A 143,889-nucleotide genomic window follows, 5' to 3' on the forward strand; every position below is an offset into this window, starting at 1 on the left:
AGGTAGGGGGTTCTTTAACTCTCTGATTACATCCCTTGGTTGTGTGCCCAACCTTGGCTTCATTGAGTAAAGTACTGACTGTTTAACCCCAGACCTCTCTCTGTGCTTCCTTCCTCATCTGTAGGATGAGGATCATGATATGCACTTGGCAGAAGTTGTTGCAGGAAGCCTGGGACCCCAAACAGAGGGACTGGTTGAAGCCGCAGCAGAAGAACATACATTGTGAAGATTTCATGGACATTTATTAGTTCCCCAAATTAATACTTTTATAATTTCTTACGCCTGTCTTTACTGCAATCTCTGAACATAAATTGTGAAGATTTCATGGACACTTATCACTTCCCCAATCAACACCCTTGTGATTTCCTATGCCTGTCTTTACTTTAATCTCTTAATCCCGTCATCTTCGTAAACTGAGGAGGATGAATGTCACCTCAGGACCCTGTGATGATTGTGTTAACTGCACAAATTGTTTGTAGAGCATGTGTGTTTGAACAATATGAAATCTGGGCACTTTGAAAAATGAACAGGATAATAGCAATCTTCAGGGAACAAGGGAGATAAAACTTGGAGTCTGACTGCTAGTGAGCAGGACACAACAGAGCCATATTTCTCTTCTTTCAAAGGCAAATAGGAGAAATATCGCTGAATTCTTTTTCTCAGCAAGGAACATCCCTGAGAAAAAGAATGCGCCCCGGAGGGTAGGCCTATGAATGGCCCTCGTGGGAGTGGCTGCCTTTTATGGTCAAAGTTGAAGGGATGAAATAAGCCCCAGTCTCCTGTAGTGCTCCCAGGCGTATTAGGATGAGGAAATTCCCGCCTAATAAATTTTGGTCAGACAGGTTGTCTGCTCTCAAACCCTGTCTCCTGATAAGATGTTGTCAATGACAATGCCTGCCGGAAACTTCATTAGCAATTTTAATTTCGCCCCATCCTGTGGTCCTGTGATCTTGCCCTGCCTCCACTTGCTTTGTGATATTTTATTACCTTGTGAAGCATGTGATCTCTGTGATGCACACCCTATTCAGGCACTCCCTCCCCTTTTGAAAATCACTAATAAAAACTTGCTGGTTTTACGGCTCAGGGAGCATCATGGAATCTGCCGACATGTGATGTCTCCCCCGGACACCCAGCTTTAACTTTCTCTCTCGTACTCTTTCCCTTTATTTCTCAAACCAGCTGAGATGCTTAGGGAATAGAAAAGAACCCACAATAACCGTCGGGGGTGGGTTCTCCCAATAAGAAGTTATGGTTTTTTTGGGGTTTTTTGTTTGTTTGTTTGAGACAGAGTCTTGCTGTATCACCTAGGCTGGAGTGCAGTGGTGTGACCTTGGTTAACTGCAACCTCTGCCTCCCAGGTTCAAGCTGTTCTCCTACCTCAGCCTCCCAAGTAGCTGGGATAACAGGTGCCTACCACCACACCCGGCTAATTTTTTCTTTTTTTTTTTTTTTCTGTATTTTTAGTAGAGATGGGGTTTCACCATGTTGGCAAGGCTAGTCTTGAACTTCTGACCTCAAGTGATCTGCCCCTCTTCAGACTCCCCAAGTGCTGGGATTACAGGTGTGAGCCACCGTGCCTGGCCAGAACTTTTGTGAGAATTAAATAACACACAGTGCCTGGAGCACATTGAGTGGCCCACCACCATCATGCCTTCCATGTGTGACAGCAACCCCAGAGCTCCTGTCCAAGGGGCTGGGGGTTGCTGTCACATGCAGAAGGCATGATGGGGGCAAGGGGTTGTGGTCAGTTTAGGGGAGCAGGAACAGGGAAATTTTCCCTGCATCTTATCCTTCTTACTAAACCATAAGATTGTAAGAGGTGGAATCAGTGTCATGTTTACCTTTATCCTCTCCACAGAGCCTGCCCCTATGCTTTGCACATAGTGTTATATCATTTTGGTCATGGCTGGCTTTGCAATTTACAGCACAAAAGAACATTGGATAAAGTCAGGAGACTCTGATTCTAACTCCAGTATTGCCAATAACATGTAATGCGACCGTAAGAGTTGTGCTTCTCTAGGAGATACCTTGTTAAATGCCTGCTGTGTGGTAGGCACGGTAGCTGCAGGGGTGCAGGAGTTAACTACACAGACATGGTTCTTGCCTTCATGGAACTTACAGTCTAATGAGATAGTTAGAGATAGACTTTATACAAATGGCCACACTGTCGGTTAATCATAGTTTTAATAGAAGCTATGAGGGTATATACAGATGGACCTATATGTGTTTGGGGAGATAATTCAGGGAAGGGTTTTCAGAGGAGGTGACACTTGAGTAGTGACCTGAAGAATGAATTAGGGCAGCAAAAGGTTGCTCCCCAACCTTTTTGGCACCAGGGAGCAGTTTAATGGAAGACAATTTTTCCATGGATGGAGTTGGGGCAATAGTTTCAGGATGAAACGGTTCCACTTTAGTTAGATGCTCATAAGAAGCTTGCAACCTAGATCCCTTGTAGGCACAGTTCACAGTAGGGTTCCCCCACTCCTACGAAAATCTAATGCTGTTGCTGATCTGACAGGAGGTGGAGCTCAGATGGTACTGCTCCCTTAGCAGGCTCACTTCCTGCTGTGCTGCCCGGGTTCCTAACAAGCCATAGACAGATACCCATCTATGGCCTGGGGAGCTGGAGACCTCTAAACTGGAGGTAGCCAGGTGTGATGGAGGAGGGTAGGAGGGAGCACTGCATGTGCATTGCACAGCCCAGGCTGGAAAGGAGCTCAGAGCACACTGGAGGATACAAGAAGGCCGATATGGCTGGGGCCTAGGGAGTGCAGGAGAGAGAGGCATGAGATGACTCAGGAGCAGCAGACAAGGGGCCTGATCATGCTGTGGCACTGCAGATCATGAAAGATTGAGGCCTTCAATCCAAGAGTACTGGGAAGCAGGGGCCCACCAAGAGGGGCCATGTGGGGAAAAGGCATCCTGAAGGCAGGAAATAAGGGGTGCATTGTCTATAGAGAGTTGACAATAATAAAAACTGACTAGGCCAGGCGTGGTGGCTCGTGCCTATAATCCCAGCATTTTGGGAGGTCAAGGTGGCTGGATCCCCTGAGGTCAGGACTTTGAGACCAGCCTGGCCAACCTGGTGAAACCCTGTCTCTACTAAAAATACAAAAATTAGCTGGGCGTCGTGGCGAGTGCCTGTAATCCCAGCTACTCAGGAGGCTGGGGCAGGAGAATCACTTGAACCCAGAAGGCAGAGGTTGCAGTGAGCTGACATGCACCATTGCACTCCAGCCTGGGCAACAGAGCGAGACTCCACCTCTTTGACAAATCTGACAAAAACAAGCAATGGGGAAAGGATTCCCTCTTTGACAAAGGTGCTGGGAAAACTGGCTAGCCATATGCAGAAAGCTGAAACTGGATCCCTTCCTTACACCTTATATAAAAATTAAGATGGATCAAAGACTTAAACGTTACACCTAAAACCACAAAAACTCTAGAAGAAAACCTAGGCAATACCATTCAGGACATAGGCATGGGCAAAGCCTTCATGACTAAAATACTGAAAGCAATGGCAACAAAAGCCAAAACTGACAAATGGGATCTAATTAAACTAAAGAGCTTCTGCACAGCAAAAGAACCTATCATCAGAGTGAACAGGCAACCTACAGAATGGGAGAAAATATTTGCAATCTACCCATCTGACAAAGGGCTAATATCCAGAATCTTCAAAGAACTTAAATTTACAAGAAAAAAAAAACCATCAAAAAGTGGGCAAAGGATATGAACAGACACTTCTCAAAAGAAGACATTTATGCAGCCAACAGACATAGGAAAAATGCTCATCGTCACTGGTCATCAGAGAAATGCAAATCAAAACCACAATGAGATACCACCTCATGCCAGTTACAATGGTGATCATTAAAAAGTCAGGAAACAACAGATGCTGGAGACAATGTGGAGAAACAGGAACACTTTTACACTGTTGGTGGGAGTGTAAATTAGTTCAACCATTGTGGCAGACAGTGTGGCAATTCCTCAAGGATCTAGAACTAGAAATACCATTTGACCCAGTGATCCCATTATTGGGTATATACCTAAAGGATTATAACTCATGATACTATAAAGACACATGCACATGTATGTTTATTGTGGCACTATTCACAATAGCAAAGACTCGGAACCAACTCAAATGTCCACCAATGATAGACTGGATTAAGAAACTGTGGCACATATACACCATGGAATACTATGCAGCCATAAAAAAGGATGAGTTCATGTCCTTTGCAGGGATATGGATGCAGCTGGAAACCATCATTCTCAGCAAACTATCATAAGGACAGAAAACCAAACACCGCATGCTCTCACTCATAGGTGGGAGTTGAATAATGAGAACACATGGACACAGGGTGGGGAATCTCACACAGCACGGCCTATCAGTGGGTGGGGTGCTGGGGGGAGGGAAAGAATTAGGAGAAATACCTATGTAAATTACGAGTTGATGGGTGCAGCCAACCAACATGGCACATGTATACCTATGTAACGAACCTGTACATTCTGCACATGTACCCTAGAACTTAAAGTATATATACATAAAAAAAAAAACCTGACTAAAATTTCATCTGCTTTTTATTTCCACCAGGCACTGGTAATTCTATGTCAGTCAGCAGTGTGCTGGTAAATGTTCAACAACTGACTCTCTGGGGAAAATAGAAATGTGTGCCTACATATACAACCATATGTGTGTTATAAATGTTTCTGATATAAAGGATGTGTAATAAACAATACACTAGTAAAAAACAGGCAGACACTCTTTATTGTCAGCTCTGTCTACTTGACTGATTCTCACAGAAAGTTTTGGTTCCTTTTTGCCAAAGGCTTGTATCTGAATAGATCCAATGCTTGTAACTCAACCATGATGTGACTAGTGAAATTACACACCGATTTTTGCTAACAAATTTATTGTCCTTAAATCTGATATGTGATCTGTTAAACTACTTCTAACCCTTGTATAAACTCATTAAACTGCAATCTTTTTGTTTCAGCACTAAGCACAACACATTTTAAAGTTTAATCTACATTATTAACATTTTCCCCATCACTTTCTTAAGTCTAGGGACAATCAGCAAAACAAATTGATCCCTGATTCATAATGTTGGCTAATTTCCATGGTGTAAATACTTCAACCATGGCCCATTACAGTCTACCAATGAGACATCACTGAGTGTGGGCTGGGAAGACGCATGTGCAGTAAGCACATTATGATACCTAATACTGGAAATGGAAGGAAGCGGAAGCGGACAGACTGCAGAGATATTTAGGAAGTAGAATCTTGGCAATTTGTTAGATGCCGGGGTGAAGGCAGAGTTTGGGAAACACTGGATGGTGATGTCTTCGCTATCACAGGGAGACAGGGAGTTGAAAGCAAGCAGGGAAAGGACATATTCAGCTTTCGATGGGTTCCATTTGAGGTGCTTGTTACGAGGAATAGCTGAATAGGAAGCTAGATAAACGGATTTGGAGTTCAGAGGAGCAAAGATTAGAGTTGTAAATTTGGGATATATTGATTTAAATGTTGACAGCAGGTTAAATCATTCAGGGAAAACTTGTGGAGTGAGAGGAAAGGTCTGAGACCTTGAAAACTCGGTTACTTGGTGGTCACCCAGAGCGGACAAGCACGCCAAGACTGGGGACAGACAGGAAAGTGGAGCACCCTCCCGCCAAAGGAAGACGTGTTTTAAGGAGGAAGAAGGAATTTTGCTCAGATCAGGTAACACAAGAAAGGAGAGTGTCCTTTGACTTTAGTGATGTGGATGTTACTTGCGACCGCTAAAAAGGCAATTCCACCGAGTGTGAAAACGAACACGTGAATGGAGTTGAGAGACGACAAAACTGGGGGGAGGCGCCTCTTTCACCAACTTCAGCGGTGCAAGGGGAAGTGGAGTAGAGTCTTGGGAATGATGAAATGCCGAGGATACGGATTCCAGCCCAGAGGGAGCAATGGATCGGATTATTCGATACTGGAAAAACGGAAGGTGGGGGGGGCCTCGGTGATGGAGGGAGCAAGTAGTGCAGTTTTGCCGGTGGAAAGTGGAATAAGTTTCTTTTTCCTGAAGCAGGCGGCAAAGACCTCTAAGAGTGGGAGTGTGGGGGATGTGCCGGCCACCCGGATGGGAGTGGAGGTTTGGGACCAAGTGGCCCGAGCCTGCGGTGATTGGGCCCGCCCTGGGTGGCTCTGGCCGCAGCAGGGTCGATGGGGCAGCACGGTCTCAGCAGGAAGAACACGGCTTCAGTCAGTTCTGTTCTGAGAAGCAGAAGGTGGAGACACGCACATTTTAAAAAACTCCTCCCGGACAGGAAGAAGTGGAGTTCTGGCTGTTCTGCGAGGACGCCGCAGTCCCAGCGCGGAGACCACCGCGCGGGCGAAGCGCGACACAAGCCAGAAATAGGGTCCCGCACGTGGACCGCGGAGGAATAAAGAGGGTTCGCCCGGGCTTCCGCAGCCAGCCTCGCCCGACCCGGCTGGGGCCGCCTCTTCCCGCCCCGGCCCCGCCTCAGCTCCTCGCCCACAACCCGGCTTCCTCCTCTCCCGCCTGGTCCGTCTGTCCCTGCGCCTCCTTCGCCGCCGACTAGCGCCCCCTGGCCTGACGTCACCGGTGCGTCCGCCAATGAGCTGAGGAGGGACTCGGCTGCGACCTGAAAGTGACGGGAGCAGCAGCCAATGGTCGAGCGGAGGGGGCGGGCCGAGATGGGTGTTGGTGGGGAGCCCGCGCGCGTGGGGAGCTGCGGGAGGCGCGGGGCGGGGCGGGGGGGGGGGGGGCAGGGGCGCGGCGGGGGGGTCGAGGGGGGCGGTGCGCGGGCGGCCCCTCCCCTGCCAGGTCCGGGCGGGCGCCTGGAGCCACCGGAGTTTCCGCACCCGGGAGGGCGATGCGGCCGGGGCTCAGGCTCCTTGCAGGTAACGCGCGGGGCGGCCCCTGCAGGGCCGAGCGCGCTGCGGGGCTAGTGGAGTTGGACGCGGAGCGGGTGCGGGCTCCCCGCTGCTGCCGAGTCCCGAGCCCAGCACGGTGGCCCGGGCCCGGCCGCGGCGCTGCTGGAGGAGTTGGTTCCGGGACCTGAGCTGCGGCCCGGGCCGGGGTCACGGGGGACCCGGGCCCCTGTGTGAGCTGCACACGGGACAAAGGGCGCGGTGTTGAGGCTGCGCGCACCACCTCCCCGCGCCTGGCTCGGGCCACTGCGCTACTCAGCCCGAGCAGAGGTCGCCGCCCCCAGCCTCTGCCTGTTCAGCCGCGCGGGCGCTCCTTCGGTCCGGGCGCACCCGGCGCCTGCGGCGCGTCCCCGGAGCGGCCATCTGGCCGCGGGGCCCCGCGCCTGGCCGCCAGCTGGCCGCGGCGCAGGCGATGGCTGGACACAGCCGGGCCGCTTGGCCGCTTGCCCTGGGTTCCGCGGCGGCTCCCCCGCCGCGCCGCGAGCGCCTGCTACTCCATGCTCGGCTGCGGAGAGGAGCGGCGCGAGCGCGGGGCCAGCGGCCCGGGCGCCCGGGGCCACCGAGCCGCCACTTCCCGGCGTGGGCTCAGAGTTTGGGGAAGCTGAGCAGGTGGCGCAGCCACTGCCCACCTCCTGCGAACTCTGCGGGGCTTCTAGTCTTGTTGATGTTGTGACTATGGGCTGCATGTGTGTTTTTCTTTTTTTTTTTTAACCACACACAAAAGAAGGGAGGAGTTAAGAGGAAAGATCTAGCCACTATGAGTCATCCTACACTTCGCTCTTTCCCCGGGATGGCAAATGCATGGGGACAATGTCTTGAGAACTAGTTATAGTAGGGACTGGCTAGGTACCCTCCCTGTCCCCTTTCTCTGCAGTCCTGTCTGCGCCGGGCGCGCCCCATATGGAGGTGGGGTAAAATGACAGCCAGCGCACCTAGATGGGGGAAATGGCTACAAGCTAGCAAGCTGGAAACTTTCTGGGACAGTGGAGCTGTGAATATCGAACCACACACATTCTTGCTATAGGCAGCCATGGCCCTCGTGCGCTACTGAATTATAAATGGGAAGGCCGTCACAGCAGGACGATACCTTAGCCTTCAGTAGCATGAATTCAGCACTGCACGGAGGAGGGCGGTGGTAGTGGCTCGCGCCTCTGCCTTGAGGGGCCCAGGATCGGATCAGCCAGGAAACTGCCAGGACCGGGGATGCCGGGTCACAAGTGATCATGTTCTCTAATCTGATTCCCAGAGGTGCTGTCACCTCTCAGCGTGGCAGAGGATGGCTGGCTATGTGGTTGAATGTTACAGATGAGGTAGAAAGCCAGGGCAGAGGTCAGCAGGCCCCTGGATGCATGGAGAGGAATATTCTTCTGCAGGTAGCTGCTGCTAATTTTTCCAAGGGGAAGCATTTAGGTTTGGTGTCGCCATTCTGTTTACTGCAGTCCAGGCTGCTGTGTCAGCTGTCATTGGGTCCTCATGGTTCACAGCTGGATGACATTTGTTTTTCATGGGTCCCTGTGTGGGGTCTTTTTGACCTTCTCACTGATGATAAATTTGTTTTAACCTCCTGAAAACAGAGGCTTGATACGAGAAGCTTGAGAAATTGTAGGATAAAGGGACCTCTGCTTTGTTCCCGATTTCAGCCCCTGTTGAGGGGCCAGTTGATTCTGTTGCAGGAGTCCGGTAGCGAGCAGAACACTGACTTCATTCCTCCCGGGTTGTGCCCTCTGCTTGGCCTGTGGCTGAGGCCACAGTGGGTCTCTCTTGTTGCTTCATAAGGTGAACTAACGATCCAGCTATGGCAGAGGAGCCAGGCAGGACATCACGTGGAGAAGAGAGACCAGAAAGTGCAAGCTAGGGTCCATCTGGAAGAAAACAGAGCATCCCTTCCTATTTCGTGGCCTGAGTGTAAAAAACAGTGGAGGCTGGGCATGGTGGTTCACACCTGTAATCCCCATGCTTTGGGAGGCCAAGGCAGGAGGATCGCTTGAAGCCAGGAGTTTCAGACCAGTCTGGGCAACATGGTGAGACCCTGTCTCTACAAAAAAGTTTTTAAAATAGCCAGGCATAGTGGCATATGCCTATAGTCCCAGCTACTTGGAAGCTTGAGGTGGAAGGATCCCTTGAGCCCAGTAAAGTGAGGCTGTGGTGAGCTATGATCATACCGCTGCACTCCAGCCTGGGTGACAGAGTGAAACCCTGTCTCAAAAAAAAAAGGGGAAGGGGTGTAGAGAGAGTGGTCCCCCATCTCTACTACCTTACTCAGACAGGGCTTCTTTTACCTGAGTGCCAAGCCTGGCTCAGGTCATTGAGGAACAGAAGTCGTTGAGTGTTAGAGGAAGGAGAATTGGGAACAGGGTCACTGTGTGTGGTTGTACAGTGTGTACCAGACACTGGACCAAGGAAGCCCTGTGCCCTGGGTCTGCCCAAAAGAAGGGTCTGCCTTTCTCATTGCACCAGGTCACTCGATGGGCTGCTGCTGGCCCTAGTGCTCAGCCCATCTGCAGGAATAAACAGTGGCAACATGGATATGCTCGAGACAGGTGGTCAGGGACTGGGAAGCAGCAGCAAATTTCTCCAAAATCTAACAATAATGAGAACTGGTTGTTTGCATGCATTTTCTCCCTTTAATCCTTTACCACCGCCCTCTGAAGAAAATAGTGGTGATACCATGTTGTGCCCAGTGAGGAAACTGATTCTTGGAAAGACTAAGCAGTTCAAGGTTGTGCAGCCGGCAGGTCCAGGTTTGTCTGTCACCAGAGCCTTTGGTCTCAACCACTGGACTAGACTGATCACTTTGCCTGGCCTTCTAACAAATTGTAGCTTTTTTTTTTTTTTGCATTTGCTAGTGAAAGGCATTTTCTGAACTATTCCAATAGGTACATTAACAGTAAATCCCTTGAAAGAAAAGAGCATTTGTGAGTATTTTCGGTGGCAGCAAATAGGTGGAAGGCCTTGGAGAAAGGAGAAGGAGCCCCCTGAGATAGAGAAGCAGGGGAGTCACAGCGAGGAGGGGAGAGCCAGCCAGAACTAGGAAATGATGTGGGGGCAGGGGCATTGGAGGTAGGCCAGGTTCTCTGCTGTCCCTGCAAGAGCAGAGGAGGAGATCATCTGAGATCCACTGAGTCAACCATCCAGTTGACTTCCCAAGAGTCTGGACCTGGCCTACCAGGGTACCTGGTTGATGGTGCGGTCCTACAGTCTGCCTTATATATACTGGGGCTGTTGCTTGGAACATGAGTATGCTTAGAACATATTGCTTGGAACATGATTATTGCTTGGAGCATGATTATTGCTTGGAACATGATTATTGCTTGGAACATGATTATGCTTGGAACATATTATGCTTAGAACATATAATGCTTACAACATGACTATGCTTAGAACATAGTCATGTTCTAAGCAATCTGAGGTACGGTTGCTAATTTAGGAGCACAAAGTATTTCCTGATTTAGTATTCTACTTAGAAGGCCATTTGAACCTTGACAAACGTGTGTGAAATAATTTTCAAATATTTGGGACTGAAGCAGATAATATCCAGGCTCAGTGGTACACTCCTGTAGTCCCAGCTACTTGGGAGACTAAGGCAGGAGGATTACTTGTGCCCAAAAGTTGAATCTAGTCTGGGCAACATAGCAAGACACCATCTCCAAAAATATATTGCATGAGCCAGTAAATTCACTATGGAAACAATAAAGCAGATAACGTCAAAACCAGTTACATGACCTTTTGTTAGCTCCTGACTCTGTTGTGCATTTCAAATTGCTATAAATTGTTTGTTTTCCTTCACAGTACTTTTGTAAGTGTTCTTATTCTCTCCATGTTAAATCATAGTATCTTCCTAACTATTCAGTGTTTGACTTTGTTGGGGTTTGTTGTTTGCGACGGTCTCACCCTGTTGCCCATGCTGTAGAGCCGTGGTGTGATCTCAGCTCACTGCAGCCTGGAACTCCTGGGCTCAAGCAATACTCCCACCTCTCAGTCTCCCGCGTAGCTGGGACTGCAGCCATGCGCCTCCACACTCAGCTAATTTTTGTATTTCTTTGTAGACATGGGGTTTCACCTTGTTGCCCAGGCTGGTCTTGAACCTCTGGGCTCAAGCCATCCACCCACCTCAGCCTCCCAAAGTGCTGGGATTACAGACGTGAGCCATTGCAACCAGCCTTGATTTGTTGTTTTTTAAGTAGCAGGAGTAATTTCTTTAGCTGAAATGTAAGCATAGAGGTTGAGGCCTGTGTGCTGACCTGTGTTGTGTTTGCGTTGTAATTTAGATTCGAGAAGTGGTTTATCCTTTGACTGGAAAAGAAAAGTAGCTGCAGTATTCCCCCAGCACTTGCTGAGAGCATGCCTTACGTCAGGCCGTGAGTCTTGAGAGACAAGCAGTGGAAGAGTTGTGGCCTGTTTCATCTCTGGATTATAAATCTGAGCCTCCTTCTGGCTCCTGGAAGGGGACAGCATCACCATGAAATGGTGTGTCCCGTTGCCTGTTGGATCTGTCTCCGTCTTCACTCAGACAGAAGGCTATAGAAGGATGCCTGTGACTTCAGGTGGCCTATTTGGCTGGCTTTTTATTGATTCCATGATCTGGGGTATCCACTTAGAGATCCAGAAACAAATACATCCAAACTGTCTTCCCAATCAGAGGGCTGGGATTCTCTTTCATCTCGGCAGGAAAAGAACAGGGTCCAGGTCCCTTAGTCAAGACAGGAGCCTCGGTACCAATCAACCAGATACTAAAAGGGATTTCTCACAGAAAATCATTCTGTGCCTCTGCTTTCAGCCTTCTGGAAGAAAGTAATAATAGCTGGCCTCCCCTGGGCCTTCATTACAGCCAGGCGGTGTTGGGAATCCCATTTAACCCTCATGACAACTCTAGAAGGTAGGCACTCCTACCATCCCCATTTTAGTGTTGAGGAAACAGGCCCAGAGAGGTCAAGTGAGTTGCCCAGAGGTACCCCAGGTCAGAACCAAGCAGTCTGACCCAAACCTGATCCTGGTAAGTCCAAAGAAAGCCCCTGTCCAGGATGTGGTGGGAATGTGGACAGACAAAAGTGTGAGTTTGGGGGTAGGTTGGGATTTGTTTTGGTGAATTCCAAGGCAGGAAGCTATCAGGCACCTCTCACCATTGACCGTTAAGATGCTTTGCAGAGGGCCGCAGGGGGTGGGCTCAGAGAGGAAAGGGGTTGTTCACAGGACCACACAACTAACACGTGGCAAGGATAGGGCACAGGCATCCCCGGTGAGAAACATTATGCCCATTTGAAAGAAAAGTTCAAAATAGTATATATTTTTATCTTGACTCTTTCACCAAGATTGAAGGTCATATCCTTACATCGAATAGCCTCCCTTCCTTTCCTTTGTATGGCTCAGCCTTTTCTAGGACAAGATATTGTCCCCACCAGTCATTTCCTCTCTCTGTCCTCTGTGTTGAGCCACTAGCCTAGGAACCCAGCATTCGATCCTGTGCCCTGCCTTAGGGTCTCTCCATTCAACTCCCCTGTCTCTGTCTCAGAGTCTCAGCTCCCTGGCCTGTATGCCTGAATGCTACAAATAGACCATAAGCTCTTTCAGAAGCAGGATTGTGTTTTACACACTACCCTCTCTCCCGCCACACACGCAGTGTGCTAAAACCCAGCGATGACTATTTATTGATTTTTCTTGATTGGATGAGGTAAATCATGCTAACTTCTTTTTTTTAAGCTCTGTAAACTGGTTCAAGGATGATTAAAAATGATTTGCCTTGTGGGCTTGATGAGGATACCATTAAATTCATGTTTCTAAAGGGTATTCCAGCATCAGAAACCAAAGGGCATCTGATTTGATAGATCCTGTGGTCGGGCCCAGGTATCTGCATGTGTTCCGTGTGACTTTTCTGCCCACTAAAGTTTGGGAAGCACGGCTTCAAATTGTTAATGATCGCATCCTATAAAATCATAGCACAAATGACTATCTAGCTGTTACGGTGCCCACTGCAGAAACGGTCCTTCCGGTGTTGATGAATATTTATATGGTGTTGTCTTTCCTGCAGATTCCTAACCAGCATAATGCTGGAGCCGGGGGCCACCAGCCTGCAGTTTTCAGAATGGCCGTGTTGGACACTGATTTGGATCACATTTTTCCATCTTCTGTTCTTCCTCCATTCTGGGCTAAGTTAGTAGTGGGATTGGTTGCCATTGTGTGTTTTGCACGCAGCTATGATGGAGACTTTGTCTTTGATGACTCAGAAGCTATCGTTAACAATAAGGTTTGTATCTCAACTCTCTTTTGGTAAACTTAACTGCCCACCTGTGTCTCAGTAATCATCTAAGTTTGTGTTGCATTGTTCTCTGTAGAACGTAGATTAAGCATTGGCCTTGGCCCCAATGGTGCTCTCGATTTTTCTGTCTCTTTTCAACATCGCTTCCTTGATTTAGTGCCTTTCTTAGTGCTGTCACCAAGGTTCCTAACCCCTGCCTGAGCTCAGGCATTCCCCTCAAGAGCCCCAGTCCACATATGGATCAAAGAGGCCATTCTTCTAAGATTACGAGACAAGGGAATTGCAGGGCATTGCAGACTTAGTGTTTCAGGTTTTGTGAAACATTTCCACAGTTGTTCAAAAAAAAACAAAACCATCATGCATTTGCTGCAGTGATGGACGGGTGTGATCACCTGCCAGAAGGTGCGTCTTCAGCAGCAGGCAGGGAGCTGGCTGCGGCTTTGTCCTTCTCCGAGACTGTCGGGACAGCCTGCTGACAGCTGCTGGGGCAAGAGGAATGTGCTGCCAATGGGCACTGCAGTTCCTGCTTGTTTGGTGTTTGGAGATTCAGTTTTGCTGGACTTGCAGAATCCCAGTCAATTTGCTTACCAGTGGATGCTATGTATCAGTGCAGGAAAAATGGTACTTTTTCCACTCCCTACCCGGAGTTATGGCAAAAGAAAGAGGTTTGTGGGAAAAGATGAAAAAGATTCAAGCAGGCTACAAACCAGAGCAAGAAATGCAGAGGCAGGCAAGATCCAGAGGAGAAAGAACTCGGAAATGGCACAAGTTAGTCTCTCGACAGTAATCTTCTATTACTCAGAAGATATTTTCTGTGTGTGCCTTAGGCAGTGAAGAAGACTGGGAGGAAAATACACATTTAGCTCCCTACTAGATATAATTAGAGCAACTCTTTGTAACACTTTTGAATGCTCTTAAAAATTTGAAGTCATGGATTCTACCAAATAAGTGGAAAGTCATTTTCATGCTGAAAATGTTGAGAACTCTGTATATGACAAGCATGTATTGTATGGGGGGGGAACATGACTGATTTGCATATATTTTATTTGTGACATAATATTGCAATTGATCTCCATTTTGGTGGCACGAACTAGATCATTATTAATGGGTTTTTGTTGTTGTTGTTGTTGTTTTTGAGACAGTCTTGCTCTGTTGCCCAGGCTAGAGTGCAGTGTCACGATCTTGGCTCACTGCAACCTCCGCCTCCAGGGTTCAAGCAATTCTCCTGCCTCAGCCTCCCAAGTAGCTGGGACTACAGGCATCCCATGCCTGGCTAATTTTTGTATTTTTTAGTAGAGGTGGGGTTTCACCATGTTGCCAGGCTGGTCTCGAACTCCTGACCTCAGATGATGTGCCTACTTCGGCCTCCCAAAGTGCTGGGATTACAGGCGTGAGCCACCACACCTGGCCAATGTTTATTTTTAATTCAAGTTCTTCATTTGTAACTTTCCTCAAATTCACTCAGCAGTGTCTGTAGATGATTCTGTTTCAGTTCTTTTTTAAACCATGCTTAAAAGATCTAAGTAACTCTACACAGCTATGTCAAACTGGTGGCTTTTTCATGAGGTGGGGACAAGGTCTTACTCTGTTGCCCAGGCTGGAGTGCAGTGGTGCAGTCATAGTTCACTGCAGCCTCCAATGCCTGGGCTAAAGTCATCCTCCCTTCTTAGCCTCCCAAGTAGCTAGGATTACAGTCATGCACCACCACGGCCAGCAGATTTTAAAAATTTTTTGTAGAGACAGAGTCTCACTGTGCTGCCCGGCTGATCTCAAACTCCTGGCCTGAAATGATGCTCCCACCTTGGCCTCCCAAAGTGCTGGGATTACAAGCACAAGCCACCATGCCCAGCACAGATTGGTGGCTTAATGCACAGAATTGTTTTTCTCACAAAGATACAGTTTTATTATTTAAATTACATTATTTGTTTTGGTGAGAATATCTTGACTCTTCCACTCGTGTAAAGCAGAAGACATATAAAGTGTTAATTCAGAAACCAGGTTGAAAAATGTTGGTCAGCTAGGCAGAACAAAAACACGAGCCGTGTTGTGTGTGGAGGCCCTGGTGTCTGGGTGTAATTCTCGTTACTTCTGTGAGGTGAGGCAGATGAAGCCATTTCGTGGTTCTGCTGAGCATGGTCTTGGCAGTGTTTTCGGGAGCATCACACTGTGCCCCTTTTGTTAACTGGCTAGCCCTCCCTTTTTCTTTTCCTAGTTAATGAAAGGCACTCCTCCATTCATTGGCACTGTGCCTACGGTAATGTGAAACAGGCTGTTACTGGATTTTAGTGACGTTAGAGACTGTTTTCCAGATGCTTCCTTGCAGTATGGAGTTGCCTTTTTTGTTCCTTGAGATGATGATCTTTGAGACAGTGGAGTTAAGGGGAATTTTAGACACGATACAGTTTTTCCATAAATCATTATGAGGAAGAATTGACCTTTCTTTCTGTAGCACACCCTGCTGTGGAGGCTCCACCTAATCAAATATTTAGAGCCTCGTTGGTGTTCATTTCCTGTTCAAAGGGAGGAAAAGATCCTCCACCCAAGCCCTTCACAGCTGACCGGGTGCTTCTGTAAGAGTGTAGAAGAAGGTAGGCTTCCAGGCTTGTCACCGAGTCAACGAAGGGAGCAGGTGGCTCACACGACCTTCACAGAATCTCTAACCCACTCTCGGGGAGTGGTCAGTGCACTCCTGGCCTCTGAAGCCGATCCCCGTGGAAGCAAATGTCACCCTTAACAGTGGACATTGGTGACCAGCTTTGCATCTGTCACCTTTTTTCAAGCCTTTCCCTTTGAGTCAGCAAGCACTTAAGTCGCAAGTGCTGAGCCACACGGTGGGTGTGGACCTTTATTGCTCTTTGGGGCCACCCATCATTTGACCCATTTCAGTTTGGGGCATTCTTAGGTGCTCAGAAGACGATTTGATTAGGGAACTGGCACAGATGGGCTGTGCCGTCAGGTGTGCCCACCTGTTGGAGTTAGGAACTGGTCACACGAGGTGGGGGCCCAGAGGCAGCCGGGCAGTCTCTGCGAGGTGACCGGGGCATGATGGGTGGCTTTGCGCCTGTCATGTGGCCCTGCCCTGGCTTTCCAGGCCACAGGGGGGCTCTGTGAGCTGCACACTGCCCTTTGAAGAATTCCCTTTTTGTTTAATCAGAGTTTGGTTACTGCAACGAAGAATCTTGACTGACAACCCAGGGAAATGATCAGCATGTTGTTATTTCTAGTCCTTAAAACATTCGTTTAATTACGCTTTAAAGAGAAAGTTAATCTGTCATTTTTCTTTCTTACTCCACCACAGTGCCTTGTTTTCCTGTCTTCTCATTAGATACCATTTAAGCCATCTACTTTCATCTTTTAAATGTAAAAAAAATGCATTTTAAGCATCTGTAGTATAGTACCAAATTAAACTACCTCAGCAGTAAGAGAGGTACAGAGTTTTTTTTTTAATATTGAGTGATTCTTGTCTGTAAAAATTAAGGATTTTTTTCAGATTTCATAGTCTGCTAGCTCATGATCAAAAATGGAAACTTAAGAAAATATGTTTATCCACACTTATGTTTTAACTGGGACATTTTGGTAAGTTACCTTATTTATTAGATGTGAGAGGTTAATAGTGATCTTATTTAGCTGTGTGGTCCACTTATTTGACACATATTAAGCACCTTCTGTATATAGCCAGCAAACCCAGATGTGGCCCAGTCCTCGTGGAGCCCAGTCTAGTGGCACAAAGAGTCATGTGACTGTAAGTTGCCAGGGTGCCACGCACTGCTTGACAGGGTGAGATGCCCAGAGACCCATGGAAGAGGGACGGGATCAGCTCAGGAAGGGCAGAGCTGGGCAGCTGGGAGATGAATGGCGGGAGGAGTTGAGCCGTGAAGAGTTGAGGGTGACTGTTCAGGGACGACCCGCACATGCAGAGCCTCTGGGTTGGGAGCTGGCAGGAGCACAGCGCCAGAGACATGGGCCTGCAGAGTTCAGGGGAAGCTGTCGGTCCCAGGAGGGTGAAAGCTGTTCGGTGTTTGAAGCCTGGTGGGGTGAGCCCATGTATATTTTGAGATGATCAACATAGAGAACATGCTGGGCACAGCAGCCCCGCTAGGAGGCCTGACTGCATCCCGGGTGACAGATGGAGGAGCTTGGCTTAGGGCTGGAGGGAGACCCTTGTCCAGAACATCCCCTTTGTGTCCCTGCAGGACCTCCAAGCAGAAACGCCCCTTGGGGACCTGTGGCACCATGACTTCTGGGGCAGTAGACTGAGCAGCAACACCAGCCACAAGTCCTACCGACCTCTCACCGTCCTGACTTTCAGGTAAGCCATGACATCGAAGGGCCTGGGAAGGTCACTCCCGGCTTGTGTGTGACATTGGATACAGGTGTGTGTCACCAGGCTCTCAGCATTCAGGATTCCAGTCAGTGACTCCAGGTGGGGTCTGAGCTGCTCACATACATGGGTCTCTAGGTGCAGAGAAGGCGAGCATGGTCCTGTGAAGGATGGCATGCACATTGGTGGTGGTTCATATTTTTCTCAGTTCTTGGAGGTTTGACCCTTTGCTGGTTAACACCAATGGAGTAATATGAGTGAAAGCGACATGAGGCCTCTGATGAAACTTATTTTTTTCACTACAGAAATAAATAAAGTATAAGTCTTCCTACTGTTAGCAAGTCAATATGCAAAAGCAATATGCAAAAGTTGCAGCTTGCAAACAGTCCCCCCTCCATTAAACAGGGAGGCACTTGCACGGAATAGATGCGTTCACCTCACAAAGGCTCTCGTCCATACCTGCTTCTCGGGTGCACTTAAACACTTGTGTGTAGATGTCCCACAGGAGCGTAGAAGTGATGAATTGGAACCACCAGCAGCTGCAAAGCAGTCAGAATAGGAGTCCCTGCCAGCGGAGGGTGTTTTGCTGGGGGAAGACTGGTGGGCATACTGATGAGGAGCCCTTCTTGGGAGGATAAGCAAGGTATAAGACTGTCTTAAATCCAGGTCCCTAGGGGTTAGCCACGAGTAATGTGTGGAATATTGTATCTTCTTGGAATGCAGCCTTGCCCCTTCTGCATGTGAAACATCGTCTAGCTTTCCTTTCGATTTTCCTCTGCAAGTTGCTTCAGTGCCACTCCCCTTGGACACATCCATTTCATCCCTTTTTCCCTGTAGTTACATTCCCACCTTTTCCACAGCCTTCTTAGCTCGACAGGCATTATTTATCTTGGTGCTATTTTTATCAAGGTGGCACAAAGTCTTCCACTTCTCCTTTTAATATTTCCACATACAAGCCTTCTCCTCCAGACCTTTGCCATTTCTTGCCGCTTGCTGCTGCACGTGTACCCTGAACACCCTGTGTTTCTGCAGGATTAACTACTACCTCTCGGGAGGCTTCCACCCCATGGGCTTTCACGTGGTCAACATCCTTCTGCACGGTGGCATCTCTGTCCTCATGGTGGACGTCTTCTCCGTTCTGTTTGGTGGCCTGCAGTACACCAGTAAAGGCCGGAGGCTGCACCTCGCCCCCAGGGCATCCCTGCTGGCCGCGCTGCTGTTTGCTGTCCATCCTGTGCACACCGAATGTGTAAGTGTCGTCTGCACGAGGCATCTGCATGCATGTGAGAAGTGATATGACACCCCCATGTCGCCTGGTTTCCTAAAACAGGCTCCCTTGATGTACCCATCTTGGTTCCAGAGCTGGAGAAAGTCGACTCCACAGTATGCTCTAGAAATAGAAAGGACACTACATAAATACCCTGCCAGACATTTGAAACAATTCTGTCTGGGGCAGAGACATCTCTTTTGTGAAAAAAAATGCAGAGCACCATATTGGTGGAGACTGTGTAATAAGGTATGGTGTGATCTCTGGTGATACTTTCTGTTTAGCTTGTAGGATAGCACCAGTGGTGAAGGCATGGATGTTAAATATTGCTGGGCTTTGGGGTCTGAAGTTCAGAGGCTAAGAACCGTTCTTCAGTGGAGGGTCTGATGCAGTGTTTCTGTGTTCGCTGACAGTTTTATGATTTATAAAATCCTTTCTTAGACTTAACATGATTGTTATGAAAACGCTGTGACATCACCTGGGCCAATATAACCGTTTCCACTTTAGGAATGAGGGAAAGGCCTGGGAGGATAAAAATTTATCCAGGGTGAGGAGCAAGTGGATGTCGGGGAGGACTTAAATTCTGGGCTTCCCAGTCCTCCACTGAGGAGATGCTGGCGTATTTGGTGTTGAACTGGAAAGTGGTGCCCGTGCCCTGCTGGGGAGGTGCTCGTGAAGTCTCTCCACTCTCCTCCTCCTCACCCTGTGTGATCCTCTCCCCAAGGTGATCAGGCAGCTCTGGTGGGTGCCAACCCTCCTGGAGGCTACGTCTCCATTATCGAGCTGCCTCTGTGTATTTGGAATAGGCTGTGCTGGGATTTCACTAGACATTTGTGAAGTTTACAGGAACCACCCCCTGCACCACCACGTGGACCCTTTGAAAATGCAAAAGGCAGCGTGTTTGCTGAGGGACGAGATTTGACTCGAGTCATTCATTCTGTGAGCACGAAGTGCGTAAAATAATCACATACAGTTTATAACTTCCCTCACAGTACACTTCTCTTTTCATCGGGATTGAAATCTCTACATTTAACCAGTTGCATGTTGCTTCTTGGAGTTTCAAGATGCTGAGCAGAAGTCCTGTTTTTAGCATCTGACTTTATTAAATTGTCTATTCTTCAGTATCAGGAGCGTTGTGGAGTTGTTATCACACCCTCCTCCTGATATCTTTTTAAATCTTTATTTTTTACCTCAGCAAATTCAGAGGACATTAAGGGCTGGATAGGCTGGGGACTGCTGTGTAAAAATTTAGTTATAAGCTCTTTATAGATAACTGTGACTGAATTAGACTTTGTTTCCATCCGAGTTCTCTCTGGGACCCAGATATAGTGTAGCCAGTGGTCCTGAATAAGGGACTGGAAGAGAGGGACTCACTGGAGAAGTTCTGGTTCTGTTCTTCCTTCTCATCTAATTTAGCGTGATCTCAAAAGCAAAATAAAATACTTGAATTATTAGCCAAGGAAAGTTTTCTAAAATTCTCATTTTAAATATTCAGAATTTGATTTATAAAAAGGTTCCAAGTGCCAATAAGTATAACAGTGTGCTTACACATGTACACACTCACACACACTCACACTCCAGATAAATGTACCCTGGGAACATGTAATCTTAAAAGTCCACATTCCAGATGGTTAAAAGGAAACTGAGGCAGACTAGCTCTAGGAGAAAAAGGAGTATTTGAAAAACCTCTCTCTCTTCCCCTCCCCACCAGGACATCCATTCAAACTCAGATTTCAAGAAATACTTGTGGATAATTAAGAGTTAGCGTTGGAAGATAGATATTTTGTATGTTTACCTTTCAGTGTTTCCGCAGATAGTATTCAGTTCCTTCTGTCTGCATTCCCCTATTATCTCCTACCCTGCAGTCAAAAATTTCAGCTCTAGACCAGGCACAGGGGCTCACACCCATAATCCCAGCACTTTGGGAGGCCGAGGCAGGTGGATCACTTGAGGTGAGGAGTTCCAAACCAGCCTGGCCAACATGGCGAAACCCTGTCTCTACTAAAAATACAAAAACGAGCCGGGCATGGTGGTGCGCACCTGTAGTCCCAACTACTCGAGAGGGTGAGGCAGGAGAATCGCTCATACCCAGGAGGCAGAGGCTGCAGTGAGCCAAGACCATGCCACTGCACTCCAGCCTGGGCAACAAAGCAAGACTCTGTCTAAAAAAAAAAAAAAAAAAAAAATTCCAGCTTTAAAAACATGCCAAGAATGGAACACCCAAGGAAACGGGTAGCAGGCGAGCTCCTCCTAGGTGTTCAACGAGGAGCCAGTCCCGCCTTCTGGCCGGCAGAGCCAGCAGCCTGAATCATGGCCTTGGGCACAGCAGCCCCAGCCACATTGATCCCTGTGGGATGAGGACAATGGGGATTTGGTTAGTAAACTGCCTCAGTTTACCCCATTTGTCTCAGTGTACATTTATTAAGAGACAGTAATAGCAGTATAGGCCCCTGCAGGTTTTAGTGACATGAATTTCTTTTTTTTTTTCTTTTTTTTTTTTTTTTTTTTTTTGATACACAGTCTTACTCTGTCACCTAGGCTGGAGTGCAGTGGTGCAATCTTGGCTCACTGCAACCTGCACCTCCCAGGTTCAAGTGATTCTCCTCCCTCAGCCTCCCGAGGAGCTAGGACTACAGGCCTGCACCACCACACCTGGCTAATGATGGGGTTTCACCACGTTGGACAGGCTGGTGTCAAACTCTTGGCCCCAAGTAATCCACCTGCCTCAGCTTCCCAAAGTGCTGGGATTACAGGCGTGAGCCACTGTACCTGGCCTAACATGAATGTCTTTATATTAACATTTACATTAATATGTTTTAGGTCTTTACACTCTCCAACATTTTACACTGAAAATGATTTTGCCCACTGCAAATAAGCACCTGAATTTTCCAGTCTTCTAGGGTGATCAGCCGTCTAGTGTGCCTGAGATTCAGAGGATTCTGGGACTGGGGACTTTCCATTTGAACGCAGTGACAGCCGGACAAATGGGGATGACTTGGGCACCCCACAGTCTTGCCCCCTCCTAGTCTCTGCTTGGTGATGCTGTAATTGCAGTCGGTGTTTTGTGCTCCTCAACTGATGGGAGTGTCTGTCTTTTCTTTTTTTTTTTTTTTTTTTTTTTTTGAGACAGAGTCTCGCTCTGTCGCCCAGGCTGGAATGCAGTGGCCGGATCTCAGCTCACTGCAAGCTCCGCCTCCCGGGTTTACGCCATTCTCCTGCCTCAGCCTCCGGAGTAGCTGGGACTACAGTAGCGCCCGCCACCTCGCCCGGCTAGTTTTTTGTATTTTTTAGTAGAGACGGGATTTCACCGTGTTAGCCAGGATAGTCTCGATCTCCTGACCTCGTGATCCGCCCGTCTCGGCCTCCCAAAGTGCTGGGAAAACAGGCTTGAGCCACCGCGCCCGGCCGTGTCTGTCTTTTACTAATGAGCCCCCGCACATTGCTGAGTGGGTTGTAGACACCCAAAGCCTCTGACAGGCCAGTCCCCACTGCAGGGAGGAGAGTCTGGGAGGGCCACACAGCCCCTGGTCTGCTGGTGACTCTTCAGCTCTGTGTGGCTGTCAGCAGGAGGACCCCAGCGCTTCCCTGAGGACAGAAGTGGCTTGTATGGGCTTTACTTTTTGTTTTCCTCAGAGTGTTGGGGAAGATTTCACTTTGTCTGAATTCCAACATCGCGGAGAGAAGCTCGGGCCCCCTTAAGAGTTCTGCCTGTACCCAGGTGTGGTGGTGTGCACCTGGAGTCCCAGCTACTTGGGAAGCTGAGGTAGGAGGACCACTCAAGCCCAGGAGTTTGAGGCTGCAGTGCGCTATGATCACGCCAGTGCACTCCAGCCTGGAAAACAGAGTGAGACCCTGTCTCTGAAAGTGAAAAATGAAACAAAATGTTTAAAAAGAGTTATGTCTACCTAATGAACCCAGACTTTAATCCAGAAGGAATCGGGTGGGGAAACCTTCCCCACCCCCCTAATTCCTTTTCATGGCCCCCATGGAAATTGTACCTATTGGGGAAACGATGGTACTGCCTGCTTTATGGATTCAGAGGGATTGCAGTGATTTCTCCAGAAAACTCTGAGTATTTCACATTATTTGTGAGAAAAAAAAATAGCCTTTGTAGAAAAGTTTGCCTAAAAATACATATTATGCAAATATCAGAAAAGGAAAAGAAAATGTTTTCTTGCTTATGTACATTCTCAGACAGTGATTGGATACAGTCCCTCCTTGGGTAGCTTTTTCACATTCTTTTAGTGAAATCTCTCTTAATTACTATGCCAGAAAAATTCATTATAAATACTAAATGCTGTCTTGCTTTAAAACACTTCCCATACTTTAAAAATGTTGTTTTTCTTTATGTCAAGGAACATAATGTACATTGCTTAAAGTCGTGGGATGGTCTTCGACAATTAGCAGAAAGAAACATTTCTGTAAAAATAAGCCTTTGATGTTTAAATTTCATTTTTGGTGATTCTTCAGATCTACCCTAGCCATCCAGATAGCAAGTGGTTTAGGCAGCCTGGCCCTCCTGGCCCCTAGCCCTAGTATTTTTCCAAACCACTTTCTTCCCCCTCTCTCACCTCACTTCCCCTTGGTCTCTGACACCTGCTCCCCCTGTTTCCTGTGACCCTATTCTCTGTGGTCTCCTTCAGACAGGCTTGTCTGGCTTGGCATTCATTGCTTTCTCTTCTCTAAAGGGTTGGGATTCCAGTCCGTCCTGAGGTGCTATAGAAAGCCACAGCTCTAAGACGCTCCTGTCTCCTCTCGTGTCCTCCTGGCGTGAGGACCACAGAACCAGGACGCTCCAGCCGCCTCCTCACTCACCCAGGGCTGTGGAGATGACATCTGAGCTTCTGCGTCCTTTGTCCTTTACCTTTCTGCTACTCCTGTTCACAGACACACCCCATAGGACCCACCGGGGAACTCACCGTGAGCCGCACCCACCCTGTACCAGGCTCTGTTCTGTGTGGCTGCATCTCTGACTATTTTACTGTGTCCCTGATGGAGTGAGTTTCCGGCCCTGAGGATTCCAGAGCTCTCATTGTATATTCATTTCATTCGTCAGGCAATCGGATTGTCCCCTCCAGCATCCTGGCATACTTGTTCCAGATCTGTTACGCCTTTGCTTTGTCTCCAGCTTCCTTCTCGGTGGCGTGTGTGTGTGTGTGGTGTTCGTTGGGTGGATTTAGCAGCTTATTCAATCTTCCCAACCATCACCTAACACCATAGGCTGCCACGTACGCATCATCAGGAGGTCACAGTTACAGTGACAAATGGTCCTTGGCATTTCATGTATAACTGGTGTAGGGGAATCTGCTCCTAAAAGACATTCTTTTTTAGCTATTGACTGCATGTGAACTTGAGAATCATATGTAAATAGAGTAATTTCATAGTCAGTGTATATTTTCTTATCTTGATTTTTAGAAAAGTCCTTTATTCTGCAGCTCATATATCACATCCCCATCCTCTGGGAAGGGATTAACCTACCAGCCTTTAAAGTGATACCTGGACAATCACAGCAGAAGCTTTGGTCCGTGTCACATTCGGGTGCCAGTTAGTAAAGAATCCCACGTAGACTAGTCCAGTACCCCTGGGTGGAATTCTGTGTCTTTCATCACCGTACAGCGCTGGGAGAACAATGGCTGGAGTCATCAGCCTGAAAGAAAGAAACACGTCGTTTATATTGCTTCTTTCTCACTGAGGAAAGGAAGGGCAGAGTCATCATGTGGAAAATGTGGGAAAGAAATGGCAGAAATTGTATTCAGTGCTCATCCTACTTGTGAATCATTCTTGAAGCATTCGGCTTTCCAGGTTAACCCACTGAATCAGTTTGGGTCTGAAGGGAAGGAAAAGGGGGCAGAGGCAGCTTTGAAGGATTACTCCTGTGTCTTTTTCTATCGGCAGGACGGCTTCTCACACTTCTCTCGCACCTTTATGTCCTTCCTGTTTCCAATCACATTTTATTTTTTAAATATCATGCCCTTTGAGCTGATACCATTTTCCGATTGAAAATCCACTTTGTGACCTCAGAAGACTCAGTCTTTGGAGCTCTTGGGTATCGTGTGTTAAAGAGCACAGCTCACAGCTTTTATGGCACACACATATCGCCGTCTCTGTCCAGCAGAATAGCCAGCAGCAGGTTCAAACCCATCCGCTGTTCTCTGGAAGCAGTTAAATCAAGTCCTATACCCAAAAGGAAGGAGAGAACCAGTTGTAAGATAACACCAAGCGCTGTTGCACAGCTACATCGTGTATTTATTTTCATAGGTGGCAGAGTCTGGGAAGTTTCTTGTTTTATATGTCTAAAGAATTTTGGTTTTGGCCAGGCACAATGGCTCACACCTGTAATCCCAGCACTTTGAGAGGCAGAGGTGGGTGGATCGCTTGAGCCCAGGAGTTCAAGACCAGGCTGGGCAACATGGTGAAACCCCGCCTCTACAAAAAATACAAACATTAACCAGCTGTGGTGGTGTGCGCCTGTGATCCCAGCTACTCAGGAGCCTGAGATGGAAGAATTGCTTGAACCCAGGGGGTTTGAGGCTACAGTGAGCCAAGATCACACCACTGTACTCCAGGCTGGTGGCAGAGTGAGACCCTGTCTAAAAAAAAAAAAAGAAAAAAAAAAATTGTTGTGTCTCCTAAGTTTAGGATTTGCTTAAATGTGTTTTATGTAATTTTTTGTTTTCTTCCCCCTCTTTTAAGGTTGCTGGTGTTGTCGGCCGTGCAGACCTCCTGTGTGCCCTGTTCTTCTTGTTGTCTTTCCTTGGCTACTGTAAAGCATTTAGAGAAAGTAAGCATTCCGTTTGCCTTCTTACTTTTCCACCTTCTTCATGTTTTTGTCCTGTTGAGCAATGTCTTAACAGGTGGGAAAGAATCCATCTATATGACTGTGTCACTCGGAGGGGATGTGGACCAGAGGATGCGTAAACTCTCTTTAGATGTGTATGTCTGTTTGCGCCATCGCTTTTTCCATAATGCAAAGCTCTGACATTGGTGTACACACTGTGGCCTAGCCCATTGGGTATTGAGACCAAGAGCAGAAGCAGCAGCAGGATTGAGTTTTGCTATTTTATTTCCTGCAAAATTATAGGATTGCGAATGATTCCAGGACAGCCTTTCCTGTTTTGATGTTCTAGGTATTTATTGCCCAGCTATCCTTCCACAGCTTCCAAAGGTGTCTTGGAAAGAGCCAGGGAAATTTTTCATAAACTGTCCCTCCTTCATCCCATCCTGTCCAGACTGAACCCAGGCTCAGGCCCTGTCTTGGAGCACCTGCGACTGCACTAAGGTGCGGCAGAAAAGTGACCCCAGTGGCCCTAGCCTGTGCCAATACCCACTCAGGGCATGGTTACACACAACCACACCCACCTCCTTTTATTATTATTACTTTATCATGCCTGGATAAAACCACCACTTCTTCCCATCGCTTGTCAGTTTTCTGATACTTTAGAGAGTTTGGGGACAGCTGAGCAGAACAGCTTCAAGTATTGAGAATAGTGGTGGTGACTTTTCTTCCTGTAGCTTAGCAATAATGCACTTCAGTCTCTTCCTGGGATAGGGGTCTCCCCACCGGTGATGATTATAAATCTCCCAAGAGACACGCAGCCGCCAGAGACCTGACGAGGTTGCATAGGCTGGCCCCATAATGAATTCAGTACCATCATGTGGCTCTTCATGAGACAGTGAATCAGGAACGGGACTGGGAGGGAGGGGTGCCTTCACTGCCTCACTGTTAACATTCACTACAGATAACGGTTCTTCCTTTTCAAAAGTTGGCAATTAAATCTGAATGTACAGATACAGATGATAACAGTTTATCAGAAATCATATTTTTCCTGAAGAAAATTAAAAATTAGGAGTTGTGGGCCTGGCACGGTGGCTCACACCTGTAATCCCAGCACTTAGGGAGGCCGAGGTGGGCAGATCACTTGAGGTCAGGAGTTCGAGACCAGCCTGGCCAACATAGTGAAACCCCGTCTCTACTACAAGTACAAACATTAGCCAGGCGTGGTGGTGCGTGCCTGTAGTCCTAGCTACTCGGGAGGCTGAGGCAGGAGAATCGCTTGAACCCAGTAGGCTGAGGTTGCAGTGAGCCGAGATTGCGCCATTGCACTCCAGGCTGGGTGACAGAGCAAGACTCTGTCTCAAAAAAAAAAAAAAAAGGAGTTGTGACTTTTCTCAAAAACAACTCTAAAGTTTCTGAAAGTGCCATTTTATTGATTTTAACATATCTTCCCTTAAAGTCACTACTCCCTATTCTGAATGGATTTCAAAGACATCAAAGTGATTTTTGAGGAAAGTACTAAACCTTGATAGATTTAACTTGTGGGGGACATCATTTAGTAGATATGATGGAACCTGTCACTGCTTCTGAAGGTTGCTCTTGTGAAATAATGAAATAGCTATCATGATACGAAACATTTTTCCCTCAGGTGAACAGATACATATATTGGCCTCCTTTAATGGAGTATTCTCACAGAAAAGTGAAAAGGCTAGATATTTTATATCCTTTTTCTGGAAGCTTTTACTAACCGTTTCTGTTTTAATTCACAAATTTGTATATTCTTATATATTACATGTATATTTTGGATACATTTGTAAATTATAAAATTATTTCCAAGTATCCATACAAAAGATACATTTTTTATAAAGCTTTTGGCAAGAAACCAATACCAAAGTTAAAGGCACTGAAATGGGTGATGGCTGTTCAGTTAGTTAACACTTTGACTTATGAGAAGTCAAATAAGAAGAAGTCACAAGAAGACTTATGAGAGACAAATAGAAGTAGTCTATTTCAATACTGACATAAATATATTAACTGTAAGTACCAACGTGACCTTTCTTGTTTGTCTGGTAACGTTCTTTTAGCATTTATAATGTTTATTTTTAAACTGGAAGGAAATTACGAGGACTGTAATGTTAAGTTTGTAGATGTTTGTGAGAGCGTTAACCTGGGCGTTTTTGCATTTGCAAACCGACAGCAGTGGCAGCTGTGGCCTCCGTAGGAACCTTTTTAAGATGACTAGATTTTGACTTGGTTGAAGTTACTTGGGGCAGTTAAAAGACAGATGGGTGGACTGGGAAACCTTTGAAGAATGCTTTCTCTTGACCTCTTGTCTGCAAGCTGCCCCTTCTTCATGGGATCTGTTCTCTTGTTAACATGAACCCTCTTGAGGAAAAGGAAAGCGCTGATTTAAATGGAGCCGATGGAGTCGCCTCCAGACTGGTCTCTGGGCCTTTGCAGGCACCAACAGCTTACTGGGTCTTTGGAAAATACAAAACGACAGTAGTTTGCATCTTATGCTCATCCAGGCCTTGGTGTCTTGACCCTGAAACTGATTGTTTGTCCTGCATTTTGTGTCCTTCCTGTCCCCTCATGGTGCCCACCTGCCCTGGCAGGCTTTGAGTTACGGATCATGACCATTTTTCTTGGCAGTGTAAAGTGGACGGTTTAAAACACCCATCCTCGAGCCGCTTTTTCTATCATTTGGAATTGGCTTTCACTGCTATTTTCCATTCCCACTCATCGCTTCCAGACTTCCGCTGGAGTGATTGGATCCTGCCTCAATTCCATCGCAGGCCTGGAGGCGCAGAGCCGCCTGGATTCTTGAGAGAGGGCCTTAGACACACGGTGACCAGCTTACTTGGGGGAGTCCCCTGTGTCCCACATGTGAGCAGGTCTCTGACCCCTCCCCAACAAGGTTCTGTGCCCTGAGACCCACCCTCTGTCACTTCAGGACCTCAGGACTGGATATCCAGCCCCACCCACCTCGTTCCCTGGCCCAGCGACATCAGAACAGCCCCTCACGCTGCCAGCCCGTCTCTCCCCTCCTCCTCACAACTCCCAAAGTTCCCTTTGTCTGATCAACCCCAGAACCAGGGATAATGAAGTCTGCTGGAGCCTCTCCTAGTCTCTTAGCAGAGGCACTGTTTTTAGTAACTTTTCTGTTTCTGATTTTCCATACTCCTTTTTAAACATGCTAAGAATAGAATGTGCTGCTTTGTTGATAGATGACAACTCTTTGGAATAATCCTTGAACATCATCATGTTAATGTTCAATTAAGTTCGTAGGGTGCTTAAGAGCCTTTTTTAGGAGGAGAAAACTTTCTACAAATTAACAGTACCTTTACAGAGAAGAAGCAGTAAGAGTCCCATATGCAAAAATAATTCCGGTTAAAGTGTTCATGAAAAGCCGTGGTTTCTGATTCTGTTCTAAAATAGTAGAAAGGCTTATTGATTTTAGTCGTTCATTCCATCACCAATAGTTAATCAAACTTTAAGGGTGTTTCTTGTACCAGGTCCAGTTTCCGGTGCTGGGGAGACAAAGACTAGAACAACAAAGTTCATGCCCCTGAGGGGCTTACCGTAACTCCAGTGTATTTTGATTAAAATAAAGCTTCCGTGATTCAGAATGTCTACAGAGCTGAATATTCTGGTTCTACTTCCTTTCCTGTTGACTTTTTCCTTCCTGTACCCCTCATAGCAGGCACTCAGTAAGGATCCTTTCTTTTCATGGTGTGTTTATGCAGAAGGGGAGGCCATGGCCTTTATTCTACTTATTTCCTTCATCTTCTATTAAATTTCCTTCAGTACAACAAAACAGAGCTCTTGATCCTAATGAAAATTCAGGTGTATATATATTTTCATTTGGATCTAGAGCTCTGTTCCTTTGGAGTTTGAGATATCTTAAACAGTCACGTTTATTTACTTACTTATTTATTTTGAGACCAAGTCTTGCTCTGTTGCCCAGGTTGGAGTGCAGTGGTGCAATCTCAGCTCACTGCAACCTCTGCCTCCCAGGTTCAAGTGATTCTCCTGCCTCAGCCTCCCAAGTAGCTGGGACTACAGTCATCCGCCACCACGCCCAGCTAATTTTTGTGTTTTTAGTAAAGACGGGTTTCGCCATGTTGACCAGGCTGGTCTTGAACTCCTGACCTCAAGTGATCCGCCCACCTCGGCCTCCCAAAATGCTGGGATTATGGCCTGAGCCACCATGCCCAGCATTGTTTTTTTGTTTGTTTTCTGTGGTTTTGTTGTTGTTGTTGTTGTTGTTGTTTGAGATGGAGTTTTGCTCTTGTCTCCCAGGCTGGAATGCAGTGGCACAATCTTGGCTCACTGCAACCTCTGCCTCCCAGGTTCAAGCGATTCTCCTGCCTCAGCCTCCAGCCATGTTTTTATTTTACCCCATCTAGTCAGTACAAATTGTACAAAAAGCTGAGTGGTAAACACATGTATTTATTGTCATTGCAATGGTGATTTCTTGTTCCAAGTGCCCATGTCTATAAATGTTCAGCAGAGAACAAAAACTAACTCTTTTGTGGTAGACAAGTCCATTATTTATTGACATACAAATAATAATGCCATTTAATGTTTAAATTTGAGGTTTAAAGTAACCTTGATCTTTGTACTTTTGGGATCTGAACATAAATTCAAAGAAAGGCCTAACATCAGAGGAACAAATTTAATATTATTTTATAAGGGAACAAAAAATTAAGTACTCTGAAATTAATGATTCAACTAGTTAATAAGTTCTTTCAGAGAATGCATTTTTTTTGGTAACATCATTAACTTTTTTTATGGATGGGATGTCTTTATTATAAAATTCTGGACAATTTTTAACTGCTTGAGTTTATTCACAAGCAATCCTGTCCTAATCTCTGGAATCCTAGTATTTTCAGAAAATGAAAAATGTACTCACATAACATTTCTGGGACTCTGCCTCTTTTTTTTTTTTTTTTTTTCTTTTTTTGGTGCATAAATAGAATGTCTAGCAAGATCTTTGCAACGGAATTTTTAAAAAGTAGGTGTACTTACAAAGGAAGCATGCATTTTCTTCAAAAAAAAAAAACAAAACACTAAGTCAGATGAAATCAGTGGCACACTGGGTATTACTTCTGAATGCCTAAAACAAAAAGTGTTATTCTTACAATGAGGCATCTTGTATTTACATCTCTCCTAAAGCCTGGTATTTCAGATTGGAAACAGATCATCTCTGCACATTAAACTCGCTAGAATAGCCAAAACAATTTCGTTTCCAAACTAATACCTTAAAATACTTGTTTCATGGGAGTTAAGACCAAAAGGAGAAATTTAATCTCATTTATAGTGGGGAGAAGAGAGTCTTTTCCAGAGGGGGATGGATTTTCTGTATACCTAGAACAATCATTTTAAGTTCTAAATTATTATTCATAATATCAAAGGCAGGAGCTCAAATCTCCGTTATTCTTAAGCTGTATAGCTTCCCTTAAGCTGTATAGTTCTATAGCTGTATAGTTCAGGCACTAAAATGGGATAACTCTTACTCTTGGGATATCATTCCCTCATATTTTCATTCTGATTAAAGACACCTGTTTTTCTTTGACTTAGAATCACACTGCTTACAAAATAGGGCAATTGGCTAACTCATGTCCGATAGGACACTTGGTTTTAGATTTGGGGCCATTGCTGACTGCATTCTGATGGTGGGAGTCATGCAGATTCTCTTTTCCCTGTTTCTTTGGTTCCTTCATTGCTTGATTTTCCCCCAAATGGACCCGTGTTTTAGAGCAGCAAGCCTGACTTCTTTCATTCTGTGCATAGAAGCACGGCTCGGTCGTTCCAGCTTTTGGAACGTGAATCTGATGCTCATTGTGTTGCTCTGGCAGAGAGAGAGTCGCGGCCACCTGTCGGGGTGGCGTGGTTCCCACACACAACATGACGTGCCAGTTTCGAGCGGCAGAGATGCCAGGCATAGAGTGGTGGAGAGGGGTAACTTGTATAATTTGATGCTTTTTCTGAAAGGAGATCTTCCCACTGGAAAGGAGTGCCAAATCCGAGGCACATGCTTCATTAAATGGATCACATCTGCTGGCACTTGTGGGTGTTAGCACTGACAAGTGTCTTTCTGTCATTGCATTTTTTTCCCTGTGCTCCCTTCACTCCCTTAGCCTTTGCCTCCATTTACCCAAGTGAGTGAATTCTCTTAGATGCTAGAGACAAGATGCTGAAACGAGAAGAACATTGCCTAGGCACGTCTCTAGTCAATTCTGGATCATAAACTATTGATGTTTGCTAATGCTGCATAATTATCCTAGAGCAAGTTGTCTTCTTAAAGGATGAGAGAGGCAGCGTGGTGTCCAAATGGTTTTTGTTTTTTTCCCATCCTCTCCTGGGTCATTGGTACTTGAAATTTAACAATCTTGATGGAAAGGAGACGGAGAATGCTGGGGAAGAGTGATGTCCTCAGACGCTTACCTAGAGCCATATGGGTACAAGTTAGAATTTTAAATCTGGGGAAGATGTTTCTGAATAAAAATCTTTGTAAGTGCAGCTGTGCTGAAGGTGACATCTACCACTCAGAATTTATTTGTACTGTTTTTAACAGTTACTTCTAAATTTAAAATGAAAATTATTGATTTTCTCCATGGTTTTTAAATATTTCTTATGTAATTTTTATTTATTTATTTATTTTAAAGAAGAATATCTTAATGATGGCGATTCTTCCAGTGTGAAGGGGTTCAAAGATTAAAAGTGAAAAGACCGGAATTCTGGCAGTATTTGTCCACGCTGAGCAAATGATTAACTGTTGGGTATTAAATTACATGTCATAATTGCAAGAAAAATGTAATGTAGTAAGACTCTGATAGACGTAGAAATAAATGAAACTATTTATTGATTCAACAGATACTAATCGAGTGCCCACTATATGCAAGGTGGACTACTGTTCCCTGTCTCAGTTGTCTTATTAAAATGCTCAAACTTGGAAATAAAATAATGGTTTGCATTTGTTACTGTATAAGAACATAGCCACAAAAGCACAGAGTCTAAATTCCTCTAGATTATATGTTGATAATTATTATCATTAGTCACCTTCACAAACTAAGGCTTAAAATAAATCTTATTTTGGGGAATTATGTGGGCCAAACTTTGGTGGAGCAGGTCGTATTTCCAGAAGTCCACTAGTCTGGGCCATCTAAACCCTCAGAGCTAGTTTTTCACTTGAATTTTTGTAAGGCCTTTTTTGTTCACCTCCAGAAGTGGAAATATTTTGTCATCGCTGTATGGGCTGGCCTTGGTTTATCATTCATGCACATATATACTGCATATATATAAAGAGGACCCCTTTCGTGTATATGAAATGGTTTTAAAATGTTAAGCTTTCCAATTCAGATTCTGGGGAACTCAAAGTTGTGTGCATGCTTCATCTTATGACTCTGGATAAAATATTGAGTGGCAGCTGGGCACAGTGGCTCACACCTATAATCCCAGCACTTGGAGAGGTCAAGGTGGGAGGATCACTTGAGCACAGGAGTTTGAGACCAGCTTGGGCAACATAGCAAGACCCCCTTTCTCTACAAAAATAAAAATTTTTTAAAAATTAGCCAGGCCTGGTGGCATGTGTTTGTGGTCCCAGCTACTTGGGAGGCTGAGGCCGGAGGATTGCTTGAGCCTGGGAGGTCAAGGCTCCAGTAAGTCATGATCACGCTACTGTACTCCAGCCTGGGCAAAAGAATGAGACCTTGTCTCAAAACAAAAAAAATACCAAAAATTGTCAAGTGACAAATCTGGTAGGGATTGGAGAAAGAGTTGGATTTAAATAGGCAAACTCATTTCGTATTTTCTGAGTTTTCAAGGACAGAGCTGGATACAAACAGCAGTGTCCACACTATGTCACCTGGGTCTTTGATCACATGGTCTAGACACTGCCATGCAGTAGAAATACAACAGGAGCCATACACGGAATTGAAAACCTTGGGATAGCCACGTTTTAAAAAGAAACAGGTGAGATAGATTTTAATAATATATTTGATTTGCCTTGATATATCAAAATTATAATTTCAACATGTAATCAATATAAAAATATGAAAATGTTCACATCTTTTTTTCATACTAAGCTTCCAAAACTGGGTGTGTATTCCACACTAATACATCCCACCTGGGTCTGGATACATTTCACGCACTTGTTAGCTGTAATTATTACTTTCTTGGACCGTGGCGGGTCTAGAATGTGATGCTCACTTGGTTTATCTTTGACCATTGAGCTTTTGCCTTTGATCTGAAATTACCACAGTTTTGAGAAGTGATACTTAATATTTAATAATTGCTGGCCGGGCGCAGTGGCTCAAGCCTGTAATCCCAGCACTTTGGGAGGCCGAGACGGGTGGATCACGAGGTCAGGAGATCGAGACCATCCTGGCTAACACGGTGAAACCTCGTCTCTACTAAAAATACAAAAAAAATTAGCCGGGTGAGGTGGCGGGCGCCTGTAGTCCCAGCTACTCGGGAGGCTGAGGCAGGAGAATGGCATAAACCCGGGAGGCGGAGCTTGCAGTGAGCTGAGATCTGGCCACTGCACTCCGGCCCGGGCGACAGAGCGAGACTCCGCCTCAAAAAAAAAAAAAAAAATTGCTGAGACTGAAGACACTTCAGCAAAGAAACATTACCTTCATCTTTCATATCTTTTCATGCTGGGTGTGTTTGAAGCAAAATCGGAAGTCTAAGGAAAAAGAGTAGGACTCTTCTGTCAGAATTGCAATAGAGGACGGGAGAGGTGGGGTTTAGGGTTTGAGAATGTGGTGAAATTATGAGGTGAGATTAGGAAGAAGGTTATCGGTAAACCTGAAGGCCGTGTTTTCTAGTTGTTATTTTTCTGTTTTCAACTAAGTCTCTGGTTTAGCCTTATAAGGAGAAAGCCATTTTAAATTCTAGATAAGAGGAATATCTAGAATTCTTATCTAGAGGAATTCTAGAGGAGCCCATCACTTTCCTGTCTGTGTCATAATTTAGCTTTGTGTTAATAGGGTGCTTTCAAGAGCCGTCTTTTGGGCATTTTTAATGAAGGAACTGGGAATGTTTTCCTTTTCAAAGGCCTCCCAGTCCATGGAGGAAAATTAATCTATGTTACAGTCAAGTAAAAATACAAGATAATTCCTTTTTTCTAGGCAGAAATGTAAAATCAAGGAACTTGCTTTTGAAATGAAGAACAGAGACTATTACACTGGGGAATGTATTATGTTTAGTTGAGAAGTACCAACACAGATTCTGAGAGTGAGAGAAGCTTACAAAAACCCAATTCAGGTAACCAGTTGGCGGGATGGGGTGGGGTGGAGAGTGTCCTTTTGGTTTCTAGTGAGCCGTGGAGCTGAGTGCCTAGTCAACTTGAAAACAATGGATGGAGCCCAGCCATGGCACCGTCTCCTCATGCTGGGTCTAGAGTGGCGAGCGGGGGCCCGGGGTCTCTTGCCCTGTTTATCTCTGGATGAGATCCCATGGTAATTAATCAGGTCATTTATAATTAAAGGTTTTGTTTGCAAATAAACTGCTAATAGGAGAAAATCCTAAAGGTAGTTTGACCCAGACTCAGGAAAATGTGTATGGGAAGAGGGGCTGTACCCTGAGACTGAGTGGACAAAGCCCCCCATCTCTCATGACGTGGCGGAAGGCCTGGACTTCTCAGGGGCTCTGGCATGAACTTGTAAGCTGGACTCTGTGCTCTCCCCCTAAAGCTTGTGGCCCTTTCCCCAAATCATAGCCTAAAATAATTCATCAATCTGTTAGCTTTTGGATTATTTTGGCTGTAATTTTTTTTAAAGCTTTAGTGCCTGCCAATACTTATCTGCCAATGAGTGGTAGCAAATGCCCACATGGAACAATACATCCGTAAGTGCTCAAGTTGGAACTGCGTGTAATTTGAAAGGGTTTTGTTGTTGTCCTGGCTCCTTATTGTGATCTTTTGGCATTAGATACATAGAAAGTAATTACTTTCTGCAAATAAAATGATCCTTACTTTGCTTGATGGATCTAAGTATACTCATGTGTAATGGTTTTCAGTGGAGGGAGCCTGGCTTCTGGGCTCCACACCTCCTGAACAACTTGGAGCAGCGCTGCCCAAGGGCACAGCTAAGACTGAAGTTTAGGGAGTCTGGCTTGGGCTCAGCATTTAGAATAATCTAACAACCCAGAGTTTAAAAATGAAACAGGTTGTGGTTTGAAAATTAATCCCCATCACTGAAGTTCCTCAAGTCAAGACCAGGTGGCCCCCTGCTGGAAGCATCTTGGAAGGGATTCCAGCATTTCCATCCTTGCAGGACAGATGATGCACAGCCTCTGAGAAGCAGTGTTGACCCCTGCGTTTCCATGATTTGTCGGGAGCTCAAAGCTTATTGCACCCCTTTTGATAGAGTAGATAGTCACTTCACTTACTGAACATGTACTGCCCTTCCAGAGTCAGTCAGTCCTGCTGATTCAGTCAGAATAATTTTTAGTTGCTCCTACGAGCCAGGCGTGGTGCTAGCCGTCCAGCCGTGAGCAGGCTTACTCTCAAGGGGGTGCACCCTGCCTTTAGGGAGCAGCAGAGCGACCTGGAAAGCTTGTTAAAGGCTGATTACTGGTTCCCATCCTCAATTTCTGATTCATCAGATCTCAGTGGGGCCTGAGTCTAACAAGATCCAGGTGCAGGTTCGTGAACCACACACCTGGGAGTAGCACTGGTTTAGGGCAGTGGTTCTCAACTGGGAGGGATTTCCTGCCCTCCCCACGCCCCTACTCACATCTGACAATATTTGTGACATTTTTGTTTGTCACCACAGAGGGGAGCTGTGGGGGGTGGTGCCACTAGCCTCTGATGGGTAGAAGCTGGGGGTACTGCTAAACACCCTGTGATGCACAGGGTAACCACCCTCCAAAAAAAGTAAGCAGCCCACATGTGATTAATGCCAAGGTGGAGAGAACCTCGACTCGGGAATGACAGAAAATCAAGTGCTGGCGATAAACTCCGTGAGGAATGTTTTGATAGACTGTGACCAGGGCAGTTTAGAGCACCACAGCTGGGCCTAACCTAATCTAGGGGGGCAGTCAGGGACATGGAGAGGTGAATGGGCTCACCTGCTCACAGGGGCAGTCAGGACATGGAGAGGTGAACGGGGCTCACCTGCTCACGGGGCAGTCAGGTGTGCATACAGCAGGGGTGTTTGCTCTTTTAACTGAGGAAGGAAACAAGTGAATTGCAGAGACCTGCCTGAGAGGACGGGGTTTGGCATTTCACAGCATAAGTGACATTTAACAGCTTTATTGATTAGGTAGGATTCTGCCAGGACCGTTCTGCCCCAAGGGAACTCAGTAAGCATACCCAGGTGAGAACCTGCAAGTGGGCAGTGGTGGTAGGCCCGGAGTGAGTGCATGCTGGGAGGGGCTGGAGAGGGCCCGTGGTGGCCACTTCAGCAAGGCCTTTAAAGCCACAGTCAGAAGAGGAACCATTATCCTGAAGGCAAAAGAGATAATTGGAAGGCATAAAACAAGAATGTTCAGGCCGGGCTCAGTGGCTCATGCCTGTAATCCCAGCACTTTGGGAGGCCTAGGCAGATGGATCACAAGGTCAGGAGTTCGGGACCAGACTGGCCAACATGGTGAAACCCCATCTCTACTAAAAATACAAAAAATTAGCCAGGCATGGTAGTGTGCACCTGTAGTCCCAGCTACTCAGGAGGCTGAGGCAACAGAGTTTCTTGAACCTAGGAGGCAGAGGTTGCAGTGAGGTGAGATCGCGCCACTGCATTCCAGCCTGGGTGACAGGGCAATACTCCATCTCAAAAAAAAAGAAAAAAGAATGTTCATTGTGTTTTATGCGACAATGGGATCTCAGTTAAGAGGCTTTCCTGTCGATCATTTGGCCTTGTGAAAAGCTTTTAAGTGCCTCAACTATATTAGCCAAGTCAACTTTTTGTATAATAGCCATTCCATTTGTTTGTATTTTAAATCTAGAAATTTGATACACAGATTCTTCCCCCAGAAAGCTGAGAGGGCCAGACTCTCTGCTGCCGCTGGAGCCTGTGTGGGAGTAAGGAGGCCGTCCTAGCAGCCCAGCCGTGTAGCTGGCCCTGCAAGCTGCAGGTGTTGGGCACATCAGGAGTTAGTCCTGCTCATGCTTTATTGAGAGCCAGGGGCCCAGCTGGGGACAGGCCTTCTCATCTTGACAGGGTCTCAACCCCAATGTAGAGCATTTGAGGTTAAGAGCACCTCCCAGCCGGGTGCAATGGCTCACGCCTGTAATCCCAATGCTTTGGGAGGCCGAGGTGGGCGGATTACGAGGTCAGGAGATCGAGATCATCCTGGCTAACATGGTGAAACCCTGTCGCCACTAAAAATACAAAAAATTAGCCAGGCGTGGTGGTGGGCGCCTGTAGTCCCAGCTACTCAGGAGGCTGAGGCAGGAAAATGGTGTGAACCCGGGAGGCGGAGCTTGCAGTGAGCCGAGATCCGGCCACTACACTCCAGCTTGGGCAACAGAGCGAGACTCTGTCTCAAAAAAAAAAGAGAAGAAAAAGAACGCCTCCCACCCCCAAACCAGAAAGCACTGGCTATTTTTGGGACAGGAAGGCCTTCCATCCTGGGGTGTTGCTGATTCTATCTCAAGTATTCACAAGTATTTTTCTATCCCTCCATGCAGGGTCTGCAGGACACACACAAACACTTGTTAATTTCCCAAGCAGGCAGTTTAATGAGCCTGCGGTGTATTTTTTGCACTATCCAGTTGTCTGGCAGATTTTGGCTGATGAGCCACCCCCTTGACTACTGCATCAAAGCCCCATTGGAAGTTGGATCTCCCTCTAAGCTGACCAGGTTTGACTAACCCAAGTGCCACAAACATTAATTAAATGGTTTCTGTAGTCCCAGCATTATACCAAGTGATTTTTAACATGTTTAGTTTTTAACATAGTTTTTTAATACATGCACATGGTTAAGATAATGTAAAGAGTACTGAAGGTTATGTAATGAAAAGTAAGACTAAAAGTAAACTTTCTTCCTCCTCTACCCCAATTCTTCATTTTAGAACTTCTCAGAAACTAGTCTATTTCTTATGTGTTGTCATAGAGGTGTATTTGGCATTTGCAAGCATTCTTTATGAGTGTTGAACAACAATGGCCAGGTGTTCCTGTGTAATTTTTTCCTTTCAAATATATCCTGAGGTTGGTAACGTTGCCCCCAGTTATAGGTGAGTTCCTTGAGACCGTGAAAGTCACTTGCCCAGTGTCACACAGTGAGTGGCAGAGTTGGCATTCAGATGCTTACGTAGAGCCACAGGCATTCAGACCGGGAGTTCTAGTTGTAAGTGGAATTGAACCGAGTCGTGCCAGGCGAGCTAACAATTGGATTCTCCGAGAAAGTTCGCTTTTGTCCCACCTGATACTGACGTCTTTTTTATATGTTCGCTTATTTATTTAGATAAAGAATGAGGGCTTCACAACAGAGAGGAGTATCCATGCAGCTTCCCTCTCCTCCCTTGCAGTTTAGTTCTGGCCCCCAAACTGCACACACTTAGGGACCAGCGGCGGTTACTCGAGCTGCCGCCCAGCCCAGCTTCTTACAGTGTTCACACGTCTGGGGATGTTTTGGCTTCTTATTGGTGCTCAAGCCCCTGTGCAGATTGGCAGCCCAGCCTGGTCTGTGTCTTTACCTGCCCCAGGTGCTACATAGGTGCCAGCTCTGTCAGTGGCTGACACCTTTGGTAGAGGTTGGAGCTGTTCCCCACAGGGAGCAGAGCAGATCCATTCTAAGCCACCTGGTGTCCAGAGGGCCCGAACTCCTGTTCCAGGAGGAGTGGAGATTCCCAGAGGCTTTCCCTGCAGCTCCATCATGACAGCAGCAGTGACCACTGGGAGCATCTGGAAACCAGAGGGACTGTTTGCAGTCTCAGTGGGAGTTCTCAAAAAGACTCATCAGAATGGTCTCGCAGGTGATTGGTAGGTTGGGAAGAAGGTACCTGCTGCATGGGGACTCTGGCATGAGGTGTCTTTGTGGCCAGGGCTTCATGACGGTGCCTCCCAAAGGCCCTGGGCACCTCCTCGGGAGAGCCTTGAGAGGGGACATATGTACCATTTAGAAGGTATTGTCTGATGCACTCTTGCCCACAGAGAAGTGCTGTCTGAAGCCCAAACCCTGTTTTTAGGTTATGGTTGTTTAAGGTATTTGCTTAGAATTTTAGTTCTTGATGCTAAAAAACTGAGCTGCATTCCGTGACTTTTGCACTGATCATTTCTCTTAATTGACAGGTAACAAGGAGGGAGCATATTCTTCCACCTTCTGGGTGCTGCTGAGTATCTTTCTAGGAGCAGTGGCCATGCTGTGCAAAGAGCAAGGGATCACCGTGCTGGTGAGAGCCGCGACGTGGCCAGGGCCTGCTTTTTCTGTGTATCCTTTTCACTCCTGTAAAGACATCTGGGGCTGGCCCTGCCTTTGTGGCATTTTCCACGCCTTCATCCCATTGCTGGCCTGAGGTGATAGACCTTTCTGGGCAAATGACTTTCGCTGTCACAATTCTGGCATTTCAGATGGAGAACTGACTGTCTTCCTTGACAGTCATGTGCAACTGGTGAGAAATGGTGAATGAGGAGCTCTCAGGGAGCCACGATGAGTCCTCTTGAGAGGCCCTATCGAAAAAGATAAAAGAATGGTTTGAGTTTTCTGGGATGCTTGTACATATTTCAGCAGTCCTAGATCACCTAGGACTGACCTCATCAATCGTTTTGATCTCAGGTCTAGAAAGGGCGGTGGATAGTTTAGTAATGAAGAAACAGGGCCGGGCGCCATGGCTCACGCTTGTAATCCCAGAACTTTGGGAGGCCGAAGCGGGCGGATCACCTGAGGTCAGGAGTTCGAGACCAGCTTGACCAACATGGAGAAACCCCATCTCTACTAAAAATACAAAATTAGCCAGGTGCGGTGGCGCATGGGTATAATCCCAGCTACTCAGGAGGCTGAGGCAGGAGAATCGCTTGAATCGGAGAGGCGGAGGTTGCGGTGAGCTGAGATCGTGCCATTGCACTCCAGCTTAGACAACAACAGCGAAACTATGTCTCAGAAAAAAAAAATAAGAAATGAAGGAACAAGAGTTTTGCAGCCACTCAAAGCCTCACGTGCATACACATTCTGTCTCTCTTCTCATCATTCCCCCACCGCCAGCGGTTACCGATGGTTATAGTTAATCACTACCCAAGTGCAACTTCAAGCAACGCTGGAACCAAAGTGGTCCATGGTCACAAATGTTTGACCTGAAATTAAAAGATTACTAACTAGTATTTAAAGGAGAAGCTGTAATGCTGCTAATGTTTCTAGTGGGACTTTGTTCTCAGAAGACTCTTTTTATGCCAGATACGCTGGGTAATCACGTGTTTTAACTTCGAGCCTTGAAGTCTCTCTCTGTGTAATATGGTGCATACACTGTATTCTCTTGGGGTACCTTGTTTTCCTGGAGAGAACCTGTACCTCAGCTTCCACCGGCAGTCGAGGGGGTGGGGGAGAGGGCTCTCTGAAGCGGAAAGACACCTACCTTTTCAGTCTGATCTGGGTAGATGCTAGGATTAAAGACCCAGGAAAGGAGAAGTGTTGAAATCCATTTTTCTTTTTCTCCATTCTAACCAGTTTGCTGCTTTACATTATTAGAAGAAAATATAGAAATTAAGGTTGTGAACAGAGGTAGCAAAATGGAAAGATGTGGAATTTTTTCTCTTTTTTTTTTTTTTGAGACAGAGTCTCATTCTGTCACCCTGGCTGGAGGGTGGTGGCACGATTATAGCTCACTGCAGCCTCAACGATCCTCCCACCTCAGCCTCCCAAGTAGCTGGTACTGCAGGTGCGTGCCCCCACCCTGGCTAATTTTCTAAAATTTTTTTGTGGAGATGGGGTCTCCCTGTGTTGGCCAGGCTGGTCTCAAAACTCCTAGCCTTGGGATTACAGGCATGGGCCATCGCACCTGGCCGAGTCGTGGGATTAGAATGATTATATAGAAATAGCTTGGAAAGGAAAGAACAATTAAATCTGTTTGGGGCTTGATACAAGTCAAGGCAAAAATCAGTGGCTGTATTAGGTTGTATCTATTAAGATTAAGCTAGCAAGGAGATGGTATAGGGAGAATTACCGTGGAAAGATACTTGAATTTCTTGAGTTAATTTTCTTTAAATTTGCTCTAAAACAGTGTTTCTCAACCTTGGCACTATTCATGTTTTACAGCAGACACTTCTTTCTTGTGGGGACTGTTCGGGGCTTTGTGGGATGTTTAGTGGCGTCCCTGGCCTCTACCTACTAGGTGCCAGTGGAACCTCTCAGTTGTGACAACCTAAAATGTCTCCAGACAGTGCCAGACACTCCCTGGGGGGCACAACCCTCCCTGAGAACCACTGGTTTTAGAACCTTTCCCTAATATGAAGTGTGGTTTGAGGACCAGAAGCATCAGCAATATCTGGGAGCGTGCTGGGAATTCAGGATCCCAGGCCCCACCCCCTCCCCAGGCCTGCTGAGTCGGAATTTCCTTCCACAAGGTCCTCAGGAGGCTCCTCTGTGCAGTATTTTATTTTATTTTATTTTTTATTTTTATGTTTATTCGAGACAGGGTTCTCTCTTGTCGCTCTGGCCGGAGTGCAGTGGCGCAATCTCAGCTCACTGCAACCTCCGCCTCCCAGGTTCAAGCGATTCTCCTGCCTCAGCCTCCCTCATGAGTAGCTGGGATTACAGGCATGTGCCACCACGCCCGGCTAATTTTTGTATTTTTGGTGGAGACGGGGTTTTACCATGTTGGCCAGGCTGGTCTCAAACTCCTGACCTCAGGTGATCCACCCACCTCAGCCTCCCGAAGTGCTGGGATTACAGGCGTGAGCTACTGCACCAGTCTTCCTCTGTGCCATTTTTCAGGAGCAGGAGAGAATTCAGTTGAATTTACATGAATAAAGATACAGTGAAAGATAGCTATTCTCAAAATTGGATTAAAATGGGGCCATTTTGATGAAGCATTTAAGAGGGAAGGGGGCAGTCTTGTGTTTGGCTCAGGCCTGTTCACCACATGACCCTGCCATCCCTTGGTAACTGTCCTGCAGCTCACAGGAAAACTGTGAGAAGACAATGGCTGCTACGCAGGGAGCATCTGCCTTCTAGAAAGTGGTTTTCAACCAGGCAGAAACCATCTTCTGTGGCCCACTAAGATCATGTCTCACATGCGTGAATAAAATCAGGATTCTTTGAACTGATTAACCCAGCACTGGCCCATGTATCGGATAATTAGTGGCTCCCAGCATTTCCGGGAGAGGGTTAAGTAGGGATGTCATCCTTGCTCTGAAAACCACAAATTACCACTGACTTCTGATGATGTGTGATCTCCTTTGCTGCAAAGAAGATCATATTAAAGAGACCCAAGTCATTTAGGGGCAGCTCTAACTATATCCACTGAGTATGTGCAGACCACTTTATCCAGATTGAGCAGGGAGTTCTGTCGATGACGTTGCCTGCAGCAGTGACATTTGTAGAAAGTCCATTGCAGGAAAGAGAATAGAATCCAAGGCCCATCTCTCCTTTCGCCTATAACTACAGGTTTAATTTTACCTGCTAGAAAGTAACTATCATGGGGCAATTGGAAACTGTTAACATAGGTGGACGGCTAATTGAAGTTGTTGTTCCCCTCATGGGTCATGGGCAGAGCTGTAAATGGATAGAGGTGGCCATCCTCCACACCACGGCCCCACCTGGCAAAGGCCTGCTCTCATCAATGTGTGGTTTCCAAAGTCACCTTGAGCATCTCCATTCCAGCCAGCTGGAAGGGGAAACCATGTGGGAATGTGTGCCCAAGTTTTACAACCACACCTCCAAAATGGTACATGTCACTTCTCCCACATTCCACAAGGCTAGAACTCAGCCCCGCGACCTAGCTTAACTGCAGGGGAGGCTGGGAGATGTCATCTAGCTGTAACCCAGCGAGAAAACTACCGGACAACTAGATTTCTGCACAAGAGAGCTCCAGAGCTCCATCACAGATTACGTGTATGTTCATCCCATTTATAAAGAGGCCGAAGTCCACTGGCACTTAAGGTTCACTTACGTGGCTGGGTTTTTGAGGTTGATGGCTGCCTTTATCTTCCAGTATGATTACTGCCCAGGAAAACAGTCTGTTGCATGAACTAAAGGACTGTTTTATAGTGACCAAAAAAAGCGGGGGGGAGGGATCTCTTGAGGGCTTTTCCTAGGAATCCCAAATTTCTAGTTATCCTGAATCTTGCAGAACTCCTGCACGTAAACTATGAAATCATTACTATCAGGGGCTTAGTAAATAATAAATATGATCTATTACCTTGAGCTAACTTCATAGAAACGGAGGAGGGCTGTTTTGTGTTTTTTTAGAGACCTGCAGAGGTCTTCCGTGATTCTCTCTGTGTTCCTTGTCTAGATGGAGTCATGAAATTGTGAAGTCTAATTGCTGCCTAACAGAGCCACGCTCTCCCGTGGCTGATTGTCTTGCTTTGCTTTCTTAGGGTTTGAATGCAGTATTTGACATCTTGGTGATAGGCAAATTCAATGTTCTGGAAATTGTCCAGAAGGTACTACATAAGGACAAGTCATTAGAGGTGAGTCTGCACTTTTATCTCCAGCCCAGACATGGAAAATGTCAAGTACCAGCTGATTTAAAATGCCATTTTCAAATATTCCTTGTGATTCTGAATTCTGCAATAACCAACCTTTTAAAGCACAGTGTTGAAGTAGTTCAGGCAGAATTGCTGCACATCTGTACCTGGCTCAGCCACACTTTTATTTGAAAATCAGCCACCTCTGGGGCTTTGCGGTGTCCTTGCAGAGTCTCGGCATGCTCAGGAACGGGGGCCTCCTCTTCAGAATGACCCTGCTCACCTCCGGAGGGGCTGGGGTGCTGTATGTGCGCTGGACGATCATGGGCACGGGCCCGCCGGCCTTCACGGAGGTGGACAACCCGGCGTCCTTTGCTGACAGCATGCTGGTGAGGGTGAGTTCTGAGCCTGCCACTCCCTGGACTGTTTTCTTCCCCCACCAGATTCCCAGATCCCTCACCCCTCCTCCTCCTCTCACCCCCTCCACGCCAACAGAATCCCCAGTACACGGGCCACCTCCATGTTTGTTTGCGGTCCCTGGAGATGTTCTGGGATGAAAGCAGGTCTTCCTGAGGGGCCGAAAGGGCGTGCGGAGGCCCTTTGCATTTCTGTTCTAGCGAGGAGTGAACAGGGTGGCTCCTTCTCACGTAAGGGTCCTTGCCAGTCCCGTGAAAGGGCTCCCTAACCCTGTGGCTGGGTTAAGACTAAATATAACCTTCTTGGTATCTGTAGAAGACTAGTGGTATAAGACTATTCTTTTAGATTTGCCTTTTTTCTAAAGGCAGGAGTATCAAGCCACAGATTCTTAGCTGTGCATTTCATAGAGACCAAAATCAAGAGAACAACCATCGAACCCTGTTGTGTTATTGGGTACATAGGTGACCCTGGGGCCTCCGATTTCAGACTCATGGGCTTCAGGCAGCAAATAGATCAGAGCTTGGTCAGAAATATAATGAATGTATTGCATAGTCTGGTGGCTTTGCCATATTTTTATATATCAAAATCTGAATGCATTTAACACATTACAGACTACAGCCTGTATTACAACTTGTAATACAAGTTGGCAGCATTTTAGTTGATACAACTGCTTTCATTGAACAGAAGCATATGAGTGAAGTTAGTGCATATATATATGTTTTTTAAGTTCAGTATCAAATAAATGTTTGTTTTCCTTTTGACCGACAGGCCATAAACTACAATTACTACTATTCATTGAATGCCTGGCTGCTGCTGTGTCCCTGGTGGCTGTGTTTTGATTGGTCAATGGGCTGCATCCCCCTCATTAAATCCGTCAGTGACTGGAGGGTAATTGCACTTGCAGCACTCTGGTTCTGCCTAATTGGCCTAATATGCCAAGCCCTGGGCTCTGAAGACGGCCACAAGAGAAGGTAAGAGGCAGCACTGAATCTTAAGTTCCACGCTGGTTGAGTCAGAAGCGTTTTGTGAAATCCTGCGCTGATCATTTTAACAATTTTGTGGAAGTCACATCTAAGGACATGTGTTTCAAATGCATATTTATGGCTCGGATGAGTTCCATCCATTCGGAATCCATGGCTGGCTTCCGGGGGTGGGGAGCGAGGCGGGAAGAGGGGCTACGGATGACTGCTTCATCCCTCTCTCCCCCTTTCCCCAGGAAGTAGCATTTTGCGATCCTTTTCGCCATAGGTGGTAAAGAGTAATTTACGGTCAGAACAGAGAGTGTAATTGATGTGTGTTGTGCCCATTATTGCACAATTCTTCCTTAAAACACCCCAGTGAACGCTGCCTTGATTCCTTCTCTTGTTGCTGGGGACAAAACAAGCCACTGCCCCAAAGAGACTGTTCTTTCTTGATGGGGGAAAAAAAAAAGTTATTGAGAAAATAATTGGGGAAAACAAATGTGTTTCATGAAAAAGAAAACTGTTTAAGGTGATTTCTTTTAAGCCTAAGTGTTTATGGAATTAGTAATTTCTCAAAATAAATTAAGTTTTACGTTTACCTGTGTCTTCAATCAGTTGGTAATTCTAAAGAGCCACAAACTTTCGTCCCCGTTCCCTTATCCACAGGAAATGGGATTTTTAAAGAAATACTGTAGCCACGGGGCCCAGGAAGGAGCCACCAAAATTGACCTAGAGTCTTAATTCACCTCTCGCATCATAGGGGGCATTGGGAATGATCAAGTGGCTCTAGAAGTGTTTCAGTGCTCAGCTTCGTATCTCCCTGACTGAAATGTATGGTGATGTAGCAACCAAAAAATGGTCTTTGTTTATTTCAGATTTCATAAACTTTAAACTGCTTAAGTGTTACTATTTTCATTACATTTTGGAGGAAAATTTTTCCCCCATGAAAACTGATTGGGACAGTTTTTTAATTAATTGAGACCTATAGTGTCCACTGAACTGTTCAGGACCTAAACGGGTTGAGGCATAGTAAGGAGTAGGGGAATTAATAAGGCCTCAGAAATGTGGTCATTCTAACTTTCTCCATACGAATTGTATAGCTTTTAAGTTTTACCCTTAGACTCGCTGTTAAGTGCCTGAGGAATATTTTTATGCCTTATCCACATGCTGCCACATGCTAAACTCTCTCTACCGATGATATCCTTTGGCTGACAACAATGTCTTTTCTCTGTTGATGCCATGGAAAAGAAAAGGTCTTTAGCATTAATTTAATGTGGAGTAGGACGTTTTTCTTGAGAAGTCTGGAAATAGCCATTTATTTAAATACTTTTCATCATCCAGGATCCTTACTCTGGGCCTGGGATTTCTCGTTATCCCATTTCTCCCCGCGAGTAACCTGTTCTTCCGAGTGGGCTTCGTGGTCGCGGAGCGAGTCCTCTACCTCCCCAGCGTTGGGTACTGTGTGCTGCTGACTTTTGGATTTGGAGCCCTGAGCAAACATACCAAGAAAAAGGTATCAGCCGCCGGGCGCGGTGGCTCACGCCTGTAATCCCAGTACTTTGGTAGGCCAAGGCGGTGGATTATGAGGTCAAGAAATCGAGACCATCCTGGCCAACATGGGGAAACCCCGTCTCTACTAGAAATCCAAAAAATTAGCCGGGCGTGGTGGGGGGCGCCTGTAGTCCCAGCTACTCTGGAGGCTGAGGCAGGAGAATGGCGTGAACCCAGGAGGTGGAGCTTGCAGTGAGCCGAGATCGCGCCACTGCACTCCAGCCTGGGAGACAGAGCGAGACTCCGTCTCAAAAAAAAAAAAAAAAAGTGTCAACCGAGAGTGGTGCTGATTGATGAACAAAACGACCAGACGCATCTCACCGGTGACATTTACCATGTCTCTCTGTTCTTAAGAAACTCATTGCTGCTGTCGTGCTGGGGATCTTATTCATCAACATGCTGAGATGCGTGGTGCGCAGCGGCGAGTGGCGGAGTGAGGAACAGCTTTTCAGAAGCGCTCTGTCGGTGTGTCCCCTCAATGCCAAGGTACCTAGCTGCCAGATTTCTTTTAAAGAGACCTTACTAGGATATCTGTTAAGTTCTTGGGCTGAATAAGAACATTTCCTGTTGCACAGTATTTAATGTAAGACATGACCGAATACTTGGGTTTTTCTTTGTTGTGTGTGTGTTTTTTTAATGATTTTGGTGAGATTCATTAAAATTCCACTCAGCCAAAATTGAAAAGAAATCATTTAAAAGCAGACAATATCAATGAAACAGATGACTCTACTGAGGTCTTGCTCATCTTCCAGATGAGCTACTCACCCTTTGAAGTAGCTTCAGGGGAGGTGACATTGCGTATTCAGACTGAGGGAGGCCACGGCATAGATTCTGACGTCTAGAGCACACTTTTCAAAAGCCGCTGTCTAGTGATAGCATTAACTAGCCTCCTCCAAGCTATAATTTAAAGGGGTAGTAATACCTACAAATTGGCAATAGTTTGGTTCAGGAAGTTTAAATTATGCTATGTGCTGCACAATAGTACACATTTATGTCACCTTTGGGTCCCCTGCTTGTAATTTTTTGGGGGTCAGATTAGGTAAACATAAATGTACATACAGTCATGTGCCATGTAACAACGTTTCAATGAGCAGACCGCATATAGCATGTATATGACCATGGTCCCATAAAATTATACCTTTTTTTTTTTTTTTTTTTTGAGACTGGGTCTTACTCTGTCACTCAGGCTGGAGTCCAGTGGTGTGATCTTGGCTCACTGCAGCCTCCACCTCCCAGGTTCAAGGGATTCTCCTGCCTCAGCCTCCTGAGTAGCTAGATTACAGGTGCCTGCTACCACACCCAGCTAATTTTTGTATTTTTGGTAGAGACAGGGTTTCACCATGTTGGCCGAGCTGGTCTTGAACTCCTGACCTCAAGTGATCCACCCACTTTAGCCTCCCAAATGCTGCGTGAGCCACTGCCCCGACCAATATTTTTACTGCCTCTTTTCTGTGTTTAGATACACAAATCCTTACCACTGTGTTACCACTGCCTCCAGCACTCAGTACAGTCACACGCTACGCAGGTTTCTGGCCTAGGAGCAGCAGGCTAGACCGCACATAGCCTAGGTGTATAGTAGGCTGTATCATCTAGGGTTGTGTAAGTACACTCTTTGATGTTCAAACAATGACAAAATCACCTGACAATGCATTTCTCAGAATGTATCCTTGTTGTCATTAAGTAATGCGTGACTGTACTCTAAAATTGGCAATGTTTTTGGTTGAAGCAATCTGGTAGGAATTTTTTCACTTGTATTCTTGATGAATCCAAGCTCTTCACTTGACTAGCTGGTGCCTCTTTGGGCAAAACTAGACTTTTTAAAACTTTCCATGCCCTTTTCTATCAGAATTGGATAATACCCATCTGCTGGGTGTGTTGTTAGGGCTGAATGAACTAAAATGCCTTCACACGGTGGCCAGCACATAGTAGGTGCTCAGAAAGTGTTAGCTTTTTTTTTTTTTTTTTTCCTCTGAGACGGAGTCTCGCTCTGTCACCCAGGCTGGAGTGCAGTGGTGCGATCTCAGCTCACTGCAACCTCTGCCCTGGGTTCAAGCGATTCTCCTGCCTCAGCCTCCCGAGTAGCTGAGACTACAGGCGTGCGCCACCATGCCTGGCTAATTTTTGTATTTTTAGTAGAGACGGGGTTTCACTATGTTAGCCAGGCTGGTCTCAAACTCCTGACCTCGTGATTCACCCAGCCTCGGCCTCCCAAAGTGCTGGGATTATAGGCATGAGCCACCACGCCCAGCCAAGTGTTAGCTTTTGTAGGCTCATTTCAGTTTGGGTTTTGCATTATGTTGAGTAGAATGCTATTTGCTCAAAATGGGGGCCAAGGGAGTTAGGTTAGAAGAATTTCCTGTTAGTATAGATTATTATCATTAAATAATGATTCATTCTGTCTTAGGTCCTCAGAATAACAGCTGCCTAGATTACTTAAATGCAGTCCTTCTGGGTGGAGACAGGGCGCTCTCTGGATCTGTTTCATGTGTATGTTCCATATTTAAGGGAAAGAATGATTTCAGACAAAATTATGTAAACAAAACTAATGAATAGTTGACATCTTATTATGAACCTTAAGTAAAGAATAATATATAAGGGATACTGGTTTCTTTTTCTTAGATTAAAACCTCTCGCTCATATTTTACAGTTAAGAGACTTAGATAAAATAATGAATTACTTTCAGCTCTTATCTTTAGTTTGATTTGCTGACCTATCACTTTATGCTACCAAAAATAAATTGCCTGTGATTTAATTTCATAAACATTAATAGATCTGCTTTATTTTTCCTTTACTGTTTGAATCATAGTAATTGCCTCTTCTATTTGTGGAGTTCCTCATCACAAAGAGTTCAGATTTCTTTACAAAGGCTCTATAATTCATCTCTATGATCCTGTCACTCAGCTTTTTAGAGAGAGAGGGTATTATTTTCTCTGTTTTCCCAGATGAGAGAAACTGAGGCATAGCAAGGTTAAACTGACATTATCTAGGTTAGTAATGTAGGTGGCTCGAGAGATACCTGGTATGCTGATGTGCCCAGGTGCCTCTAGTAAATAAGGGAGATGGAACACCGGTGATGTCCAAACCCAAAAATCTGCCCAGGAAGTGATTTCATATGTGACAGGCTAGAAAACACAGGGCGTGCACTTGTGGGCATGCATGTAAGTATTAGGAGAAAGAGAGTAAGAGTGCGAGTGAGAGAGAGAGAATGTGGTTTCTTCTTCTTAATTTAAGGAATACATATAAGACCTCATCTTCAAAATGGACCCAGTGGTAAGAGACCTTTCTCAAGAACGTTTTTCAATGATACTATTCAATATAAGCAAGATCGAGATTTTTAGGGGTTTCTTTTTAAATTGAAGTGTCATAAAATTATCTTTACTTTTTTTTTTTTTTTTTTGAAAAAATCTAAGTTAATTTCAGGAAAGAAATCTCAGGAAGACACTGGTTTCCTTCAGTCCCATTATTATAGGGGACATATTTTCTATACTGGTTTCATTTGCTATCTATTGAATATAAAGTAAGAAATTGGCAACTGGCTCTAGTTTAGGGCCAGATGTATCAGTTAAGACTCATCTTTTTTGAGAGATTGCAATGTCAGTGCAGGTAGTGCGGGTGCCTGGTCTGCATGTAAATTACCCATAGTGCCTTGCATATGGTAGACACTCAATATTAGTTATTGAATGGAAATTGAATTCACTGAGACTGCTATGGATGAGATACCAAGTATACTTACAATCATTTTTATAGTTTTTAAGGCTTAAAAGTATGTCACACGATCAACTCTGTGATACGATTCTATAATAAATTCTTTTAACAATGAAACAGATCATATGCCACAATGAGGTGTTTTCTTAAGGAGTAAGTGACCCAGGATGCTATAGGATTTTTATGTTTTCAAAACATTTTCAGTTTAACATTAGATGTTGCCAGAATATTTATAACAAATCAGCCCTGGTATTAAAGGTGCCTTTCATAACCAATACTCTTACTTTCTTGCGTTTACATGTCACTGGGTTGTGATGGTTGTTTCATCTTCAGCTTCTCCTGTGCTAGTTCATTGCCTCAGCGTGTGCATCACAAATGCCAGGGGAAGGTTGAAGAATCAATAAGCTTTTCCAATCATTTGTATTTCAGGGAAACAAAAGTCACACATTCTCTAAACACTATTTTAAGTGACCTGGTTGTGAGATTTTTGTTCTGTTTTGTTTTGTTTTGCAATCTAGGCAGCTATTTTTTATTCAAAGAATTCCCTCTACCTAACCCATAGGATAAAGCTGGCTTCTGGGTAAACCTGTTTACCAGTTCTTAAGGATGGCCTGCCTTCTAAGGCTGTATCAGATTTTTAACTAGTTCCTGTTCCAGAGTCCCACGTCCTTCTCCCTTGATCTTCTGGTCTCTGGCATTCTGAGTGTCTAACAGAACACTGTCTCTGCTGCAGAGGGCGGTTGAACTCTTTGTCTGGGCTTTTTATTGAGAAAACAGAATTTGCCTGGAACAAAGGGAAACAGCAGGAGCTTGGGGCGGAAGAGGCGGGCGTCGTGTTGATGTCTGAGTAGCAGCTATATTTGTATTCTGAGGACCACAAAGACATCACTGGCAGATTGGATTATCTGACCCTAGGTTCTTTTGTGCATAGGAGAGGAGGTAAAGTCGCATGTCCAAGCTGGGTTGGGGAAAGCTGAAATTCTAATCATTTAGAGCACTTTTCTCAACACACACTTGGGCGATAGCATTAACTGAGCCTCCTCCAAGATACAGTTTAAGGACGAAAATGCCTATGAATGGACAATAATTTGATGCAGAAAGTTTAAATTCTACTGTGTAGTGCACAGTAGTACACACATTTTTTTTTTTTTTTTTTTTTTTTTTGAGACGGAGTTTCGCTCTGTCGCCCAGGCTGGAGTGCAGTGGCCGGATCTCAGCTCACTGCAAGCTCCGCCTCCCGGGTTCCCGCCATTCTCCTGCCTCAGCCTCCCGAGTAGCTGGGACTACAGGCGCCGCCACCTCGCCCGGCTATTTTTTTGTATTTTTTAGTAGAGACGGGGTTTCACCATGTTAGCCAGGATGGTCTCGATCTCCTGACCTTGTGATCCACCCGTCTCGGCCTCCCAAAGTGCTGGGATTACAGGCTTGAGCCACCGCGCCCGGCCAGTACACACATTTTTATCACCTGCGATTTCTCTGCTCGTGAGTCCTTTCATCAGAGTGGTTAAACATAAATCTACGTGCTTTTAAATTGGCAGTTAAGAAAACCTGTTAATATGCACTGCGGCATCCTCTTCCAGAGATCGAAGTGTTTGAGGCAGTGCTGTAACTGTAGGTTCAGGTGGATAAGGCAGGGTGTCATTGTGTTTCAGGGGTCATTGGAAGTAGTGTTCCGACATAATGTTACTTGAGTGTGTTTAAACCACTTCTGTATTTCGAGATTTTATTAGTCTTCTCAGGCTGCTATACACACACACACACACACACAGATTGGGTGGCTTAGACCACAGTTTATTTTCTCACCGTTGTAAATGCTGGAATTGGCAGATCGAAGTGTCAGCAGGGTTGGTTGCTCGTGAGGCCTCTCTCCTTGGCTTGCAGACGGTGCCTTCCCCGTGTCCTCACGTGGTTTGTCTTCTGTGCACACACATCTCTGCTGTCTGTGTCCATATTTCCTCTTCCTGTAAGGACGCCATTCAGACTGGATTGGGGTCATATGGATGGGGGCCCAACCATATGACCTCATTTGACCTTACTTACCTCTTTAAAGACCCTACCTCCAAATACATTTTCATTCTGGGGTACTGAGGGTTGAATGTGAACTTTGGGGGACAATACCATATAAAAAGAAATGTGATTTTACTTAGGAGAAAGGCCAGTGGTATGAATGAATGGATCTAGAAAGTTCCTCGAGGAGTCACCCTCATCTTCCCCCAGCACTGTAATCAATGTGTATTATCTAGTGGGAAGAAACACAGGCTTCAGAGCCTGGTTCCAGTCCAACTTCATAGCCCTAGATGAGATGCTGAACGGCCCCAAAGCAGTTTATCAACTCGGAAGAGAGGGTCACAGCAGCCACGGCCTTGAGCCACCGTGAGGAGAGACTGCGATCACACAGCACGCAACACCGCACCCGGCTGGTGGGTGGCACTCGAGGCGTGCCAGCTACACACCATCTTACCATTCACCGTGACTGTTGTTAGCAGCACTCACACTTCATGCTTCTGATTGATTCACCTCCTCTTGGCTTGCTACTCCCTTTGTATTGTAAAGTCCCAAAAGGAGCTTTTGGTCATCAACAAATACTTTTTATTTTTATTTTGTGTGTGTGTGTGTGTGTGTGAGACAGAGTCTTACTCTGTCACCCTGGCTGAAGTGCAGTGGCATGTTCTCGCCTCACTGCAACCTCCATCTCCTGGGTTCAAGCAATTCTCCTGTCTCACACTCCTGAGTAGCTGAGATCATAGGCGTGCACCACCACGCCCAGCTAATTTTTGTATTTTTAGTAGAGATGGGGTTTCACCATGTTGGACGTGCTGGTCTCGAACTCCTGACCTCAGGTGATCCACCCACCTTGCCTCCTAGAGTACTAGGATTACAGGCATGAGCCACTGTGCCCAGCCAACAAATTCTTTTTCTTGTAGTCTTCTTGAGCTTGTGTCATCTTGCTGCCCTGGGCTTAGTTCAGGTCCCTACTTTTTTCTTTTGTCATTTATTCTAAGCCTACATATAGTTGAGAAACTACCAGACGTTGGCTTCCCTGATGCCCTCATTCCAAGGTGACCTGAGAATTCCTAGTAACTTGGCAGCTGGGAGCCTCGTTCCATCCAGCCTACTTCACCCCCTCTTCAATCATTGAAAATCCTTTCCTCATTCTCTCTTTTTCTTTAATGGAGGTAAAATTCCTATAACATAAAATTATCCATGTTAGTACCTCAAAAAATTAAACACAGAATTCTGTTATCCAACAATTCCATTTCCAGGCAAATACCCAAAAGGACCGAAAGCAGAGACTCAGAGAGATATTTGTACACCCATGTTCATAGCAGCTTTATTCACAACAGCTAAAAAGTAGAAGCCTCCCAGGGTGTCCATCCAGGGACAAATGGACAAACAGAATGTGGTGTACTCATGCAAGAGAATATTATTCAGCCACAAAAGGCAGGAAATTCTGGCACAAGTGACACAAATGGACAAATCCTGTACAATTCCACTTACATGAGGTACATGGGAGTCAAATGCATAGAAATGGAAAATGAACGGAGGTTGCCAGGGTTCGGTGGAGGGGAGAATGGGTACAGAGTTTCAGATGTGCAAAATGAAAAGAACTTTGGAGATGGATGGTGACCGTGGACTTCCACGTCGGCCTATCCTGTCCCCCTAAACAAGCCTGATCGCCCATCACGTCTCTTGAAAGCCATCACACACATTCTGTCCTGAATGTTGGGAACCTACCGTTTGTTCTTGACACGCTTCCCTCTCTCCTATCAGTTGGTCACCAGTTTCTATGCTTTTTGCTTCCTCACTGTTCTTCAAGCCCCTCCACAGATTCACCAGCACCCTAGTTCAGTATGCTGACCTCTCTCCTAGGGCTGCAGCCACAGCCTCCCCGGAGGCCCTGACATCTGCTTCTCCCCCACTCACATCCCTTTCCCACCACGGGATTTGTTTCCTACGGACGTAAACCTGATGATGACCTCTGCCACCCCTGCCCCGGCCTCCTGCTATGGGTGGAATTGTGCCTCCCAAAAGCTACGCTCCAGTCCTAACCCCTGGGACCTGGGAGTATAGTCTTTTTTGGGAACAGGGTTGTTGCAGATGTAATTAAGATGTCAGTTAAGATGAGGTCATCCAAGAGGATGATGGGCCCTTAATCTAGTGTGACTGGTGTCCTTTTAAGACAGGGAGACAGACAAGAGGTGAGATGGTCATGAAGACAGGCAGAGGTGGGAGCAAGGCATCTGCAAGCCGGAGATTACGGGCAAGCACCGTGAGACAGGAGAAAGGCAGGGAGCAGTGGCTCTGTCAGCCTGTGATGGGACCAGCCCTGCAAACACCGTGATCTCAGCCTCCAGCACTGTGAGAGAAGTGGGTTGTGTTAAGTCTCTCAGTGTGTGGTGCTTTGCTGCTGCAGCCCTGGGGCACTCACACACTTACAGACCCCACCCCGCCCCAGCCTCGTGGCTCTGAGGACAACGACTGATCCAAGCCTGCCCTTGCTCGGGGTTCCCTGCGAGCACAGCTGCTCCTCCCAGGCTCTCCAGCCTGCATCCCTGCTCTGCGTGCTCCAGCCACACTGAGGCCTTTGCTCAGACCCTGTGAGAATAATACCAGAGACAGGGTGGCTTCAACAGCAGACACTCACTTCTCACAGTGCCAGAGGCTGGAAAGCCCACCATCAAGGTGCAGGCAGTTGGTTGTGTGGTGAGGGCCTGCCTCCTGGTTCACAGACGGTCTTCTCACTGTGTCCTCACGTGGCAGAAAGGGGGCACGGGAGCTCTCCAGGGCCTGTTTGACGAGGGCACTGATCCATTCATGGGCCTCCACTCTTATGACCCAATCACCTCCCAGAGGCCCTGCTTCCCAACACCATCACATTAGGAGTCAGGATTTCCACATTTGGATTTGGGGAGTCCATAAACATTCTGCTTAGAACAGATACAGAGTAAAATGCTCGTGATGCTAGCTATAGAAGAAAGGTGTCATCCAAGAAAGGGCCATATTTGCTTAAATGGGTGGACAGAATCATGCTTTCTTCTACTCATGTCCACATGAGACTGGACTTTGTTATCTCAACTCTAGTGGAGTGTGTAGGTGAGGGGGATTTGAGGTGTTGATGATAAAAACAAGCCAAGTGTAGTGGTGTGTACCTGTAGTCCCAGCCACTTGAGAGGCTGAGGCAAGAGAATCCCTGAATCCCAGGAGTTCAAGGCTGCAGTATGCTATAGTTGCACCTGTGAATAGCTACTGTGCTCCAGCCTGGGCAACATAGCAAGACCCCATCTCTAAAAATCAAAAGGAAAATTTTAAAAAGCCCAGCTTTGTAGTTTTCTGGCTTTCTCTGGTGAGGTCTTTAGTTATTTCCCTTCTGTTGTGCTTTAGAGATGTACCATACCTGTACCCCCTTTCTTCTGATCCTCTTACAGGGTTGGAGATAAAAGCACAAGCAACTCCTAAAGTAGGGTTTTAGCTAAAGTTCTGGTGGGTGACTTTTTTCCTCATCCCTTTAGCTTTTGTCTTCAGTTAGAAGATATGATGGGGTCCAGGCTCTGAACAAGAAGTCTGTCTGCTGATGGCCCAATTATTCTCTGTCTGCAGGTTCACTACAACATTGGCAAAAACCTGGCTGATAAAGGCAACCAGACAGCTGCCATCAGATACTACCGGGAAGCTGTAAGGTATGGCGAGTATGTCTTACAGAGGAATTATGTACACAGATCGTTTTCACTTTCTGGTATGAAACACCCATTCCTTTCAAGACTCCAACTTGACAATATCTTTGCCAATTCCTGAGAGTTTAGTCAAAACTTACACTGAGTATTTAATGGTCAGCTTGGTTTTTCTCTCAACTTCCAGATTAAATCCCAAGTATGTTCATGCCATGAATAATCTTGGAAATATCTTAAAAGAAAGGAATGAGCTACGGGAAGCTGAGGAGTTGCTGTCTTTGGCTGTTCGAATACAGTAAGCATTGTCTTTATAATTATGCTAGTGACAAAGAAAGGAGCTCCTGCATTCCGACATCTAAACCTTTTGTCTTCTCGTTTATCTTTGTGAAAACTGCTCCTCTAGGCCAGACTTTGCTGCTGCGTGGATGAATCTAGGCATAGTACAGAACAGCCTGAAACGGTTTGAAGCCGCAGAGCAAAGTTACCGGATGGCAATTAAACACAGAAGGAAATACCCAGATTGTTACTACAACCTCGGGCGTCTGGTAAGCTCGGGGTGCCATGCCTGTGGAAGGAAAGATGGGTTCTTTTTCTTATTTATAATAAAATGACATAGTGACACCCACCTACCCCATACATTTTATAAACTTCTTTCACTTGTTTTTATCTCATTAGAAGGTAGCTATGTGATTTCCTTATGAGTAATTTTTTAAAGCTCTCATTAGAGAGCGGTGCAGTGTGAATTAGTCAAGTTTAAGAGGTCACCCAGGCAAAAGGTTAAACCAAGGAATAAATTAAAATGTCCGTCCTGCAAAACAGTGCTCCAACAGGTAACTTCCTGATAAACATCGGTTTCTCTGTTTTTAAAACAAAAATTGAATAAGAACAGAGATTAAAGAAACAAATCCGTAGTATGATTTCTGAGCTCCCTTGTTCTCCTTCTTCAAGGGAGCAGAGCTCTTCATCTGCAGGGAGCATTTCTCCCAAAAAAGGCAGCTTTGGAGGGCATGGGATTTACTTGAAAGGGCTTTGACGTTATTTGGTGGAAATAAAAAATAATGTGTTCTCTAGTAGCTTGTATTTTTGGTTATTGACAGGATGTTTGTGAAGATCTGATTGCTCTTGATTTTCTTGACAAAAATAAAATGAGACACACACATAGCAAAATCCTTAAAACACGAATGGTTGTATTCTCCCTATAATCAACCATTTAATTTGGTTTCAAGAAACCAGATACATATGTTCTTAATATATTTAGATGTATTTGATAAAAATTGCTAATTAAAAAAATTTTTATTCATTTTAACCAAACTGGAATACATCCATAGTGATGTGACTTTCACAGAAGTTTATATGTAGATTTCCAGATTTCACCCAGCTTAGCCTTACAGGTAGGAAAGCATCCTCGTGTTCTAAAGAGATACCTGCTTACCCTCATTTTAAAGGCCTGAAGCTTCTTGGTTTGGTTTGGTTTTGTTTTGTTTTGTTTTGTTTTGTTTTGTTTTTTGAGACGGAGTTTCACTTTAAAGAGTTCTTATGTTGTCAAAACTGGTAGTTCCCTTGGCTGCTTGTCGCATGCATGATGGCTTTCAAGGATACTTCATGGAGCTGGAGCGCTTGGCTGCGCAGGCCCTGAGAGCCGGCTATCCCAATGGCACGGCCGCGGTGCGTGCCATAGCTTCTGGAGGTGGTGTTTTTTGTTTTTTTTTTGTTGTTGTTGTTGTTTTTTTGAGACAGAGTCTTGCTCTGTCGCCCAGGCTGGAGTGCAGTGGCGCTATCTCAGCTCACTGCAAGCTCCGCCTCCTGGGTTCACGCCATTCTCCTGCCTCAGCCTCCTGAGTAGCTGGGACTACAGGCGCCCACCACCACTCCCGGCTAATTTTTTGTATTTTTAGTAGAGACAGGGTTTCACCGTGTTTGCCAGGATGGTCTCAATCTCTTGACCTCGTGATCCGCCCACCTCGGCCTCCCAAAGTGCTGGGATTACAGGTGTGAGCCACCACACCCATCCTGGAGGTGGTGTTCCTACTGATAACAAGTAGATGACTGGTTAGAGATGGAGGTCGTGATGACCACAAGGAAGGGACTGGACCCATACAATGTACTACCCCCCAAGACAGCTTTAGGCACCAAGGAAGACCCTAATTTCACCCCCTCCTTCACCAACAAGAGAATAGTGGGTGCATCTGTGAAGAGGACAACAGTGCTGTCATCTGGTTTTGGCTGCACAAAGGCAAGACCCAGCAATGCCCCAGCTGTGGAACCCATTACAAGCTGGTGCGTTGAGCGCCTGCACCAAGTTACTCAAAATGTGCTGTAAAGTTTCATCTTTCCAGTAAAGACTAGCTGTTGCATTGGCTCCTTCTCCCTCTGTAAAAAAAAAAAAAAAAAAAACTCCAACTAGTAGTTTCCAAAATTGACATGCATCCAGACTGTCCCACCCCATCTCACATTTAGGGAATCAAAGGCTCTATAGAGAATCTATATTTTTAAAATAACAATAATAAACTGGGCACAGTGGCTTACACCTGTAATCCTGGCACTTTGGGAGGCCAAGGCGGGCAGATCACTTGAGATCAGTTCAAGACCAGCCTGGCCAACATGGCAAAACCACATCTCTATTAAAAATACAAAAAATAGCCAGACATGGTGGTGCATGTCTGTAATCCCAGCTACTTGGGAGACTGAGACAGGAGAATCACTTGAACCTGGGAGGCAGAGGTTGCAGTGAGACGAGATTGCGGCACTGCACTCCAGCCTGGGCAACAGAGCTAGATTCTGCCTCAAAAAACTTAAGTAAAATATCAATAATGAATCACCCAGGTGATTCCAATACCCTGTCATTGGCCCTGCACCTGGGAAGCAGCTCTGTCTGAACTTGGATGACAGGGTAATCACGTTAGAGAGAAGCCATGGTTTGTGGGGAACAATCCTGGAAAACATTGACTGCTTTACATTTATTGGAAAACCAGGCTTTGGTTTTTACCATAATGTGAATGTCTTTGGTCTTACTGTCTTTGTTTCTGGACTTGGTAGCCATGATTTTGTGAGTTGTGGAGATAGAATCTTATGAATGGAGAAAACAAGATGGCAGGAACGTCTGGCTACCTAATGGTAAAATGTGACCTTTCCCCCTCTGCAGAAGTCCCTTTTTGTGGACGAGTAATGCTTGTGTTAGAAATATTAAAGTAAAGTGGTTGCATGTATTAGTCCGTTTTCATAATGCTGATAAAGATATTCCCGACACTGGGTAATTTATAAAGAAACAAAGGTTTAATGGACTCATAGTTCCACGTGGCTGGGGAGGCCTCACAATCAGGGCGGAAGGTGAAAGGTACAACTTACATGGCAGCAGGCAAGAGAGAATAAGAGCCAAGCAAAAGAGTTTTCCCCTGATAAAACCATCAGATCTCATGAGACTTAGTCACTACCACAAAAACAGTATGGGGGAAACCGCCCCCATGATTCAGTTATTTTCACCAGGTCCCTCCCACAACACATGGGAATGATGGGAGCCACAATTCAAGATGAGATTTGGGTGGGGATACAGCCAAACCATATCATTGCATTTTTATTACTCAAAAAATGCAAAACGTGTTTCAGTTATGATATGCCATAGGAAGATACGTCCTCTATGTGCTGACTCCAGTGTGGAAAGGAGGAATTATTTCTTTCTGGGGACAGAGGCACGGGTGGCAGGAATGTGGCTGAACCCATGGAATGGCATGATGCTTGAACAAGGAAGATTAATGGCAAGATACTCCTTTGTCTCACATTAACTTTCTCCAGAACCACTGACCTTGCGTGCATTTTTGTTCTTTTACATTTTAAAAGTCTGTGCTTTATGACCTAGTTACCTGCTTTGATGTTGAAACCGCTTTCTCTGTGAGACCTGAAGATTCCAGGAGAGCTGAAACTGTTATGATGATCGGCTGTTTGTTCCCAGGGGGAAGGGGAGGCTGTGAAACCTCAACATAATGTTATGAGTGGTGACTTCAAAATTCAATCACATACAAAGCAGGGGCGATCCTCACAAAGTTAGTGAAGTGAGAATAGGGGTGGGGTGGAGGATGGGAACACATGAGGTCTTACCTGAATTCATGCATTTGGGTGGTTATGAATATATGGGCGTAGGGATTACCGTTTCTGTTCACTATCTGTTAAACTAGTAGTCAAGTGACTAAATATGAGACTTGATATTCATATGAATTCTTCTTTTGTCCCTTTTTTTTCCTTTTCTGGAGGTTGCTCTTCTGTTACTTTATTGCTCACAAAGTGAGTGGGTCTGCCCACAGCCTCCCAGGTTATCCTCTAGGCTCTACAGCTTAGTCTTCTCCCCTCTCCGAGTAGCTGCCCATCACTGCAATTCCTTGGGATTTGGAAAATAGAGGATTTATAATAAATGCTCCTTCTGTAAGAGTGATGTCCAAAGGGAAGAATGTAGAATATAAAGTACCAGCTTTCATCATGTGCTATAGTCCTTGGGATTCATTACACTTTAAATTGGAAGATCATCTGTAGCATTGAACAGATTGAGACCTTGTACTGCTTTTTGTTTATATTGTTTACTAATTACGCTACCGTGAAATGGTCTTCCTGTGTTCCCTTCCGCCACCTGTTCCTGCTTATTTCAGGCTTTTGCTCTCCATTGTGGTTTAATTATCCAGCTTTTTCCTGTTTGACAGCTTAAAAGCATTAAGAGCTTAATCTTTAACAACTCGACCAACCCGTTTATATATTGGCAAATAAGAACTTAATAAGAGGGTTTTTTTTTAATTGTTGGTGTTTTAAGAAATCACTCTCTAGTAACAGGAGACAGAGATTTGTTTTGATTTCTAGACCCGAATATGGAAAGAATATAAGGAAGTTCTCTTGTGGAATAGGAAATCAGGAAGAGCGCGATTACTGGGACATGTTACTAATCTTAGAAAGTTACAGTTATAGTGGCTAGAGGGATTACCGAAGACAATGCATGATGAAAGCACTGGATGTGTTCAAGAAAACAGAAACCATTCTAAGTGTTTTAGATAGAGAAGACTTAATGTAGGGAATTGGTTAGACTATCATTGGAAGGCTGATTGAGCAAAAATGGGATAGTAACATGAACTCAGAGGTTAAAGGGAATCCTATAGGTTTGGGAACAGACAGGAGAAAGTAGCACTACCAGGATTTAAGAAATCATAAGAGGTTCCAATCTATGGAGCTACCACAGCCTCAAGAGCTGTGATCATGGGAGACAGACCACTGCTTCCACCCTGGGACGGTGGAGGAGGGGATGTAGTCACTTCAGAGACACTGCCAGGGGAAGGAAGGAGAGAGTGAGAGTGGGAGGAAAGGACTGCTCCCCTCTCCCCACCACCCGGCACCTGTTGACAGAAAGGAACCAAAGGGTGAAGAAACCTGGGAAATGTAGTTGCAGACTCCCAGCCCCTGCTTCTCAGAGCAGAGTACAGAAGGGTGGACGTAGGACTGCTGGGTAACTGATGTTACCCGTCTACTTCCTGGATGAACAGTTTTGGTTAAATCACCACTTTTCTCTGCCTCCCTGAAAGTTTGTTCCCTTTGTGTAGATGCTATAAGATGAGTAGAGTTTGAGACAAAATGAAACCAAATTTTATCTCATTCAGTCTATTCTTCAATAAATAGCAATAATAATTGTTGTAGTAACCGTAAAGTAGTAAAGAATTTTGTCATGTTGGATAAATGAAGTTATATTGGTTGTTCTGGATGTGTTCAAATGCCACCATGGATTTTGTCCAAGTGACTCAAATGCATATTACGGTGGAGTGAATTGATCTGAGGAATCACTGGAACATCAAATAGAGATAATTGTGTTAGAATAATTAAGCATCCCAAATTATTTTAATTTTTTGAACTTTTCCTATCATTTCCTCATTAAAGGGGTAAAAATATTGTAACTTGAGTTTCTGAGTCTCATGGGAAATTCCGACAACATCTTTAGCAAATGGATATTCATAAGTATTTCCATAATTCCGTCAAAGCTTTCTTTTTCTTGCATAATATGCTATCTATTTGCTGTGTAGCATAGGACAAGTCAAAATGGTTTTTTCATCTAAAAAAAAGACAGACTTGCCAGTAAGTAAGGAAACAAGTCTTAAACTCTGACAAATTGTGATCATTTGTACTTTTTGCAGAGTTAAAGGGATCAAGTACACTCAAATAGAATGTGCATTTGAACTGAGATAAGAGGGCAACAGGGTCACCTGGTAAAAAAAAATCCCTCCCTCTCTCTCTCTCTCTCTCTCTCTCTCTCTCTCTGTCTCTCTCTCGCTGTGCTTTTATTAACTATGCAAATTGAGAGCTAGCCATTTTATATTCTCTTACCAATGTTAACATTCCCTCTCAAAAGAAGCAACAAAAATCTGGAAGCATTCCCCTTGAGAAATGGAACCAGGCAAGGATGCCCACTGTCACCACTCTTACTCAACATGGTATTGGAAGTCCTAGCCAAAGCAATCGGGCAAGAAAAATAAATAAAAGGCATGTAAATAGGAAAAGAAGAAGTCAAGCTATCTATCTTCATGGACCATGTGATTCTACACCTAGAAAACCCTGCAGACTTTGCCAGAAGGCTCCTGGAACTCATAAACAACTTCAGTAAAGTTTCGGGATACAAAGTCGGTGTACAAAAGTAAGAAACATATCTATATACTGATAACATTCAAGCTGAGAGCCAAATCAAGAATGCAATCCCATTTACAATAGCCATAAAAAGGGTAAAATACCTGGGAATTCAGCTAATCAAAGAGGTGAAGGATCTCTACAAGGAGAACTACAAAACACTGCTGAAAGAAATCAGAGGTGACACAAACAAATGGAAAAACATTTCATGACCATGGATTGGAAGAATCAATATTGTTAAAATGGCCATACTGCCCAAAGCAATCTACAGATTCAACACTGTTCCTATCCAACTGCCAATGTCATTTTTCACAGAATTAGAAAAAAGCTATTCTTAAATTCATACTGAACCAAAAAAGAACCTGAACAGCCAAAGCAATGCTCAGCATAAAGAACAAAGCCAGAGGCATCACATTACCTGACTTCAAACTGTGCTATAAGGCTACAGTAACCAAAACAGTATGGTATTGGTGCAAAAACAGACACACAGATGAGTGGAACAGAATACAGAACCCAGAAATAAAGCCACACACCTACAGCCATGTGGTCTTCAACCAATATTTTTTTTTAAAAAAGCAATGGGGCGAGGGCTTCCTAGTCAATCATGCTGGGATAGCTGGCTAGCCATACACAAAAGAGTGAAACTGGACCCCTGCCTTTCACAATACAGAAAAATTAACTCAAGATAGATTAAAAATTTTAATATAAAACCTCAGACTACAAGAATCCTAGAAGAGGCTGTGCTCAGTGGCTCACAGCTGTAATCCTAGCACTTTGGGAGCCAAGGTAGGCGAATGGCTTGAGCCCAGGAGTTTGAAACCATCCTGGGCAACATGGCAAAACTTCATCTCTACAAAAAATCCAAGAAAATTATCTTGGCATGGTGGTATGTGCCTGTAGTCCCATCTACCTGGGAGACTGAGGTGGGAGGAGGTCAAGGCCGTAGTGAGCCACTAGTTGCACCACATCACACCACCGCACTCCCGCCTGGATGACAGAATAAGACCCGTCTTAAAAAAAAAAAAAAAAGAATCCTGGAAGAAAACTAGGAAACAGTATTCTAGACATCAGCCCTGGGAAAAAAATTGGTGACTAAGTCCTCAAAAACAATTGCAACAAAAACGAAAATGACCTAATTAAACCAAAGGGTTTCTGCACAGCAGTGGCAACTATCAAGAGAGTAAACAGATGACCTACAGAGTGGGAAAAAATATTCATACACTATGCATCCAATATCGAGATTTATAAGTAACAAATCAGTAAGCACAAAACAACCCCATTAAAAAGTGGGCAAAAGGCATGAACAGACACTTCTCAAAAGAAGACATACAAGCAGCCAACAAACATGAGAAAATGCTCATCATGACTAATCATTAGAAAAATGCAAATCAAAACCACAATTGAGATACCATCTCACACCAGTCAGAATGGCTATTATCAAAAAGTGAAAAAACAACAGTCACTGGCAAGGCTGTGGGAGAAAAAGGAATGCTTGGACACTGTATATAAATTAGTTCAGCCATCGTGAAAGGCAGTTTAGAGATTTCTCAAAGAACTTAGAACTGCCATTCGACCCAGTAATCTCATGATTGGTTATATGCCCAAAAGAAATCATTCCACCAAAAAGACACATGCAACCGGGTGCGGTGGCTCACGCTTGTAATCCCAGCACTTTGGGAGCCTGAGGCAGGTGAATCACGAAGTCAGGAGTTCAAGACCAGCCTGGCCAAGATGGTGAAAGCCCATCTCTACTGAAAATACAAAAATTAGCTGGGCATGGTGGCGGGTGCCTGTAATCCCAGCTACTTGGGAGGCTGAGACAGAATTGCTTGAACCAGGGAGGTGGAGGTTGCAGTGAGCCAAGATCGTGCCATTGCACTCCAGCCTGGGTGACAGAGCAAGACTGTATCTCAAAAAAAAAACCAAAACATGCATTCATATATGTTCATCACAACACTATTCACAATAGCAAAGACACAGAATCAACCTAGGTGCCCATCCACTATAGACTGGAAAAAGAAAATGTGGTACATATACACCATGGAATACGACACAGCCATACAAAAAAAATCATGTCCTTTGCAGCAACATGGATGCCACTGGAGGCCACTATTCTGAGGAAATAAATGCAGGAACAGAAAACCAAATGCCGCATGTTCTCATAAGTGAGCACTAATACATAAAGATGGCAACCACAGACACTCGAGACTACTAGAGTGGGGAGGCGGGGAGACAAACAAGGGTTGAAACACTAACTGTTGGGTACTGTGCTCACTACCTGGATGACAGGATCATTCATATTCCAAACCTCAGCATCACAATTTTTTTTTTAATTTGAATTATTTTATTATTTTAATGTTAAACCCTCTTCCTACAGTAATTGATATTATTTATAAATTTTCTGTTTATGCCTCTCATTCAATTTTCTTATAAGGCATTTCACATTTTCTAATTGACTTGCATGTGATCTTCATATATTGAGGACATTAACCTTGTGTGTGTTATTTGTTTTCTAATTATTTTCACTGTCTGCCATTTTTCTTTTAGAATTATTTGTTGTTTTTTTAGAGTTGTCTATTCAAATTCAAAAATTGTTTTAATTTTTCTTATATGGTTTCTGCCTTAGATGTCATACTGAGAAAGTCCTTCCATAGTCCCCAAATTATATAACTATTCACCCATATTTCATGGTTTAGTGTGTGTATATACACACACTCACAAATATGTAGATATATCTTCATAAATGGTATGAAACTACTGTGTTTGTGGTAGCATTATCTTTGCTAAAGTTATGCATCAGAGTTATGCTTGGTTTGAAAATAGACTTTGTGTCTATTTTTGAAGAGTTTACTTTCTGGTAATATAATTAAGAAAATATGAAAATTTGCAGATCCTTGAAGATTTAAAACCAATCAAGCATAAGATCATTTGAAACATTGTTTTTCAGGCAATTCCCTTAAACTTGTTTTTTCCCAACTTCCTTCATGGTTATTGGTCTATCTCATTTTTTCTGTTCTGAAATCCATTATAACAATTTATATTTTTGTAGAAAATTGCCCATTTCATCTTAACAATCAAATTATTTCCATAAGGTTTTGCATACCTTTATTTTTATGTATTTAAAAAACATCTTTTTGGTGTCTGGCAAGACGGCCGAATAGGAACAGCTCTGGTCTGCAGCTCCCAGCGAGATCAATGCAGAAGGCAGCTGATTTTTGCATTTCCAACTGATGTACCTGGTTCATCTCACTGGGAATGGTTAGACAGGGGGTGCAGCCCACGGAGGGCGAGTTGAAGCAGGGTGGGGTGTCACCTCACCCAGGAAGCTCGTGGGGTCAGGAAACTCCCTACCCTAGCCAAGGGAAGCCGTAAGGGACTGTGCCATTCTTCCCCAGATACTACGCTTTTGCCATGGTCTTCACAACTCTCAGACCAGGAGATTCCCTCGGGTGCCTACACCACCAGGGCCCTGGGTTTCAAGCACAAAACTGGGCGACCATTTGGGCAGACACCGAGCTAGCTCTAGGAGTTTCTTTTTTTCTTTTTTTTCTTTTCCATATTCCAGTGGAGCCTGGAACACCAGGGAGACAGAACTGTTCACCCCCCTGGAAAGGGGGCTGAAGCCAGGGTGCCAACTGGTCTAGCTCAGTGGATCCCACCCCTACAGAACCCAGCAAGCTAAGAGCCATTGTCTTGAAATTCTCACTGCCAGCACAGCAGTCTGAAGTCCACCTGGGACACTTGAGCTTGCTGTGGGGAGGGGTGTCTGCTATTACTGAGGCTTGAGTAGGTGGTTTTCCCCTGACAGCGTAAACAAAGTCACAGTGAAGTTCGAACTGGGCAGAGCCCATTTCAGCTCAGCAAATCCACTGTAGCCAGGCTGCCTTTCTAGATTCCTCCTCTCTGGGCAGGGTATCTCTGAAAGAAAGGCAGCAGCCCCAGTCAGGGGCTTGTAGATAAAACTCCCACCTTCCTGGGACAGAGCGCCTAAGGCAAGGGGTGGGTGTGGGTGCAGCTTCAGCAGACATAAACGTTCCTGCCTGAGGGCTCTGAAGAGAGCAGCGGATGTCACACCACAGCGTTCAGGCTCTGCTAAGGGACCGACCACCTCCTCAAGTGGGTCCCGTCATGCCTCCTGATGAGGAGACACCTAGCAGCAGGGGTCGACAGAGAGCTCATACAGGAGAGTTTCGGCTGGCATCTGATGGGTGCCCCTCTGGGACGAAGTTTCCAGAGGAAGAAACAGGTAGCAATCTTTGCTGTTCGGCAATCTCTGCTGGTGATACCTAGGCAAACAGCGTCTGGAGTGGACCTCCAGCAAACTCCAGCAGACCAGCAGTGTGACCTTGAACACATTTTTTAACCTCCCTGAGCCTGTTTTCTCACCTGCCACCCAGGGCCCTTCACAGTCTTTTCCATTTTTTTTTCCCTTTTGAAATAGTTTGAGACATAATTTATGTCAAGCAGGTGATGAGAGCTACTGCTTCACTTCAGTCTACCCTTCATCAAAACATTTTATCTGGGGATCGCGAGGGTCCCTGGCTTCTTTCTTGAAGTCACCGAGACCAAGGACCCACCAATTCCGGACACTATTTTTTTTTTTTTTATTGAAACGGAGTCTCGCTCTATGGCTGCGGGAGTCTCACTCTAGCATCACACAATTTACCCATGCAACAAACCTGCACATGTACATTCTGAATCTAAAATAAAAGCTGAAGGCCGAGCGTGGTGGCTTATGCCTGTAATCCCAGCACTGTGGGAGGCCAAGGTAGGCCAGGAATTTGAGACCAGCCTGGGCAACATTGTGAAACCCCATCTCTACTGAAAATACAAAAAGCCAGGCGTGGTGACACATGTCTGTGATCCCAGCTGCTCAGGAGGCTGAGGCACGAGAATTGTTCAAACTTGGGAGGCAGAGGTTGCAGTGAGCCAAGATCATGCCACTGCACTCCAGCCTGGGCGACAGAGCAAGACTCTATTTCTAAACACATACATACATACATAGGCCTGGCGCTGTAGCTCCTGCCTGTAATCTCAGCACTTTGGGAGGCTGAAGCTGGCGGATCACAAGGTCAGGAGTTCAAGACCAGTCTGGTCGACATAGTGAAACCCCATCTCTACTCAAAATAGAAAAAAATTGCCGGGCACGGTGGTGTGCACCTGTAATCCCAGCTACTCGGAAAGCTGAGGCAGGAGAATCATGTGAATTCGGGAGGTGGAGGTTGCAGTGAGCCGAGATCACACCATTGCACTCTAGCCTGGGCAACAGTGCGAGACTCTATTTCAAAAATAATAATAATAATAAAAGTTGAAATTATAAAAAATAAGAAAGCAACAGGTATTTGTCTCCTTCCTAAATGAAGCAAACTCGAAGGTGCCAAGAGGTTTTACCTTACCATAGGAGACTTTTCCAAGGAGTTTACAAAGTATGTGTGATATGCTCCTGTTTTTGTATTTACGTTAGACACAGGCAGGAAGAGGCCCCGAGACCACCCTTCAGAAGGTGAATTGGACGCATAGCTTTTGATCATGAGAAATACTTTGTTTACTATTCTAAGTAATACTTTATCAACAATGAACTTATGAAGTCTTTAGTGAAAAAGACTAATGATGAGGCTTGCTTCAGTATTTCCGCAGTCTGAAATATGATTTGATTCCTAAAATCACTAAGCAACAGGAAATGGGACATTACAGGTTTGGACCTTGTTCTTATTCCTGCTTTACCATTTCTAGTCTGTAACTTTGGGAAAGTTCATTTCCTCGTGCCTTAGTTGCTTCATCTGTAAAATGGGGATAACAGTATTTACTTCATTGGTATTGTTTTGAGGATTCAGTGAGTTGATACGAAAAACTAGAAGCTACATAAAGTTAGGTTGGTTTTTTATTTTTGTTTGTTGGGCTTTTTCTTTTTTTTTCATAATGTCTTGGAACGAGGAAGCAGGAAACTTGGAATACTAATTTTTTGGTGTGTTTTATTTTCAGTATGCAGATCTCAATCGCCACGTGGATGCCTTGAACGCGTGGAGAAATGCCACCGTGCTGAAACCAGAGCACAGCCTAGCCTGGAACAACATGATTATACTCCTCGACAATACAGGTACAGAGAGGTGGATGGAACAAATCTCAGGAAATGGCTCCATAGTAAAGTGCCACTGAAGACTTAGGAAATAGAGATTATTGTGCTTTTTTTCCTCCTGAGTTTTAAAAAAAAATAGGAAGTTAAATATTTTCTATTACAAAAATGTCTATTATTCTAGAAAATGGAATTTCTAGGCTGGGCACAGTTGCTCAAACCTGTAATCCCAGCATTTTGGGAGGCCGAGGCAGGCAGATCACCTGAGGTTGGGAGTTCGAGACCACCCTGACCACCATGGAGAAACCCCGTCTCTACTAAAAATATAAAATTAGCTGGGTATGGTGGCGCATGCCTGTAATCCCAGCTATTCGGGAGGCTGAGGCAGGAGAATTGCTTGAACCCGGGAGGTGGAGGTTGCAGTGAGCCAAGATAGCGCCATTGCACTCCAGCCTGGGCAACAAGAGCAAAACTCCATCTCAAGGGGAAAAAAAAAAAAAGAGAAGAAAGAAAATGGAATTTCTTTAGACATACTGGAATGTGAATTCTGGGAAAGTCACACTTCATCTAGAACTGGTGTTGAGTTATGGGGGAGAGGTATGACAGTATCTTGTTTCTTCCGAAGCCTGTTATCTGCCATTGGCCATCATTTAGGGCGCTGGGAGCACCCAGAAGTGAGCAAGAATGGCCTTGGGGCTAATGACATGGATAGTGCTAGGTCCATGCCCCAAGTTAAGGGACTTCACTCAAACGAGCCCCCTCAGTCTACACTCAGAGCCATGGATTCTTACTTTTTATATGATGCTAATTGACTTGAAGATCTGGTTTCCTATCGCCAAGCAGACCAGATTCAATTGATTAGGAGTTACTCTGCCGCCTTCACTTTAAAATTCAAAACGTCTTTTAAGAAATGATGGTGTTAGGAACAGAAAGGCAAATATCACATGCTCTCACGCATGGAGGATCTGAAAAAATGGACCTTGTGGAGCTAGAGAGCAGAACAGTAGTTACTAGGGTCTGGGAAGGGGGCAGGGACAAAGATAGGTTGGTTAATGGGTACAAACACAGATAGAAGGAGTCAGTTCTAGTGTTCCATTGCACAGTAGGGTGACTGTAGTTAACACTTATGATATATTTCAAAAAAGCTAGAGGATTTGAAATGTTCCTAACGTAAAGAAATGATCAATATTTGAGGTGATGGTTGTCTTAAATACCCTGATTTGATCACTACACATTGTATGCATGTATCAAAATATCATATGCACCCCATCAATATGTAGTTATGTGTCAATAAAAATATGTTAATGATGGTGTTAATTTGATCATCTGCATGGTATAGAGCAGATACATGCTTGTTTCTAGGGAAAATACAGAATGTATACTTCAGTGTGATAAATTCTCAGTTATGAAAGCGTTACTGTCATCCTCTTATTTTGCAGATTTGTTTGGGTATAACTGGTATCTGAGGAAAAATTAAAACTAGGTTTCAGATGGTTTTACAGAAGTTAATCAAAAGCTGTTTCTATGTTGTGTCAGAAATGTGCTGAATTGCAGTGGCTTTGCCACTGATAAGGTCGTGTGTGTGTTTGTATGTGGGTGTGTATTACATGATCTACACAGATTTTCTTCAGTAGTTTATTCATAATTGTCATGTGCTGTGCACATAAAGCCTGTTAGTTAGAGGCTAAAATGCGAGTACAACATTAACATGTCTTTTATTTTTCCATGTTTTACTCCCAGGTAATTTAGCCCAAGCTGAAGCAGTTGGAAGAGAGGCACTGGAATTAATACCTAATGATCACTCTCTCATGTTCTCGTTGGCAAACGTGCTGGGGAAATCCCAGAAATACAAGGTGCGTAAACCGCAGGCTGTGAGTTCCTGCAGTTAATGCCAGCATCTGACAGAAGCCGTAAGTGTTACTTCTGCCCAGTTAAATTAGGAATCAGGCCAAAACAGTGGCAGCGGTGCACCAATGTGGCTTGGCCAGTTTGTTTCCTGGACAAGTTGCTTCAAAGACAGCAGTGTGGGGGCCAAACCCAGTGTCCTTTCTCATCAGAATTAACCACCGTTGTTCACACGTGGAGAGAGGAAGAGAAGCCCAAGGAAGGGGCAGGAGCAAACAGGGAACTGTTAAATGATTGGCCTCAGAGGCCGGGCAGGCTGGTGCGAGAGGAGGACTCGGGGCAGTCACAGTGCATCCCCGGAGGTGCCCCGGTCCTGCCCTGGCACAATGGGGTTTGACTCTGTCACTTGCACATGGGCTGGAGCTCTAGGTTTTATCTGCAGGTTCCACCTTCTGCACAAAAGAATAAGTGACCCATGGAGGATGCATGACTGGTTCTTGCTGCTTCCAGGTTTTTCTTTATCTGAGTTATATAGGCCACCAGCAAGGCCCAGAGGTTTCTGACCAACAAAAAAACCACATGTTACTAAATCTTTGCTCCAGTTGGCAGCCAGGGTGGAGCAGGAATAGGCTGTGCATAACTCCCTGTGTGTTGAAGGGGACTGGTTGTAAACTTTAATTTTGTCTATCAGAATCACTGAGGGAGCTTGTTAAAGCAGAGATGCCCAGATTCTCCCTACAAGGGATTGGCTTCGTGGATTAGATCAGGTCAGGGAATATACATTTTTACCTAGCATTCTAGGTGTTGAACACAGATATCACAGAAGTAGTGCCTTAGTCGTTTCTTAAGAGAAATACTTTATTTCAGAATCAGGGGCTATATCTTATTTTGATCACTCAGCCTATGTATAAGACCTAAAGGCAGCAACTAGCTAACATCGGTCCAGTGTTATTCACTTCTCTTTTTCTGTTTAATACATGTCATTATTAGTATAATTTTCTATAACAATGGTAAGGTAATTTCATGCATTTCTCTAGTTTTATAATGTTGGGGAGTTGAATAGCTTCATTATACATTTTTAAAATTTCTAGGTTTTGCTCCAGAAATAGCTTTTTGAAGAGGGTTTAGTTTTATTTTTTATGAATCTACTTGTATAGCAAGGGAAGGAGGTGAGGTTTACAGGTTTCCCTTCTAATGACCTTTCCAGCCATCTGTCAGCCTGGGACAGGTCCCAAGTCTCAGTTCTCCTCCAGTGACCCAGCTATAGCGAGTCTTCTTGAAGACTTGGCTTATATAATCGTATTGATTTTTCTATCATCACACAGTCTGTAAACTGATAGAATTTCTATTAAGGGGACAGAACCCAGAGTTCGTTTGGCTTCCAGTTCACGTTGTTCTTCCCCCAACCCCCAAATAAACTAGAAAATACTCTGTAAAGCACAATGAAGAAATCAGCTTCCTCTTTCTCTACACATTTTGCATTTTAATTATCAAGGCCAAGGCTCTGGGCCTAACGTAAGGAAACAGAAGGTGAAATCTGACACACAGAACTCACGATGAGACCTTTAGGAGCTACCAAGTGGGGGGAACATGATGTGACTTCCTGAGCCCTGACATCAGCCACCAAGCAAGCATTCCATGTATTTTTTTTATTAAGGGTTTGAATTTTAAACAACTGTTTAGGTTTTCCACTTGTAATGCAAAAATGATACCGGTTGCTAATGGTCAGCGACATCCCTGGCACTGCTTGTTTCAGGATGGAGTGAAAGGGTCTATTTCCTTGCAGAGCACTGGGCGGAATGTTCCAGAGAAGAGGGGATATATGGTGGTGAGTTGCAGGGCTGGGTGAACAGACCCTTCAGCCCAGCTATCTTGATGGCAGGGCAGGTGTCTGCTGCCCGACAACTCACTTTTTACCCAAGCGCGTGTGTTTTATTTCTCATGCACTTGGTAAATCTCCTCAGAGAGCCTGGAGGCTTCTTGAGGTTGGAGTCAAGACTTCAGTCCCGGTTCTGTATCTCCATTGCTGTCAGGTAGTTACAAAGCACCCAGTTAAGTAATCGTAAAATGATCGCATGCATCTCTCATTTGACCCTAAAATGTTCAGGCTTCCAGAACCTATTTTGAGGTGTTGATGGGCAGAGGGAGTGTTCTCGTTATATCTGCATGGCTCTAAGCACCTTTGTATCCTATCTAAGCAGCCCTTTTTAAAACCTAACAGCAGTCGGCCTCTCTGGGCCTCAGTTTGTTCATCTATAAAATGGAGATAGTGATCTGCCCAATCTCTTGACAAGGTGATACAAAAAAATGCACAACATAATTTGCAACTATCAAATGGTAAATGTGTATATGCATATATATATATGTGTGTGTGTGTGTGTATGTATAGTGAGCATTCAATCATTCAGTGGATCTCTAGGGATCATTAAATGTATTAAAACAGGCGCCTGTAGTCCCAGCTACTCAGGAGGCTGAAGCAGGAGAATAGTGTGAACCTGGGAGGCGGAGTTTGCAGTGAGCGGAGATCGCACCACTGTACTCCAACCTGGGCGACAGAGTGAGACTCCATCTCAAAAAAATATGTATATATTAAAATTTATGTTACTTCTTGCCATTTAATTTCCAATTTCAAGCTAATGTGGTAAAGCAAAAATAGAAAAGTAATGTTTTTCAGTGCTTAAATCATTGCTTCTCGTACTGATTTCTTCTTCTGTAGTGCTAATTCCAATGGCCCTGTAGCTTACCTGCAGGTTATGTTGATAAAGTCAGTTTCCTAAGCTCCAGACATTTATGTCACACCTTTGTGATTTTTTTTTTTTTGCCACATCTAGATGTTACCTTATTTACTTGACATTTTTATTTAAATAGATTTTTAACATGAATATATTTAAAGGAGAAACAACACATCATTACTATAAATATAGGGTAACTGAAAGCTAAATAATCATACTAAATCCCAGCTAGATGCTATTGCTGGCCAAGGCTCTGAGCTCTCTTAGCTTCAAGGAGAGATTGGCAGGTGTGGTAGAGGGTGGGGCCCACACACCACCACCAAGCGCAGACTTCAGCCCGATGCAATCAGAAGGAAGGAGGGAGAATAGAGAAGAACCCTCTTCCTGTGTGAGTCACAGTTTCAACTTCACATCAGATCACCCATGTTACCCTTCCTGTTCTAGCGGAGGCACAGTGGCCCCTGTGCCCCAGAGTATTCTTGGGTGGCTGCTGTGGCTGAAATGACCTCCACCCACCCAGGCTTCCTCGCCTAGACATAGAGACTAGCGCTTGTTCCTACCTAGAGACACAATTTGCAAGACTTTCTCAAGCCCTACGCCTTTGTTAATTACATTTTGTCTAATATGCTTCAGAAAATAATACATTATTTTTCCCCTTTCTGTTGGGAAAAAAATATCCCCAACTCTAAATGTGAGATTATTGGTTCATTGGCATAAATCGGCTCATTGCCTGGGTCTTTACACATCCAGAGACCTCCACAGAAGATCAATTTATAAACAGTTCACTGCTTTCCTGAATGAGGCCATTAGAAGCCCTGATTTAATTGATGAACATTTCATGGGCTTTGAATACTCACAGATGCTGCGTTCTAAAGAGGCCCATCCAACCCCACTCCCAGGCCCAGGTACAGGCCCAGGGGCTGCCCCCATGACTTGGATAGAGCCAGGCCGGCCCACCCGCACCTCCTCTCAAACCAGCCCTTCCTCCTGACACCCCTTCTTTTGTCCACATGCCGTCATGTTTCTGTTGCCCTGGCTTGGAAATCTTGACTCTTTTTTCCTTCCTTGTCCCCCTGGCCCAGTGCTCTCTGCCTGTTCTTCCTCATCCCTGTTCCTTCACACCGGCCTCCTCCTCACCCTGCAGAGTTTGGGCCCAGCCCTGCTGAGAGCAGTAGCCCTCTAACAAGGTGTCAGATCTGAGCCCTTCCCTGTCTTCAGCACCACTGTGTCCCCCAAACTGCTGACTCCTCAATGTCCTGAAAGATGTTCGTCCTCACAGGCATCTGAGAACTTAGCTGAATAAATAAATGAATTTAGCAACACTAGAAAACTCCTAACTTTTTATCCCTAAGCCATTTCTCTCCAGTTAACACTATTTCATTTACAGGTAGGGAAGCATTTTTAAGTAGATTTGGTTCCCTGACCTTCCTATGTCTCAAGTTTTAGGTTTTAAGTGGAAATGTTTGAAAATCATCAGGAACAGCCCAGCAACTCCGAACCCCCTGCAAAGCTACACAACCCATTTGACTTTTTCTCTGCAGCCTTCCTGATATGGCCAGAGTCTTAACCCTCTTGGAAGGAGTTTCAACCCCTGAAACTTGGAATGTAGACACTGACTTTGAACGGACATCCCATATGTTATCCTGATGTCTTTCTTAAGTCCCTCTTGAATGACATTTCTAAAATATAAATATTTCTCTGCCAGCTCTGTCCAAAAGGTCGTGGTTTTGGAGATAGTTCCCCACATTCCCAGCCAATTTATCAGGGGTACCACAGGCCGTAACAGGGCAAAGGAACTGGTAGTCTTGCACATTATAAAATGCACAGTCCCAGATGTGGGAAGCCCACCTGGAAAAATTCATGTATGACCCAGGTAGAAGGCACTAAAACTATCCCCACACCAACAGATTTGGTTAGTTAAGCTCAGTGTGTGATACCGATGTTTTTTTTTTTTTTTTAAGACAGCGTCTTGCTGTCTTGCCCAGGCTGGAGTGCAGTGCTGCACTCTCGGCTTACTGCAACCTCCACCTCTTGGGTTGGAGCAATTCTCCTGCCTCAGCCTCCCGAGTAGCTGGGATTACAGGCATGCACCACCACACCCGGCTAATTTTTGTATTTTTAGTGGAGACGGGTTTTCACCATGTTGGCCAGGCTGGTCTCAAACTCCTGACTTCAAGTGATCTGCCTACCTTGGCCTCCTAAAGTGTTGGAATTACAGGCAGGAGCCACCATGCCCAGCATGTGATACTGATGAAAGCATGGTGCCCTTAAGGAATGTGAAGGTGGATGGAGTGAACAGCACCCCTGGGGCACATGTCAGTAAAAACAGGTTAGGCGTCTTTATTTCTCAGCATTATGGTAGAAGGGGCCATCCAGCCAGCAGTTTTCAGCAGTGATCAGGGTAGGAAGACACTTTGCCCTGCCTCTTAGTGGCCGGGTTGGAAGTGAGTATGACTTGGAAGAAATGCAAGGTTGTACCAGAATCAGTTCACACCCATCAGGGGCATTTGGTCATGGTCATGTCCAGTACTGTGACAATGTAGTTCACAGGTGGCCATTCCTTCCTCTTTTCTGCTCATTCTTTCCAGATGGATGGGGCTGCTTCTGGGCTGCCCAGAGTGTTGTAGGTTCTTGGGGGAGAGGAAATGGTCCTCAACTCCTACCCTGGGGGCTCTGGAAATGGCATTGGCATGGGCGTGCTCCACGGCTCATCCCTCTCCTGTTCCCTGGACCTCCTGTCTTCATCACGCACCCTGACCTGGGCGACTTGCATAACATGGCGGAAGTCCAACCACTGCAGGGAGGCAGGTGGTGGCACTCACGAACATGTTCATCCCCTCTCTGCAGCCACCGCTGCCTCCCGCTGCCCCTTGTCAGCCTCTCTTTGGCAGAGCGTGGCCCCCCTGGGCCTTCTGAGTGTTTCTAGAGGAATGCAGTGATACAAAAGGAGGTGGTTAAAAGTTTGAAAACCATAGGTGATAAAACTGGGAACTGCTTTTGCTTCGCATACAATAAATATCTTCCTTTTTATATTTCTCATTTTTTAGGAATCTGAAGCTTTATTCCTCAAGGCAATTAAAGCAAATCCAAATGCTGCAAGTTACCATGGTAATTTGGGTAAGAAAAATGTTCAACTTGAATCGTGTTGAAATTCTGTAACTTTAATGAAGTGGGTGCATGTCTATAAAATTAATGTTGGGAGAGTAGTTTTTTCAAAGCTAACCTGGCTTTACAGTGTGATTCTGTTATTACATTAAAGATAGCAAAGTGATAGCCACACTTACAAATCTTAATTGCATGACCAGAACAGCCCTAAAGTTGCCTACTCTGTTTATCACCTTCTCATGATGAAACTCAGATTGTCCTCCTTTGTGTTAAGCTGAGAAGGGTGAGATCGGATCAAGAGAATGAGGCTGTGGTTACAAAGAGTTATCCCAGTAAATGAACCGTATGTTCTTTGGAAGCTTGCCATTGAACTTACCTCCTTTTCCTTCCTTCTTACAGAGTAGACCTTCCCCTTCCAAGCTGGTCTTCTGCTTTCTTATATCCTCTTATGCCTTGGCTAAAATGCATTTATAATCATTTATTCCCTAGAATGCATTTCTTGCACCCTTTTATGTCTCCATGGTTAAGATGTTTAGAGCATAGCATGTTGATGTTTAGAATGCCCACAGAAATGTGTTTGGACCAAAGCTGTTCTCTACCAACTCCGAAGCTTCTCTTCACAAAAGCCAACAAGCATCCACAGGTGCTCTTCTGCCCATATAGAAAGTTAGTTTTACTAACAAAATCACTGTCATGATCAGAGGCTAATCATCCTAATGACTAGGTTTATTGTAACTATCATTTTTATATTAGAGGCCTTATTTCCAAATGGCCCCAAACAAGCTTTTACTTCCCCAAATGGTGTGGGGAAATATCTATTTAAAATAAACAGCTGAACTTCTGCATAGTGAAGACTCTAGACAGTGCCTAGCATCCATCACCCCCACCTCCCATACCCAGCCTTGCTTCCTGGAACTTTCATGGCAGCACTGAGACATTGCATGTAGTCTTCTTTCTACTTCTTTATGTAATAATGTTACCATAGGCAGATGTATCCTGTCTAGTGCTATGAAGAGCCCTAGGAGTAACTGGCAGTAAATGGATAATCATCAGGGAGTGTGATTACAATAAATAAAGTTTTCAGTACAAACAATATTGTTTCATACAATTAACTTTTGAAAGCTGTTTGCATGGGATGTGTAATATTTCTTTGTCCAAGAGGGTAGGAATTCAGCACGTTACTCAGAAGCATTCCCAGTGAAATTTATCTCCTGCTATTTCAGCTGTGCTTTATCATCGCTGGGGACATCTAGACTTGGCCAAGAAACACTATGAAATCTCCTTGCAGCTTGACCCCATGGCATCAGGAACTAAGGAGAACTACGGTCTGCTAAGAAGAAAGCTAGAACTAATGCAAAAGAAAGATGTCTGATCCTTTTTCCTTCATGTTTTGAGTTTGAGTGTGTGTGCATGAGGCATATCATTAATAGTATGTGGTTACATTTAACCATTTAAAAGTCTTAGACATGTTATTTTATTGATTTTTTTCTATGAAAACAAAGACATGCAAAAAGATTATAGCACCAGCAATATACTCTTGAATGCTTGATATGATTTTTCATTGAAATTGTATTTTTTCAGACAACTCAAATGTAATTCTAAAATTCCAAAATTGTCTTTTTTAATTAAACAGAAAAAGAGAAAAAATTATCTTGAGCAACTTTTAGTAGAATTGAACTTTCATTTGGGATCTGAGCCTTGTCGTGTATGGACTAGCACTATTAAACTTCAATTATGACCAAGAAAGGATAGACTGACCCCTACAATTTGTATAAATATTGAATGTATCTGTATATTAGCATTTTTATTTAATGACAAACAAATTAAGATTCTCGGTTTTTTTTAATCTCTTTTTTTAAAACAATATACTGTGAACTTTGTAAGGAAATATTTATTTGTATTTTTATGTCTTGAATAGGGAATGAGGAATGGAATGGAATGGAATGAGGAATGGAAATCGAATGAGGAATGGAAATTGTAACATGTAGTATATCCATATCTATATGCTTTTCCCCATAGGAAGAAATTGATTTCTGCAGTAGTTTTTGGATGCTCTGACTTGTGCAATTTCAATACATAGGAGGTTATGTAATGTAATATTTTACATAAAACAGTTACTATCAGTTGAAAGTTCAGGCCATGCTTTAGGCAAAAGCAGGCAGCCTCACATCTTTATTTTTGTTACATCCAAGGTGAAGAGGGCAACACATCTGTGTAAGTTGCTTTTTAGTGTTTTTAACTGAAAAGCCGTTTTCCATTTTGCTTAATGAAACTACAGACATTATCCAGAAAATGCAAAATTTTCTCTCAAATGGAGCCACATTCGGGGAATTTGTGGTATTTTTAAGAATTGAGTTGTTCGTGCTGTTATTTGATCCAAACAATGTTTTGTTTTGTTCTTCTCTGTATGCTGTTGACCTAATGATTTATGCAATCTCTGTAATTTCATATGCAGTAAAATTATTACACAAACTAGCATGAAAATGTCAAATTGCTTTCTTAATCGATGATTTTCAAGTAGTGAACTTTATATCCTCCTTTACCTTAGAATGAAATCAAAGTGACCATATCATCTTTCATGTGGCTTCTATTTGACGTGGGGACCATTTCATAGAATTGCACTACAGCGTTTTCCAAGTTCAGAGAACAGAGCGAATAGATCCACACTGAGAGGAATTTGATTCTCTGGACTCACTTTTTGGGGGCAGATCTGTGTAGTGTTTAAGTCAGTAATTGTAAGTTCTGGTGGTTGAAATATATCAAGAAACAAAGTGCTGTGTGTAAAATATTTCTTTTTCTTTTTTTTCTTTTTTTTTTTTGAGATGGAGTCTTACTCTGTCTCCCAGGCTGGAGTGCAGTGGTACCATCTCAGCTCACTGCAGCCTCCACCTCCCAGGTTCAAGCGATTCTCCTGCCTCAGCTTCCTGAGTAGCTGGGATTACAGGCGTGCAACAACACGCCTGGCTAATTTTTGTATTTTTAGTAGAGATAGGGTTTCACCATGTTGGCCAGGCAGGTCTCGAACTCATGACCTCAAGTGATCCATCCACCTCATCGTCCCAAAGTGCTGGGCTTACAGGCGTGAGCCACCACACGTGGCCTTCAAATATTTCTTAAATGGTCCCAAAACAACAGTAATAATTTACAGCTCTCTTTAGTGCCTAAGACCATCTTCCTCTTATTTATGTTCCTATAGTGCTTCACTTGTCCTACAATAGATGCACTACATGCTTTGTTGATTTTTTTTAAAGCAAACTTCTTTTTTTGAAACAGTACTTGTCTATTGAGAGTAATCAAAAAATGATGTTTCTTACAAGAGCCCCTTCAGGATCCTCTTTTTTTTTCCTACCGATTTTCTAAAACGAGTGCCAAATCAAGTTGTGCAAATCTGGACCCCTGCCTACTGACAAATTCCCTTAGCTTTCACTGCTTCAGCTTCCAGCATTTCCATCGTAGCTGTTTTCTTTCCAGAGAACACAGTGATTAATTTGATTGATATTTCAGGAAGTCTTTGAACTGTGCAGATTTTGGAAGCATACCACACTGGCTCCCTTTTCTTCTTCTTCCATCTTCAGGCAGGCACCCTCTTTGTTTCTCGGGTTTCCTTTCCAATGAGACTGAAGTGGAAGGCCGCCTCACAGTTCTTCTCTTATTTAGAGTCTTTTACTATTTTAATGTTTTTATTGCTAATGACAGTTGGGAGGCAGGTGTCAAAACAAACATGGGGAAGTCAGAAGTTTGAGAAATCTCATCGTCCTTCTCTTCCTCGATAGCAAACGTCAGCAAACCTGGAAAGAGGCTTGGAGCTGGGTGTTGGTTTGTTGGGTGGTTTAACATATGTAGCACATGTGAAAATGCAGCACTTCTTCCCTGTTCTTGTTTGGATTTTTAAAAATTTAAACGCAGGCTTACATTTGTTTCTCTCCCAAGTTCATCCTGTCAGGCGTAGCCTACAGGCCTTGACAGGGCCCCTTGAGGTTCTCATTCTGTCACATTGCTTACAGATGTTCTTTCTCTTTTTTTTTTTTTTTTTTTTTTTGAGACAGGGTCTCACTCTGTCACCCAGGCTGGAGTGCAGTGGTGCGGTCTTGGCTCACTGCAACCTCTGCCTCCCGGGTTCAAGTGATTCTCCCACCTCAGCCTCCTGAGTAGCTGGGACTACAGGCACGCACCACCATGCCTGGATAATTTTTATATTTTTTGTAGAGACGGGGTTTTGCCACGTTGCCCAGGCTGGTCTTGAATTCCTGGGCTCAAGTGACCCACCTGCCCTGCTCTCAAAGTGCTGGGATTACAGGCATGAGTCATTGTGCCCGGCCATTCTTCACAGTTTATTTCAAATTACTGAAAAAATATCGGAACAGTAGACTGAGCCCTCCACCAAAGCACTGGACATCTATGTCCATATTCACACCCAACCTGCCTGGACTTTGGGGTGAGAAAACCCAGACTTGGACGTTGGTGTCTCCCCTGCAGTATCATAGGTAAGGCACTGAGCATTGCTCAGGCCCCAGTTCCCGATCTGTACAGTGGGGATAAGAAGATCCCTTATAGCCATAACTTAGCCCAGTAGAACCTCCGTAAGTGATAGGCAGGACTTCTGAAAGAGGAGCTCTGTTGGGAGTACACAGATCTGGCCTCAGATACCTTTATTCCCCATTCACTCAACACATACTAAGGGCTATGTACCAGATACTTTCTTAGGCTGTCTGAATACTAAAGTGGGTGGAAGAGGACACCAGTGGACGGTCCAGTGAGAGAAAACAATGATCAAAGAGTCACATGAATACTAGCTGTGGAGGGAGGCCTGCTCTAACCTGGAGAGTCAGGAAAGGGTGCCCTGGGAAGGTGGCTTCTGGATGGAGATTGATAGGCAGAGAAGAGGAAGGTCACTCCTGGCTGGCTGTTCTCAACCAGGGAATTTCTTGCCCTTGGGAGCAGGGAGGCATTCGGCGAGGCCTGGGGATATTTTTGATTGTTAAAACTGATTGGAAAGTGATGGGGGAGAGAGAGGCTGCTGCTGTACATGGAATATGCACAGGACAACCCCCCACAAAAATCACCTGGCCTAAAACATCAGTAGTCCCAGGGTTGAGAAAACCTGGACCACACAGAAGCAACAGCATCTGCAAAGGCCCTGCTGTGGGAAAGCTGAAGTCCGAGGAGGCCGGGGAGGGTGCTTGAGAAGGCCGGCCTTGGTGATGAGCCAGCTCATACAGGGTTCACAGACCACGTGGTGCTTACCTTAAACTGGGGGAGAATCCAAAGCAGGTCAGTGACATGAGCCAAGTTAGCGAGGTTTTGACAAGGTCACTTGGCTGCTGGTCGGAAGAGAATTGGAGAGAGGCTAAGAGGACATGAGCAGAGAAGCCAAAAGACCATCCCAGGTGTCAGCGTCGAAATGAAGGTGGCTCTGTGCAGCCAAGTGGCAGGGGGGCTGGAGAAATGTAGACAGTTAAGAGTAATGATAAGGAGTCAATCAACTAGTCACGGGCCGGAGGTGGGTGGTGGGGGAATGAGAGGTGCTAAATAAAATTCGGCACAGAAGCCACTGAGGGAGAAACTGGCCTTAAACTGGAGAGAGAAGGTTCTTGAGAAGAAACGAGATCGGGCCCCTAATCAGGTGGAGTTTGGCCCTATGAAAGAGGAAATAAGGCTTCTGTATATTAAGAGGTCCAGATGGGAAGAGATGCAGGCACCTCTGCACATTCATATAGTTGGCTAAGCCCCAGTTGCAGCATTCAGTGGTCGTATTACAAGAAGTTCCACCTCTCCGACTCTCAACTTCTTCATATTAAAAAAAAAGAAAGTCCGGTGCAGTAGCTCATGCCTGTAATCCCAGCACTTTGTGAGGCCAAAGTGGGTAGATCACCTGAGGTCAGGAGTTCCAGACCAGCCTGACCAATATGGTAAAAATACAAAAATTAGCCGGGCCTGGTGGCATGCACCTGTAGTTCCAGTTACTCAAGAGGCTGAGACAGGAGAATTGCTTGAACCCAGGAGGCGGAGGTTGCAGTGAGCCGAGATCGCGCCATTGCACTCCAGCCTGGATGACAGAGGAAGACTCTGTCTCAAAAAAAAATAATAAAAATAAAATAAAAATTTAAAAAGCAGGTAATGTCTAATTTGCAAGGTTGTTGTGAAAGTTCAAGTTAATATAATAAAATATCCACAGCTGTCCTGTCCAGTAAGGTAGCCACTCACCACATAACATGGCCAGTCCACATCAAGATGTGCTATACATGCTGGATTTTGAAGACCTGGCATGAAAGATTAATGTGAGATCTCAGTAATGTTTATACTGATTACATGTTGATATATTTAGATATATTGGGTTAAATAAAACATAAAATTATTTTCCCCTTTTTTTAACTTTTTAATGTGGCTACCAAATTTAAAATTATATCTATGGCTTGCTTTGGAGCTCATTTGATATTTCCAATGGGTAGCACTGATCTAGAGTATAGTAGGAGCTGGGTATACCTACCTCGCAATCTAATTTATGTTTTTAAAAAGAATATTTATTGCATCTAATTATTGCAATCTAATTAATGTTTTCATTCTTGGACTCATACAAGGTCTATATTTCTCATCTTGTCCCTAAAGCTTTCCTAAGTGGACCAGTCTGATGCCCTTTGGAAAACTGGATTCCGCAGGCCTATCATGATTACGTGATTAGCAAACAGCCATAGCTGATGAGGGAGACTCTTCCTTGCTGACTAATTATAGCTAACACATGTTGAAAGAATGGGAATTAGGAAATCATCCTTTTTTTTTCTTGTCCTCAGTGAACCAATTGATTCAAGCAGAGATCAGCAATAAATAAAATCATTAGATGAAAGGTTGATGGGAAACTGCGCTGGAAGGACCAGGCTGTCACCAGCTGAATCCACTGACCAATTTCTTCTTTTTTCTTTTGAGATGGACCTTGCTCTGTCCCCCAGGCTGGAGTGCAATGATGCAATCTCTGCTCACTGCAACCTCTGCCTTCTGGATTCAAGCGATTCTCCTGCCTCAGCCTCCTAAATAGCTGGGATTACAGGCACGCACCACCATGCCCAGCTAATTTTTGTATTTTTAATAGAGACGGGGTTTCACCATGTTGGCCAGGCTGATCTCCAACTCCTGACCTCAAGTGATCTGACCACCTCAGCCTCCCAAAGCGCTGGGATTACAGGCATGAGCCACTGTGCCCGACCCCACTGACCAATTTCACAATCATTAAGAGTGGGACACCGAGATACGTGTTTCCCACTGTGATGCTGCATAAAGTACATTGTGCCTCCCAGGACATATCCTTGCCAAAAAAAACAAAAAAGGCAGTTCCACCTGAATCTAACCAAAATTTGCCTTTTTTCATTCCTAATGTTAAGAAAAGAAAAAAAACCCCTGCAAAATAACATTTCTGAGACCATAAATAAATATTAAATTTGTCATGATAATGCTATTATTACATAGAATATGTGTATGTTTTAAGATAGAAATACATACCAAGTCTGTAGAGGTAAAATGATAGGTCTGGGATTTGCAATAACTAAAAGAAAAAGGGAGGGAAAGGAGGGAAGGGAGGGAGGGAGGGAAAGAAAAAAGGAAGAATGGATGGATCTCTGCTTATTTTTCCTGACACCATTCTTACAAATGGTCCCTTTCATATTGTCCTGGGGCAAGTCATATTTTTGCCTTTTGGGTAAATCTTTTAAATATCTTTGTTTAATGGCGAACTTCCTGATTTCATTACTTTAGGTGCCTGCCCATCTTTTCCCTCCCTGGAATCACAATTGAAATTGCATTTTTGAGAACTGAGAGCCTGCCTATCCTCTTGAGATATTTACTTAGCTTCTGGAAACATGCCTTCCTGAAGCTTTTGATTCAAGTCTAATTGCACCTGCACAGCCATTTCTGCTTTGGCTTTCAGAAATTGGCTGTATAGACACTTTCTCCCGCAGTTGCTGTTATTTTCACTTTACCAACACACTTCCAGTAGTGGATTAGAAATAGTTTGTGCAGTGGCTCACACCTGTAATCCCAGCACTTTGGGAGGCTGAGGCAGGTGGATCACCCGAGGTCAGGAGTTTGAGATCAGCCTGGCCAATATAGTGAAACCCTGTCTCTACTAAAAATACAAAAAATTAGCCGGGCGCAGTGGCAAGCGCCTGTAGTTCCAGCTACTCAGGAGGCTGAGGCAGGGGAATGGCGTGAACACGGGAGAGCTTGCAGTGAGCCAAGATCGCGCCACTGCACTCCAGCCTGGGGGACAGAGCGAGACTCTGTCTCAAAAGAAAAAAAAAAAAAAAAGTACAGAGAGTAGCCAGTCATGGTGGCTCAAGCCTGTAATCCCAGCTACTCGGGAGGCTGAGGCAGAAGAATCACTTGAACCCGGGAGGCAGAGGTTGCAGTGAGCTGAGACTGTGCCACTCCATTCCAGCCTGGACCACAGAATGAGACTCCATCTAAAAAAAAAAAAAAAAAAAGTTTGTTCCAGTTGTTATTACCCCAAAACTTAGTGGCCTAAAATGACAGTTTAATTTCCTTACTGTGATGCTTTGGTTTGGTTTTGTTTTTTCAGATAGAGCCTCACTTTTTGGCTCAGGCTGGAGTGCAGTGGCACAATCTCGGCTCACTGCAACTTCTGCCTCCCGTGTTCAAGTGATTCTCCTGCCTCAGCCTCCCAAGTAGCTGGAATAACAGGAGCATGCCACCATGCCTGGCTAATTTTTGTATTTTTAGTACAGGTGGGGTTTTGCCACGTTGGCCAGGCTGGTCTCGAACTCCTGACCTCAGGTGATCCACCCACCTCGGCCTCCCAAAGTGCTGGGAGTACAGGTATGAGCCACCTCACCTGGCCTGTGATAGTTCATGTTATATGTTAACTTGAGTAGGTAGGTCATGGGGTGCCCAGATATTTGGTCAACCACTGTTATCCTGATTAATACACTCAAGCGTCTGCAAGTTGGGCTGGATTCATCCCCAATAGCTCCTCTCTTGCTCCATGCCACGTGAGCTGGGGTGGCACAAATTCCAGACTGGGGTCTGGAATCATCTGTGGTCTTGGTCACTCATGTCTGGCAGTTTGTGCTATTGGCTGTGAGCTCATCTGGGCCTGAGACCTGGAATGCCAACACGTGGCCTCTCCATGTGGCTGCTTAGGCTTCCTCACAGCATGGTGGCTGAGTTCCAAGAGAGTCAAACAGAAGCTATGTCACCTTTTCTGACCTAGCTTTGGCAGTCACAAAGTATCTCCTGCCATCATCACAGGTCCATTCAGATTCAAGGGGAGGGAACACAGACCTCACTTCTCCATGGGAGGCATGTTCATATCACATTGTAAAAAGAGCACATGGAATGGGAATTTTTTTTTTTTTTTGGAGACAGAGTCTTGCTCTGTCGCCCAGGCTGGAGTGCAGTGGCCGGATCTCAGCTCACTGTAAGCTCCGCCTCCAGGGTTTAGGCCATTCTCCTGCCTCAGCCTCCGGAGTAGTTGGGACTACAGGCGCCTGCCACCTCGCCTGGCTAGTTTTTGTTGTATTTTTTTAGTAGAGACGGAGTTTCACCGTGTTAGCCAGGATGGTCTCGATCTCCTGACCTCATGATCAGCCCGTCTCGGCCTCCCAAAGTGCTAGGATTATAGGCTTGAGCCACCGCGCCCGGCCAAAATGGGAAATTTTGTGATGGCATCTCAGAAACCCAATTTCTCCCATAGACCTACATAGTGTCTACCCTCCTCTTCTAGACTACTCTTGGGGAATTAAAACATCAGCATGGCAAGCCAGAGTCTTAACAGAGGCGCTGCCAAAGACGACACCCAGCAGGTGTTCACATCACTGTAGCATCCCTCCAGGCACTTTATGTTGCATTGGTGCCAATTTGGGGATTTGTATTTATTTATTTATTTATTTTATTATTTTTTTTTTTTGAGACAGAGTCTCGCTCTGTTGCCCATTCTGGAGTGCCGTGGTGCAATCTCGGCTCACTGCAAGCTCCGCCTCCCGGGTTTACGCCATTCTCCTGCCTCAGCCTCCCGAGTAGCTGGGACTACAGGCGCCCGCCACCGCGCCCGGCTCCTTTTTTTGTATTTTTAGTAGAGACGGGGTTTCACCGTGTTAACCAGGATGGTCTCGATCTCCTGACCTCGTGATCCGCCCGCCTCGGCCTCCCAAAGTGCTGGGATTCCAGGCTTGAGCCCCCGCGCCTGGCCGGGGATTTGTGTTTTGAGATACATCACTCATTTCCCCCACTCAACCATGCAGGCAGTACTGATCTCCTGCAATAACATCACAGATCTCCATTTCTCTCTTCATTCTCTCCCGGTTGCCTTCCACCTTCAGGGTCACACATTTCCACGCAAGTGCCTATCTTTTGGATTAGGGAGCCGCCCTCCCTAAGCAGTCTCTTTAAAACAGGGTATAGCTTTTCAAAGCCAAAGTCCATCCTGACTCACATCCTACCACATTCTGGGTTGATGACACCAGAGGCAGAGATTAGAGTGATGCTTCTACAAGCCGAGGAATACTAGGGGCCACCCAAAACTGGAAGAGACAAGAAAGAATTCTCCTTAGAGGCTTCTAGGGTAGCGTGGCCCTGTCAATACCTTGACCTCAGATGTCCAGCCTCCAGAACTGCCAGAGAACGCATTTCTGTCGTTTGAAACCACCGAGTCTGTGGGGCCTTGTTATGACAGCCCTAGGGAACGAATAGAGCAAGTCACTGAATCTTTCAGCACCTTGGCTTCCTTGTCTGTAAAATGGGGAATATAACTACCTTTTTAACAGAATTATTGAGAGGTTTACGTGAGAAAAGACATAGAAAGTCCTGGACCGGAGCTTGGTATATTAAAATATTTGATAAATAACTGAAGGGGGGAAAAACCCTTCACTTTTCTTGTTTCTATCCTATAATTAAATGACCCAGAAATAATTTCAGATTTATACATCAATTTTTTTTTGGTGGGGAGGGGTAAACAGGATCTCGTTCTGTCACTCAGGCTGGATTGTGGTGGTGCGATCTCAGCCCACTGCAGCCTCAACCTCCTGGGCTCAAGCATTCTTCTTGTCTCAGCCTCCTGAGTAGCTGGGACCACAGATATGTGCCCCCATGCTGGGCTAATTTTTTTTTTTAGTAGAGACAAGTTCTCCCTATGTTGCCCAGGCTGGTCTTGAACTCCTGCTTCAGCCTCCCAAAGTGCTGGGATTATAGGCGTGAATCACCACACCTGGGCAATCACTTATTTTCTGACTAGTTCAAGTACTTTTAATCAGTTACATTGTTTGTCAAAACTGCCTGAGTGTCCTACATTTCTAATCATTTATTTTTAAATATGTGGCACTTCCCAAAGACCAATAAAGTTTTCTTCTTCCCACTTGTGATAAGTGTTTGAGAAAAAGTTTTCTCTCTTGATTTAAATTCTACTTTTATCCACCTTTTTAAAACAATTATGTCTCAGCAGTTAAATTTTAATAGCATTAATTATGATGGCTAGACGAGATTTGTCTTGAAGAATATCAAAACTGCTCATTTCTAGAATTTTCTGACAAAGCATATAGATGATAGCTTTCACAGTACTGGCCTAGGAAACTGCAGACCTTGCAAACAAGGTGACAGGGTAGAAAAAGCATAGGAATAGGTGTGTGAGAGCTGTGCTAGGGTTAACTTCACTGGCATGTGTCTTTTATTTTTAAGTTCCAGCAAACCAATTAGATATAAACAACTCCAATCCTTCTGTTAGTTACCTGGAACCTGGGATGAATCTGTTAATTACTCCATGCCTCAGTTGCTTCTGATTAAAATAATGGTAGTGACACAGGACTTTCTTCTCAGTCATTTTGCAAGATGCAACACCCCACCCAGGCCTCACTCAACCACACTACCTGCTGCAGGAGACAGCCTGCCCACTCAGCCTGCCAGGGCCTAGTCAGGCTTACGCACTGGTTCCCCAGTTCTTGTCTTACACCCAAGAAGAATGAGGATGCACTGACAATCAAAGGGTGAGCAAGGCAGGGTTACTGAATGATGAAACAACTTTCATGGAGAGGAGACACCGGGGTGGTCCCCCTACCCAAAGGTGGGAAAGTTCCCCTGATATGGCTGAGTCTGGGGCTTTTCATGGGCTCAGAATGGAGAAGGGGCAGGCTATAGGTAGTATTGGAAAAGGCAACATTTGGTTGGTTAAAAGGCATAATTCAGAAAGAATCAATCGGGAAAGGGTGGGCAAACAGGAACAGAAGTTCTCACTCTGGGTTGCAGACTTCATCTGGGACCAGCAACCCAGTCTTTCAGCTTTCAGGCTGTTTTTGGCTTGAAGGTGGGGTTTCACTGGGGACCTGCCCTATCTGCCTAGGCATTTGGCTGCCTCCTGTCACTATCAGTAGTTGTCCTTGCTTTGGTTAATGTCTCCTCTATGAAATAAGATTGGACTAACCCAGGAGCCTTCAAAAATACCTAGATGCTTAACCCTTTTTTTAAAAAACTGAACTCTTATAGAGAAATCCACTAGAAGTTATAAAGGTGAGTTGCTTTGCATGCTTATGCAAATCCTCATCAAAATCTGTTGTGAAATGTTGTAATGTTTGAAATGCCAACACCTGCATGGAAATAAATATTTTGAAGGTTTCTAGTCCTGATATGGCCTGATAAGTTAAAAAAAGTATCTCAGACTGAAAAAGTAAACTTCTACCCCCTGCCATCCATCAGGCTGAGATAGTGCAGATTAAGACGGCAGCTGAGGGAGCAGGAAACATGTCCTCCGAGGACGCGCTGATGTCATATCAGGTCAAACCCCCCCGTCTTTGGGTGCTTGCTGCTTTCTTACTGAGAGGCCTCCTTCTGGAAAAGCATTGACTCTCAGAAGCTTTGCTGTTTGAAATCATCAGGAGTGAAGCATCTCAACTTGCCTGCGGCATCCAAGCCTCCTTGAAACAAACAAGCAGCCTCTATTTCCAACCTGGGTGCAGAGCTTCCCTTAAAGGGTTTCTGGGTGTGCCAGTCTGCATCTATATTAACTCTGTAGTCTCCAAGGACATAGACTCCCAGATCTGATGTTGACCTGTACTCGCAGCCCTGTCTGCCTTGAACCTATCAAAATACTCTTTCCTTTAAATTTCACCTACACGCCACCCCTCCCCTAAGTCTTCAAACTTTACCTTTGCTGAGGCATCCCAGGATTCCTCTGGCCTCAGTCTTCTCTCCTTTCAACGAGCCAAGAAATCTGACTTTATCCGACTACAGTTTTGTACCTGGTGGTCTTTCATTGGGCTCAGACAGGCCACGTGCCTATCAAAGCAGAAGACATTCTCCCTGGTCTTCACTATTTCATGCAAGAATAAGGATCAAATGGATCATGTGCGTGAAAGAGCTTCATTGAGAGAACTACATATATAGGATTATTTACTGGAACTAATAATTTTAACAAAGAGGTTCAAACATAAATGATTAGTCCTGATAATATATATTTCAAGGTATATTACCCAGCTTCCCCATTTAAACCTCATGTTAAGAGCATGGGTTTTCGGCTCAGCTGCGTGTGAGTTCAAGCCGTTGCACTCTCATTTGCTGGCAGTGTACCTTTGAGTGAGTTATTTTACCTCTCAGAGCCATTTCACAGATAGAATGGGGATAATAATATCTGGTTCATACTATTCTTCAAAGGATGACACAAGAAGCATCATGAAGTGCCTGGCATATGAGGCCCACTCAATATGCATTCATTCCCTACACTGACCACTCAAAGGGAACCAAGCTACATTTCCTTTTGTAATGTTTACATTTCTAGACACCAGATTAGCATTATTTCCTTTTAAAAGTTACTGTTTTGGGCCGGGCGCGGTGGCTCAAGCCTGTAATCCCAGCACTTTGGGAGGCCGAGACGGGCAGATCACAAGGTCAGGAGATCAAGACCATCCTGGCGAACACGGTGAAACCTCGTCTCTACTAAAAAATACAAAAAACTAGCCGGGCGAGGTGGCGGGCGCCTGTAGTCCCAGCTACTCCGGAGGCTGAGGCAGGAGAATGGCGTGAACCCGGGAGGCGGAGCTTGCAGTGAGCTGAGATCCGGCCACTGCACTCCAGCCTGGGCGACAGAGCGAGACTCCGTCTCAAAAAAAAAAAAAAAAAAAAGTTACTGTTTTGTTTGGATAGCAGGGCCCAGTGACTTGATTGGCAGCAAGGTGATAGGGTTAGAGATGGCTGTGGCCTGCCTACAGCTCTTTCAATGTCATTAGCTTTGAGCATGGTGGATAGTATACTTGGCTGGTCAGATTACTTCTGAGAATTCTTATTCTCCTATTCGTGATGAGGGATTTATTCAACAAAACTAAGGAAATAATCTCATAGTGCTTTGTTCCAATCTTTGCTTGTTGTTCCTGAAATTACTGAAGATGGCAAGAATAGCATAAACCATCTCAACTTCAATTTCTTGGAAAATTTCATATACTTTTTAAAAAAGATACTGCATATCTTTTGTGGAGAAAAGGTCAATGCCTTATTCACAAAAACCTGACAGCAACCCACATCATCTTTAAAACATTAATTCTAGAAATACTGGGATTGAATTTAATGTGAGTGAACTTAGCTTCGTGAGGTTGGTTTTCTCTGTTCGTTAATTTGTCATGGGTTTAAATTGTTTAGCAGTGAGACCTGTTGTAACAAGTAAAATAATCACACAGAAAGAATAATCCTGCTGTTTTCAAATTTAACAACTTTTTAGAGCCAGGTTTAGAAGTGGAAGTAAGGAATCCAATGGTTTGCAAAATATACACTATTTGCTGTCTTTTGCACACACATTTTCTGAATTAGCCTAATAATCCTATGTTGGAACTTGAAAGTCTTCTTATTAAGTTCATACTGATTTGCAAAGGAAAATGATCAGAAAGTAAACCTCATGGCATGAGGTGCTTGAAACACACACACAAAGCATTAAGGTCTGCGCTCGTGAAACTGGGTTCAGTAGGGAGACAGTTACAGAAAGGAGAGGAAGGTGTTGAAACAGACGCAAGAGCACGAAACACAGTTTGCAGGGTGGGCAAACTTTCTGTAAAAGGGAAGAAGTTAAGTATTTTAGGCTTTACAGGCCATATGGTCTCAGCAGCAGCTACTCAGTGCTGCCGCTGTCCTGTGAAAGCAGTCACAGACAGTGTCAACAAACAAAATTTTATATACAGACACTGAAACTTAAATCTCATGAACTATGATGATTCTTTCGTTTCCAAAATGTAAAGTATTTAAAATGTAATTTAAAATTAAAATGAAGTATTTAAAAATGTAAAACTCATTATTTGAAGGCCGCAGACAACCAGGTTGGATTTAGTCTGCAGGCTATTTAGGCCCAAAGATGATTATTGAATAGTTTACTGGAATAATTCGGTAATACTTCAGTAGATTTTATGGTGTTATTCAGTTGGACTTCAAGCCTCTTACATAGCCCCTCCTTTCGGTTGTTTATTTCACATTATAACTAGAGTTTCAAGAGATGCAGGGGATATCTTCCCTCTATTGAGTGGTACCTGCAATGCTGGAGACATGCAGGAGAGGTAACACCCAGAGGAGGCTGACCTCATTTGCATAATATTAAGTGGCACTGTATTTAGTTAAATAGGAATGTAAATTAGACATTACACCCAGGTCTAGAAAACAGAGATCAGCAATTACCTGCTCTGATTTAGGCAATACAAATGCCAAACTGGTTAATTCTGGTTAAAGACAATTTGCTGGTTTAAATCCTTGGAGTTGATAAAGAAAACGTTTGCTGAGCTTTGAACAGGTGCTGATATGATTTGGGTCTATGTTCCCACCCAAATCTCACGCTGAATTGTAATCCCCGGTGTTGGAGGAGGGGCCTGGTGGGAGGTGATTGAATCATGGGGACGGATTTCCCCCTGGCTGTTCTCGTGATAGTGAGTGAGTTCTCACAGGATTTGGCTGTTTAAAACTGTGCGGCACCTCTTCCTTTACTCTCTCTCTCCGTCTCTGGCCATTTAAGAATTTAAGATGTGACTCTTTCCTCTTCACCTTCTGCCATATCATAAGTTTCCTGAGGCTTCCCTAGCCATGCTTCCTGTACAGCCTGTGGAACTGTGAGTCAATTAAACCTCTTTTCTTTATAAATTACCAAGTCTCAGGTAGTTCTTTATAGCAATGCAAGAACAGACTAACACAGGTGCATAGTGATTTGCTGACTGCATGATCCTAAGCCTAGAGGATGTGGGAGTTTGTAAAAAGGCAGAGCAAAGGGACCAGAATGAACAGAGCTGAACCCTTTGCAGTGAATGACTCAATAGTACCATTTGGACGCAACCAAACAGATTTGGTGAGTCAACCCACTTCCTAAAAGCCACCAGAGCAGTTGGCTTGCCAAGGGATCCTGAGTAACTGACCAACCTTAAATGTGACAAGCCCGGGACCTGCCTAGACTGACCAGTCTGTTTCCTTGAGACATTTTGTGAGTTTTATCTCTATGAGACCCTTGCTCTGCTGTGGAGCTGTCTTCACAGTGACAGCACCTGGAGTATGTCCATACACAAGAAAATCCTCACTTAGCACCCTCTGTCCACCTGCAGAGTCTTAGACCCTACTCCTGGCTAGCTGAACCAGAATCTACACTTTTTGACAAGATCCTGGGTTGATTCACATGCACATTAAAGTTTGAGAAGCACTGAGGTATATCCTCCAAAGACGATGGTTCTCAAACTTGAACTGGCATCACTCATTAAAATGTCCATCTCTGGGCCCCACCCCCAGAGTTGCTGACTCTGAGTTGACTCCCAGAGTCAGGACACCTCCGGTGTGGCTGGAGATTGGGCATTTCTAAATACCCAGGTGCTGCCGATGCTGCTGGACTGGGACCACATTTCAAAAACTGCTCTTCAAACTGTGAGTTGTTTTCCAAGAAGTTAATCTGAATGCTTCATCCCACAGAGCCTATTCTATGTTAAATTGGGCTTTCCCAGCCTTACCTGGTGATAGAATGCAACTTAACATTTGTCTTGACCGGGTGCTGTGGCTCATATGTGTAATCCCATCGCTTTGGGAGGCCAAGGTGGGTGGATTGGCTGAGCTCAGGAGTTCAAGACCAGCCTGGGCAATGTGGTGAAATCCTGTCTCTACCAAAAATACAAGAAACTAGCTGGGTGTGGTGGTATATACTTGTGGTCCCAGCTACTCAGGAGGCTAAGGTAGGAGGATCACTCGAGCCTGGGAAGCAGAGGTTGCAATGAGCCAGCACATGCTACTGTACTCCAACCTAGGTGACAGAGTGAGAACCTGTCTCAAAACAAACAAAAAATTCATCCTGTCTGTCATCTTTAATTTTCCTTTATCAGAATAATTAATCTATTTGCCTTACTTCCCTTTGCTGACATGATTTTCCTCCCTCAAAAAAGAAATGAAAGTGGAATCATTTTTTCGCTTCAAAAAGTTAAGATTACTGCTTCCTTTAAAAATATTAATATGAGCTAGACAAGTTTTTTTAAATACATTTCAATTTAATCATGAAGTGCCCAAGACAAGAAAAGACTCTGTGAAAACCAACTACTTATGTACCTGATGGTTTAGATTTCTTTTGGAATTGTACATCTGTTCAAAATACAATCACATCTGCATTGTTGGAAATGTTTGGATAAAAACCAATTTATATAAAGGTTTCAATCAGTCCACGTCCATGAGAAAGTAGAAAGGGCAGGAAATGATTAAGGGGGATTATTGCTAATCTGATAAGCACAGATTTGTGGCTTTCGGAGAGACGGAAATGTCACTCTCTCCATATCTGTACCATTCCTACCAGCTGGCCTCCAAGTGGCATTGCTTCAACCCAATGTCTCTAGGGAAAATTTTCTCTTCTGATTTTGGTTCTCAGTCCTGTAATTTCTGGGGCTTAACTTAGTCCTGGAGCTAGGGAAGAGGTGATGTTATCCTTCCATTGTCTCCTTCAACCACAGTTTCATTTTAAAAGAGTATTGGTAAATAAGTGGGCAGTGTGACTAGATGACTGTCTGGACTCGGTATCAGGGCTGTGTGCACGCTCAGCTGGGGGCCCTTGGTAATGTGCGACGTGATAGATACACACATGGCTTGCATCCCCAGGTGTGTCTGAGCTTTGGGTTCATTTGTGTGAGAGTGTGTGTCCATCTGATGTGCTGTGTCCTCAAGCTTGTGGAGTCGTGAGTCTGTGTTTTGTGGGGTGTGGCCCAGGTGTGTCTGGGTCCACCATGCATTCGGGGCTTGAGCCTGAGTGCTCAGGTGTGTTAGGGTGGATGTGACTTCTGTGGGGCGTCCCCAGGTGTGTGAAGCTGGTTGCGCTGTGTCTGCGGCGGGGCGTCTCCGGCGGGCATCGGCGTGGGTGGGTCTGGCTCTTAGGCGGCCAGTTGTGCGTGCGGCCAGGTGTGTGCGAGGGCGCAGCAGGGGCGGGCGGGCCTCGCGTCCCGCCTGCAGGGGGCGCCGCCGGGGGCGGCCTGGGAGCAGAGGCGCGGGCCCGGCCCTGCATTTCCGCCCGGACCCGGCCCTCCCCGACGGCCCGGCTGCCCGCAGGTGAGGCGCTGAGCGCGGGCGGGGGTCGGGGCTGCGTCCGCTCCGCCCCCCGCGCGGGGTGTCCTGAGGCCCGCGGGAACTCGGGGCGTCGCTGCCTGCGCGGCGTCTGGCCCGAGGTCGTAGCCCCTGGCGTCCCCGCGGGTGAGGGAGGAAGCCTGGGGCGCCGCCGGCGCGGCCAGCCGGAGGGAGGGGACGGTGGACCCCGAAACGCGTCCTTCATTGCCCCGCGCGGGGGCCATGGGCGCGATTGCCAGAACGGGCGCAGGGCGGCAAAACCAGGAACCGCCTCACGCTCGGACGCTGCTTCCCTGTAAAGGAAACGTGGCCGCCCACACGCTGGCTTTCAGAGGACCTCAGCTGCACCAGGCTAACACTTCTCAGAAATTGTTCTTCAAGATTTCCCGTTTGTAAGGAGACTAGAAGCAGCAAAAGAAATCTAAAAAAGTCTCCTGGCACTTGTGAATTTCTGATCTAAGGTTTCTTTGGAGCCGTTAGTGAAAATTCTGAAATTTTGAAGAAATTTATTGACTTGATTATTAATTATGGTTATCATTGCTGTTTTACTCTGTGGGCCAAGGACAACGCCATAGGCTCAAAAGCTGACTTAAGTGTTTTTGGAACACAGCTTCTTAACTCCACGCTTAGCTGATTAATATTGAAGTGATAAGAAAATGTACTAGATTTCTGGCCCTTTTTTTTGTTGTTGTTTGGGATGGAGTCTTGCCCTGTCGCCCAGGCAGGAGTGCAGTGGCGCGCTCTCGGCTCACTGCAGCCTCTGTCTCCTGGGTTCAAGCGATTCTCCTGCCTCAGCCTCCCGAGTAGCTGGGGTTACAGGCGCCTGCAGTTTTTGTGTTTTTAGTAGAGACGGGGTTTCACCATGTTGGCCAGGCTGGTCTCGAACTCCTGCGCTTGTGATCCGCCCGCCTTGGCCTCCCAAAGTGTTGGGATTACAGGCGTGAGCCACCGCACCCGGAATCTGTGGCATTTTTTAAAAGCAAGTTATTTATTTTGCTAAATGTCCCAGGAAAAATGATTAATGAAAAACTACAGGTGACCTATATAAAGTGTAGGTCTTTCACACACGTACGTGTCCTTAGGTACATTTACCTGTAAATGAAGACTTTTCCCTGGCCTCATTCAATTTATTGAAATGCTCAGATGAGGAGCACCTGCAGTTTGCCCGTATTTTCCCAATATGCCGTGTTTTCCTGCAACTCTTCCCAGGAGAAGCCAGACTTTCCTCCATAAGCAGACCACTGTGTTCTATGCATTGTAAAAGCTGAGTTTGCAAAGTTAATTTCGAATTGGTGGATTTTTGTATGGAAATGCTTTGGGCTAGTTGACTTTACTAGTTGACTTTACTAACCAGGACCTATCTACTACTAATCAGGAGAGGGTGGTGGTTTGTGGTTCTCTGGATAGTGGGTAGCAGTAAGTAGAACAGAAGAGGGATTTTAAAATGATCTGTTCATTTTTCTCTTTACTAGTAAGATTTCCAATCTGTGTCAATTATTGAAGTGAAGTCATTGGGAGGCTTTGTACCCACCTCGAGCCAGGGCCTTTACCAGGGATTAGGGCACCGGCAGACTGGTGTGGAGGTGTAGTGCAGGCGTGCTTGAAGAGGGACAGGACCCAAGGAAGGGTGACAATAAGAAGACAAAAACATGAAATATTCGCAGCCCTCTTTAGAACATCCTCCATCTAGGCAAAATCTATTAGGAATTTTAAGAGGCTTCAATTAAACATGACCGCTCAGTGTCCTGCTGAACAGGAATTCATTCTTCAGTCGAAGCTCTATTGTCAGTAAAACTGCTCAGGATAAGGCAGCCGTGTTTAGGCTGTGAGGACCTGCCCCTGGACTGTGGAGCTTGCTCCGTAAAAGGCATCTTGATACCCCCTCAGATGGATTTACAGAAAAGACTCAGCTGTTGGAAGTCTCTGGGATTGTATGGCGTCATGAGGTAACAGACCTGGTAAATAAATAGCTAGAACGTAGAGAGGAACGAAACCAGAGGCAGTGTGCTGTTGGAGCTGAGAGGTGAGTGCTCACTGGAGGGCCAGGAGAAGGTCACAGTTGGACAGACCTTAAGCAGAGAGTGGATTTTTATAGGCAGAAGAGTGGAAAGGGTGGCCGACACCATGAGCAAAAATCAGAAGCTGAAAATGACAGTGTGTTCAGAGAAAGGCAAACAACTGGCGTGCTGAGCCTGGACTGCGCGTGAAGAGGGGTGGGGGTGCCTGGAAAGCAAGGCTCTCTGGTGATAACCTCTACTTTTCAATCAAGGTTCTGATTTTTTCTTTTGCTTGTTTATTGGGAAAATTTTAAGCAAACATGAAAGCACAGCAAAGTAGTAGAATGAATTTCCATATATCCATCAAATGGACTTCACAAGTCTCGTTTGGCCATATCCACTTCATCTTTTTTCTTCTTTTTTTGGTTGTGGCTGAAGCAGTTTAAAGCAATTTATTCCAGACAACATAACATTTCACCCCTAAATTGTTCAGTATGCTTCTCCAGAGAAAGGGCGTTTGCTTGTGTAACCGTGATACAATTATCACCTCCTGATGAAATTGACAGTAATTCCTTAATATTTTCTAAAACCTAGCCCATGATCAAATTTCCCTGATCACCTCAAAAATGAACTTATTTTTATTGTTGGTTTGTTTGAATCCAAATCCAGACAAGAATTTGTTGACTATCTGTTATCATTTTATTTTATTTTTTGAGACAGGATCCAGCTCTGTTCAGATCATGGCTTACTGTAACCTCAAACTCCTGGATTCAAGCCATCCTCCCACCTCAGCCTCCTGAGTAGTTGGGATTACAGGCATGTGCCACAACGCCCAGCTAATTTTTTTTTTTTTTTGTAGAGATAGGTATTGCCCAGACTGGTTGGTTGTTCCCCGCACCCACAGTGGAGTCTCATTCACTCTTGTCACCCAGGCTGGAGTGCAGTGGCACAATCTTGGCTCACTGCAACCTCTGCCTTCTGGGTTCAAGCGATTCTCCTGCCTCAGCCTCCCAAGTAGCTGGGCTTACAGGTGGACGCCACCATGCCCAGCTACTTTTTTTGTATTTTTAGTAGAGACGGGGTTTTACCATGTTGGCCAGGCTGGTCTCGAACTCCTGAAGTCAAGTGATCCACCTGCCTCGGCCTCCCAAAGTGCTGCGATTACAGATGTAAGCTACCATGCCCAGCTGTTGTCTCTTTCAGTCTAGGGCAGGGGTGGCAAATTTCTCTGTGAAGGGCCAGATACCAGCTCATTCAAGCTTTGTAGGCCCTATGGTCTCTGCCGTAAACTGCTCAGTCATGCAGGAGTAGCCAGGGGTGATAGTAAATGGATAAGCGTGACTGTGTTCCAATAATACTTAATTTCCAAAACCTTTGTGTTTTAAAATCTACCCACAGGCTGGACTGACCCGCAGGCTGTGGTTTGTCATCGCAGGTCTAGAGCAGCCTTGGCGGGTTTCTTTAATGCCAATGACTGTCGATGTTGCTTGGTTGATTGCCTTTAGAGGGCCTCATGTTCTGGATCTGTTGGGCTGCTTTTGGTGGAGTATGGTTTGACTTGCTTCTCTATCCCCTATATTTCCTGTAAACTAGAAGTTAGATCTAGAGGCTTAATTAGGTTCATGCTCGCCATTTTTGGCAAGTCTACTTCAGAAGTGGTTTGACTTTTTTTTTTTTTTTTTTTTTTGAGACGGAGTCTCTCTCTGTCGCCCAGGCTGGAGTGCAGTGGCCGGATCTCAGCTCACTGCAAGCTCCGCCTCCTAGGTTTATGCCATTCTCCTGCCTCAGCCTCCTGAGTAGCTGGGACTACAGGCGCCCGCCACCTCGCCCGGCTAGTTTTTTGTATTTATTTAGTAGAGACGGGGTTTCACTGTGTTAGCTAGGATGGTCTCAATCTCCTGACCTCGTGATCCGCCCATCTCGGCCTCCCAAAGTGCTGGTGACTTTTTTAAAATCTAAATTTATCTGACTTTAAAGACTTGGAAACCCTCATCAAAGAAGCTCAACATTACCAAAATAGGAGCTCAGCATTACTAAAATCAGCTTTGCCTGATGGCTGAGAATACATTTTTTCTCTTTTTCTTTTTACTTTTCTTACTTGTGGGAGAGTATATAGAGCTGTTATTTCTCAAAGAATTCTTTCTTGATTAATTTTTGTGGGTACCTCCTAGTAGGTGTATATGAGATACAATGTGTAATAACCCTCATTACAGGGTATATGAGATACAATGTATAATAATCACATAAATAATCAGGGTAAATGCGGTATCCATCACTTCAAGCATTTATCTTTTGTGTTACAATCTAATGATACTCTTTTAGTTATTTTTAAATGTACAGTTACATTATTACTGACTATAGTCAGCCTATTGTGCTATCAAATACTAGATCTTGTTCCTGCTTTCTAGGTTTCTGTACCCATTAACTATCTCTACTTTCCCCCAACCCCCCACTACCCTTCCTAGCCTCTAGTAGCCATCATTCTGATCTCTATCTCAGTGAATTCAATTGTTTTAATTTTTGGCTCCCACAAATGAGTGAGAACATGCAAAGTTTGTCTTTATGTGCCTGCCTGGGTTATTTCAGTTCACATAATGACCTCCAGCTCCACCATATTGTTGCAAATGACAGGATCTCCTTTTTAATGGCTGAATAGTACTCCATTACATATATGTACCACATTTTGTCAAGGAGGTCTTGAGAACTTTGAACCCTTTCTCTAGGTCACTGGAAGGTGCCTCTATTCAAGGCATTCTTTGGCCCCTCAAGCATGTGAACTACATTTTTGCACTGAATATAAATATATTCCTGGCCAGGCGCAGTGGCTCAAGCCTGTAATCCCAGCACTTTGGGAGGCCGAGACGGGTGGATCACGAGCTCAAGAAATCGAGACGAGACCATCCTGGCTAACATGGTGAAACCCTGTCTCTACTAAAAAAAAAAAAAAAAAAAGAAGAAAAGAAAAATCTAGCCGGGTGAGGTGGCGGACACCTGTAGTCCCAGCTACTCGGGAGGCTGACGCAGGAGAATGGCGTAAACCTGGGAGGCGGAGCTTGCAGTGAGCTGGGATCCGGCCACTGCGCTCCAGCCTGGGCGGCGACAGAGCGAGACTCCGTCTCAAAAAAAAAAAAAAAAAAAAAAAAAAAAAATATATATATATATATGTATTCCTTCCTTGGGCATGTGCCCAGGGTCTCAGATTGCCTTCTAATGGGAGTTAGGTCATTTATATTTGTTTTTAAGCCCCTTATCGCTTAAATGTTTAATTTTCTTCAGTTGACTTCCTCTTATCTTACCTCCCAACAGGACTGAAAACTGGATATTTGGTGCCCATGGACTTTCTGGTCACCCTATGAGGTGGACTTACTTTTTCTTGAGTCATGTGGAAGGAATCTGAAGTCACAGGTTTTTAAGACTCTCAGGCTTACTGTGGATCTGGATTCTAAGGCAACACTTCCTTGAAGAAACAAGGTTACAGGTGAGAACTGTTAGCCTCTGTTCTAGAGTGTTCTTTGCTCAAGTTCTAGAGCACCACAAGAAGTATGCTGACAAATAGTGTCAGTTGGAAGCCCTTGTCTCTTTGTCATTTAAGAATAGTGGTGGGGGGCCAGGTATGGTGGCTCGTACTGTAATTGCAGCAGTTTAGGAGGCTGAGGCGGGAGGATTGTTTGATCCCAGGAGACTGAGGCTACAGTGAACTATGATTACACTGATTATGCCACTGTGCTCCAGCCTGGGCAACAGAGTGAGACCCTGTCTCAAAAAATTAAAGGAGGAGTGAAGGGAAGAAAAGAATAGTAGAGAAACTGTATGTTCATTTCTACATCTATTTTTCTCTGGGGTGTGTGGTCTTTTGATTTATAAGAATTGTATATTGAGAATACTAATCTTTTGTCATATATACTATAACTATTTCCACCCTATTTTTTATACTTTGTGTAATATAATCTCTAGGCTTTGCAAAAAATTTTAATTTTATGTAGTTAAAAATATCGATCTCCCCTTTACAGTGTTTTTGTTTTGTGTTTTGCTTAGAAAGACCTGCCCATTTTAAGGTTTCTTTTTAAAATTCATGTTGACACAGATAAATGAAAATGTAATGAGAGCTGGGAACATGCGATTCTGAAAAAGACTATTGAAGGGGGAGTATTTCCAGACAATATAATACCAAACTAATGTTGGCATTAAGATTGGCCCTATGGCCCTATGTTGCTAAGTGTTGAAGTTGGGCGATGAGTATTTGAGAGCTCCTTCTATCGTTACCCTTGTTTTGTACATATTTTACTTTCCATAACAGAGTTTTTTTAATTTTAATTTTAATTTTTATTTTTTTACCAGCAGTAGCAGGGGGAAATTGTATCTTTGTCCCATTCATTCATATTCAGCAGCTATTTATTAAGCTGTTCTGAACACTGGAGGGTATCATGTTAATAAATGAAAAAGGTATTGAAATTTCTGTTATGTGGGAGACAAATATTAGCATCATGGTTAAGGGCACCAACTTCTGTGTCAGACCGCCTGGCTTCCCGTCCTCCCACTGCCACTTACTAGCTGGGTGATTTTGGACTTTTTAATTAAAAAGATGTGTGTAATAACAGCTGTCTGGAGGCTCTAGGGAGAATGTTTTCTTGCTTTTTGCAGCTGCTAGAGGCGACCTGCATTCCTTGGCTTACTGGCCCTTTCCTCCATATTCCAAGCTAACATTTCCCTTCTCTGACCCTGCTTTTGTCATCACATCTGTCTGATCTGATCCAGGACAGGTTTTCCAGTTTTAAGGATTCCTCATTTGATTAGATTAGGCCCACTTGGATAATCCACATTAATCTCTGCATCTCAAGGTCTTACATCTGTGAAGTCCCTTTTGGCATAGGAGGTAACATATTCATAGGTTCCAGGGATTAGGATGTGAACACCCAAAGTGGCCATTATTCTGCCAACCACAGATTTGAGGAGACAAAAGAAAGTGAATGTGACTGAGTCCTTGGCAGGGAGGAGATGGGACTGAAGAGGGAGCCAGGCAGAGAGGATTCAGTAGGTCATCATACGTTTTGAAGTTCCTCCCAACAGTAAGAGGAAGTTATGGTCAGATTTATTCCCTCAAATCTGGAATCAGCTGTTTCTCCAAGGAGCCCTAGTTAGCTGTTTTAAAGTGAAAAATGGTACTTAAAGACCATAATCTGGACCTAACAGGGTGCTCATTACTGTTAGATTGGCAGTTGTTCTTAAGCCATTTCAACAGACAGACAGGGAAAGATAAAATATTTCATGAGTGCATACTGGTAACATCCAAGTCTGTTTCTGGACTACAGTGTTTTTGCTTAATGTCATAGAACTTATATCCATACCCCTTTCTTCCACTCCAGAAATCTCAGTTCACAGCAACCCAGCGTAATTGATTATTTGCTTTAGCCCTCACCTCATGGAGTCACTGCCACAGGGGTGTGGGGATTGGGAGGAAGACCACGGAGGTAAAGTGTCATTTCTGTTACATCGTATCGAACCTACATACCATCTACATGACTTCTCTCTTTTTTGCTGTTGACCTTGCTTACCTGACTGAAATAGTGATTGGCAGGTTTCTCCACTGTAGAGTCACACTTTCCCCCTCCCTTCATTCTGTGCTCTGAAAGGAAGTCACAGGAGCAGCCTGCACTTCTGGAGGGAGGAGTTACTTAGGCTTCCTCTCCTTAAGGGGAAAGTGTCTACATATGTTGTTTGGAATTCTTCGGTGCAGGAGGTTTATCTGTTTTCTTGCATTTATTTACTCAGTCATTTGTATCATTATGGACTCACAGATACTTATTTTATACTTTAGGTTCTAATCCAGTACTCCTTATTTTGTTCTCCAGTTGTTCCTGCTTTGGCCATTGGTAGCCTGTTCTGTCATCTCTTGTGTCCCTTCGACTTGCCCCATCATTCTGGGCTGGTGGGTTTGTTTATTTTTGAGCACTTCTTTGCTTTCCAATATTGCTAGATGCCCTAGATTCTTCTTGTGTATTTCCTGCTCCAGTCTTAGGTTTAGCCGTTTCTCTAGGGAGCCCTGGTCCTCTCTGTTGGAGATGTTGTTAGAAACCACAAGCTGGATGCTGGTGTGCTTATTTAGACTGTGGTGGCATTGCTTGTAGGTCCTCTCAGCTGATGGAGCAAGGAAATGTCTGTGTGTACTGACCTGTGTATATACACATATCAGTAAATACTTCTGTATGGAACCATCTGTTTCTGTGAGTCCACACTGGTGTCTCCAGCCCCAACCCTGTACCCCATGGATCACTCTCGCCTTTTCCCTGCTGTCTCTCACCTCCCACTCCAACAGTGAGAAACCTGGCTCCCATCGCCTGTGGGTCATTTGCCTACTTTTCAGTACATACGTGTGTATGACAGTGTTGGAATTGCCATCTCGCCCTATGGGAACCACTGAATCAGCGAGAGCCTGGTTTTTGTTAATATATACAGTTCCTTTTGCCTTTAGTCTTCTAACTGTGGACTGGGCCAACAGGTGAAACCGTTTCTTTGGGCAGGCTGAATGAGATCCTGCTACCTTGAGAACATCTTACCAGTCAGATCTACAGGGTGCAGATTCCATGGCTTCCCCCTGGCAGTTCTTCCGTCACTTGGCTGTTTTACTCCGCCTGAGCCAAGGCAGCCTTTGCTATCCTGACTTGACATAGAAGAGTTCCTTAGTAACTGTGTTCATTTGCTAGGGCTTCCATAGCAAATTACCACAGACTGGGAAGCTTAAGACAACAAAAATTTATTCTCGGCTCACAGAATCCAAAACCAGAATTCAAGGTGCTGTCAAGGCTGCCCTCCCTCCAAAGGCTGTATGGAAAGTCCTTCCCTAGATTTTTCAGCTTCTGGTGACTCCAGGTATTCCCCGGCAAGTGGCCGCACAGCTTCTGGTTCTGCTCTGTTTTCACATGGGCCCTCCTCAGTGTCTGTCTTCTCTCCTGTCCCTCATAAGGATATCTGCCATTGGATTCAGGGCCCATGTAGGCTGCCCAGGATGATCTCATCTCAGCTTCCCTAATTAATCGCATGTACAAAGTCCCTTTGCTGTGTGAGGTGCGATAGTCAAAGGTTCCAGGGATTAGGGCATGGACATGTTTGCGGGGACCTTTGTTCTGTCAGCCTCACTTTGTGATGCTGCAGCCATCGCAGGATCAGAGCAGATCCCAAGGCATTTTTGGCAGAGTAAGACCAGGTGCCAGTCCCCAAGGTGTGTTTCTGCTGCTCTTATACACCGAGGCAGTGCCATCAGGTCTAGACCCAGCAGGCCCCTCCTTCCTCAGCGCTGAAGGGAGGGCTTTGCGCTGACAGGAGGCATAGGTTTCATGCGTGAATTCCTTCAGCAGAACGGTGCTCAGAACCTTCTTTGATTCACTCTGTAGGGGCAGAAAGGGGGTGATCCCTCTCTACCCCATCATAAGGGTCATGGCTGACACCCCTATGCCAAACATTAACAATAGAAAAGCAAAACACGTGTGCAATCATAGTTTTACATGACACAGGACCTTTCAGAATGAAGACCAGAGACCCAGGGTGAACTCTCCAGATTTTGCTTAGATTTGAAGAAGCACAGACCGCCGTGTGGAAATCCAGTTGGAAAAAAGGGTGTGAGCTGATGGAAATAGACGGAGTGGGGAAGCCCGCAAGGCCTGTCTCCAGGTTCTTCTTGGCCTTTCTGTTGTGGCATTTCTTCCTTCTGGGAATGGGGCAGGATCCTCTTGACCAAGGTCTTTATGGCCAGCTGTTACACAGAAAGGCGTGGGGAAGGCGAGAGTAGTACTTTTAGGTTTTATGGCTAGCTTTGGGGAAAGGGATTCTGGTTCCTGTCACCTGCATTGGGGAAGAGAAATTCTGGATCCTATAGTTTGCCTTGGGGGAGGATGAGGGGGCAAGACACGCAGGAGAAAGTCGGAGAGACTGAGCTGCTGAGCCCCACAACTCCTAGGCCCTCCCCTCCCGACAGCTGCCGGCACTCCTGCCTCCGCACCCTTGGGGTGGTTTTGCTGCAACTGCTTTTTTATTTGAATTTCATGTTATTTTGTCTTGCGTAATTGTTTTTGTATACTAGCCTGAACACTGCTGGGCTGTGAGCTCTGACTGGGTAAGAACCATGCCTTCCTCATTCGGAGTCCGCCATCATGCCTTCCACATAGTGGGGACCCAGTAAGAAAGAACTCACTTCCATTTAGTCGAGAATGTTTTTACAGAACTCATGTTCTGAGTCAGGCCAGAGTAAATTAGAGTAAGGAAGAGTATATGCGGGAATACTCCTCATATTATGCTGTGTTCTTGTCCATTTTTAAAAGGACCACATTTACTTTTCAAGCTTTTGAGTGTTAATTACCTCTTCCTGCTGTTGTCATCTGTACTTGGGAGTATGAAGAGGTAAGTTTAAGGAAAATTAATATTTTTACATCTCATGATGGTTTTATTAACTTACCAGCATTAAATGAGGTTTGAAAAGTGTTCTTTGAGCCATTATTGAAAATAATCATAACTGACTGCTTTGAATTACTCTTCTTCCCTTGATTTGGTTTTCTGCAAAGTTAGATCCAGATTATAAAAGCCTAATACAAACTTAGGAGAGTAGTGTATCTCATAAATGAACAAAGAATGGTTTGACGGCATTGCAGGGAACATTTACGAAGTCTAAGTCATGGTTAATGTGGTAATTTTAGGAAGAATTGTGAACAGCAAGATCTTTTACAACAGAAGTCAAGTAGACTCACAGGTAAGCCAGCAGTACCAGGGTTCCAGGGCTTAAGATCAGCTGGGATATAACTGAATGTACTGACTGGGAGCTTGCCAGAAGCTCGGTTACCTGCCTCTCACTGGGTTTCTCGAGCCTCTGTGTCACTTTCCGTCTGGGCTATCTGGCAGATACCTTACACAAATGCGACACATTCTGGACTCGCGGGCTTCAGTGTGGTGGTGGCATAAGTGGATGTTTTCATTATGTAGAATAAAAACAATATTGGCAGAATATCTATAACAGAGACATCTTGAACAAACTTGTGTCCAGGGAGGCGCTCTCTCCATTGGCAGTGTTTGGGATTAGAGCTGTAGAGGTGAAGGTGGCCACTACTGTGGGAGGAAAAGAGGAGTGCACTTGGTGTTCGGACATTTCCCTGTGGACGTGCAGATGCCAGTATCTCCTTATCAAATGAATGGCTTTCAGAGTGAACTTTGTGGTGAGGGCTCTCAGAAAACATCCATTTCCCTTTCCTATCTTTCCCTTCTGATATTTTAGTTGTGCCTGAGTAGATAACGAATCCCTGGTGAAGAGAGGCAAGTGAAAATGTCATTCCCACCCTTTGTTCATAACAATTAGGTACAAATTGGCCTTGAACTTGGTTCCTGCAGTGATAGAGACACATCCCAGTTGATGAACCCTTCTTCCCTCCCTGCTGCCCTCCCTCCTTTCCTTCTCCGCTTCATCCCTCCCTACGGCCTTCCCTCCTTTTCTTCTCCCCTTCCTCCTTTTTTTCCCCCCCTTTTCAGCATTTTATTGTGAACATTTCCAGACATACTCAAAAGTAGAGTGTAGTAACCCTCATGTGCCACCCACCCAGGATCAGAGATCACTGCACCATACTGGCTTTGCCATGCTTGTTCTACGTGCCCTCCTCTCTTTGTGTTTTGGAGTTTTATTTGCTTGTTTCTAGAGTATTTTGAAGCAAATGCCAGAAATTATGTCATTTCACTCCCAAATATTTTAGTATGAATTTTGAGGGTTTTTAATGTAAATATTCTATCCAACAATGAAAAAAAATCCTTGATATCTTTTAATATTGTATCCCAATTTCCTTTTTTTTTGAGATGGAGTCTCGCACTTGTCACCCAGGCTGGGGTGCAATGATCTTGGCTCACTGCAACCTCCGTCTCTCGGGTTCAAGCGATTCTCCTGCCTTCGCCTCCCGAGTAGCTGGGATTACAGGCACCCACCACAGGCCTGGCTAATTTTTGTATTTTTAGTAGAGACGGAGTTTCACCATGTTAGCCAGGCTGGTCTTGAACTGCTGACCTCAAGTGATCTGCCCGCCTTGGCCTCCCAAAGTGCTGAGATTACAGGTGTGAGCCACTGTGCCAGGCCTACTTTTACAAAGCAAGGTCTGTGCAGTTGGTTTATTCAAGTCAGAATTTTTGTTGTTGTTGTTGTTGAAACGGAGTCTCACTCTTGTTGCCCAGGCTGGAGTGCAATGGCACGATCTCGTCTCACTGCAACCTCCGCCTCCTGGGTTCAAGCAATTCTTCTGACTCAGCCTCCTGAGTAGCTGGGATTACAGGCATACGCCACCACGCCCAGCTAATTTTGTATTTTTAGTAGAGGCGGGGTTTCTCCATGTTGAGGCTGGGCTCGACCTCCTGACCTCAGGTGATCTGCCTGGCTCGGCCTCCCAAAGTGCTGGGATTACAGGCGTAAGCCACTGTGCCCGGCCTCAAGTCAGAATTTTTAAATCCCATCTATTGTATTTGGTTTATGTATCTCTTGTCTCTTTTAAAAATAATTTTGTATGCCAGGCATTAATTTGATTCAGAGTGTTCTTATTCTTTTACCTTTCATTTTAAACTGTTTTAGAGTAGTTGCATGCTCTCATGCTTTCATTCATTATTATTAAGTTTATATACAGTAAAACCAACTTGTTTGTACAATGCAAATAGATTTAAAATGTGTGGATTCTTGTACTGGCCATCACCAACGCGATACAGAGCAGTCCCATCACTGCTTTTGTAAATTCAAGCCTCACCTGTTAACTGCTATGGTTTAGGCTCTCAGCTGGTGGTAGTATTTAAGAAACACAGAATGGAGATTCCTGTCATCTGCTTGGAAGAACGGTAGCATATAGGTTTTATTTTGTCACTTGAATCTCCCTGTTTTTCTTCTGAAAAGTTACCGGAGGGTTCGACCTGTTGACAGACCTTCCTTTCTAATATAGGGACATCACAAATGAAGAGCAGCTGACAAAGGAGACTGAGGCCAGACATCAGGTGGGCTCTTGAGGTTGCTGTGGCTGAAGCCTCAGAGGCCAACTGCAGCGAAGATTTGGTTTCAAGTGTTAAAGAAATGGGATAGATTTCTTCCTCTTTTTTTTTTTTTTACACACAAGTGTGATTTATATATTATATGATATTCTGGAGGAAGCAGTTCTGTTAATTTCTTTTTATTATTTCAGCTTTTATTTTAGATACAGAAGGTACCTGTGCAGGTTTTCTACAGAGCATATTTTACCCAGGTAGTCAGCATAGTACTCAGTGGGTCATTTTCAACCCCTGCCTCCCTTCCTTCTCCGATCTAGTATCTTCAGTGGCTCTTGCTCCCAGGTTTATGTCCATGTGTGCTCAGCATTTAGCTCCCACTTATAAGTGAAAATGTGGTATTTGGTTTTCTTTCTTTTTTGAGATGGGGTCTTGCTCTGTTGCCCACACTGAAGTGCAGTGGCACGATCTCAGCTCATTGCAACCTCTGCCTCCCAGGTTCAATCGATTCTCCTGCCTCAGTCTCCTGAGTAGCTAGGACTACAGGTGCATACCACCATGCCCAGCTAATTTTTGTATTTTTAGCAGAGATGGGGTTTCACCATGTTGGCCAGGCTGGTCTCATACTCCTTACCTCAAGTAATTCCACCTGCCTAAGCCTCCCAAAGAGTGCTGGGATTACAGGCATGAGCCACCACGCCCGGCCAGGTTTTCTCTTCCCATGTTAATTCTGTTAAGCTTATGGCCTCCAGCTGCATCCGTGATGCTGCGAAGGACATGATTTCTTTCTTTTTTATGGCTGTGTATGGCTGTGTATTCCATGGAGTGTATGTGCCACATTTTCTTTGTCTAATCCACTGTTGATGTGCACCTGTGTTGATTCCATGTCTTTGCTGTTGTGAATAGTACAGCAATGAACATATGAGTGCATGTGTCTTTTTGGTAGAATGATCTATTTTCCTTTGGATAGATACCCAGTAATGGGATAGATAGGCAGCTCTGTTTTAAGTTCTCTGAAAACTCCAAACTGCTTTCCACAGTAGCTGAACTAATTGACATTTCCACAAACAGTGTATAATCATTCCCTTTTCTCCACAGCCTCGCCTCGCCAGCATCTTTTTTTTTTTCTTGACTTTTTGATAATGCCATCCTGATAGGTGTGAGATGGTATCTCTGTGGTTTTGATTTTCATTTCTCTGACTAGTGAAGATGAGCTTTTTTTGGTATGTTTGTTGGCCACTTGTATGTCTTCTTTTCAGAAGTGTCTGTTCATGTCCTTTGCCCATTTTTAATGGGCTTATTTGTTTTTTGCTTGTTGATCCTGTGGTCGAGTCATTTTTGGTTTAAAACTAACGTATTAGGCCAAGTGCAGTGGCCCTCACCTGTAATCCTAGCATTTTAGGAGGTTGAGGTGTGTGGATTGCTTGAGCCCAGGAGTTTGAGACCAGCCTGGGAAACATAATGAGACCCCATCTCTCAAAACAAGCAAATAAAAAAACCTAACATACTAATTGACCATTACATCTGTTGGGATTGGAATAAATCAGAAATAGTAAAGGATTAGTAGGGATGTTACGTCCATTGGACTCAAGTCTTTGTTTTGTTTAAAAAGTTATGTATGGGTTTCTTTCAAACTTCTGGCTTATTGAGATTGTTTCAGTGAAGTCACATGTATGCACATATATTTCATGGGATGGGGGAGGGGGTAATGGAAGAGTATTGGGCCTTTAGTCCAGGGTGTTTAGAATACCAGACTAATACACCTGCTGCCCCCTGGTGGCAGTGTAGTAAACAGTGACGTTCAAAGGTAAGGACTTGTGGAGAGCTAAGTCCAGTGGACTGTGGGTGTTAAGAGGATTGTAGAGGAAACTGGGAGATGCCGCTTCTCTCCCACTCTCCTTGTGATTGCTACCTATATGGTCTTAGAAAAATCAGTTAGTTTGATTGAAGTGTAGATTTCATGTTCTTCAACTTTAAAATGTACTTTCTAAACTTTTTCCAGCATTAATACCCTGTTCTTCTCCAAGGATATTAATAAAAGATGCCATTATATAGCAAAAGATGGCAAGTTCAGTGTTTTCCTTTAGCAGCTGTATCCTAAGAAACCCCAGATATTTATTCAGGAAAGCAAGTTCTAGAGTATACCCTGAAGCTGGATACAGATTCAGCTCTGGGCAGCAAAATGCATAAATCTACCTGCAGCGTTAATCAGTATGAGGACTCTGTGTTCTTATGAAAAGCTTACATCATCTAAAAAACGTTTTTTATCCTGGTGTGGTGGTGCATGCCTGTAGTTCCAGCTACTCAGGAGGCTGGGGCAGGAGGATCCCTTGAGGCAAGGAGTTTGAGGCCACAGTGCACTATGATCACACCTGTGAATAGCCACTGCACCCCAGCCTGGGCAACATAGCAAGACCCTGCCTACAAAAGTAAATAACTGTTTTAAACATTAACACATAAATTTTACCATCTTAACCATTTTTAAGTGTACAGTTCAGTAGTATTAAGTATATTCACATTGTTATGCAACCAACCTCCAGAACATTTTCATCCTGCACAACTAAAATTCTATATCCGTTAAACAATTCCCCATTTTCCCCATCCCCCATCTCCTGGTAATCACCATTCTGTTGCCTGTCTGTATGAATTTGACTACTCTAGGTATGTCATAAAAGTAGACTCTTACAGTATTTGTCTTTTTGTGGACTGGCTTATTTTGCTTTGCATAATGTTCTCAAGGCTCATCCATGTTGTAGGATGGGTCAGAATTTCCTTTTAGCGTTTTCAAGGCTCTGTAATATTCCATTGTGTGTATATGCCACATTTTCTTTATCCCTTCCTCTGTCAGTGGACACTTGGCTTGCGTCCACCCCTTGGCTGTTGTGAATACTGATGCTGGGAGTGTGCATGTGCTATGTCATTTTTAGTGTACTGTGCTGACTAATGCAGAGAAGGGCTTATACTGGTTTTTCCTGCACATAAAAGGTTAAATTTCATAATAAAGAACACCAGTCAACCATACCAGATAACTAGTATATGGCTTTTTGTATGTTTGAGTGAGTTAAAAAAGGATAACATTTATTGGATACAAGATATATGCCAGGCATTATTATATCTGTGATATATTCTATTTAGTCTTTATAATTCTGTGATTTATCCTTCACTCAGAGGGACTAAGAGTTACTGAAATCACGTGTGTGCCAGAATGTGTATATACATACATTATCTCCATACCTCAGTGTTTGAGGTGGGCATTATTATCCTGATTTGTTGGGAGTTGGAACTGAGGTTCAGAGAGATAAAATACCCTGAACAAGGTCACACAGCTAAAAGATGGCAGGGTTTTACCGGACTTTGAAATGAAGTACATGTAGTTCTAAAGTGTGTCCCCTGGGCTGGGTGTGGTGGCTCATGCCTATACTCCTAGCACTTCGGGAGGCTGAAGTGGCAGGATTGCTTGAGGCTAGAAGCTTGAAACCAGCCTGGCCAAATGAGACCCCGTCTCTACAAAAATTAAAATTAAAGAAAGTATGTTCTCTGCCCACACCACAGTTTCTTCTGCTGCACAGCATATATACGTCTGTGTTCTGAAGGATATTAGAGTGATAGCAAAGAATGGCACTTCTGTATTGTCACTAGAGAAACTGTAATATCTTTGCATTAAATATGGTCTTTTCAATTTTCCTTGCAAAGACACAGCATCATTTTGGATGAGTTCATCTGAAATGTATTGCCAAGGCTTGCCTGCTGGGGGATTTTGCAAAACACATCTCCCTACTTACAAAAGAGTGCTTCTCACGTGCTCGTTCCCATGTATCTGAGGTTACCCTCCTTGACACTGTTATCTTCCCTTTTTTCCCTTCTTTCCTTTGGATTGGCAGAGAGCTAGGACTGTTGTCACTGCTCTCTTCTTCCCCATCTCTTTAATGCCATGGTGTTTTGGGCTCGAGTTTTGATCTGTTCTGGCACCGTGTTTTCACACAGCTCAAGGGCTATAAATTGTCCTCATAGGGGGTCGTTTTCTTGGAGACTCAGCAATCTCTCAGGGAGGCCAACTGCAACATTTTCTCACATACGGAATTACTAGATGAACAAATAAGTTGTGATACATCATCTGAGCAGGCATTTAATCCTAAGATTCCACATTTTTGGGTAACCTTATAGCAGCACCCCACTCTGCAGTAAAAATTTACTGTATTTTAGTCTATTCTCATATTGTAATAAAGACATCCCTGAGACTGGGTAATTTATAAAGGAAAGATATTTAGTTGACTCATGTTCAGCATGGATGAGGAGGCCTCAGGAAACTTATAATCATGGTGGAAGGGGACATTGCTTGGGATTTTATAAACTTAGAGGATGGGTAAGGACCCGGACTGTTCCAGAGATTCATTTGAGGTCTGATATAATTTGGCTGTGTCCCCACCCAAATCTCATCTTGAATTGTAGTTCCCATAATCCCCACGTGTCGTGGGAGGGCAGGTGGAGATAACTGAATCATGGCAGCAGTTCCCCCCATCCTGTTCTTGTGATAGTGAGTGAGTTCTCATGAGATCTGATGGCTTTGTAAGGGGCTTCCCCCTTCACTGGGTACTCATTTTCCTTGATGCCACCCTGTGAAGAAGGACATGCTTGCTTCCCCTTCCACCGTGATTATAAGTTTTCTGAGGCCTTCTCAGCCATGCTGAACATAAGTCAATTAAACCTCTTTCTTTTATAAATTACCTAGTCTCAGGTATGTCTTTATTAGCATTGAGAATGGACTAATACAGTAAATTTGTACCACAGAGAGTGGGGTGCTACTATAAGGATACCCAAAAATGTGGAAGCCACTTTGGAACTGGGTACAGGCAGAGGTTTGAGCAATTTGGAGGGCTCAGAAGAAGACAGGAAAATGTGGGAAAGTTTGGAACTTCCTAGAGACTTGTTGAATGACTTTGTCCAAAATGCTGATAGCAACGTGGACAATAAAGTCCAGGCTGAGGTGGTCTCAGATGGAAATGAGGAACCTGTTGGGAACTGGAGCAAAAGTGACTCTTGTTATACTTCAGAAAAGAGATTAGTGGCATTTTGCCTCTGCCCTAGAGATCTGTGGAACTTTGAAATTGAGAGAGGTAATTTAGGGTATCTGGTGGTAGAAGTTTCTATGTGGCAAAGCATTCCAGAGGAAGCAGACCATAAAAGTTTGGAAAATATGCAGCCTGACAATGGGATAGAAAAGAAAAACCTATTTTCTGGGGAGAGATTCAAGCCCACTGCAGAAATTTGCGTAAGTGACAAGGAGCCAAATGTTAATCACCAAGACAGTGGGGAAAATGTCTCCAGAGCATATCAGAGACATTCTCAGCAGCCCTTCCCATCACAGGCCTGAAGGCCTAGGCGGGAAAAATGCTTTTGTGGGCTGGGCGCAGGGCCCACCTGCGCTATGCAGCCTCGGGACGTGGTGCCCTGCCTCCTAGTTGCTTCAGAGAGTACAAGCCCCAAGCTTTGGCAGCTTACATGTGGTATTGGGCCTGTGAGTACATAGTGGTCAAGAATTGAGGTTTGGGAACCTCTGCCTAGATTTCAGAGGATGTATGGAGGCACCTGGATGTCCAGGCAGAACTTTGCTGCAGGGGCAGAGCCCTCATAGAGAACCTCTGCTAGAGCAGTGCAGAAGGGAAATTTGGGGTTGAAGTCCCCACTGGGGCACTGCCTAGTAGAGCTGTGGGAAGAGAGTCCTTCAGACTCCAGAGTGGTGGAACCAGCAGTGGCTTGCACTGTGCACCTGGAAAAGCAGCAGACACTCAATGCCAGTCTGTGAAGGCAGCGGGGAGGGAGGCTGTACCCTGCAAGGCACAGGGGCGGAGCTGCCCAAGGCCATGAGAGCCCACCTCTTGCATCAGCATGCCCTGGATGTGAGACATGGAGTCAAAGGAGATCATTTTGAAACTTTAAGATTTAGTGATTGCCCTATTGGATTTCAGACTTGCATGGGGCCTGTAGCCCCTTTGTTTTGGCCAATTTCTCCCATTCGGAATGGGTTTATTTATCCAATGGCTGTACCTTCATTGTATGTAAGAAGCAACTAACTTGATTTTTATTTTGTGGGCTCATGGGCAGAGGGGACTTGCTTTGTGTCAGATGACGACTTTGGACTTCACTTTTGAGTTAAAGCTGGAATGAGTTAAGACCGAGGAACTGTGGGAGGGCATGATTGTGTTTTGAATTATGAAGACAAGATTTGGGAGGGGTCAGGGGTGGGATGATATGATTTGGCTGTGTCCCCACCCAAATCTCATCTTGAATTGTAGTTCCCATAATCCTGTTGTGTCCAGGAAGGCACCTGGTGGAGATAATTGAATCATGGGGGACGGTTTCCCCATCCTGTTCTCATGATAGTGAATGAGTTCTCATGAAATCTGATGGTTTTATAAGGGGCTTGCCCCTTCACTGGGCACTCGTTCTTCTTCTTGATGCCACTGCCTTGTGAAGAAGGACATGTTTGCTTCCCCTTCTGCCATGATTGTAAGTATCCTGAGGCCTCCTCAGCTATGCTGAACATGAGTCAATTAAACCTTTCTTTTATAAATTACTCAGTCTGGGGTATATCTTTGTTAGCAGCATGAGAACAGACTAATACAAGGTCTTCAGTAAACCTTGACAGCAGGATGTTGGCCAATAAATATAAAAAGTGGGATTGGTAGAAATTGCTGATTGCAACCAAATATCCATTCTCTTCTTTCTTAATTACTGGTCCTGTTTTATTCAGTGACCCATGTGCCTAATTATGGTGAATGAGAGGTAAGCAGAAATGCGTGAGGCTTCCAGGGAGGTTTTAAAAAGGAACCCGATTCAATTGGAAGTAAGGCCCTGGGATTCTCTACCTGCCCTGCCTCATGCCACCTCCTTTGAATGTGACATTACGGCTAGAGCTCCACCAGCCTTTTTCTCTTGTGAGGGGAGATGGTAGTACCTGAGATTAGAAATTAGTTAGCACATAAAGGGATCAGTCAGATATGTAACTGCATTCAGGCTAGTGGGAGCCAGGTTTCCCAGTGTCAAAGAAGAGAGTGATGAATACAGAAATGCAGAAAACTGGAATGAATCCTGTGATATGCTTTGGGTTGTGTTTGTGTGAATTCATAGTTTTCAATAAGTGTAGACAGATACAGAAGTGAACATAGATGTAAAGGTACAAAGAAGTGAATGTAAGTGTGCATGTGTGTATGTTTGTATGTGGATATAGGCATATATTCTGCTGGCAGGGGGATTGCAGACAGTTGCAGCCCAGTGACAGCACACCCTGTACCCAGATCTTGGCATCTAAATACCATTTTCTACAAGAGAGCAAGAGCTCCCTGGAGAGAGGGCTGATGCCAGGGCGCAGACAGGGAAAGTCTAAGATGAGCCTGGAACGTCTTGAACCAGAAAGCAACAGAAGAATGAGGAAGATGGGCCAAGGAGACAGAGAAGCTTGCTGGAATTCACCCCATCTGTCCAAAAGGGGACAACGTAAGCATCAAAAGAAATAATGATAGCATTGGATATAATAGGAAACCATAAGTCCATACAGATACAAATAAATAAATGATCAAGTGGCAGGTCTGATGATGAATGAGATGTTGCATGGTTTCAAAATCCCTCTTCATAAAATACTTATCAACTATAAAGGGCAAAAGAGTAACTTCTTGCTGGGCGCGGTGGCTCAAGCCTGTAATCCCAGCACTTTGGGAGGCCGAGGCGGGCGGATCACAAGGTCAGGAGATCGAGACCATCCTGGCTAACACGATGAAACCCCGTCTCCACTAAAAATACAAAAAATTAGCCGGGCGTGGTGGTGCGCGCCTGTAGTCCCAGCTACTCGGAGGCTGAGGTAGGAGAATGGCGTGAACCCGAGAGGCGGAGCTTGCAGTGAGCAAAAGATTGTGCCACTGCACTCCCGCCTGGGTAACACAGCGAGACTCCATCTCAAAAAAAAAAAGTAACTTCTCTGTGGAGAAGCCTGGCAGTCACCACCTTAAGTGATGGGAGTGAATGTCATCAATAGTGGAGCAAGTTGAAATCATGAGGTGTCTGATAGGCAGTGAGAAGAACATAACATCATTTCTGAAAGATTCCTGCTCAGGATACACCATCCAAATCTAATCAGGAGACAGCATCAGACCAAACCAAACTGAGGGACATTCAACCAAATCAATGGCCTGCAATCTTTAAAAGATCATGAATGCCAAAGACAGGCAGGAATTGTTTTTTGGATGGAAGGAGGCTAAAGGACATAGGCATACAATTCGGATTATGCACTGAGCCCTTTTGCTGTAAAGCACATTATCAGGACAGTTAAAAAAGTTCAAACGGTCTGCAAGAAGGTAGTAAACGTAGTCACGAATGCTGATGCCCTGATGTCACACATGTAGTGTGGTGAGATCAGATGTCCTTGTGGGAAACAGACATGACCATGTTCAGGGATGAAGGGCATCAGGTTGGCAACTAACCAGTGGTTTACTCTCTGAGCAGACACTTCTTAAATACCCACCACACCCAGGTACCAGGGCTGAGAGCCAAGGAGCATGAGTTGCTGGTGTCCGGGCCGCCAGCAATCTGGCAAAGGAGACCTCAGCAGCCGCAAGGCCAGGGGCAAAGGGCTGCGGTGTCCCAGGGTCAGCTCTGCCTCTAGAGCTTAGGGTCAGAGGCATGCTACCAGGACGATGGTGTTTGAAGTAACCTGGAAGCACAAGGAGGATTTTGCCAGGCAGAGTGCTGAGGAATGAAGAGTGAGGGCCTGAAAGGCAGTAGCGACCTAGAAAGCAAAGAAAGTACCACAGGCAGTGTGAGGCATGGCTGAGCGGCGACTGGCCTTTGTGAGCACGTGGAGACATTTGGATTGGCTCTCTGGAATTATCCACTGCTGAGGAACAAATCACCCCCAAAATTAGGGACTGAAAACAACAAAAACTATCCCACAGTTTCTGTGGCTCAGGATCTAATAGTGGCTTAGCTGTGTGATTCTGACTGGGTCTGTCACAGGCTGCACTCAGGTGCTGGCTGCACTGTGGCCTTCTCCAGGCTTGACTTGGGGAGGCCCCGAGCTCACTTACCTGACAGCTGGCATGCCTTGGTCCTTTCTGGCTGTTGGTGGAGACCTCACTTCTTCTCTACGTGGCATCTCCATGGAGATGCTCATAGCATGGCAGCTGGCTTCCTTCACAGTAGGGGATCTGAGAGCAGAGGAGAGCCCCAGGACAGAAGCCGCAGTCTTTTTATAACTGAATCCCATCCCTTCCTCTGGATTGTGTTTGTTGGCAGTTAGTCACTAAACCCATGCTCAGGGGGGCAGGAATCACACAGGTACAGGGATGCCAGTCACGGGCTTGGTGAGTGCCATGTGAGAGTCTGCTTGCCACACAGAAGTCCCCACAGCTGGACAGGCAGGGGCACGACTGGGCATGCATCTTGGAGATATCACTCCAGCTTTGAGGGGGAGCAGCAGTGAAACTATTTGGGAGAGGATCACACAGGATAGAACTGAGTAGGGAAGAAGAAAGGGGCATCCTCATCAATGTAAAACACTGCTCAAGCAGTTGGGAAGGGAAGGGGGGTTAACCTGAGTGGTTAGAAACCAGCTTTCTGCAGAGAGGCTTTTGCAGGAACTCTTTGCTGTGAAAGCTACAAGGCAGCGACCTCGTTTCAAACACCTGGTGTCACCAGCATCACGTTTTAAAGTTGTGAAATACCAGGGCTGTTATGTTTTCAGTTATGTCTCGTAAGCACTTCTTTGCCTTGACTGTCAGGAGTCAAATGTGCAAAGGAAAGCTGTTTACATTGTCAGGTAGGTTGACTGGACCAGGCTTTAAAATACCAATTCATCCCTTTTGAGAGGTGACACTCTGATCTTTCAGCATGATGGTTAAAGGATTGTGTCTTTCCTTTTGAAATCTCCCAGTTTTTTGAAGTCTGATCTGAGCAAAAATTATTTTAAAGAATGAAGTTTTCCCTGAGATTTTCGATTTTTGATTTCACCAAGCCAATCTAAACAAGATGAGCTGTGAATTCTGGGGGCAGAGCCACATAGGCAATGGGAACAAGGTCAAAGATTGGGAAGGGGAAGACAGCCATTCCCTGTGAGACACTACAGAGAGAGCATCCCAGGTCTGCACCACAACAGGCTCTTCCTGGCATCATTGTGCTTGAAGTTAAAAACAAACATCACAACCACCCTTGAAACCTGGATGTTCCTTGGGAATAATAGCAGTCTGGAGTGTGGTTAAAATGCTGCTTCTGGAGGGGTGACCTGGGCCTCGGGCTTCCCTCCCCGATGAAGGCCTGCCTTCTGTCGGGTTCAGGCCACCCCCGCCCCCCCCGCCCCCGCCACCCTGGGCATGGAGCACTCAGAGCCGGGTACTGCATGATGCTGGTGACACCAGGTGTTGAAAGTAAAAAATGGAATGTATTCCACACTTTTCAAATGGTCGTTCCTGTGGCTTAATATTTATACTTCAGTAGACCTTGAATCATGAGAGTAAAAACATAATGCTCTTAGAAAATGTGTCCTCCGCGTTATTTAGGCGACAGTCTCATAGTTACATAGAATGGTGAGGAAATATGTACTAAACTTGGAAGGGCTACCTGTTAGTTATTCTAAGGCTTTTTGTATTATCTTCATTTTTATGTATTTTGTTTTCCTTTTTGTATAACTTGGATAATTTAAAAAATATATATATGTTTATACAAATCTTCAATCTTTAATACTTGGAAAATTAGCTTTTCTGGTTAATTGAACTTGCCATGTAGGTGAAGGTTGAATGTAAGTCTTTTTTAGGAAAACCTGTGAAAATGAAGGAGTATCCCTTCTCTGTTTTTACGGTATACAGAGCATCATGCATCCTCTTTAATCTAAAAGTTAATAGTTCGAGAACATCACTGTAAAACAGAAAGACCCTTCCCACAATCAATGATTTTTCCAAAGGGTAATTACCAGAATCACCTGGAGACGTTTGAAAAATACTGTATTTTATTTGAAATGTAGATTCCTGCCCCCACCTCCTAAATTACTAAATCCAACTCTCTTGCGAGGGGCCTAGAAGTGTTGAAGCTTTATATGCATTTTGGGAACTCAGCAGGCGTGGGGAGCCCCAGCCACAGGTCCAATCGAGGGTGGCCACAGGCACCCAGCCTGCTTCCCTCTGGAAAGAGGGAAGAACTGGGAGAGGCTTCCCTCCACCCAGTCCCTGTCTTTTGGTTTGCAGTAGCCCACAGGCCCCCAGAGGGTCCAAATTCCTGTTCCCTGCACACGTCTGGGCTCATGCTCCTTGCCTGGAAGGCACCCCACCTCCTCCTCTCCCCTCTTTCCAGCATGGTTTTTACCCTCCTCCCCAGGAGGAGCAGTGCCCAGCCCTGTCGGGGGCTGCATCCAAGTCACCCACAAGCAAAATCCATTCTTTTTCCCGTTCCTTATGATGTGCTGAACAAAACCCTCACTGTGGCATTCCACACGTCATATTCTTATGGTAGATTTTATCTGTATCATCTCTTAAAGTTTAGTTTAATTCATTAGTGTAAAGACAGGGTCTTACTGTGTTGCTCAGGCTGGACTCAAACTCCTAGACTCAAGTGATCCTCCTACCTTGGCCTCCCGAGTAGCCAGGACTACAGGCATGTGCCATCATGCCCAGCTTGGACCATTTTAAAAGATTTATTTACTTTTAATTTAGAGGTTTTTTTATTGAGATAAAATTCACAGAACAGAAAACCATTTAAAAGTGAAGGATTCAGTGATTATTTAGTACATAATGTTATGTGACCACAACTTCTGTTCAGTTCCAGAACATTTTCCTCACCCCAAAAGAAAGAAACCCCGTCCACACTAAGCAATCCCTTCCATTCTTCCATCCCGAGCCCCGGGCAGCCTCCATCCCCCTTCCTGCCACTGTGGCTTTGCCCGTGCTGGGTGTTCTGGATCAGTGGACACACGTCACACGTGCCCCATGTGTCTGGCCCTTCTGATTGAGGATAATGTTTGCAGATTCATCCTGGGGCAGCGTCCATCAGTGCATTCATTCGCTAGGGTTGCCACAACCAAGTGCCACAGACCAGGTGGCTTGAACAACAGAACTTTCTGACAGTTCTAGAGGTTCAGAAGTCCAAGATCAGGGGCCGGAAGGGTTGGTTTCTCTGGAAGTCTCTGCTTGGCTTGATTTATACAAGTAAGATTATGTGGAGTTTCCTTGCAATTCAAGGCAAGCAATGCTTTGATTTGCTTTCTTTTTCAGCACATGACAGTGGGTGCCCAGGCAGGGGAACGGGAGCTGTTTTTTGGGGGTTAGGAGCTTGAACTCTGAAGTCAAGAGCCCACCCAAGGTTAAAGCCGTGCTTTTTTTTTTTTTTTTTGAGACAGAGTCTTGCGCTGTGGCCCAGGCTGGAGTGCAATGGCATGATCTTAGCTCACTGCAACCTCCGCCTCCTGGGTTCAAGTGATTCTTGTGCCTCAGCCTCCCAAGTAGCTGGGATTACAGGCGCCTGCCACCATGCCTGGCTAATTTTTGTATTTTTAGTAGAGACGGGATTTTGCCATGTCGGCTGGGCTGGTCTCAAACTCCTGACTTCAGGTGATCTGCCCGCCTCAGCCTCCCAAAGTGTTGGGATTACAGGTGTGAGCCACCACACCTGGCCTCATGCGCTTCTCTTACCAGTGGTGTGACTTTGGGTGAGTTGCCTGCGCTGTCTGTCCCAGTGTCCTCTGAGTGCCGTGAAGGTGGGCGAAGTATATGTGGTGAATCACAGGTACTACGTGAGGTGCTAGGCATGATCCTTGCTGTGGTACCAGGTTTGGAGAAAATGGTGTTTGTGCAAGGAAAAATTTTTTTCTGTGCAAAACTAAGGTGTATTTATGAAAATGGAAATCAAGTCTTAGCCCTCCACCGAGCTTAGTTGTAGAGAATATCTAGGGTACTTTCTGTCAGGGTCCACACAGGCAGTGGACAGGGGCTTGCCATTTTATAGAAGAATAAAATTTCACAACTTCTGCGTTCTTGCAGTAATTTGAGCTTTAGGGTGAAGCTTGCGAGGTAGGCAAGGTACGAGTTTCTGTCCCCATTTAGAGGCACCTAAACCCCAGTGAGGCAAAGTGAGTCACCTGGGAGCTGTCTGGAATCTGGTCCTTTCGAACCCACTGTTGCACACAGCCTCCTCTGGGGCATGGAGACTGGGCAGCATGACCTTTGAGCCGAGTTAATGATTTCCTATTTGTTTTATTTCATTCAAAACAACTGTCATTGCTTGAACCCACCTGTGCTGGGCACTCGTGTACTCCCCGGGGATACCCCCACCATCTCTGGGAAGTGCTGGCATCTCACTGGACAGAGAAGGAGATCCAGGATGAGAGGTTCAGTCATTTGCCAAGGTCGTGAGCCCCAGCCCCCCAGCCCCCCACTGAGCAGCACCTCTGCCCCTCCAGGGTCCCGGGTTGGGGGTGTGAAGGGCATCCCAGGCCCTGTCACTGCTGGGTTCTTCTAAGCACAGGAGTCTCTGCACACATCTTCTGAAGATGGCCTTCTCTTGATCTGAGAAGGGAACCAGTACCACTTGGTGGGTGTTCAGCCTGCGCTGCACATTTCAGAATCTTATCCTGGTGTTAATAGCCCCAGGTAAGACAAGGCCACGTGTCCAGGAAAGCCTTCTGTGGGAAGACATAGCATTAAGATAGCTCAAAATCAGGGTGAGGAGGCAGGAGGCAGGACTAACCATCTTCATCCATCAACTATTACCTTTACGATAGAAACCATTTCAGTGTTACTTTTATATTTGCTATGGATCTATACAGAATTGCATTATTTTAACGCTTTATTGAGAAATAATTCACATGCCATATGGTTCACCACCGTTACCGAGTCAGATATAAGCAGCTCTCTGGGGCTGTTCCTAATATGGAAATGTTGCTTATACCAGAAAATGATAACCAAAAGGAAATATAACACAAAGTTCAAGGAAAGCTTGTAGATAATCACTGGTAAAATAATAGCAGTGGAGCTGGAAATACTGAAATGGAGAGGTTAAAATGCCGCGGGAGGGTATTGATGCTTGATGAGACTTAGGTGGGCGTAGCCACAAGCATGAATGCAGAGTCAGCAGCCCACATGAATGCAGAGTCAGGAGCTGGGGGAAGAGGCGCGTGTGCCTGAGCTGTGTGGATGAGTGGTGTAGGAGGCGTGTTTGTGATGAAATGACAGCCCACCAGCCCACTATCCCAGGCCCTGAAGGAGATGCGGGGTGCGCAGCCTGGGCTGTCAGAGATGTTTGCAATTGCAAAGATTCTGACCCATATTTTCCCCCACACACATCCGTCTTGCTAGAGCACATGTCCTGGTTCTTTAGAAAATCACTCCATTGTACTTTAGGACACCATGTCCTAGGAACACACTGACACCAAAAACCTTGGCCAAGAGTCAGAAAAACAAAGCTAGATTATGTGAAGGAATGGAAATGTCCAGAATAAAACGTGGGGAGGCTAAAGGGATCGCACAGAGCTCAATGACAGCGGAGCTGCAAAGCTGCAGCCCTCCTCAGCCAGGCGCAGCCCCAGTGAAAGCAAGGGATACAAACCCAGAGGGCACGTTCCCAGCGCAGCCCTCAGGGCCTGGGAGAGCCACACAGCTCCCACAGATGCTCACTCCCTGTCCATTCCCTTTTGGCCCTGGAAGTAGACTTGAGTAAAGCTCCTGGGTAAAAAGCTAAGAAAGGAGAATATCAAGAGACTTCCAGCCATATTCACTCAAATAGGAAGAGAGAGGAACAGACTTGCCTATGTAGCAAAGAAGAAAAGGCTTAATGTTTATGGAGCAGCAACACGCTACAGAAAAGCGAGTCAGATCCTGGGGTATTGAAGGACTTTGTTCAGATGCTGCTGTTTGGGAGGGGCTTCTCCCCAGAATAATTCAGCTTTTTTGATTTACAGACAGAATTCACTCATTTACTGTTTAAAGTTCAGTGCATTTTTTTAAAGGGTCAACGAATCTTGATAAATATGTATACTCATGTAATCACCACCACACTCAAGATACAGGCCCTGTCCATCTCCCCAGAAGCTTCCTGACACCTTTTTGCAGTCAGTCTCCCTCCCCAGCAACAGCCCCTGGCAGTCTCTGCTCTGCCTCCATGGCTTGGCTTTTCCCGAATGTAATGGAATCATACGGAATGTAGTCTTTAGTGTCCGGCTTCTTTCACTCAGCTCATCTGTTTGATGATGTTTATGCATGTTATTGTATCTGTACACCTCAGTTTGTTTAAGCATTCTCAAGTTGATGGACATTTGGGCTCTTTCTAGTTATTGGCTGTTAAACTGGTGTACATAACTGAATTACATGTAACACAATCTTTTTAACAGCTAGATTTCTATTTTTAAGACTTTCATCTTGGCTAGGTGTGGTGGCTCGTGCATGTAATCCTAGCATTTTGGGAGGCCAAGGCGGGTGGATCACTTGAGGTCAGGAGTTGGAGACCAGCCTGGCCAACATGGTGAAACCCCATGTCTACTAAAAATACAAAAATTAGCCAGGTGTGGTGGCGCACACCTGTAATTCCAGCTACTCGGGAGGCTGAGGCAGGAGAATCGCTTGAACCTGGGAGGCAGAGGTTGCAGTGAGCTGAGATGGTGCCACTGCACTCCAGCCTGGGCAACAGAGCAAGACTCCATCTCAAAAATAAATAAAAATAAAATAAAACGTACAGGTTGGGCGCGGTGGCTCACGCCTGTAATCCCAGCACATTGGGAGGGCAAGGTGGGTAGATCACCTGAGGTCAGGAGTTCAAGACCAGTCTGGGCAACATGGTGAAACCCCATCTCTACTAAAAGTACAAAAATGAGGTGGGCATGGTGGCACATGCCTATAATCCCAGCTACTCTGGAGGTTGAGGCAGGAGGACCACTTGAGTCAGGGAGGCAGAGTTTGCAGTGAGGTAAGGTTGTGTCATTGCACTCCAGCCTGGGCAACAGAGTGAGACTCCGTCTCAAAAATGAATGAATGAATGAATGAATGAGTAAAATAAAAAGTAAAATAAAATGTATGGTTCAATGGTTTTTTGGAATGTTGTGCAGAACTGTATTTACCATCATCAGAGCTGTGCTCTGACTCATAAAATGTATCACCACGATGGGTTTAGAACACTTTCATCATCCATTAAAGAAACTCCATAACCATTAGTGGTCATTCCCTATTTCTCTCCTCTTCCATCCTCCACACCCATCACCCCTACACCCCAGCCCCAGGCAATGACTTGTTTTTGTTTCTGTATGTTTGCCTCTTCTGGACATTTTTCTTTTCTTTTTTTTTTTTTTAACTCCTCTCATCTAACTGTGAATGTGTGCCCTCTGACCAACCTCTCTCCATCCCCTGTCCCCCTGGCTACCTCAGCCTCTGGTAACCACCATTCTGCTCTTAGGAGGTCAGGTTTTTCACATTCCACATGTGAGCGGGAACATGCAGTACCTGTCTTTCTATGCCTGGCTTATTTCACTTCACATAGTGTCCTCTGGTCATGTGCAGGTCTTTATGTGGATATATGAGTTCATTTATCCTGGGTCTGTTCCCCAAAGCGAAATTGCTGGGTTGTATGGTAAATGTGTGTTTAACTTTATAAGACACTGTCAAACTGCTTTCCAGAGTCACTGTACCATTTTGAATTCCCAGAAGCAATGTATGAGAATTTCAGTTGCTCTATATCTTGCCAACACTTGGTATTAATAGTCTTTTCAGTGTTAGCCACTTTCATGGTATCTCTTTGTGGTTTTTATTTGCATTTCCCTAATAACTAATGATAGTGAGCATCTATCTGTTCATGTGCTTACATGAGATTCATAGGTCTTTGGTAAAGTGTCAGTCTAAATCTTTTGCCCATTTTGTTTGTTTGGTTTTGGTTTTTTTGGAGAAGAAGTCTTGCTGTGTTTTCCAGGCTGGTCTCTAACTCCTGGGCTCAAGCAGTCCTCCTGCCTCAGCCTCCCAAATAGCTAGGACTGCAGCACCCGGCTGTTTTGCCCGCTTTTAATTGGATTGTTTTTCTTCTTGAGGTGTAAGAGTTCTTTGTATATCCTGCTTAACAGTCCTTTATCAGATATCTATTTTGTAGATATTTTCTCTGTCTACATTTGCCTTTTCATTTACTTACCTGAGTATTTTGAGAGCAGGTGTTTTAAAGTTTGAAGTCAAAACTTATTCATGTTTTCTTTTTATTATTTGTGCTTTTTGTGTCCTATCAAAAAATTTCTAGAAAGTTTAACTCTTACATTTGGATACATTTTGAGTTAATTTATGTATAGGGAGTGAGGTAAGAGGTTTTTAAAAATCTATTTTTATTTTTTTTTGCATATGGATATGCAATTGTTCCAGCACCATTCGTTTAAAAGACTATAGATTCCCCATTGAATTAGTTTGGCATCTTTTTTTTTTTTTTTTTTTTGAGACGGGGTCTCGCTCAGTGGCCCAGGCTGGAGTGCAGTGGCGCGATCTCGGCTCACTGCAAGCTCCGCCTCCCGGGTTCACGCCATTCTCCTGCCTCAGCCTCCCAAGTAGCTGGGACTACAAGCACTCGCCGCCACGCCTGGCTAATTTTTTTGCATTTTTAGTAGAGATGGGGTTTCACCGTGTTAGCCAGGATGGTCTCTATCTCCTGACCTCGTGATCCGCCTGTCTCGGCCTCCCAAAGTGCTGGGATTACAGGCTTGAGCCACCGCGCCCAGCCTAGTTTGGCATCTTTATTGAAAACAGCTGACCCTACAAATAGGGGTCTACTTCTGGACTCTGTTCCATTTTTTTTTGACTCTTTTTTTTTTTAATTGAAGTAATTCACACAACATAAAAGTCACCACTTTAAACTATACAAGTAAGTGGCTCTTAGTATATTCAGAGTTGTGCAGCCTGCACCACTAATTCCATATCACATTCATTATCTCAGAAAGAATGTTCCGTCAAGCTTGATGCATATCTTTTCTCTAATTCCACACTGTCGTGTTTATTGTAACTTCATAGTAAGTATTGAAATAGAAACTTGGGCAGCACTTTGGGAGGCCGAGGCTGGCGGATAACTTAAGGCTAGGAGTTTGAGACCAGGCTGGCCAACATGGCAAAACCCCATCTCTACTAAAAATAGAAAAACATTAGCCAGCATGGTGGTGCCTGCCTGTAGTCCCAGCTGCTTGGGAGGCTGAGGCATGAGAATCGCTTGAACCTGGGAGGTGGAGGTTGCAGTGAGCCAAGATTGCACCACTGCACTCCATCCAGCCTGGGCAACAGAGCAAGACTCCATCTCAAAAAAAAGAGAAACTTTGGTTAGCTTTTTCAGTGTTGTTTTGGCTATACTAGATCCTTCAAATGTTTATATAAGTTTTATTTTTAATTTTTGTGGGTAAATATTAGATGTGTGTATTTATGGGGGTACATGAGATGGTTAGACACAAGCATGCAATGTGAAATCCGCACATTATGGAGAATGGGGTATCCATCCCCTCAAGCATTTATCCTTTGAGTTATAAACAATCCAGTTATACTCTTTAAGTTATCTTTTATATAAATTTTAGAATTAGCTCATCAATTTCTACCAAAAAACCCTGGGATTTTCTTTTTTTTTTTTTTTTTGTTTTTTTTTGAGGCGGAGTCTCGCTCTGTCGCCCGGACTGGAGTGCAGTGGCCAGATCTCAGCTCACTGCAAGCTCCGCCTCCCGGGTTGACGCCATTCTTCTGCCTCAGCCTCCTGAGTAGGTGGGACTACAGGCGCCCGCCACCTCGCCCGGCTCGTTTTTGTATTTTTAGTAGAGATGGGGTTTCACCGTGTTAGCCAGGATGGTCTCGATCTCCTGACCTCGCGATCCGCCCGTCTCGGCCTCCCAAAGTGCTGGGATTACAGGCTTGAGCCACCGCGCCCGGCCGGGATTTTCATTAAGATTATGTTGAATGTCTAACTCAATTTGGGGAGAATTAACATTTTAACTGAAAATGATCCATCAAAACATGGTGTATCTCTCCATTTATTTAGATACTAAAGTTCTCTCATCAGTGTTTGGAATTTTCAGTACACAGGTCTTGCACTTATTTTGTTCAGTGGGACCCTAAGTATTTCAGATTTTTTGGTGATACTATACATGATACTGGATTTTTAAATTTCAGGTTCCAGTTTTCCCCTGCTAGAATATATAAATACAACTGATTTTTGTTTATTGGCCTTATATCCTAAAACCTTGCTAACCTCATTTGTTGTAGCAATCTTTTGGTAGATTTTCTTAGGATTTTTAATATTGACAGTTACGTTAACTGCAAAAAAGACAGTTTTCTTTCTTTCTGAAGTGTATGCCTTTTATTTCTTTTTCGTCCTATATTACCCTGTCTAGAACCTCCAGGATTTAGAAGTGGAAAGAGTGGACGTCCTTGCCTTGCACAATCTCAAGGGAAAGTACTTGATTATTCACTATAAAGAGAAGGATGTTAGCTGTAGGTTTTTCAGAGACTTAGCCTTTTTAGTAGATCGAGGATGTCCTCTTTGATTTCCACTTTGCTAAGAATTTTTATCTTGAATTTGCTGACTTTAGTCAAGTGCTTCTCCTGTAATGAGATCATTATGTGGTATTTCCATTTTAATCTGTTTCTACGGCAATTCATTGACTGATTTTTAAATATTAAACTATGTTGCATTCCTAGGATGAAACATTAGTAATGCTGTACTATCCTTTTTATATATTATGAATTTTGTTAATATTTGTTCAAGACTCTTACATTTATGTTTATGATAGACGGTGGCCTGTAATTTTTTCTTTTCTCTTTTTTTAGTTTTTGAGGCAGGGTCTTTGTTGCCCAGGCTGGTCTTGAACTGCTGGTAAGCGATCCTCCTGCCTCTTTCTCCCAAAGTGCTAGGATTAGAAGTGTGAGCTACCACACCCAGATTTTTTCCTTTTTTAAAAAAATCTGAGATGGGGTCTCACTCTGTCATGCAGGCTGGAGTACAATGGCACAATCACAGCTCATTGCAGCCTCGACCTCCTGGGCTCAGGTGATCCTCCACCTCAGCCTCCCAAGTAGCTGGGACTGACTACAGGCATGCATCACAATGCCCACCTAAGTTTTTGTATTTTTTTGTGGAGACACGGTTTTGCCATGTTGCCCAGGCTGGTCTGAAACTCCTGGACTCAAGCAGTCCACCTGCTTTGGCCTCCCAAAATGCTGGGATTACAGGCATGAGTTACCATGCCTGGCCGTAATTTTCTTTTCTACCAATGTCTTTGATTTGGTATCAGGTACTACTGGCTTCATGAAAGGAGAAGTGCTCCTTCCTCCTTGATTTTCTGGAAATTTGTTTGGTATTATTGGAAAACATTGGTATTGTTTCTTCCTTAAGTGTTTGATAGATTTCACCAATGAAGCCATCTGCCTTTGTGCAAGGGTTTTTAACTGTGAGTAAAAGCTTTTAAGTAGATACAGGGCTTTGCAGGTTATCTACTTCTTCTTGAGTGAGCTTTGATACTTTAGACGTTTTGAGGAATTTTTCCATTTCAGTTAAGTTGAATTTATTGGTATAATGTTGTTCATTACATTCCCTTATTATCCTTTTAATGTTTGTTATATAGTGGTGTTCCCTTCTTGATTTCTTATACTGATTATTTCTTTTCTCTCTCTCTCATTTACCTGTAAAAGTAATAGAGCAGTACAATGATTCCCATATATCCATCACCCAGTTTCAATAACTCTCAAGCCTTTGCTGTACATGCCTTATCAATTCCCTCTTTTCTTTGATATGCTGATGTATTTTAAAGTGTGTTCCAGACATTATAATATTTCTCAAATGCTAGATACTTCTATATGCATCTCTAAAAAATATGGATATTTTCTTACAGGACCACAATGCCATTATCATACTTTAAAACATTAACCATGTTCCTTGGTAGACTCTTTTATTACCTAGATATACCTATAAGATATTCCTAAGTGTCTCAGAAAAGTCATTGTGTAGGTTATATCTTCAAATCAGAATCCAAACAAGGTCTGTACATTTACCCATGGCAGTACCTTAAATCGTTAATGTAAGGGAAATCACCCTCACTTTTTCTAATGCAATAAACTGTCTTATAATCATTTCTCCCCTAAAATGCCTCACATTCTGGATCCGTCTGCTTCCAGTTGGTATCATTTAACTATTCTACGATAGGAGTTTCTTCAATCTGAGAGGACTAAATGATGACTTCGAACTTTCTGAACCCCTGAGAAATCCGCTTCGCTTTCATCCCCTGGGGGAACATAAAGGAAGGGTGGGCAACTGTCCATTTCAAGACCTGGGAAATATCTGGTTTCTGTGTCCAGTTCAGGCCAGGCAATGTCCATGAAGCCTTTTTTCTCCATCACCTCTGAATTCCACTTAATTATGTGTAGTACCAATTATATGTAGTGATTAATTATGTTTCTTTGTTCATTGTGTTTCCTGTGTGTAACTCTTGCCCTTGAAAAATCCATCCTCTACTGTTACTCTGTTTTTAAGGCCCAGTGTACATTTTATGAAAGTATACCATAGATTAGAAGAGTGCAGGATTCCTGCGGACACACTGTATACCTGCCCCTGGCACAGAGGTTCGTTTTGGCTGTTACTATTTTTTTTTGAGATGGAGTCTCGCTGTGTCACCCCCACTAGAGTGCAGTGGGGTAATCTTGGCTCAATGCAACCTCCACCTCCCGGGTTCAAGTGATTCTTCTGCCTCAGCTTCCTGAGTAGCTGGGACTATAGGTGCACGCCACCACGCCCGGCTAATTTTTGTATTTTTAGTAGAGATGAGGTTTCCCTTTATTGGCCAGGCTGGTCTTGAACTCCTGACCTCGTGATCTGCCTGGCTGGGCCTCCCAAAGTGTTGGGATTACAGGCATGAGCCACCGCGCCCCGCCTGTTACTTCTTTACCTTCAGGTAAACTTGTCCTACAGTGTGTGCCCTTGTCTGGCCGCTCTCAGTTGGTGCTGCTCATGGTGAATGCCATCGTGTCGTGCCCTCTTCATTCTTGTTGCCATAGAGTATCCCAGGTATGCCACAGTTGACTGGCCCATTTGACTGTTGGTGGACGTTTCGGTTGTGTCTGGTTTGGGGATGTGACACCTGGTACTGATGAGCACATTCCCATCCATGCCATTTTGGTGAACCCGCGTTCACATTTTTGCTGTGCATCTGCCTGGGAGTGGAATTGCCGGTCCTTGGGGACACACAGGCTCAGCTTTCCTAAAACTGCCACACAGTCTTCCCCGGGGATTCACTGCACGATATTTTAAAACCCAGATCTTACCACGCACCTCCCAGGCGTAATACCCTCGAATGGCTCTCCTCACACAGAAGCCGAAATCTGGCTCCATAAGATACCATGGAAGGCCCTTGGAGGCCCGGGCCCTGCCTTACCCTGCCTGCTGGCATGAGTACTGTTCCCCCAACAGCCCACCATCCCCTTTGCTCAGGTCCTCCCCCAGTCCCCAGTCACCCGCCGCCTGGCCTGCCTGCTCCTGGGTATCCCCAGAGGCTCTGCTGCTTGCCTGGGTCGCCCTCTCCTGCAGGACACTTGACACCTGGTCCTGATGTGGGACTCATTGTCCCCACTGCAGAGCGCCCTCTCATCAGCACTCAGCATCTCTGCTGCTCCACCAGGCTGCAGCTTTTTAAGAACAAGGACTGCTGCTTTTTCTGTCTTTGGATGCCTGGCCCGTCGTAGACGCTCAGTACCTCCTGAAGGAATGGCCTGTCAGCCAGCCTGGATGTCCTGAGCACTGGGCGGAAACATTAAGTGGCTGGCAGGCACTCCTTGCCTTAGAAAACCTTTACATCTAGCTTTGGTTTTTAAAGTTGGAAAGAAAGGGACTCAAAGCACAGCCCCTTGCACAGGAACAATAGGTGGGGATTGGTAACAAGGCTCATGACAGGTCACCGTCTTTACATCTCAGAATGGTAGTGTTTGCTTGGAGAACCAGATAGAGCGTCAGTCTTTTCTGCAACTGAGAACCTCCCCGTCTGTTTCTCCTGGTTGACCACAGAGTATGTTGGGGGATGGCATGTGGATTTTGGATCAAGCCCCGGCTTAAATCCAGCCCATTCCATGTAACAGCTTTGCTGTGCCAGTTAAGTAACTCGTCCGAGCCTCCGTTTCCCATGTGTGGGATGGGACAGTAACACCTGACTTGTCATGGGGCTGTTGGAGGCCCAGTTTGTGAATTCCTCATTTCCCCAGGAGAGAACAAAATCAGTTCCTGAAGAGCCCCTGACGGCCGCCATCCAATGAATTTTCTTCTCTCCTGGGGAAATGAGAAATTCATAGAGCAAGTTTCCACCAGGCTTTGTCTTCCCAAGAGATCTCGCCTGGCCCACACTCGAAGCTTGCCCTGCGCACGGCTGGGAGAAGGGTCAAGGGCCCCTCAGGTGCGGGTAGCTATAGAGCCAGCATGGTCTGGAGGGAGCGTGCCCACAGGGAGCTACCCTGGCCAGGCAGCCCCTCCTTTCCTTCCTGGGTGCTAGGCCAGGGGAGGAGGTATAGCCTACCTCTCTGTACTGGTCTTGCCCCCTCTGAGAGACGGGGACCTGCTCCCTAAGGAATTGCCTTTAGATGGGGGCAGAGGGAAGGGAGAGAAATTCCTTAACCTGAAAATAAGTGAAATTGTTATAGTAAAACAACGCCAAGTTTGCATGAATTTTAAAGAAAAACCCCAAACATCCAAGGGATGGGAGCAGCTTCTTTGGGCAACTGTGCTCTGCTCCTCAGCCCGCCTCTGCCTGGGCACAGGTGCTCCCTGGACAGCACAGCCTGGGGGTCCTGGATTTTAGGGGACCCATTCAAAGGACCAGTAAAGAGTTGAACATTTTTAAGGTGCTGCTTAGCTATTTTGTGGTTACTGAAGCATGGCCCGCTTGGAGAAATCCCTTTTTCCTTCTTTTCTGGGAAGTTCCTGGGAGCCGAGTAAAGACAGTACCAGTTCCGGCAGGTGGGAAGAGGCTAGTGGCCTCCTCACCTTGTCACGGGCACTGGTCCCTCCCTGAGGAAAAAGTTTTCTTGGCTTGGACAGCTTAGGGGCAGAGAGGAGAGCATCCTTGGTTTTATCCTCTCTGTTTATATATACATTATGGATTTGTTGTTGTTGTTTTTTAATTAAGAAAGTAGTTTTGGATGAGAGAAATGACAACACTTTTACATACCCTTCCCAAAAAAGTCAAATGCCTCACATGTGGGAGCTGTTCGATTCAGAAAATGGCTGAGTAAACACGATTTCAACTTCATAACTGAAAGAAAGAACACTGTAAATCTGGGGGGAAAGCAACTCCATAATGAAAAACAAAGCGGCTGTTCTGCTGTTTCTGAAGCAAGTGGATTGGAGAGAGAGCCTCAGCTGGAGGAGCCCCGCTCTCCTTAATAACCACACGGCAGCAGCTGGGGCTTTGCACGTTTTCCTGACGCATTCCGCTGTCTCGGGAGTGGTCCGTGCGTGGGCATTTAAGTGTTTTTTCAGAAGCCGAGTATATACCCAAAAGTGCTTTTAAATAATATCTAGGGTCCTGGGATCCACCCCTAACACTGGGGAGACCAAGGAGTTGTAAACCCAAAGACTGGCGTGTTTGGCTGCAGCCTGGCCTGGCTTTCGTCAGCGGTTTCTGGCTATAATGGAGCTTTTAAAAGTGAGTTGTTTATTGTTTTTTTTTTTTTTTTTTTTTTGTGAGGGTATAGTGTATAATCAGCTTGGATTCATTCAGTGCATCCAGTTTATTTAGAAGGGCCAGTCCCTCCAGCTCAATGCCTTTTTCTGGAAGTTTTGGCCTCAGAATTCAGGCTGCCGCCAGCACACAGTGGCCGGCCGTGCGTTTAGGACTCACAGGAATGTGGCAGATGGACCCACTCTGTGCAGGGGGTGTAGAAGCTCACTCAGGACAGCCCTGAATTGCCTCCCCCGCTCCCTTCTTCCTTGTAGTTCAGTCTTCGCTCTCAGCCATTTTAATTGAATTTAACTTGGGATAACTATACAAGCACTGAAAGGATTTGAATGCTTTGGAACAAGATAATTCATACAAAAAACTTAATCAGGCTTAATTTTGAGTTCTATGCTTTTATCTTTAAAGATGTTTTGTTTTCAAATGTGTGAAAATGGCATCGTGTGTGTGCGTCCATGTGTGTTGGGGATGAGGTCTCATATCTTTGGGTGCACTGATAGAAGCAGTGGACTTTTCTAGAGTTGCTTTCCTTTCCTTTATCTGCCACCTCTGGCTACATGATCTCCAGGTAGTTAGCATCTTTTTGGAGGGTTAAAACTGATTTTAATAATGTTCTTAGCAAAAGGTGATGCTGAAGCAAGCCTGTTATTGCTACCAAAAGGAGTCCTGCCTTATAGAGCCCACTGGAGGCAGAGTCTGGCTGGGCCTGGACCCAGCTCCCTGCCGCTGGCACAGCAGACCAGGTGGCTACAATACAACTTGTTGCCCAGTTTTCAGTGGCCAGTTGGGTTCCTTTTAGCTCCTGATTTCATGTTTCTGGGCAGTGGGATGTGGGGCCCTGGCCGGCAGTGCCAACCAGCAGCGAGCCCTAGGTTAGGATGATACTGTGCTGGTTTGGAGTGGACAGATGTGCAGGTAGGGCCACATGGGTGGCTGTTTGTTTATTTATTGAGACAGAGTTTCACTCTTGTTGCCCAGGCTGGAGTGCACTGGCGCAATCTCGGCTCACTGCTACCTCCGCCTCCCAGGTTCAAGCGATTCTCCTGCCTCAGCCTCCTGGAGTAGCTGGGATTACAGGCACCCACCCCATCTGGCTAATTTTGTATTTTTAGTAGAGACGGGGCTTCACCATCTTAGGCTGGTTTCGAACTCCTGACCTCAGGTGATCCTCCCGCCTCAGCCTCTCAAAGTGCCAGCATTATAGGCATGAGCCCTTGCTCCCAGTTCATGGGTGGTGGTTTCTAAGCTATGCTCAGGCTCCATGCATAGTGGAGGTGGCATTCCTAGGGATTTTAGATTTGACATCTTGCAGTTGTATGTGGTGGTTATCTTTGAAAGTATTCTCTGAAATACTTTGACTACTTCATGCTGATGCATCTATTCTGCTCCACGATGTTGGGTGGTGGCCTCCCTGGTCGGCTGTCCTGTGGACCGTGTCCCCGGATGTCCCTGCAGTCTGTCCCACTGTTGTGGCTGTGCCCTGCTGGGCCTGGGTCGGGAGGGCCTCTTCCTACATGTTTCACAGGAGGGTGGCTTTGACCTCTGTTCATCAGCTCTCAGTTCTTACATTTTTTTAATTTTAAATTTTAAGGGCACATGATAATTGTTCATGTTTATGGGGATCTCACTATTTTTGTACCTACTATGTCCAGTCCCTCTCCAGGGACTTGATCTTCCCGAAGCAAGCAGATGTCTAAGCTGCTAAATACAGGGTGCGCTGGCCCAGGCCTTGCCGGGCCCCCCCGCATCTGTAATTTCTATTTCTTCACTCTGAAGTAGCTTTAACTTCTTATTCTTATATATTCTTATCCTTCTAGAATACTGTCAGCAAACCTAGAGAAGAGAATGACTGTGATATTTTGTAATTGTTTTGTGCTGCTTCTAACTCAAAGTTGGATTCTCTACTTCTCACTTAAGAAGGCAAAACAGTGATATAAAAAACTATGTTCATGAATACAACCTTAAGATGTTTCTGAAGAACAGAACACTAATGTGTATTTTATTCCTGTTTCAAACTCAAAGTATTTCTAGCCCAAAGGTTCCAAATGAAAAGCAGCCATGCTCTAGAAAAATGAACAGCAGAAAGGCACAGGTGGCGTTCCCAGGCCTCCCCTGCCTTCTGCCGGAGTTGAAACAGTCCAGACCTTTGGGAGCACACAAGGTAGACAAAAAGTTGCCTGCCATCAGCCAGACCTGGGTGTCCTATTTAACAAGCGGAGAGTGGGCTGGGACAAGCCACAGATTCTTGGCTTTTCCCAGCTGCCCGGGATTTTGCTGCCCCAGGCAGAATAAACATATTTTGAGCAACTGCCAGCGTGTGATTGCCGCACCGTCTTCCAGCAGGCCTGGAAAAATACTCTAAAAGGCAAACCGTTTGCTGTGTTTCTTCGTGGGAACTCACTGCTTAGTCAGCAGCTGGTGTGCATGGGACCCTGGGTGGGCAGAGAAAGCCCTGGTCTCCACCCCAGTGCCCAGGCCTGCAGGGATTACAGCCACCTCATGCCTCCGGGCCTGCTCGACCTTGACCCTACTGCCAGAGATGGCTTGTTCTTGTCTTGTTTTATTGACTGTCTCCAGAAAGCAAGTGAGTGTGAGGGAAGCCAGCACAAATCTGTAGAAATGCTCTGGACAGGCTTGGGTGCTTGTGGAAACCCTAAAGATGAGGGGCCTCATCTTCTGATTCGGGGCTGTGAAGCCTGCTGAGCTCCAACAAGAACACACACGAGTGACAGTAAGTGCAGACCAGGCCTGCACAGGGCCGGCCTGCCTCCTGTGAGCTCATTCAGTCTTGTTTTTAGGTCACCTTTTTTGAGGTATAATTTACATACAACAAAATCCACAGATTCACTGCATAGATAGGTCAATGATTTTGACAAATGTATCCCCCATGGAACCACTGCACAATCAGCATAAAGAACATTTCCATCTCCCCAGAGGGTCCTGTGTCCCTGGTAGCGAGTACCCCACCCGCTCTGGTCTGGGTGCTGTCCCTGGAGGTGAGTTTTGCAGGTTCGTTGTCAGTGGCTGTAATGGGGGCTGAAGCTCGCCCCGTGCCATCCCGCCTGTCTTCTCTGCACATCCCGCTTCTGCCCTGCTCCCCGGCCTGGTCTGAGGGTCAGGAGACCTGGTTCTCTTGTGGGAAGGAAGAGGTGGCAGAGCCAGCACCGATCCAGGGCCTGTGAATGTGCCCCCAGGGCTGTGTTTGAACCTGTGGAGTTGGAGAGACAAGGAGAACCTGAAAGATTCCTAACAGCCCGAAGGCCCACGGTGCCTCTTTGGGAATCTGGGCTGAGCGGGATGACCCCTTGGCTTCCTGCAGTATTTATGAAGTGCCTACTGCATGCGCCGGGCCATGCCAGATGACATAGGGGGGTGAAAGGAAGAGAAGGCAAGACCTCGCCCTCGAGGAGCTGTGGTTTAGAGGCGTGAGGATGGGCCATGCGACGTCCTTGCTCGAAAAGCAAGAAAAGGCGCGGTCGAGGGACCTAGAAGAGGCAGCAGCCCTTTCCTCTGCTGACTTGCAGCTCAGCCTCTCAACTTGGCGTGGAGGGTTTTAGTTGTTAAAAGCTAAACATTATTTTATTACATATTCCATATTTATTTATTTATTCAGAGACAGGGTCTCACTCGGAGGCCCAAGCTGGGTGCAGTGGTGAGATCATGGCTTACTGCAGTCTCGACTTCCTGGGCTCATGTGATCCTCCTACTTCAGCCTCCCAAAATGCTGGGATTACAGGTATGAGCCATGGCACTCAGTGGCTGACAGACTGAGCCACGGCACCCAGTCTATTTCCTTATTACAGAATTCTCAGCCTGGAGCTTTTCATTCATCTTTATATTGTGCAATATCAGTTTTAAGTTTCAGTGCATGTATTCAATGCATTTAACTCGTGAAATCACAGAAATGACAGTTTTCATAACTTACACATGCATTTTTTTTTTTTTAATGAGATGGAGTCTTGCCCCTGTCACCCAGGCTGGAGTGCAGTGGCGTGATCTTGGCTCACGGCAAGCTCCGCCTCCTGGGTTCCCGCCGTTCTCCTGCCTCAGCCTCCCGAGTAGCTGGGACTACAGGCGCCCGCCACCACGCCCGGCCCATTTTGTATTTTTAGTAGAGACGGGGTTTCACCATGTTAGCCAGGATGGTCTCGATCTCCAATCCTCGTGATCTGCCTGCCTTGGCCTCCCAAAGTGCTGGGATTATAGGCGTGACCCACCGTGCCCATCTCTTTCATTCTTATAAAAAAATTAACTTTTTCATCTCTTGAGGTGCACATATTCTACCAACACTGTCTGCCTTTACCTACTGATGATGGAGGAGAGCGGAGGGGAAAGGCACTCTGGGTGGCCTAGCAGGGTGCGCTGGCTTTCTGTGTCATTTTCCAAGTATGTGGTTGGCTGACGTGCAGGTAGGAAGGGACATTATGGGACCTCTGGTGTCTGAATTCTCCGAACCCTTACTTCCTTCTGCAGGGGGAACAGGTTCTGCTTGCAGTGGGAAGGGCAGCGGCTCGCCCAAGCCTCACCCTAATGCCGGAACCCCCTACAGCCTGGGTCCACCACGATCCCACGCTCCTGGGCTCTTTGCTCACGGGAGTGCTGTGTTATCCAGCAGGCTTTGCTTCACTTACCAAATACAAAGACAAAATCGGGAATTTCAGGATAGTGGCAGCTTCTCAGTGCCAATTCCATAGCACATGCCAGGCAGGCAGCCCGGGGTGTGCTTAATAAACAGGCGGCCACGGTGGACGTGGCCAGAGCCTGGTATGAGGGGCAGCGCAGGCCACTGGCTGCCTGGGACCCTGGAGTGGTTGGGGGCAGTGAGGAGGTGCCCTCCTCCAGGGGCCGGGGAGGTCAAGGAGGAGGTGTGAAGGCTCTGCTGCCCTTGCCTGGGTCGTCTTGTTTGTGAGTCACTTCATCTCTGCCCCAGCTTACCCATCTGCAAAATGGGGGAGAAGCTGGGAGTGCAGTGACCTCACCATGTGGTTTGAAGCACCAGATGGAGAATGTAAGTGAAGCATTTGGCATGGGGTGGGCATGGAGTCAGGGCTGTCCCATGGGGGCAGCGTTGATCCCCCGTGAGGCGCAAGTGGAGCCAGGTTCCTGAGGCCGTCCCCGCAGGTTGAGGGGCCCTGTGTGATGAGACGGACGGCATGTGTTCCTGGCTCTGGCTCCTGCTGCCGGCCTCTGCTACACCTTCTGAGCGTCCCACCAGGAGGCAGCAGGGGCTGGCAGCACCTCTGGTCCTGCTGCCGCGCCTGGAATTTGGGGCCATGGCCCTGGCTGGTCCATCCTGCCTGTTTGTATAGAGCTCATTACCTGGCCTGGCATCTTGGGATTTTCCAGCAATTCCTTTCCATACTTGAAGCAGACATGGGGATGCAGGGGACGGTCATGTCTGCATTGTTGGTCACTGAACATTTTAAAGGTGGCAACACAATTGCCTTTAAAGTGATGTGGCATGAAAAAAATCGTTATTTATATTTGGCATGGCCAAGGAGTAAAAACTCAAGGGATGGTTGCTGAGGAGCGTTCAGGGGGCCCGGGGTGGCATCAGGGACCAAGTGTCTGTTTGATTTCACAGACCTGTGAGTGTTCAGTGTCTTGAGCGAACTGTGGAGAGGAGACCCTGGCCTCTGATTTCAAAGGCGCCAGCGTTTTACCGGGGCCTGTGCAGATAATGGAAGAAAGGTGTTTTGCCAGGGACTTTTCCGGGGTATGCAGTGGGGCTGGTGAGGGGTCTGCCTTAGCAGGAAGCCCTTGCCTTTGCTGTAAAGAAACCAGCAAGCGACAAAATGAAAGCATCAAAGAGCCAACAGGATGCGGCCCGAGCCCTCCCTGGCACGTCGCCCCGAGCCGCGCGGGGAAGAGTGACCTTAGGGACCGCCTCACGCGCACAGGCCAGACGCAGGTTCAAAGTTCAAGGCATTTTGTTTTTTCACCTGTTTCCTACAGTTCTAAGAAACTTCTGAAGAATTAATGTGTAACTATATCAGACACTCGGCGTTTTCTCCAGGGAAAATAATGTTACAATGCGGGGAGGGAGGGGAAGTGGCTACTTGATGAGACACAAGAAGGTTTCCATAAAATAAGAAAAACCCTGTCTAGGGGAAACGTGCACAACATCGCATGTGCTTCTTACTCCCTTTCCACTATGTAGAATGGCTGCGTGTGCTCAGGACTGGCGCAGTGTGTGGCTGCTGGTGGTCACAGAAGGACTAGGGCAGCAGTTGGTGTCCTTGAAACCAGGGTACAGCCGTGATCGCCATGGCCTTTGTGAGTCTGGTGGGCCCAATTTTGACACAAGATGTTGAATGACAAAAGCAAATTAATGCAGCAAATGTAAAGACAGAGATGGGTTCTTTGCCAGGCCATCTTCTGGACCAGGAGTTTATGATTCTGAAACTGTTTCTCCCTGGCCAGTGGCAGAGCCCCTCTGGCAGGGGCCTGAGCTTCATGCTACTCAAGTCCAAATCATTTTACTTTTTTCTAACAGAGTCTTAACTTGCCAAATGGCAGTATGCATTGTTAGTGGCTTGATTTATCATGTGGAGAAAACAGATGCTTTGACATGATCACGTACAGATTTTACTAACATTTCCTCCTGTCATGAAATTTTCATATATATTAAGAGGAATATTTTCTTGAGGCATCTTTTTATAAAGGTGGTTTTTATGTTAGAAGCTGGTGTTGGCCGGGCGTGGTGGCTCACGCCTGTAATCCCAGCAGTTTGGGAGGCTGAAGTGGGTGGATCACAAAGTCGAGTTTGAGACCAGCCTGGCCAATATGGTGAAACCCCGTCTCTACTAAAAGTACAAAAATTAGCCAGGCGCGGTGGCGGGCATCTATAGTCCCAGCTATGCAGGAGGCTGAGGCAGGAGAATCACTTGAACCCAGGAGGCGGAGCTTGCAGTGAGCCGAGATCACATCACTGCACTCCAGCCTGGGCGAGAAAACGAGACTCCGTCTCAAAAAGAAGCCGGTGTCTATTTAAGATCCTTTTGTAAATTAATTTAAGAAGAGTTGGCCGGGCGCGGTGGCTCAAGCCTGTAATGCCAGCACTTTGGGAGGCCGAGACGGGCGGATCACGAGGTCAGGGGATCTAGACCATCCTGGCTAACACGGTGAAACCCCGTCTCTACTAAAAAAAATACAAAAAACTAGCCAGGCGCGGTGGTGGGCGCCTGTAGTCCCAGCTACGCGGGAGGCTCAGGCAGGAGAATGGCGTAAACCCGGGAGGCGGAGCTTGTAGTGAGCTGAGATCCAGCCACTGCACTCCAGCCCGGGCAATAGAGCGAGACTCCGTCTCAAAAAAAAAAAAAAAAAAAAAAAGTTAAACACTAGCCCTTTCCTTGTTCGGTTCACCTGGTCTGCGTATGCATGCTTTTAAATGTGTACCAGGCATATGAGGTGGTTGTGATTTGTAAACTAAACTCTTAAACCCTGCCTTTTATACTCTTACCACCAGGTGGCTAAGAAAAAAAAATCAAGCAAGAAAAAAATCTAACAGTTATGCAAAGGACTCGTAATCACTTTCAAGTTTTGCTTTAGTGGTGAAATATGAAACTATAGATGGACTGCACTTCAAGGAGAACTGCTGAATAAGTGACAGGCATTTCAGGCAGCGTCCAGCCAGATGGACAGCTCATGAGTCTTATTTTCTCAAATATTGGCAATGGGAAACCAGATTTCGTTGAACTAAAGCTTTTGGAGACTCTGAGCCTGTTCCACCTCTGTGCTGTCCCCTGGATGTCACGATTGTCCGGGCCAGTTAGGTTTGGGACACAGATTCAGCTTTGGCCTCTTGGATTTCCAGAATGGAAGATGCCTGAATCCTGACCATAGCAGGCCACCCTTATCCTTAACACATCAGCATCAGGGAACGACATCTGCAGAGATGTTCAGTGCCCTCAGAATTGGCTCTAGGAACCCCCAAAGTAAAATTCTCCAAACTGACGTTAATGTCTCATGCATGTCTTTCTTTGATTCTGTGTATTAACGGCAAGATGCTATAAGGAAATCCATGCATGAGGGATGATGGCGTGGCTGAAACACACTTTTTAGATTTACTTTTGTGGACTGGCTCTGTTAGAGTAAGGCCAGCATCCCAGGGCACAAACCGTGCTCTCCCCGACATTTCCACAGCGTCATGAAGGACGATCTTGTCCCATGAAACAAACCCCACCGTCTCGTTGCTGGTGGGTCAGCGGCTGCTCTGCCTCTCCTGTGCACCCTGGGTCACTCTTCAGTTCTCTCACTTAATAACTTGGACTGGCAGCCTCTTGGTTGTACACCATTTTATTCTTCATTCGCTTTTCTGATTCAAAGTGAACCTGAGTGCCTTAATCCTCTAAGGGGAATTAATTGCTTGTTTCAGTGCTTAACTCTGATCCTGGCTCAGTCCCCATGGGGACAAGTTTCTTCCTGTTAGGATCTGCGGGTGTTGTTCTAAACACAATCAGAAGGGTAATGAAGTTTTTCTTATGACGGAAGCCAGAAATGCAGGCTATTTTCTTTTCTGTTGCATAAGGAGTGTTCTCTAACTTTATATTATGAAGGATACTATTGAACTCAATACATAAAATGTAGAAAATTGTAGTTGGTCATTCTAGCAGGCTGGATTACTTCCTAGAAATGAAGGTTAACTTTTATTGCCTGGTTTTCTTTTACGGAAATAAGCTATTTATCTTCCGCAGGAAACAGTTACTGAACTGATTTTCCAGAGTTGGAATTAACCTTCTATGTATGGCCTAATCACCATCATTTCTATGTAATGTCACCCTCCCAAGCATTTTTCTTGGTTTTGGAAAATCATTAAGGCCACAGCCACTACTCGATATGCCTGATGTGGCTCCCACTGATAGTGTGTTCATTTTTATTTTTTATGGGGCTTCATTGAGAAGACTATAGCTAGTAGGTATTTCTAGAAGATCTTGATAAAGGATGGAGTTAGGTGGAGACCTGAGGAGGGAGCAGGATAAGGAAGGGCCAAGGGAAAGAAGGAATCCACATTCATCAGGTGCTCATGTCCGCCCGGCACAGTCGGCAGTCAGTGGAGGGTAACTCTTTGGGGTAAACAGGAGGAAACGGAAGCTCAGGGACTTGAAATCACTTCCCCAAAGTGCTCAGGGGTGCAGGCAGGAATTCAAGTCAGGCCTGTTGTGGCACAGTGGATTGTTTGATACTCGCCATGTACTCTGTCTCTAAATGCCCGTCTACAGAATTGAGGTTGCCTTTCCTGATGCTGGCTCTGCAAGGGCTGGGCTCACACTGTGTCTGATGCAACAGGACTCACTTGGGGGCAATTATTTCACATGAAAGTAGAGACCGAGAGAAATATTTGTTTTAATCTGGAAAAACCCAGATGGCTCGCCTACAGCCGTTTCTAACCATTACTCATTAAACCAAGCCCTTACATTTTATCTAAGACTCTGACTCTAACCCTGTGCCATGGGGGGGAAAAAAAACTAGCATGGTGAGAGGGGGCAGGGTTGAAGACACAGTAACATGTGGCTCTCAGAAGGTGGCATCCCCTTCTGCAGTGGCAGTGTCACCCCTCCCAGCCTGGCCCAGGGGCCTGGTGCACCCAAAGAGGAGCCCGACATTCTCCCAGCCATGTTCTCTTGTGGTTCTGAGAGGCATCTGGCCAGTGTCATAGACTTTTCATGTGTCCTGTTGGTTGTGATCCTCACAGCAGCCCTTGGAGATGGGCTGAATATGAGACAAGAAACAAGAGTACAAGGAGATGAGAAGCTCAAAAAACAACAAACAACAAACAAAACCCGAAGCTAGCAGAAGGAAAGAAACAGTAATGATTAGAGCAGAGATAAACAAAAGAGAGAATTTTAAACAACAGAGAAAATTAGTTAAACTAAGAGTTGGCTGTTTGAAAAGACTAACAAAATGGACAGACCTTTAACTTAAATAAAAAGAGAGAAAAGAGCTAAATAACTAAAACCAGAAACGGGCGAGAAAACATTGTGTCCCACAGAACAACACATCTTGCAGAAATAAAAGAGAATATTATGGACAATTATGCCAACAAATTGTCTAACCTAGATGAAATGGACAAATTCCTAGAAAGACACAACCTACCAAGACTCAACAGACCTACAACTAGTAAAGAGACTGAAGCAGCAGTCAAAAATTTCCCCAAAAAGAAAAGCCCAGGACCAGATGGCTTCACTGGTAAATTCTACCAAACATTTGTCCTCCTGAAACTCCTCTAGAGAATGAAAAAGAAGGAACATTTCAGTGTTGAGCATTAACCTGATACTAAGGCCAAAGACACTCCAAGAAAGGAAACTACAGACTGATATTCTTGATGAAGATTGATGCCAAAATCCTAAACAACACACTAGCAAACAGAGTTCAACAACACATTGAAAGGATTATATGCAAAGGCCAAGTGGGATTTAGTCCTGGAATGCAAGGATGTTTCAATATAAGAAAATCAATCAGTGTAATACACCACATTAACAGCATGAAGGAAAACACAGTCACTTCAACTGATACAGAAAAAGCATTTGACAAGATTCAACACAACCTCATGATTAAAACCACTCAACAAAGGAACAGAAGGAAATTACCTCAACCTCATAAAGGCAGTATATGAAAAGCCCACAGCTAACGTGATACTCAGTGATGCCAGAATGAAAGCTTTTCTTCTAAGATCAGGAACAAGAAAAGGATGCCGCTTTCATCACTTCTGTTGAACATAGTCCTGGGAGTCCTAGCTGGAGCAATCAGGCAAGAAAAATTTAAAAGGCATCCCAATCGGAGGTAAGAAGTAAAATTAACTCCGTTTGTAAACAATATGGTCCTGTATAGAAAACGTAAACATTCCACCTTAAAACTTTTAGAACTAATAAGCAAATTCAGCAAAGTTGCA

The 143,889-nt window shown here is 45.2% G+C and overlaps 2 protein-coding genes and 1 long non-coding RNA gene across 9 annotated transcripts in view; 2 read left to right on the forward strand and 1 right to left on the reverse strand.

The window, feature by feature from the left end:
- The first annotated feature begins 6,783 nt into the window (after nucleotides 1-6,783).
- TMTC4 (transmembrane O-mannosyltransferase targeting cadherins 4) lies at nucleotides 6,784-79,394 on the forward strand. 4 transcript variants are annotated; one of them, XM_033177340.1, is made up of 19 exons: nucleotides 6,784-6,898; nucleotides 11,197-11,472; nucleotides 12,954-13,169; nucleotides 17,375-17,490; nucleotides 18,535-18,751; nucleotides 25,463-25,550; nucleotides 39,788-39,888; nucleotides 44,030-44,122; nucleotides 44,350-44,514; nucleotides 45,305-45,507; nucleotides 46,840-47,011; nucleotides 47,404-47,535; nucleotides 56,353-56,432; nucleotides 56,611-56,718; nucleotides 56,827-56,968; nucleotides 69,048-69,162; nucleotides 70,879-70,991; nucleotides 76,763-76,832; nucleotides 78,044-79,394. In XM_033177340.1, the coding sequence occupies exons 3-19, from the start codon at nucleotides 13,008-13,010 to the stop codon at nucleotides 78,190-78,192; spliced, it is 2,226 nt and encodes a 741-aa protein (XP_033033231.1). In that variant the 5' UTR covers nucleotides 6,784-6,898; nucleotides 11,197-11,472; nucleotides 12,954-13,007; the 3' UTR covers nucleotides 78,193-79,394. The 4 variants fall into 4 exon arrangements, with proteins under 4 accessions (XP_033033231.1, XP_033033230.1, XP_033033232.1 ...); XM_033177339.1 differs by having other exon boundaries at nucleotides 11,197-11,395; XM_033177341.1 differs by lacking the exon at nucleotides 11,197-11,472.
- A 15,846-nt stretch (nucleotides 79,395-95,240) lies between these two features.
- GGACT (gamma-glutamylamine cyclotransferase) overlaps nucleotides 95,241-143,889 on the forward strand; it is a 56,884-nt gene continuing 8,235 nt past the window's right edge. Inside the window, exons 1-2 of one of the 4 annotated variants that reach the window (XM_033177347.1) lie at nucleotides 95,241-95,333; nucleotides 100,652-100,823. The gene's annotated coding sequence lies outside the window, so the exon portion shown is untranslated. Of the gene's footprint in view, nucleotides 95,475-96,277; nucleotides 97,372-100,651; nucleotides 100,824-143,889 lie in introns of those variants that run through there. The other 3 variants (XM_033177349.1, XM_033177348.1, XM_033177350.1) reach the window with 3 other exon arrangements.
- Nucleotides 141,628-143,889, reverse strand: part of LOC117063554 — a 6,822-nt gene continuing 4,560 nt past the window's right edge. The window contains exon 2 of the long non-coding RNA XR_004428984.1: nucleotides 141,628-143,889. This exon is cut by the window's right edge and continues 1,163 nt beyond it. This is a non-coding gene — a long non-coding RNA (uncharacterized LOC117063554).

The sequence above is a fragment of the Trachypithecus francoisi genome, unplaced genomic scaffold (genome assembly GCF_009764315.1).
Source record: "Trachypithecus francoisi isolate TF-2019V2 unplaced genomic scaffold, Tfra_2.0 Lachesis_group18, whole genome shotgun sequence".
In the NCBI taxonomy this organism is placed as follows: domain Eukaryota; kingdom Metazoa; phylum Chordata; class Mammalia; order Primates; family Cercopithecidae; genus Trachypithecus; species Trachypithecus francoisi.

Bases quoted from the DNA above. Each gene is read 5' to 3' on its own strand.
- TMTC4 (XM_033177339.1), top strand. The intron at 70,992-76,762 runs GTGCGTAAACCG...CTCATTTTTTAG, and splicing joins GGAAATCCCAGAAATACAAG to GAATCTGAAGCTTTATTCCT. The intron at 76,833-78,043 runs GTAAGAAAAATG...CTGCTATTTCAG, and splicing joins AAGTTACCATGGTAATTTGG to CTGTGCTTTATCATCGCTGG.